The 137,699-nt window shown below is 45.9% G+C and overlaps 15 protein-coding genes and 3 long non-coding RNA genes across 29 annotated transcripts; 7 read left to right on the top strand and 11 right to left on the bottom strand.

Annotated features, from left to right (window-relative positions):
- Window positions 1–4,607: 4,607 nt before the first annotated feature.
- On the bottom strand, window positions 4,608–6,638 carry LOC117865197 (DNA-binding protein S1FA2). The gene is made up of 3 exons (XM_034749338.2): window positions 6,537–6,638; window positions 6,380–6,439; window positions 4,608–5,022 (listed from the first exon to the last, which is right to left on the bottom strand). Exons 2-3 carry the CDS (start codon window positions 6,404–6,406, stop codon window positions 4,807–4,809), a joined length of 243 nt encoding a protein of 80 aa, XP_034605229.1. The 5' UTR covers window positions 6,407–6,439; window positions 6,537–6,638; the 3' UTR covers window positions 4,608–4,806.
- An 8,207-nt stretch (window positions 6,639–14,845) lies between these two features.
- Window positions 14,846–17,750, bottom strand: LOC117862698 (F-box/FBD/LRR-repeat protein At1g13570). Its single transcript, XM_034746198.2, has 3 exons — window positions 16,060–17,750; window positions 15,828–15,968; window positions 14,846–15,575 (listed from the first exon to the last, which is right to left on the bottom strand). The coding sequence occupies exons 1-3, from the start codon at window positions 16,933–16,935 to the stop codon at window positions 15,171–15,173; spliced, it is 1,422 nt and encodes a 473-aa protein (XP_034602089.1). The 5' UTR covers window positions 16,936–17,750; the 3' UTR covers window positions 14,846–15,170.
- A 151-nt stretch (window positions 17,751–17,901) lies between these two features.
- Window positions 17,902–27,650, bottom strand: LOC117865615 (1,4-alpha-glucan-branching enzyme 2, chloroplastic/amyloplastic). 2 transcript variants are annotated; one of them, XM_034749839.2, is made up of 22 exons: window positions 27,342–27,650; window positions 26,763–26,881; window positions 26,256–26,521; window positions 25,805–25,903; window positions 25,670–25,712; window positions 25,428–25,487; window positions 24,865–24,945; window positions 24,660–24,776; window positions 24,275–24,358; window positions 23,818–23,939; window positions 23,536–23,655; window positions 22,866–22,995; window positions 22,666–22,776; window positions 22,314–22,442; window positions 21,717–21,820; window positions 20,845–20,989; window positions 19,734–19,881; window positions 19,496–19,596; window positions 19,213–19,290; window positions 18,801–18,956; window positions 18,504–18,578; window positions 17,902–18,403 (listed from the first exon to the last, which is right to left on the bottom strand). In XM_034749839.2, the coding sequence occupies exons 1-22, from the start codon at window positions 27,475–27,477 to the stop codon at window positions 18,314–18,316; spliced, it is 2,514 nt and encodes an 837-aa protein (XP_034605730.1). In that variant the 5' UTR covers window positions 27,478–27,650; the 3' UTR covers window positions 17,902–18,313. The 2 variants fall into 2 exon arrangements, with proteins under 2 accessions (XP_034605730.1, XP_034605729.1); XM_034749838.2 differs by having other exon boundaries at window positions 26,763–26,887.
- A 1,467-nt stretch (window positions 27,651–29,117) lies between these two features.
- LOC140223384 (tyrosine-protein phosphatase RLPH2-like) lies at window positions 29,118–32,553 on the bottom strand. 2 transcript variants are annotated; one of them, XR_011898818.1, is made up of 5 exons: window positions 31,942–32,553; window positions 31,227–31,294; window positions 30,961–31,140; window positions 29,652–29,790; window positions 29,402–29,541 (listed from the first exon to the last, which is right to left on the bottom strand). XR_011898818.1 is itself a non-coding variant. In XM_072295173.1 (4 exons), the coding sequence occupies exons 1-4, from the start codon at window positions 32,459–32,461 to the stop codon at window positions 29,365–29,367; spliced, it is 945 nt and encodes a 314-aa protein (XP_072151274.1). In that variant the 5' UTR covers window positions 32,462–32,547; the 3' UTR covers window positions 29,118–29,364. The 2 variants fall into 2 exon arrangements, 1 of the variants encoding a protein (XP_072151274.1); XM_072295173.1 differs by lacking the exon at window positions 29,652–29,790 and having other exon boundaries at window positions 29,118–29,541; window positions 31,942–32,547.
- Window positions 32,554–32,659: 106 nt separating this feature from the next.
- Window positions 32,660–37,962, top strand: LOC117865618 (histone deacetylase 9). Of its 2 annotated transcripts, XM_034749841.2 has the most exons (14): window positions 32,660–32,858; window positions 33,613–33,725; window positions 33,816–33,933; window positions 34,320–34,394; window positions 34,472–34,691; window positions 34,891–34,954; window positions 35,760–35,852; window positions 35,936–36,044; window positions 36,301–36,350; window positions 36,427–36,517; window positions 36,718–36,788; window positions 37,008–37,106; window positions 37,313–37,379; window positions 37,651–37,962. In XM_034749841.2, the coding sequence occupies exons 1-14, from the start codon at window positions 32,822–32,824 to the stop codon at window positions 37,734–37,736; spliced, it is 1,293 nt and encodes a 430-aa protein (XP_034605732.2). In that variant the 5' UTR covers window positions 32,660–32,821; the 3' UTR covers window positions 37,737–37,962. The 2 variants fall into 2 exon arrangements, with proteins under 2 accessions (XP_034605732.2, XP_072151273.1); XM_072295172.1 differs by lacking the exons at window positions 32,660–32,858; window positions 33,613–33,725 and having other exon boundaries at window positions 33,868–34,009.
- Window positions 37,963–38,018: 56 nt separating this feature from the next.
- Window positions 38,019–39,587, bottom strand: LOC140223385 (uncharacterized). The gene is made up of 2 exons (XR_011898819.1): window positions 39,412–39,587; window positions 38,019–38,724 (listed from the first exon to the last, which is right to left on the bottom strand). It is a non-coding gene; the product is annotated as an uncharacterized lncRNA (long non-coding RNA).
- Window positions 39,458–42,965, top strand: LOC117865619 (neutral/alkaline invertase 3, chloroplastic). Its single transcript, XM_034749842.2, has 6 exons — window positions 39,458–40,169; window positions 40,537–40,702; window positions 40,785–40,996; window positions 41,697–42,190; window positions 42,265–42,313; window positions 42,469–42,965. Exons 1-6 carry the CDS (start codon window positions 39,690–39,692, stop codon window positions 42,793–42,795), a joined length of 1,728 nt encoding a protein of 575 aa, XP_034605733.1. The 5' UTR covers window positions 39,458–39,689; the 3' UTR covers window positions 42,796–42,965.
- Window positions 42,966–43,093: 128 nt separating this feature from the next.
- LOC117865616 (serine/threonine-protein kinase D6PK) lies at window positions 43,094–47,125 on the bottom strand. Of its 2 annotated transcripts, none has more exons than XM_034749840.2 (3): window positions 46,779–47,125; window positions 44,643–46,300; window positions 43,094–44,354 (listed from the first exon to the last, which is right to left on the bottom strand). In XM_034749840.2, the coding sequence occupies exons 2-3, from the start codon at window positions 46,184–46,186 to the stop codon at window positions 43,499–43,501; spliced, it is 2,400 nt and encodes a 799-aa protein (XP_034605731.1). In that variant the 5' UTR covers window positions 46,187–46,300; window positions 46,779–47,125; the 3' UTR covers window positions 43,094–43,498. The 2 variants fall into 2 exon arrangements, with proteins under 2 accessions (XP_034605731.1, XP_072151272.1); XM_072295171.1 differs by lacking the exon at window positions 46,779–47,125 and adding an exon at window positions 46,409–46,671.
- A 6,116-nt stretch (window positions 47,126–53,241) lies between these two features.
- Window positions 53,242–55,193, bottom strand: LOC117864301 (large ribosomal subunit protein P2A). Its single transcript, XM_034748351.2, has 4 exons — window positions 55,048–55,193; window positions 54,356–54,444; window positions 53,803–54,026; window positions 53,242–53,504 (listed from the first exon to the last, which is right to left on the bottom strand). Exons 2-4 carry the CDS (start codon window positions 54,441–54,443, stop codon window positions 53,478–53,480), a joined length of 339 nt encoding a protein of 112 aa, XP_034604242.1. The 5' UTR covers window position 54,444; window positions 55,048–55,193; the 3' UTR covers window positions 53,242–53,477.
- A 122-nt stretch (window positions 55,194–55,315) lies between these two features.
- Window positions 55,316–60,142, top strand: LOC117864300 (uncharacterized). 3 transcript variants are annotated; one of them, XM_034748348.2, is made up of 8 exons: window positions 55,316–55,439; window positions 55,550–55,621; window positions 56,190–56,339; window positions 56,440–56,513; window positions 56,596–56,714; window positions 58,253–58,336; window positions 58,925–59,033; window positions 59,367–60,142. In XM_034748348.2, exons 2-7 carry the CDS (start codon window positions 55,615–55,617, stop codon window positions 59,031–59,033), a joined length of 543 nt encoding a protein of 180 aa, XP_034604239.1. In that variant the 5' UTR covers window positions 55,316–55,439; window positions 55,550–55,614; the 3' UTR covers window positions 59,367–60,142. The 3 variants fall into 3 exon arrangements, with proteins under 3 accessions (XP_034604239.1, XP_034604240.1, XP_034604241.1); XM_034748349.2 differs by having other exon boundaries at window positions 59,418–60,142; XM_034748350.2 differs by having other exon boundaries at window positions 55,347–55,435.
- A 149-nt stretch (window positions 60,143–60,291) lies between these two features.
- Window positions 60,292–62,180, top strand: LOC117863115 (uncharacterized). Its single transcript, XM_034746710.2, has 2 exons — window positions 60,292–60,939; window positions 61,017–62,180. Exons 1-2 carry the CDS (start codon window positions 60,654–60,656, stop codon window positions 61,802–61,804), a joined length of 1,074 nt encoding a protein of 357 aa, XP_034602601.1. The 5' UTR covers window positions 60,292–60,653; the 3' UTR covers window positions 61,805–62,180.
- Window positions 62,181–68,061: 5,881 nt separating this feature from the next.
- Window positions 68,062–71,358, bottom strand: LOC117863186 (purple acid phosphatase 22). The gene is made up of 6 exons (XM_034746801.2): window positions 71,334–71,358; window positions 69,852–70,905; window positions 69,479–69,770; window positions 68,805–69,391; window positions 68,602–68,690; window positions 68,062–68,502 (listed from the first exon to the last, which is right to left on the bottom strand). The coding sequence occupies exons 2-6, from the start codon at window positions 70,311–70,313 to the stop codon at window positions 68,271–68,273; spliced, it is 1,662 nt and encodes a 553-aa protein (XP_034602692.1). The 5' UTR covers window positions 70,314–70,905; window positions 71,334–71,358; the 3' UTR covers window positions 68,062–68,270.
- A 4,241-nt stretch (window positions 71,359–75,599) lies between these two features.
- On the bottom strand, window positions 75,600–86,004 carry LOC140223297 (uncharacterized). 2 transcript variants are annotated; one of them, XR_011898706.1, is made up of 2 exons: window positions 82,622–86,004; window positions 75,600–75,904 (listed from the first exon to the last, which is right to left on the bottom strand). It is a non-coding gene; the product is annotated as an uncharacterized lncRNA (long non-coding RNA). The 2 variants fall into 2 exon arrangements; XR_011898707.1 differs by lacking the exon at window positions 75,600–75,904 and adding an exon at window positions 76,845–77,377.
- Window positions 77,837–82,241, top strand: LOC117864011 (uncharacterized). Of its 2 annotated transcripts, none has more exons than XM_034747970.2 (5): window positions 77,837–78,129; window positions 78,234–78,324; window positions 80,551–81,088; window positions 81,232–81,285; window positions 81,822–82,241. In XM_034747970.2, exons 1-4 carry the CDS (start codon window positions 78,124–78,126, stop codon window positions 81,254–81,256), a joined length of 660 nt encoding a protein of 219 aa, XP_034603861.1. In that variant the 5' UTR covers window positions 77,837–78,123; the 3' UTR covers window positions 81,257–81,285; window positions 81,822–82,241. The 2 variants fall into 2 exon arrangements, 1 of the variants encoding a protein (XP_034603861.1); XR_004642328.2 differs by having other exon boundaries at window positions 77,841–78,129; window positions 78,234–78,308.
- Window positions 86,005–90,931: 4,927 nt separating the features above from the next.
- LOC117862763 (uncharacterized) lies at window positions 90,932–92,324 on the top strand. 3 transcript variants are annotated; one of them, XM_034746272.2, is made up of 2 exons: window positions 90,932–91,234; window positions 91,641–92,324. In XM_034746272.2, exons 1-2 carry the CDS (start codon window positions 91,189–91,191, stop codon window positions 91,964–91,966), a joined length of 372 nt encoding a protein of 123 aa, XP_034602163.1. In that variant the 5' UTR covers window positions 90,932–91,188; the 3' UTR covers window positions 91,967–92,324. The 3 variants fall into 3 exon arrangements, with proteins under 3 accessions (XP_034602163.1, XP_034602164.1, XP_034602165.1); XM_034746273.2 differs by having other exon boundaries at window positions 90,932–91,114; XM_034746274.2 differs by having other exon boundaries at window positions 90,932–91,114; window positions 91,644–92,324.
- A 57-nt stretch (window positions 92,325–92,381) lies between these two features.
- LOC117862764 (uncharacterized) lies at window positions 92,382–95,118 on the bottom strand. Of its 2 annotated transcripts, XR_011898848.1 has the most exons (3): window positions 94,981–95,118; window positions 92,801–93,100; window positions 92,382–92,720 (listed from the first exon to the last, which is right to left on the bottom strand). It is a non-coding gene; the product is annotated as an uncharacterized lncRNA (long non-coding RNA). The 2 variants fall into 2 exon arrangements; XR_004642057.2 differs by lacking the exon at window positions 94,981–95,118 and having other exon boundaries at window positions 92,801–94,974.
- Window positions 95,119–107,375: 12,257 nt separating this feature from the next.
- LOC117864987 (CEN-like protein 1) lies at window positions 107,376–109,188 on the bottom strand. Its single transcript, XM_034749051.2, has 4 exons — window positions 108,835–109,188; window positions 108,639–108,700; window positions 108,355–108,395; window positions 107,376–108,217 (listed from the first exon to the last, which is right to left on the bottom strand). The coding sequence occupies exons 1-4, from the start codon at window positions 109,033–109,035 to the stop codon at window positions 108,000–108,002; spliced, it is 522 nt and encodes a 173-aa protein (XP_034604942.1). The 5' UTR covers window positions 109,036–109,188; the 3' UTR covers window positions 107,376–107,999.
- A 12,823-nt stretch (window positions 109,189–122,011) lies between these two features.
- LOC117865112 (uncharacterized) lies at window positions 122,012–124,026 on the top strand. Its single transcript, XM_034749230.2, has 5 exons — window positions 122,012–122,261; window positions 122,478–122,731; window positions 122,882–123,093; window positions 123,198–123,459; window positions 123,551–124,026. Exons 1-5 carry the CDS (start codon window positions 122,177–122,179, stop codon window positions 123,851–123,853), a joined length of 1,116 nt encoding a protein of 371 aa, XP_034605121.1. The 5' UTR covers window positions 122,012–122,176; the 3' UTR covers window positions 123,854–124,026.
- The last annotated feature ends 13,673 nt before the right edge of the window (window positions 124,027–137,699 follow it).

Raw genomic sequence — 137,699 nt, forward strand, 5'->3', positions numbered from 1 at the left:
AAGGGATATGGGTACCCCATGGGTCCCCACTGACCAGGATACTGGCCAGCCCTGGCAAGTGGGCACGCTCGACCAGAACGTGCGGGTCAAGGACGTGAAGATACTTGGAGCGCAAGTCAAGGAGGTCAGGCAATTCAAATCAGCCCAGATATTGCGGTATACTTGTTGTAATCCAACTCAGATTGCTTTCCATGTAACAACCGACTAGGATTAGATTCAAACCGACTTGTAACCGTAGGTCGTCAGCCTATATAAGGCGGCCAAGGGCGCCTTCCGAGGGCATCTCAACTTTCCCCATACCACACCAGCAATACAATCCAACAAAACATAAGGCATATGGTATTACTCTCCGAAGGGCCCAACCTGTCTAAACCTTTGTGTTCTCGTGATCACCTTTGAGTTCTTGATGTTGCAATCCTTTCTACCTACAAATCAACCACTTGGGTAACCACCTGGTGGACTGCCAAGGTACAAAATCCGACAACTTGTTTCAAAAGGTGAAGACATCTCAGACTTCGATGAGTGCCATCTGCCAATTGAATTAGGTCCATTTGATGATGGGGGAGATCCATTTATTTTTGAACACTGTAAGCGCTTGTTGGAGCAAATCGAAGAGAGGGAGAAAATCCAAGAGAGGGATCCGTTCAGTGCTGTTGAAGATGTTACAGCAGAGAAGTTTGCTTAGGAGAATCCTAGAGCCTGAATGAGATGAATTGAACTCACCAAGTCACTCTGCTGTAATAAGTTATGCTTTGTTGTTCCATGTGTACTAAGTTATGCTCCATATGTGCAATGTTATGCTTCCATGATGCTTCTGTAACATCTGTTTTCTCTAAGCAATCTTGATGTCTTCCATATGCATCCACATGTGCAAAGTGTCTATTTAGGTCTTTTACGTTTACAGGAACAAGAGTTCAAACTATTCAAGTATGGAGATGGTAATATATGGCAGCTATTTGAACATTACTTTGTTGAGCATTAGGATAAAACTAAAGGTGAGTATTGTCATGCCTCTAAAATTTTCAAAATTTTTATCACTATTGTTCATGCATTATTCGTCAGTGTCTAGCGATTATATCCAGTATTAGCAAGAAGTACACAAATCTTACTTGAATATATATAAAGAGAATGAAACTAAACTTTGTTATTTTGGATTAGTTGGCTCACTGGACAAACGGCCGTTCATTACCTGTGTGAAAAACTATTTAGATTGACCTGCAACGCATAAGGAATCCAATGTGATTGTAGTAGAGATACCAAACATACTAGTTCAATTGAACAGCACATTCTAATTGTAGAGACACCCTTGGGATGAAGCGGTGGAAAGGTTGGTCAATTGAAAAACCTTCAATCCAATGGTAAGAAAAGAATCACTAAAAACCTTCAGACCAATGGTAGAGGTGCTCTAGACTGGAAACCTAATATACTGCAAGCGTAAGCAAAAGAAGTGGGTCTATGTATAAGCATGTTGTAAATAAAGTGCCAAGTAAAACTAGTTGATGATTCTGACAATAATGGATGTATATGCAAATAAAGCAGGCATATGATTCAACCATAGGAAGTGAAAAAGAGAGTGTATTGAGAATAGTGTTGATGATTCTATCACTGACAAGAGAATCCATCTTGTAATGAGCTTGATCTCTATGGTGTATCCTCTAATATCCAGCTGACCGGTAAATTGTTTATGAGCAACTTAAGATGTTGTACTATAAAATTATGATTTTTATTGTAACTAATTTATACTCTTTTATCTTTAGAGGAGGACCTAGACTTTGCTGAGATGATTGTGCATGGAAACATCCAGGATGAGATGGGGAGAAAGAAGTGTGTTTGCATATGCGGAGATCAAGCACTACGACTTTCTAAGAGAAGAGACAGGACACCACTATGTCAGATCCCCGAAAGGTGTTCCAAGAGAGATACATGTGAGGAGATGGAAATGAAGTTCAAAAGCATGTTCTACAACCATATTAGTTTTCGATATCCCATGCTTTTTTTAAAAAAATTATTTTTAGATCCCAGTTCTTCTTATGGTGACATCACACTGTTCAAATAAAGGAAATTTCACCCATATCTAATTGTGACATTTCTGAAATATTGAATTGCACTTTTGTTTCAGGAAAGCTCTACGGCTCAGGATATTCGGCTTTCGTCACCGCAAGCTTGTGATCTACTCTCTGGCTTAAGGGCCTGCAGGAAGGTGAGTGCATTCCTGCATATGAACATACAGTCTTCTATGTTATGTATACATTTTATTCAAATTTGTCACGTGTTAATATATAATAAACAAAGTTGTGGCTGTGAAAGTACATCTGTCCTGAGCATTTGTGATACTGCATATCAAAATATACTGACAAGAATATTGTTGAAGCAATTACTGTTTTTTTAAAAATATGATTGATTCTAATTTTGTAAGATATAGTTCTGTTGAGAAATCGGAGCCCCGAATTTAACACCGACTTTCTAAACGTGGCACCAAAGTAGTGTGCTATCATTTCTTTTGTAGACCCTTACCCACACTACTTCGAAAAGATCTTCGCACTGACACCAATGTGGGAGACCAACTCTCTACAAGGAAACTCAAACCTTTATTCACTACTCAATTTGATACAAGACTCACCTGCACACTCTTTGTGTGTTTATCCTACTATGACACCACTACACTTCATGGCTACCTTACAATCTTCTACTTGAGACATCTTATGCTATAGTATGGCTAGGAGGGAGGGGAGCACCTCTATTTATAGGTGCTCATGATCATTGTGATGTTGCCATGTGTCAACTTCCACACTCTTTCATACGAAATATCCTAACTCTAGAACCCTCCTCATCCTTATCTAGTTTCTTATATTTCTACTATGCTAAAATATCTAGTTTTAGAGTATTCTACACTTCACCATGAAGCATAGCAACTATGGCTCATGCATTCTCTCCAATTTTGTAGAACCTTCTTCTTACCTTGTCATGATCTTATCCTTATACATGACAAAGCTAGTCGTTTGAGATCTCCACAATCTTCTATATGCATTGCATATTTCAACGAGCTATGTTCCTTGTGATGTCCCGGTCTTTAGCATGTTATGGTATGCTCATTTAGCAATAGTTTACGAGCATCTAGCTTTGAGTCATTTTTGTAGCAATGATGCTCAGGTTTCAAGCTTTTGAACAGAGGTGCCCCCCTCCAACTCCAGGCACACCCAGGTTACCCAAGACTTTTTGAAGAAGTTGGTAGCATACTCAGTTTCAGGCCCCAATCAAGTTGCAGATAATATTCTGAAGAAGTACGCATTCTATCAGTCAGGACAGATACGAGGAATAAAGAGGCGGGAGGAAGTTGTAACCGTCTAGAGTAGATCCCACAGTTGTAACCGTCTTGAGAACTGGACCCTTTTTTTAATGTACAGAAATGGCGCTTGCACTGTAAGGCCATGTTTAGTTACCTCCCAACTTCCAACTTTGACACTATGCAAAAAGAAGATTCCCCATCACATCAAACTTGCGGTACATGTATGGAGTACTAAATGTAGACGAAATTAAAAACTAATTGCACAGTTTTGTTGTACTTTGCGAGACGAATCTTTTGAGCCTAATTAGTCAATATTTGGACAATAATTCACAAATACAAACGAAACGCTACAGTGTGCTACAGTGCTGGAACAGGAATTTTGCATCTCCCAAATTGGCCAACTAAACAAGGCCTAAGATGCTCTATCATGCGGTCGTTGACACGTTGCCTAACTAGTGTCCCTCTTACCAAGCTTGTAGCATAGTAGTTTGGGAGGTAGTGAGATCTGGAAAGAAGGAAGATTGGGCAGTCTTGAGGAAATGAGCTAGTTAACACAGTATTGTCTTCATTTTAGAATTAGTTATAATCTGTGGCTGTGTCCACGACTCCATGTTTGTATCGCCTTCATTCTAGCCTGTAGGCTCTGGCAGTTTGAGGAAAATCTAAGCAAACTCCATCCATTCTATCTGGATGAGTGAACGTCTCGCAACTTTTTCCCATCTGCTGTACTGTTCTGCAGGGGAAAGCGAAGGGGACATATGGCGCCCGCAAATCTACAACGCGAGGCTTGCAAGCCACACTGCCTCGCCTCGCCGTCGTCGTTCGCCACTGAGCTGAGATGGAACGTCGTCGTCTTGCAGCACAAACTTCAATCAGTAGCTAGAACAAAATATCTATGCGGGTTGAAAAGCCTGACGTGCCCACCATTTCTCTTTGTTATCCTTCCGTTCTGCTGGCCTTTTGAAGCACCACAACATTATAGGATCCCCAAAGGTACATCACAAGCTGGCATGTCGATTCAGAAATAATCTTTTCTCTTAGCTCATTATTACCAATGCCAGATGACCATCATAAGCCGTAACACACAGCATGATATGAAATCATGTCTGATCTTGTTGAACGTCAATCTAACGCCGGTCGGTAGCTTGGAAAGCCAAGCTGCAGCCAGAAACTTGAGTTTATCTGAGCTGTTCAGCTCGGAAGGGATAAAAAACCACGGCTATATTTCAGTGTATCTTCATGCTAAAGTTACAGACGCAAAAGGAACCGCAGAAGTTTGGATAGGTTTGCCCAACAACACAGCATTTGGAAAGCTTCTAGAGAACAGGAAACAATGGAGTAGCTCAATTTAGACTAAAGGTTCATCAGTTGCTGAAACACAATACAAATGTACCATTCAAGACAAAGCTTCTACAGAAGAAAGCCACTTAAGGCACTGCAGCTCCAGCTGGTCTATATATAATTTTTTTTGTTATGTAAAGAGGAGCTCAGGCAGGATGAGATCAGTAGCATAGCTTGTTTTACTCTCCTGGAGCAGAGACACCCTGCTTCAGCTTTTCCCTCTTCAGCTTCTTCTTGGAAACTGGCTTCTTCTTCTTAGGCGGAAGTGTCTTCTGCGCGTACACATACAGCGCATAGTTCCCCACAAAGAAGAGCAGCAGGAAGCTCGCAACCACAAGCAGGACTATCATTCCTGGGTTCAGGCCCTTGTTGACCTCCTCGATGATCACATTGTTCTGAAACAGCAGTAATCTATGAGGAGAAAATAAACAGGATACCTGTGACAGCTGTAGTGGACTAAACGCATGTATCTTGTAATATATCTTGTAATATCGTAATTTTGAACACATATATCCTTCTCTACAAATGGGACAAATCAAAAGCTAACTGAACAGAACAGCACCATAACATATCAGTAATTGCTCCATATAGAGCACTTCTGCTACGGAAATGTGACCTACAGCTGCATAGACTAGTCACATCACAAAAAAATGAAGCTTAATCTGAACATATTAGTAAGGCCAAGATTTCATATATTAGCAGCTGGCAGTCCTACAAAACCTACGTAAAGTGATACAGGCATATGAAGAAAAGTGATCTAATTAGACTAGAGTCACCATTCAGAATCAATTACGCAGATTAGCTAGCACAGATAAGCACAGACATCAATGGATATCAACTCAACAGCTAGAATTACTATAAATGTTTAGGCCTAGGGCACATGCACCTAAAAACATGAAGCAATTTACATAGTAACTGAACAAAAAGCTACACTCAGGTATTACGCATACAAACAAGAATAGCAACCACTAAACCAGGTAAGCGCATCATGAAATTAAATTTTTAAGTAGGTAATCATACAATTCTTAAGTCTGCTGGTAGCCTTGTATTCGTAAAATCCACTAGATATAGAAACATCAAACTAATCATGTAAGGATAATACATAGCATCAGCTAGATAGAGAATTGGACAAAACTAAAACACTGAACACTATGTTTATAAAACATGATCCACATCAATGATGCTCAGAGAGTCAGAGCACTCCGCATTTGCAACAGTCAGCAAGCTTATGTGACTATGTAGCACATGAAACCAAAGCTCGTGAACAAGATAAAAGCATTTTTGCAATCCTTTTTCTAGGACACAACTGAAACATGCATTTCTTACTGGTGCAACTACCGTACTACCTAAAACCTATCGGGTCCGTAGAAGTATTGCACGAATTCGGCAGATCCAATCCTCTACACATCAAACTGAAACAAGATGCACCGAAATCATCTACAACTCCGGCCAGTCAACGCTTGCTGCTCTATGACGGAACAACAACGACCCCTAGCTCGCTGCCACGTTGAGGACCAAGCCAAAACCAAAACCCACCGCGGACGGAGAAGATAAACATCAGATCTGAATTTTGCATGCTCGTCGCACAGCTAGATATTAAGGGTGAGTGGAACGGGGGAGGGAGAAGCAACCGTGGTCACCGGATTCCCCTCTACACCGGTGCGGAGGGTCTGAATTTTCGATCAATCCTTGCGTCAAAACAGAAATCCCACACCCACCCAAAGAGGAATGAAGAGCTCGAGAACCCCTTACCGCCGAATCCGCGAACTGATCCGCCATGGCGGCCGCACGATCTGAGCCAAACACCCCGCTCTGGACCAGAAGATTTGGAGGAGTTAGCCGCAGAATGGAAGAAGGTGTGAGCACGGGAGGTGACGAGGATGAATCGTAGGATCTGAAGAAAGCTCACCTTTTGCGTTGCTGCTGGTCCTGGGGACCTTTGCGTCTTTCTCTTGACCTCACCACCCCTGGCTTGCCTCGCCTCCGCGTGTGGGTTTTATGGGCCGTTTGATCTGGAAGTTTCTACGCAGCGTGTTTCACGGGTTTTGTGGGTTTTTTCTTTTCCTTAGTATCTCTGATATCTTCTTTAAAGGGAAATGAAAAAAAAACTTCAACAATTCCCCCAAACTTCGCCCAGCTTTTTGCGACACCAAAAAATAGATACCCACCGCGTATATTTTCGCGTTCCTATTTCTCCCCCAATCACAATTCCCGCGCGCGAGTTGTCCTTTCCCGTGCGCGCGAGCAGACCACCCTTCCCAGCGGGGCCTCTTCCTGTGCGCGCAACGGCGGCGGCGGGGTGAGGGGCGGCAGCGCCGGCGGGGTGTGTGGCAGGGTGAGGAGCGGTAGCGGCGGGCCAAGGCGGCGTCCAAGTGGATGGCGAGCGCCAGGCAGCGACGGGCCGGGGCGGCATCCGGACCAATAACTGCCATTGGTCATTGTCAAGAAATGTTGGTAACAATTAAGTCAGATTTTTTTAAAAAAAGTTAATGAATGTTAACAAATGTTGATGATGTTAAAACATATTGTATATAGACTTAATATGAACTTTAAAGATGAGTTGTTTATCCACCTTTCGAAAGATATTTATGAGCACCCATCCAATGTGGGGGCTGGGGTGCCCCTACCTCAAAGAGAAGTAAGAAGAAATGGAGGAAGAAGAAGAAGGGAAAGTGAGGAGTGAGGAAGAAGAGGAGCCAGACTATTTAACCTATTATTTAGTCAACCACTAGCAAATTAACAACTATTCATGTGCTTATTTCTCTTTTTTTCCCTCGAAGAATTTTCGTCCAACTCGAAGTTTGCATGTTCTAATCATCCATCATTTTATGTTCGTATTTGTCGTCCATACATCTATAGGTCCACCACAAGATTTGGACAGTCCTAGATACGGGACTGTACATCAAGACGTGTCAGACATGAAGACTAAGTACAGGACGGCGTGGTCTATGTGGAGGACTAGTCGAGGATTAGGAAACTACTCATAGCAATTAGAGTAGGATCACTAGTTAAATCCGACTAGCATTCTTGTAAACAACCGACCTGTAACCCTGCCCCCGGCAATATAAGGCGAGGCAGGGATCCCCACACATTGGACGTAGGGTATTACATGATCTAAGCAGCCTGAATCTGTCTAAATTGTGTGTTCGAGTTCACCTTCGAGTTCCTGATCTCGACAAGCCCCGCGCATAAAACACTACCTCAGGCACCCCCTCGGTATGTTGCCGGATCTAAACACCGACAGCTGGCATGTCAGGTAGGGGATCTCGCTGAGAATCTACTGGCGAACTCGAGGCTCAAGTCATCATCAAGCCCACCGTCGCGTTTGAAGCAGGCGCGACATTCATCTTCGGCTCCTGGGTTTGCATCGCACACGGCGCTAGAAATTTCCACCTCCACATTGCGCCAGCCCTAGAGAAGAAGTAATACGACACCAACCTTCACCACCAAGCTCTGGAGGATTTCGTTAAGAAATTCGACGAAATTTTTAACCTATTCAAAGGCTTGCGAGACGAGTCCGAGTATAACTCAACTTCTCCCACTATTCGGATTGGTTCCCACGAGCTGGCGCTTAATCATCATGCGAATCGGTCTACAATACAAGTCGATTCCTGTTCGGATACCGAAACTCGGGTATTGCCTACCAAGCTACCCTGTCCAGATCACAATTCAACTCGGATTTGATCGAGAACCTCGACCACTACTCGGATCTGGATGAGGAGACTCCATTATCAAGTCCACAAATAGGACATGGTCATTACATCAACTCCACAAGGCAGATTTGTCTACTGGTCCAACATGAAGCCACCTGCTCTTGCTAAGGATGACCAATCATGCCTTGTCACCTACCTTGACACCCTCCCGTACCACGAGGGAACCCCTATACCGCCCATCTACGAATAAGATGGCTCCACAAAGGTCATCATGTTAAGTTCGGGTAGTTTTTACTCTAGAGAGGGAACTCTTCGCCCTCTTGACCGCACAAGAAGGTGACGGTGAAGATCCACCAGAAAGGAATCCACATATAAGGAGAAGAAACTAAAGCTCAAAGGAATCGATGGCGAGCAAGAAACGCTGCAAGGGCAGAGTGTCGCCGCCGCCTTGCAGCTGACCTACCCATCATGAACTTGGATCATGCGTTTAGAGCAGTTCAGACATGCCAAAAATCATACTCCTCTCACCATCATCGCATCCATTGATCTGATTACTCGGACAATGCCACAAACCAAGTACACCAAGCAACTGGCTTAGCTGGCGGAACGCACGTACAAGCAACTCGATCAACAAAGCTCAATACACTCGGTTCAACACACCTCATCCTAGCATAGCAGTAGCCATAGGCGACCAAGTTGAAACGAGGGTGCCAGAAACGAGGGTGCTAGAATTGAGGGTACCGGACCAAGTTAAGCCGAAGCAGAGGGTAGTCAGGTGGAACCCTCGAGAGGCCATGTTCACCATGAGCCCCACCCAGAGTCTGAAGCCTCAGTACGTGACCTTCATCAGAAGATCAACAACAGTCGCGACGCCCGTACAATCATTGAGGGACGCCGTCGTGAATGTGAGCAAGAAGTTGAGTACCATAGAGAAGATTCTGACGGGTTTCCCGCCTTCTCAAAATGAGTACGGAAGATAGTTCTACCCGACAAGTTCAAACCTCCGGGTATCACCAAGTACGATGGCAAGTAGGGCCCGGTCCAATGGCTGCAGTGCTACTCATTATCAGTACAAGCGGCAGGAGGGAACGATGACACCAAGGCCATCTACTTCCCCATCTGCATGGAGGTAGGGTCACTCACATGGCTTGAGTCCTTAGACAAGAACTCCATCGACACATGGAAGCACCTAAAGGCAGCATTCACAAACAACTTTGCAGAGGCAATGAAGCGTCCTGGCAACAGGATCGACTTGTCTCAACTCAAACAGCAACAAGAAGAGACCCTACGCAGTTATCTACACCGTTTCTTCAACAAGAAGGCCACTATGGTGGTTCTTCAACAAGAAGGCCACTATGGTGGACATCACGGAGCATGATGCCATAGATTGCTTCCAGAACGATCTCTATGACCGCCGGATGTTCCAAGATTTTGGCAAGAGACACCCCAAAGATATCAAGTCTCTCAAGATCATGATACAAGCTTGGACGGATGAAGACAACAAGGAGATCGAGAGGTTCGAGTCTAGTCGTCGTAAAAGAGGCTAGAACAACAATGGCCAACACAATGACAAGAACCATAACGATCGCCCTAATAATGACAATTGAGGCAATTGCTCGGGTGGTCAAAATTGAGAGAGGAAGCCGGACAATACTGTCGCGACTATGTCCCAGTCTTTCAAGAAAGGCGGTAGGAATCAAGAAAGGACTCCGTTTAGTGAGCTCCTGAAAAAGCAGTGCTCGTGGCACCCACACCATAAGCACTCTGCAATGTATTGCTATAGTCTACGCAGAGTCATGAAAGATCTGCCAGAACCTTCTGAAGCAAAAGGACAAGGGCAAGGCCAAAGAAGATGAAGACAATGGCGACAACGGCAAATTCCAGAACCCATGCAACACCGTCAACGTCATCTTCGGTGGCACACCGGATACGGCTACTAAGCGATCCCAGAAATTGGCCCTTCGAGAGACTATGTCCATTGAACCAGCAACACCTACGGTCCTCCAGTGGTCCGAGGTGCCAATCACCTTCTCCAGGAAGGATTAGTGGACTAGTTTCTCAGACCCAAAACGCTACCCTTTCATCCTGAACTCAGTAGTCGCAGGCTCTCAACTCACAAAAGTACTCATTGATGGCGGCAGTGGTCTCAACGTACTCTTCACCAAGACTTTGAGGAAGATGGGCCTCGACGTTACGGATATGCTCACCCCAACGAACTCTCCATTCTACGGGATTGTCCTAGGCAACGTGGCTGTACCTCTTGGTTAGGTGATTTTGCCAGTTATCTTTGGGATCAAAGAACACTAAGATTGCCGCGTTACCTTCAGGACCAAAGAACACTAAGATTGCCGCGTTACCTTCGGGACAAAAAACACTACTGAGCATTTTAGGACCAAGCTTATGTTTCAATTTTCTACTTTTATTTTATATTACATCATAATTTCATTTGAATTGTAAGTTTGAATCTTAAATAAATGTAATGTTTGACTGCTTTTACCGAACTGAACTAGAGGCTACACAGCACCATTTAGCTACAATCTAGCAAAATTCAAAGGAGGTTTTCATAAACCCAAAGGTTAACAAACACTCTTAAGATGTGTACTTGTTCTTCTTATTTGCTGTAGTTTGCTCGGGGATTTAACGCACCTCAATTGGTTATGATCCTTGTGATGAATCTTGGGTTCGAGTTTACTTGTGACATGCAGGTGTGTACCATAGTGTGTATCCAGCCTGTACTTGAAGAAGGAATTGATCTGTTCAAGCTTGTTTCAAAAAGCTTCTACGAATTTGCTAGGCCTCGACAAACAATTTTTACACAAACATAAACCGTAGATAAAACAATACACTCAAACTAACTGAGATAGTTAGAACATACTACGTAGAAACATAGAAACTATTTTTCATGGATTCAACAGTCACCGGGAACTATGAGCTTGGCTGGCATAGTCATCTCGGTAGTCAATTCACAGAGAAAGGTCACTTGTGAAATTGCTCTCGCGATGAGATAACGGACCAGCAAGAGGCACTACGAGCTTCCATGTGCAGTAGAAATTTAAGCACAAGTCCATCTCAGATGTTCAGAGAATTCCATATTCACCACAACAATTTCTTACAGCAAAAGAAGCGGCCCTGGAGACCGTCTTTTTTTTATTTTGGCTCTTTTCACGAAAAAATTTCACAAATAGGCTCCTGGCGAAACCAATTCCAAAAATGGACCCTTAGCTTGGCGTCAGGATGGCTGGCGCCAAGCTATAACGTCTTGGCGCCAACCTCCATGGCGCCAAGGTCCCCACCATGGCGTGCCCACGTGGCGTGGCATGGATTACGTGGCGGGCGGGACCTTGGCGCCAAGATCGGTGGCGCAAAGGCTTGGCGCCAAGATCGGTGGCGCCAAGGCTTGGAGCGCGCATACCTTGATTACATCAACGAGATAGACGCGCTCACGACTCATAGTGTAAGTCAATTGTTTTTTCACATTCTTTGTACTCCTTTACTATAAGAACTAATATCTTGTTTGGACATGTTGCAAGTAAATTGGCAGCCTTACGAAGGAGAGGACGCACTTCCTTTTGCCGTTAGCGTCATGTGTGCGGCCGACGACAATCTTTACAGGATGAAGTGCCCTCTCATACGTTTCTATGCTGTCGAGTACCACCTGCCTGATCGAGTAGCACGTCAGTTTGGAATCAGGCAGATTTGGCCAACACCTGCTACCTCGACTAGTGTGGAGTTAAACAAGTAAGTATTTTCCTATTTGAATTATTTCCATTACCATTAACTTAATTTTGCCTAGCAGTAAGATCTAACGTGACGTGCAGCGTGGATCGTAAGAAGAAACGGAAGATCTCTGAGTGGCACGCGTTCCACCAGGCTTACATTGAGGAATGGGAGCAGGTCGAGGACAACATGGACGAGAACGATGAGCCGCACACAAACAGTGAGTATAGGCAATACCAGAGTTGGTACCAAGGTGCGACGCGTCACAGGCTGAGGGTACAATGGACGCAAGATGACTACACCGACAACCAATCGTCCGACGATGAAGACACGGTGTACGATCAGAGTACTCGTGCTGGAAGGCAGGTGGAGACAGGACCAATCCTGGATAGGATGGTAAGACAATTGCTTCACTTTTCTAAGTTATCTGTTGAGTTACTTAGTGATTTAGTTAGTTCGATAAGGACTTAGTGACTTACTAACTTAATCATTTAGTCATGTAGTGACTTAGTGTGTAAGTAAGTTAATGACTTAATCATTTATTGCTTTAGTGACTACTGATTTCTGAAAATTTGTTGTAGGGCCGTACGCTCCAAAGCTCGGTTAGAGATATTGAGCATTTCTGTCCTAGAGTTACGGACCCCGAGACGTAAAGTTTTCTAGACGTAAGACTCAAATTATTCTTTCAAATACTTTATTAATACGTTACATTCTTTCGTTTAACTAGTTTTTTCAAACAGCGACTGTCTAGTCGACTTCGCCGTGTGGCTGCTCGTTGTGGTTGCAGGACTGCCACGACGCGAGACGTGCATATTCCATCCCCACGCGAAGGAGACGTTGGTACGTCTAGGAAAGGCACCTCAGCGTCGGAAGCAATTGCATCCGAGGATGAGGACGACGACGATGACCAAAGGCCCGACGAGCTTGGCCCGTCTCAGCTCCACGAGGCTCCCTTGACTCAGCCCACACAGGTTGTAGGCACTAGACTACGTCGTCCACGTTCTCCTTACACTCCAGGCACCGACGCCCTTGGTCACAAGGGTAAGGGTAAGACTAGGAGGCAGTGATGGTTCTTATTGCGAACTTTGTGTTATATGGACTTTGTGTTATATGGACTATTTGTATATATGGGCTTTCATTCTGAACTATTGTGTATTTTATTATGAATGTGTCATATACTTGTGTCATATGCTTGTATGTTTGTATTTATGTTCACTATTCATCTCGTAATTTTGTATGGATTGCATCAAAAAGTAGGGAAAATTCTGCCGAAATTTCGCTAACAAGTACCCTTTTAATTTTCTGCGGAAATTTCATTAGAGTACAACTTCGAAGTGCATTACATCGCAAAATAAACATAGGTCGTCTACCACTTGCATGTCCATACTTAAAGTGCATCATTACATGCCAACATAATAAAAGTCTCACAGTAGAAATAAACCATAGAACTAGAAACTAATTATGACTATTGAGTGCAACGAGGCCCTTTCTCTTCCTCAAGGTATCGGGATTCTCCTCAACCGCTGCTTTCGCTCGGCGTGCACGCTCAAGCTTCTTCTCCCTCTCCTCCCTGTTCGCAGCAACACGCCTCCTTTCCTCCTCTTCCTTGTGCTCCTTTTCCGCAGCCTTCTCTCTGAGCCTCTTCTCGTACACCTCCTCCCTCTCTGCATCCCAGCGCATCATATACTCCAAAAACTCCTTGTCTTCAGGATTGATCTCAGTGTCGATCCACTACTCAAAATCACATAGCGGTGGAGGGGTCTACAACAAATGCAATTGTTATAAAATAAAAAAAATTATGGTCAATAATTATAAGACAACAACAATTCCTTACCAACATGTTAATGCGGCGCTGACGAAGTGTAGGTTCAAATGCAAAGTTGGAACACATCCAAATACCTCTGCCTATACGTGGCATGTTCATCGGACTTGGCTACCTTGCAAGGATCGCCGCAAAAGCACATAGGCACTGGAACACCACTAGGCAGAGGCAATGGATCGAAGGCATTTCCGGTCAGCTTGGCGCCATAACTACAATTTAGTTTATTTCATTGTAAGAATCAAACGCACTTAACAATAAATCTACAATTAAGGTTTTTTCATTTGATCCACAACAATGAGCATATAACATAACTACGTGCGCAGGGGTTACCTTAGTTTCTTAGCTTTTCCACGCCTCGACATCCTACATTTGCATGAAACCCTAAGTTCAAAAATGCAACAAATATATAGCGAATCGATGTGAAAAAAAGGTACGAGGGAGAGAGGATACCTTGCTCTTCAAGATCCACGGATCAAATGAAAGTTTCCTAAGCTAGAATGACGATTCGTAGTATAAGGCGAAGTAGGGAGAGTAAAAACCCGAGAGAATGAAGAAGAATGAGGAGGAACTCTCGGGTAGGAAGAAGGACCGGCTAGTTATGTAAGGAGGCTTGGCGCCAAGCCTTGGCGCCACGTCAGAGGCCCGGCGCCACGTGGGCACGCCATGGTGGGGACTTTGGCTCCAAGCTAAGGGTTCATTTTTGGAATTGGTTTCGCCAGGGGTCTATTTATGAAATTTTTTCGCGAAAAGAGCCAAAATAAAAAAAGTCCGCCTTGAAGAAGTGCATCCCTCGTGTGAAAAAAATGGTGGAGGTCAAAATAATCAGACAAAATTTAACGGTCCACATCATGTGGATGTATGATGTGGATGTATGTGTCTGTTAAAGCTTAAATCCTAAATGAGACGTCATTCCGAGTAAATTTCAGCAAGTAAAGACCATGCATTACAGATTTGAAGCCTATGGATAATCACAAAATCTGATAATGGAAGCACAGAAACAACATCAACCTAAATATTCTTCAGATATTTGGAAAACGACAAGTGAAATTGATAACAAGATTATAGTCTAGATTCAGAATCTCAGATGATTTACTGACATGAATAAAATGCCTGCTAATCATCGGTAGCAAATCTTAAAGGTTTAAATATAGAGGCCACCTAAATCATTGTCTAGATTCAGAACATCAACCCAGTACAACACAAATTATCTGCCAGTGGCACCATGGACATTGCTCTTCTTCGGAATGAAACCTCAAATGCAGCCAAAGTTATTAAATAGTAGATTCAGATAACCTGCTAAAAATAACACAAAATGCCTTCAACTGTTTGATTGTTGATCATCCCTGCAGTTTTAGTAGCCCATGATGTCGATATCACTGTCAAAGGGGTCAGGCAGAGCATTCACATCCTCTATACTGAACCCCTTGCGATGTACGACTTTCAGGCCCTCGAGCACGACTTTGGCTTCCACGGAGGCCCTGTGACATTGACTGAGCAGATTTTGCTTTTCTGTAATCCATGCAGGGTTGTTGAACATGGAAGATTGAATCTTCATGATCTGCAGCACCTGCGCATTTGCAAGGAGGAAACACACAAATTCAAGGATGTTTGGGTTCTCAACTTTGCTTCTTTGGTTCTCAATGTTGATTTCCAGCCTCACGCTCTTGAGATGGTTCACCATACATCCAACGGGATCGAGCTTCTGGTAGTAGTTTGAGTCAATTGTGTGAAACTCCCCTTCGGCGCGCTTGTTGCCCTTTTGCACAAAAATGAGGAATAAGAGGAAGCCTTTGCAGTGTTCAGCTAACGGATACTCCCTCCGTTCCAAATTATAGGTCGTTTTGGCTTTTATAGATACATAGATATTATTATGCATCTAGACATAGGGTATATCTAAGTGCATAACAAAGTTTATGAATCTAATAAAGTCAAAACGACCTATAATTTGGGACGGAGGGAGTAGTACAGACAAGAACAAAGCAACATGGCAACCTCAAGCTATAATTACCTGGATATGCAATGTCTCCAGGAAGGGGAAGCACTTGAGCAAGTTCATCACTGACTCCAAGTTCTTCTTGCTCGATAACATCACACTGATAGCCAGAACCTTCACGCTGTTGAAAGGAGCACGCAATCCCTTGGCAACCTTCTGCAATGTACAAGTGAACGGTGCGTGCCTCTCGGGCTTAGCTATCTCAGATGAAGAAGAACAAGAAGTGAATCCCCCCAAAAAAAACTACCTTCTGAGCAGTAGGCATTTCAATGCCGTGGAAGAAATCCCGGTAGCCCACCACGAGATAGCCTAAAGCAGTAAGCTTTGGCGCGCCGACGATGGTGATCTCTGTTCCCAGATGCGCGTCGCCGAGCAGGCGCTCCAGGCGCGGGGCGTCCTCCACGGTGAGCTCCTCTAGAAGCTTGTACTGCCACACCCCCAGCAGAACGAGGTTGCGGCAGGAACTGATGTGGATGCGGCGGGGCCCCTGGATGTGCTTGAGCATGACGCTACGGAGCGCGGGGCAGCCGGAGAGCAAGCTCTGGAGCGCGGCCTCGGAGATGTGAGTTCTGGAGAGGGAGAGCTCCGTGAGGCGGGACGCGGAGGCGGCGGCGGCCCCGGCGTCGGAGAAGCGGCACTCACCGAGGGCGAGGGTCTCGAGCGTGGGGGAGGTGAGGAGCGGGTCGGCGAGCGCGCAGTGGCACCACTCGGGTGGGCAGAAGAGGGAGACTTCGCGGGCGCGGTGGTCGCCGGCGGCGAGGTCCCGGAACCAGGCCTCGGCGGTGGGGACGCGAGCGCGGAGGGTGGTGCGGGCGAGGCGGAAGCGCTCGACGGGGCCCGGGTGGGAGGCGAGCGCGACGGCGACGGCATCCGCGCGCGCCGCCCAGGGCGTCCCCGCCGCCGCCGTGGCGAGGGCGATGGAGAGGCCGGGCGAGGCGGGGAGCTCGAGGTCGTCGAGGCGGAGCGGGGTCCCGCGCCACGTGTCGCGCCAGCGCGTGGAGAGGACGGCGGTGCGCGCGGCCTCGGCGGTGGCGAGGCGGGAGATGATCGCAGAGCGGAGCTCGAGCGGGAGGTTGCTGATGAGGTCCTCGCCGACGGCATCGCGCCGCGGCGGCGCTGCCATCTCGCCGCGGGGGTTTGGGCGGAGAGGGTTTTGTTCGCCGGCCGAATTTGGTTTGGCCGAATATACTCTCACAGATTATTACAACTCAACAATCCATTTCTATCCGGTTTGTAGATTGTAGCTGTGGATCGTTACAATCCAGATCATTAGGTTAGTCCCAGTGCAAGGTTGCACTGTTTTCAAGGATGCCGTATCATCCCATGAGGTGTATTCTCATGAATGAAACAAGGAGTCCCAGTGCACAGTTTCATTTCACGATTTCATAGGATGCTCATGACATTTAATTGTGAGGCATGTGATTGGATATGGTTAGATGAAATGAAATTCTATAGTTCCTAATGCAAGTTTCAATAGGTTTCATAGTCTTGGAAACAGTGTATACACAGTTTCATCGTGATGAAACTCCTTCCCTCTCTCACTTCATAACTACCATACCATGTCATCATATATGCTAATGTGTCACCATATTTAATGTGCATGAAACATCTATAAAACTCCCACTGGAATTAGCCTTACAATTTACAAACCACAGTCTACCTCGCTTTAGTACAACCTCTTATTTCTTGTTTATTTGTGGTTCAGAGTTAAAAGGGTACGCCTCCTGAATCCTGATTTAGCACTGCAATTCGAAATAGGTGAAAGTACACAGATAACCTATGTGAATATAGCCGAGCAAATGAGCAGATAAGTAAATATCTTTCGATATGTATTACTCATCATTATCTAAAGAAGATAAGTCTACCTCCGGTCATTATTAGATGACGTTTTGGACAGAAAATTTGACATTAATTTGTAACGTAGGCACGCAGACGTCACCAAGCAGCACGCGCAGGCTAGAGCAGTGAAAATTCACACATGCGCGAGCATGATGAGTAGTATCTCAAGGACATGGCAGATTTTATGCACAAATATATTAAACGGTGCTGTCACGCCTTTCAGCCAACCAACACGGGAAGATGCACAGCATGAAGAACCATTTTGTAGCAAAAATACCAGGCTTCTTTCACTGCCTTATTAGTACAACTAAGCAGTACCGTGCAAATAACGACGTACTTTGAACATATTGATTCAGGAGATGCGATGCCAGCTGAAGCCATTATGTACAAAACTACAGGGAACGTTTTCAGATTGGAGGACTATCGTGTAGCTCGGGAAACTGCGTTGCGCGCGGTCCATTTCCTTTCACGAGTCACTCAGCAGAAAGCGAGAGACTCACTGATAAGCTAACCTATCAATCCTGGATACCTGATCCACCGGCCACGCGATCTCGGGTAACAGCATAGGGCCATAGGGGCAGCATCACGCCTAGTCACATTGCGCAGCGGTGTCGCGCCACCAGCTCATCCTGGAGTTCCTTCCTAATAACCGTCGTTGCACCCTATTCGTCCTCTGCGAGTGCGTACACGACGGCTGTTCTGCTGGGTGCATACACCGAGAAAGAACAAGGCCTGTTGTCATGCGGCCAGTCCTGTAAGTAGGCAGAAAATGGCTCGTTATTTTAGATTTGCAGGTGACGATAGTTTACGAGAAGAAGACTGCATGCCGCAATGCTCAGAAGCAAGACTTACAGCAGTGAAGTACTCAGCGTCATGAACAAGCCGACTAAATCCACCGAAGAGGCCATCATCAGAATCTAAGACAATCTGATAAGGGGAAAAAAACAGCAAAAGCCATCAGCATCCGGTGCAACACATTTGTGTCCCCAAACGGGGGCTGATTTGAGTACATTTTGGAAACAAATTTCGGTACTCGCAAGACTAGCATCTCCAACAGATTATCCATGCTGGGAAAAATTGTAAGAACCCGAACAGTGATGAATGGTCGAGCAATCAAAACAGACAGAAGCATGCTGAAAAGCTGCATACCTTATACTTCCCAGGCTTGAAACAACCGACACGATAGTCAAAATAGCTATTGCTCCAGTGGAAGTTGAACACAAATACCAAATTTCCTCTCTCGAAGATTATCACCTTATCCTCCTCATGTTTCCTTGATACATACGAGTGTTCTGCCGTCATGAACTGCAATCACATCGTTCATTTTCATCAGTAAAAAGCACCAAGTACCCTCCTGTGAAAAGAAATTCTAAATCCTCCATTCCAGCAGCTTTCCTCAAACTATCATTTTTTTAGACTCTCCTATTAAACATTTTAAATATAACAATGTAAAAACTCAATTGCGAGCCTAACCCAACTTGCATAGGACTAAATGCTTTGTTGTTGTTGTATACAAATTTTGCTTGACTTATGATGCAACAGAGACAAACCAGTGACGTACTTCATATTTTTCCTCAAGATGCTGCATTGCCTGATCAAACTCTTGCATACCACGATATCTAAGATAATCTGCATCTCCCTGAAAATAAAGAAGGAACAAAATTGTACTCAACAACAATGACATACAGCAATATTAGCTTTTATAGAAACACACTGGATCCTTCCCCAGTAAGATTTACCAAGAAATACATGGCCAACTGGATATGTTGAAAGAATAAGTAGCATAGTTAAACATATGGCCAACTGGATATGTTGAAAGAATAAGTAGAATAGTTAAAACTTACAAGGTCAAATCTACGACGACATTTATCAAAGCTATTGTTATTTCCAGGAATGACGGAGCCATTTGGAAGACTTTGAGGACCTCTTGGAAAATCTATCCATTCTGCCAAGAAAAAATAAACTAGTCATAACTTCCTCCTCGGATAAAGTATATTACATGCCACACAAAGGTCAAGGTTAAAACTAAAACAGATGGTAACTCACAACCATGCAACATGCAATAAGATTTTAAAGACTAACCAGGATGCCCAAACTCGTTTCCCATGAAATTTAGATAACCTTCACCTCCTAAACCCATTGTAACAAGCCTAATCATTTTATGTAATGCTATCCCACGATCGATCCGAGGCGTTGAAGGCCTGTCCAGAGCCATGAAATCATACATATCCTGCACGAAGAGAAGTTGAGATGCTCACATCATTCTGTTCTATTGAATAAGCAATTTACAGCACAATACTACACTTCTGCATGTACCGTGTATCAACCATACGAGATGATATTCAACTGGAAGTACGCTTTTCTACGAGAAAACCACAAAGCATACATATAATTTTATCTTCACAAATGTGCAAGCATAGAAAGCCCTTCATTTTCTTTATACTCTGGGTAGTTGTTAAAGACAAAACATACAAGGGCATTTATGGATAAACAAATGCACGATGGGACACCTACATTTGCTTTGCTTTCTCCTCACAATATCGGTCTAGCTATTTCCTTTTGAATATTTTTCTGGCAGGAACAAAGATAAGATTCAAGCACGCAACAAAATACGAAAGAGCATAGCACCTAGACCAGTAGGCCTACAAGATCTAGGCTCATAGGACTCCTAGATGCTTCAGAAGCAGTTACAAAAATGAAGATCCAGTCAGCCAAAAACTGCAGACAAATTCATTTTAATTGGGGAAAACAAATTTCTGATTTCTCCTAGGCTATTGGCATAAATCAATCTGACAGTTTTGAATGAAGTTGCCAATTTACCAGAATCATCATAGAGGTAGATGAGTTTGACTCATCCTTGCCCTGTTTTCTGTAAGCTGTATGACTTTCTTAGAAACTATGGTAATCATCTCAGAATATATCATATATTTATACACCAAAAGATTTGATATATGATTACTGACATTGGTCAATTGAATGTTTACTTATTGAAAAGTATTTGCAAGTGAAAATGCTCATTTTCAGCTGACTAGCAATCACTACACACATTATGCTGCAATCATTGCTTGATACTAAGTCCAGTGCTCAGTTTACTCATGCGGCTAATGACTAGTGAACCAACAGATCACTATCCCAAGAAAGACAAGCAATCTCATTGTGGATTATTTAGGTTAGGGGGGGTAACAACTAGTACCTTATCCATCAACCAGAATGCGATTGTCTTGTCACCAACTAGAGCTTGATCATGACTTTCAGCATAAGTGACACACTTTTCCAGCCATCTTCTATTTGTTAAGGTGTGCACAATATCACCCATTTTCCAATACTCGTCACTTTGCCTGTGGTAAAAGAAAATGTTGAAATTTGATCACATCATATGTTTATTTGAAACTACCCAGAATATGCACGAAGTACTAACATTCCAGCTCAAACAAGATTTTTATCCGAACAAAGCTCAAACAAGATGCCTAAATAACCATAGGAAAACAAGGTCCAAAGATTGTCAAAGATAAAACTAGGAAACATGCACATGAAGGGAACATATTTACTTGTCACTTAAAATATTGGCATGGTCCCAATACAACCCACCATTGCATGCTGTAACTGTATCTAAAATCTATTATAAGAAGAAAAAAGACAAGGAAGTACTAGCTTTGTCATTTGATGGCAATTCTACTAATATCTTTTCCCTGTGACAAGCATTTTGTATATCTTTCCGGGGCAATAAATTTATACAATGACTACATTTGTTTTAGGACGATAATCGATAATGGAGCTACTATGTGACTAATACTTCTCATATTTAACCTTATACCACGAAGGTTGTAGAAACAATAACATAAATATATGACTTTAATCAATTAATAACTGAAATATACTCCCTCCGTTCCAAATTCTAGGCCGTTTTAGCTTTTTTAGGTTCATGCATATTATTATGCATCTAGATATAGTGTATGTGTAGGTGCATAATAATATCTATGAACCTAGAAAAGTCAAAACGACCTACAATTTGGAATGGAGAGAGTACCATTTTGCATATGTAATCACTAATATTCGAGCACTTACTTCAGGAGTTCAATCCATTTGTCTGGGACAGCCATATGAAGGCGATAGTCAAAACCAACACCACCATCTTGAACAGGAATACAAAACGTAGGCATTCCGCTGACCTGAACAATTACATAATTAGAAAAATTGAACAATGAATGCTGGTTGCAATGTCGTGTTCAAATGCCATACTTTTCGCAGAAGTTCCATAATACTGATAGGTCTAAGCATGTCTAATAATACTCAGTACGATGGCAACTACTTTGAAGACCGTAGTACTATATCTTGTTCCTCTTGCAAAATAGACCATAGTAATATATCTTTGGATAGCATTCCAGATCCATGTTATGCATTAGTGGCATGTAGACCAATCTTCTCAATATATTAATGACTAATGAGGATGACCATTTGTACTGTACATATCAAACCAATTGACATTTTCCATATTAGGTTAAAGAGTTAATTGCAGTCCAAGAACACTAATAATGACTTCTTTTCCCAAAATAATAATAGTAACCAGTGTCTGAGGGGAATAAAACACCAACAAAATTAAGTTCTCTGTACAAGTACAATATTTACAACAGAAAAACAAAAAAAAATATTGTGAGCACTTACATCTTCGCCAATGGCTACAGCCTCAGGATAAAGTCCGTGAATAAGATCGTTTACCAGCATTAGGTAAACTACCGCATCAACATCAGTGGCAAATCCAAAATATTCACCATAGTTCCCAGTAAATGCTACCTATGGTAAATAACACCAATTTTAGAAAAGTCAATTATTGTTCATCAGGTATAAAAAATAAAGGATGGCTATCTCAGACTTGGTAGTTGGTTGCAAGAGACATGACACATGCAACAACGAGAACAATTGTTTCAGAAAAAAAATGGACAGCAAAATGCACCCGCCAGAGAAGGGAGCAGTAGGATTGTGAAATCAAATTACCAGAATCATTTGGTAAACTTACTTGTAATCCATGGTGAGTATACATCATGGAGGTCACCCCATCGAACCGAAACCCGTCGAACTTATATTCTTCAAGCCACCATCTTGCATTTGACAGTAGATATCTCAAAACCTGCACAAAAACGTAATGTTATATATGTAAAGAAATATAAATAGGAACCATTAGCCATTACATTGTGAAAGAAGTCACATATTACATACTTCCCAACTCCCATAATTGAATAGGCGAGAATCCCACATCCAATGATGGCCTCGTGGACCACCATGGAAGTAATGTGTATCAGTGCCATCAAAACCATTCAAACCATCCAGGGTATTATTTGACGAATGACTGCAGGATACAAGAAACATTGGTAAACCTATGCAATTGAGAAGGACAACCAATTGAGACAAGAAGTACGTGGATGTATTAAAGCCTACATAACTGCCAGGAAGAATTGGTTTACAACTCTTTTGTAAAGATGACATGTATCTACATGTCTTCCTTCTTTATCTCCCTCAGGAGGAATATACCAAGTGAAGATTTATTAGCTCAGAAACTATGAAAACATGTGTAATTGAAATGAGGATGATAAATGACACCTCGGACCACTTATCCATAAGAAACCAACTCTACATTCCCAACTTGCAAATTCTTTGCAGCAGCATCTAGCAAATTGAATTTATTGCATCTGAGCTTCTCTGCCCGCATCTACGCCGTCTGTGTGGCTATTACAAAGGTTCCAAGAAGTATCTACTCATAGGTGTCAAATATATTTTAATTCCAACTGAGTTACTACACCTAACCAAAAAAAAACCGAAGGTGCAATTCTATTGTATGATAAAAATAGGGCCATCCAACGACCCTATCTACACTACCAAACAAACATACCTATGAACAATATCCATAAGCACTAGCAAGCCAAGCTCATGTGCTTTATCAATCAGAGATTTTAGGTCCTCCGGAGTCCCAAAACGGCTACTTGGTGCAAAAAAGTTTGTAACATGGTACCTGAAAATAAAGTAATAAAAATTAAGGATTTCTGTATGGCCTACAAAAAAATGAAGGGGATCCAACTGTTTCTGTATGTACAAAGTGTTCGGATGAAAGAGTTCCAGATGTATGAAGAACAAACAGAAACAATGGAGAGAAATGCAGTGAGAGTGTGAATACCCAAAGCTTGCATAATAAGAGTGTTCTTGAATTGCCATTATCTGTACTGCATTGTATCCAAGCCTTTTAATTCTTGGCAGCACCTCATCTCTGAAGTTAGCATACGTGTTTATCTTTGGTTCCTGTGTAACAGATCATCCAATATATACAGCTTGTTCTCAAGTATCGATGATCATAGTTTATATTACTGAAACTTCTACAGAATGGTACAAACAGTCACCGATATACTGCCTCTTATTTAAATGGTATTTCTTTCCTTTCTCTTGACATGCTAATATTTATTACCACAAAGACAGCATTCACATATAACTATGTTCTGGAAACAAAAAACCATTTTACAATTTATTTTAACATGGAAGAAATATGAACAGTTGGGTGTTAAAAATAGTACAGGCTACAAGGGATTAAACAATCAGCACATCAAAAAAATAAAATTTTAAATAACTTATTGGCATACCGGGCTACTCATTCCAACATGTGATTCGTATATCCGCAGTGACTTTGGCCGCTTAGGTTGAGGGTGTTTGAAGACATATTTCTCCTGCACTCGCATGCAAAACACCCTTAGAAAATGGCCATGAAAAATTCAAAATAGATAATGCTACAAAAAAAAGTAAATAGGCTTCTCTAAGAGGCTTAAGTAGAACAAAAACACACAGAATCCTTTCCACTAATAAGAAGACATAGTGCATATGTCACTTAAAGTTTGAAAATATTGTTCTGCATCCAAATGTTAAGAAAAAAAATGAAAAACCAAAACAAAACTAGGAAGTGGCACATACCCACAAAATCGCGATATGGAAATTTTTATTAAATAATGTAAGATAAAAACTGGAGCATACCTCTTCAGGTGGATCATAATATATACCATTGTATGGTATTTCACCTGGAGCCTGCACAGAAAACTTGATCCAGGCTGGAATGGAATCCTTCACACCAGATGGTGTATCCATCCGTATCTAGAAACAATAGAAAGGAAAAAAAAATCAGGGGTTCCTTTGAAGGCTCACTCTTAAAATTGCTTACACTCCCGATCAGAAAATATACCTTTACACGTGAGCCATGAGGAATAGCAGGGGATCCATCAGCATTATTAGGCAGGAAAATCTCCCAAACGCCATACTCATTCTGAAAGTGATCATTCCATATATTAGCATCAAGAATAAGAAAAACATTACTTATCGTATGGAAATATATTTGTATACTATGAAACCCAATAACCCATCAGCTTATTGCATGATAAAATATTGCGGATGGAAGATAAAAAAAGATGCAAAAAATGTTCTATAGATCATAAGTAACACTCAACAACTACAACCATGAATTGAACCTTAACATCAATTTTCAAATTTAGGATTAAAAGATATGGCCACTGGTCAACTTGTCATTGTCAAATTTTCAAATTTAGGATTAAAAGGTTAAGCAGCAGTATAGTGCAAGCCTACAAACAGTCATTGTCCACTCATTTTACTGAATTTATACAAGATGGTTAGTATGGGATACTTGAGGCTCAACTTGAAGGAATTTAAACAGGTAAAATGAACCCAATAGATGAAAATATGTCAACAATTACAAATCAAAGACGGAAGGTCGCAGAACCGTAGGCATACTCTGGTCATAGTATCTGCGTTTGGATTCCAGTTGTTGAAGTCACCCACTAATGCTGCAGACTGCAGTGAGATGCAAGAGTCAGTTCTTAAATCTTAACGAAGTTGATCAGTAATTTCGATAAACTATGAATTTAAAGAGAAGTACAGCATAATGTGGACTATCTACATAAGTCTTGCGCACTAGGTAGCAACTGAATCATAAACATTATCAAAAGGTGGTTGCTAAGCCTGTTGAGACATACATGTGCTCCAGGTGCCCATTCTCTGTAAGTAATACCTTGAGCACTGGGAAAAGAAGAGGGAAACAGTAATCAATATATTTTCTCCTGAGATGTGCAATTTACTAAAAGAGCATATGCATGGGCCTTTAACTTTACCTGCGAGTAAATCCCATCTTTTCGTAACCACGAGAAAATGCATCCAAACCCCCTTCATGTTGATCAATAGCTGCACGCATTCTCTTGTATTCACTGTATCTGTTGAATCCAACAAGGTAAACCAAGCAAACATGTCAAAGTTCAACTTCTCCCGAAAAAAGCAACAAATATTGAAGCTTATCTTGTCTAATTGTCGGAGAATCAACAGAGTAAATGACACACCCCGCTTACCAGTTACCACATTCTTATCAGTTTAGCCGCTCTGTACGGATAATGACCAGCAGCGACAGAAATAATATATATTGCATTTATGAGTTACAATAATGGCAAAATAGAAATTATGTTTTTCAATCATCATTCTACAAGTGGCTTTCTGATACAGCCACGGATGAATAATCCCAGATCATAATGCCAGCAGCTCAACTCAAAATTAACAAAAGTAACAGCTTACCGATAGTCAAGATGGTTCCGAAACCCTTCCAGCATTGGGTCAATCTCATATATTCGCTGGCCATCTCCTGGTGGTGGGATGACTCGTGGTTTCTCCTCCACGAGTGGTGCTTTGGCTTCGACGGCTACACCATCGGTCACGGTTTCGCCAGTGCCTTCAATCACTTCTGAGGGTTCAGGCTTCTCTTCAACATCAACTGCTGAGCTTGCTTCAGCCGCTGATGAGGACGCAGTCTCTTCCACAACTAGCTCCGCTTCATCAGGTACCTAGAGCAAAGAAATAAATAAGTTTTATGTAGAACCAGAGAAATAACCAATGGTTTATTCCTTGATTGGTGTAGGTGTAGGTGGGACTAAGAGCTAACTTTTCAGTAGCCTAAGAACCAGCACACAGCTCCCTAACTAACAATGCACGAGGCCTTGCACAATGCTGATACCATGAGCACAAAACCTATGGTTCTACATATGGGCAAGTGTATCATGAAGACAGAGAAGGGGACATTCGTACCTGCAGTTCTTCATCAGGCTGCACTGGAGTGTCCACTGCAGGCTCTGTGGAGGAAAGCAAGTCATCGCTGCCACCTCCAGGCACTAGCACCTTCCCAGGAGCACCCGCGCAGCTCAGAACTGTACCTGAAAAATGCAAAGCCAGCTCCACTGATAAGAACTAAGGAAACAGCACGCCTTTGCAGGACGCAACGATAAGAAAACATTAGTCATCAGCCACACAACAGCTAGCGAGGGGGAAAAACGAAGAAGAATAGAAAACCCATTGGCTCAGAAATTGGAATGATCGCCGTAGCAACTGGTAACACTAACGCATATTGCCGCGACAAAATGCAGGTTCCGAGTTCAGGAACCGCGCTCGATCGCTTCATGGTCGGAATGCAGACATATGAATTGAAAGAAGGATGCGTGCGTCAGTGCGTGTACGAGAGGCACGACCACTCAGGATCCAGAGCACTCCCTCCTCGAACCAGCAGACACGCCACACGAGTGCGGGGAGAGAGAAGTGAGGAGAACCGGCGACCGACCGACTAAGAATAGAGGGGGGTGGAGGGGAAGCGAGCGAGAGAGCGAGCCGTACGCGAGAAGGAGTCCTTCCTCCTGAAGAGCATCGACGGCAAGTCCACCCCACTCCTCCGCTCCGCGCCGGATCGCGCCGAGCCGCCGCCGGGGCGCACGACCCCGAGCCTCGCGCCGGACACCGCGAACGACGCCATCCCCGCGCCCCGACCGCGGCAGATCCGAGCCGAGCCACCCGCGCGCGCTCCTCGGGAAGCGAGTGCGTGCGTGGGTGGGGGAGTGGCGGGCGAGATATTACCCCGGGAGCGAGCAGTGCTGCGGAGGAAGAGGGGATGGAGCGGAGCAACGTGTGCGGCGGAGGTGGAAGGCAGTGTGGCCTGGCACTGGCAGTGCATGGGGATGGGAGAGGGAAAAAGGCCTAGCACTAGCAGGGTGGGGCCCTGCGGGAGCGCGTGTGGCGTCGTCTTCCCCGTGCGCCCGCGCCGGAGGTGGCAGCGGGACGGGGACGTGTCGTGGGGCAGGAGGAGATCGCGAACCAACGGCTGGGAGCGCGCCCCAGGGCATCCGTTGCGGCCGCGCGCTAGTACCAGTAGTCTCGTATACGCTGCTGGCTCTCTGTTTTTTCTTCTCGTTTTTCTTTGCGAACATGTAAAAGGAAGGCTGGTAAAAAAAATTAAGGAAAGGTGAGGTGCTTTAGCTGCTTCGTTCACATGAGTCACGGCTAATCACGCCGTGTTCTCATCATGGTGTTGATGCTCTGGGCTCTAGTGGCGGCGCTGGTCACTGGCCGACTGGCGTTTCGCTGTCGTGCCCGTGCAAGCTGTCCATTGGTTTCCAGAGGAATTTCTTGTCCGCAGGCGGAAAAAAAAAAATCTCGAGAGAGCGAGCGAGGGGGCATATTCTGATCCCTCGTGAAATTGAAACGAATCCTCGGCGTTACGAACGGAATTGTAACCTCTAATCGAGCACACGAAAGCAGCTCTCATCAACAATCCCCTAAGCTCTTTGAATTCAAGTTTTGTTTTGATCAAATCCTATACCCCTTATAAATAACATGCCAACCCAAATTAAACATAGGAAAACTGAAAGAATTTCTAAGCTTACATCTGCAACTATTCACCTATGATGAACACATGCCTAAAGAGTATTATCCATACCCGCAGTAGCTCGAAAGTGCAGGAAAGGGTATGGGTGCAATTTACATTAGTGCGTGTGTGAGTATGCATATGTACTTAAAGAGCAAGCATCAACAAAGATCTCAGTTACCATTGTCATCTAGCATAATGCGTTTTTAATTGATTAGTCATAAATCCAATACCGGAAAGCGTGCACCCGTGCAGCTCGCGCATAGTTTAATCACTCGATGATCCTAGATACCAGAGAGATTTTTCTATGCTTGTCGACTGGTGTTGACTAGTAGGGGGAGGACGGGGAACCGTCTCAAAGACTCAACTTTTGCAGCAGCCTTCGCGGTCCCTGCCCAGGACATATCACAGTATGTCCGATCGCTTTCTGTATCCCGGCCAGATCGCCGCGCAGGCGCAACACAAGAAACAGACGGACGAACAGGCCCGTGCCGGGTGCGACGGGCCTACGAGGAGCCCGCGCTCTCCTCCTGACCGTTAATTCGGCCGAGCTGATATTTCGCGGCCCTTCGCCCCACCGCTAGAATTTCACGGCGCAAAATGGCAAGCGAGCCTGTACCGTGCACGTGCCCGTCTCTTCCAAATCTGGCCAATGGAATCGAAGAGAGGGACTGACATGTTATCATGTTAGATGTTCCAGTCGAAAAAGAAATGCTGATGTGTAAAGGGGCCTGAGACCTGGAAATCTCGAATGGGCAGGGATAGGAAATTTCATGTCCAAGTTGACAGCACCAAGGGTATAGAATACCAAAGTTTGCAGTTCACATTGTGACTATACTGTACATGCGAAAATGCAGGTCTGGTCCTCAAACCTCTTATTTCCTGTCGACGGTGTACCTATGAATCGTCTGAAACATGACACGTGACCACGGCCAAATAGCAACAAGCAAGAGGAAAAAGAAAAACTGCACCTCCCTGCTCCTGATCATGACATCCATATCAATTCTGTGATGCGGCTCCCTCTGTGCTTCTGATCAATGTCTTGGAAGGAAAAACGATGGCAGCTATAGGTTTGTCTTCGTACCCACCGCCTTCATCGATGATGAATCGGAGGCCGTCGATGTGGAGCTGCCCATGGTGACCGCTTACAACAATGGTGTGCTTGCCAGTCAGATCCTGAAACCAGATTGTCACTGTATTAAAATTTCCATTTCTGTTCTTGTGATATGCTTGAACAGGAAAACAATGGTGCCCATGAATTCAGAGAGCGTGAGAACGTGTCCCACCCATCAGTCAGGTCATATGGATGTCATGCATATCCCCCACGAGCAAAAATCATGTAGAGCAAATTTATACGTGCAGTCAATCACATGCACTGTCCCCATGCACATGCACCCGCTTGTTTTAGTGGAAATCAAGACAGTCCTACACCAAGTAAAACAGTCAGATTGCAGCCAGAGCCCAAAGCACACTCACTCTCTGGCTATCAAGCTCATCTAATTATGTGACAGAACAGAAGTGACGATTTTCAACCAAATACGCATCAGCATAATAAGTTTGGCTATCACAAGGTAATGGCGCAATTAGCACGGATGATTCTTGGGGGATAATTTCATCTAATAATGAAATAACTTATCTGCAGTGAAGTTTCCAGCAAACTAATCACAACGTTGCTAAGAATGTAAACCATCTATGCGGGGATACATATGGCATTTCAAAATGGCATGACAAGCACAATGACAACCATAGTAATGCAGTGCAGACATGCCATTGAACATTGTGTTGGGGGAATACTAGATTATCTGTTGACCTGCCATTTCAAATGCGTGCATATTTGAAAAATTAGAAGGTGCACCCTATTTTCCTGCATGCTGCTTTAGTTTATTCTGTTTACAAATATTCAATGTTGTTACTGGCTTAATAATGCGGTCGGGATAAGAGACAGAAATCCAAAACAGTGCCTTTGAAAGTTGAAACTCTACCATTTCATTTCATTATTGACACCTTAACAGTTACCAGCCTGTTCTACTTTTAGTGCAAACCAACTTGTCCAGACAAGGGGTGAGTCGTTGAGACTACTCACTACAGAGAGTGCATACATATCATTTCACTGGAAAAACAAAGATTGTGGAGCGAGTTCAAGAATCAAGACTTAAGTTAGCAGGCTCCACTCAGCTCAGCAGTCTCTGAACAATCACAAACTAAACTACAATAGGAAGGTTAGGTTTAATGCCAACAGATCTGCTAAGATGATGTAATACAAGGTGAATGACACAAACTAGCACAACATGAGGCAATGAATGTAGATGCCGTTATATCGTACAAGAGAACCTTGAATGCAGCAGAAGTGCAAATGATCTGAAGTGCATTGTATATATTTTAAACCATTTATAGATGCATCCCAAAGACCATGCTGGCCTCTTGGCTGAAATGCATGATACTTGATAGTACATGTACATCACAAAGCATTCAGCAGAGTATGTTGCATTACCAGGTAGGTTAATATTCGTTTTAAAAAATAATATTAAAATCCATCAGAAGCCAAGTTTTTTTGTCTGGTGAAATAGAGGGAAATAAGATCATATAGTAGCTCACCTTTGGTGTGTTCCAAACATCCTGCCTCCCACTAAGCATCGGAACCTTTGGCACCCTTGTGTCTCTAGTTCTCAGAACTCTAAGCTGCTCATTCAAATCTATGGACTTCTCTAGGCCAGCATGAACCGCAATTAGATTGCAAATGATTTGGCCTTCATCCGTATCAATTGGCACGTTTTCCTGTCATACAACCATAACCTGAGTACCAGAGGAGCAACACCTTTTAAATGTGTACTTACAATTCACATAATAAAAATTATACCCACCTCTTCATGTATCCAAACCAAGTCATGCAGAAACATCTTATGGTCCTCTGGCACAGCCTTTGCGAGATCTATGATGAAATTAGAACTAATAGCAAATTAGAAGATGATCTTGTTTGAAATCGAGAATCGTTTGCTGCAGATCAGAAACTGTTAGGTTAATCTCAGGCAGGAGATTCCATATGACTATGCTAACACAATCTAGTCAAGAGATATGGAGTCCTTGTTTTGCATCTCAAGTTTTAATGTGTTTGAGTGTTAAATGGTAGTACATTGCACTATCAGTGAATAGCTTGACAAGTTTTAGTGTGTTAGTGTTAAATCTAAAACTCCATTGAAGCATTCATTCTGGTCTTGTACAGAAGATTCAGTAACTGTAATGTTTTAATCGTCTAGAGTAGAAATCTCTAAAATGTTAAGTCCTAATATTGTTATTAGGAAATTGTATATTCATTTGGTAAACATGCAAATCACAGGTTCTCTGCCTCTGGATGTCAACATTTCTGAAGTTTCATGCAGTCTTGTGAGAGATTGATTATATATGAATAAAATATGGCTGCATTTTGGAATAGTGTCACAGCTGTACTAGTAAACCGTTTGACAGGCTCCATGGCAAATTGCATTGGTTGATAACTACTAGTAGAGTACACACCCGCAAGGATTAACTGATTAAGCAAGGGTGCGAGGAACCAAACTGATGCGAAACTCAAAAACTGACCAGGGGAACCATGGGCAACGCCATAGGATTCGAAGGTGGGCTGCGCGTCGTAGATGGAGCCCCTGTACGGGAGCCCCTTCTTCGGGTTCCACCTCTCCTTGATGACCCCGCCCCACCGCCTCCCCTGCACGTGCATGCCCTCGTACCCCGGCCCGCGGAACCACCCCTCGTGCTCTTCGTTGTGGATGTACTCGTCCCAGGTCGCCGAGAATGGGGAGCCGTCGGGAGGCGGCGGCAGTACCCCGACGAACGCGGCGAAGGCGAGGTCGTGGTTGCCGCAGAGGAAGACGTGGCGCTGCGCGGAGTGGCGTCCCGGGAGCGCGAGGAGGAAGTCGAGGACCTCGCGGGTGTGCGGGCCGCGGTCGTTGTAGTCGCCGAGGAAGATGACCAGCGCGGTGGCGAAGGCGTCGGCGGGGAGCGCGGACTGGAGGTTGGACCAGAGGCTCTCCAGCTTCGCGATGTAGCCGTGGACGTCCCCCACGCAGATCACCGTGCGGGGCGGGGCCGAGGGAGCAGACATCTCGCCGGCGCTTTCGCCACCGCTGCTCGCCGGAGGCTTCACTGCCGAGAGAAGCGGGTAGCGAGTTATCCTGTTGAGTTGAGACTCGCGGCGCCGGCTACCTTACATTACCGCGGGCACAATATCAACCGTTCGATCCTGGGAGCTGTCGATCAAGGCCGTCCGTCCCGATCCAGAACATTCCCCTTCCTCTTCCGTCCCGTTCTGACGGCGGCTCTCCCCTTCCTCGCGCTCGTGCACGACCGGCCCGCCCCACCTCCCTCCGCCGCCGCCGTCGCGGCTCGGTCTGGTCCGGGCTGCGTTTCCCTGCGCGGCCCCGATTTCGCAGCCCCTGCGGCAGCCGCGCTCGGGAGTGAGGCGATGCTGGAGAAAGACCGGATATCCTACTTCTACGACGGTACATTCACGGCTCTCCCGGTTCTCCTCTCCACTCTCACCATCCGCTGCAAAACCCTAGCTCTCCTATAGTCGCAACTCGCAATTCTTACTCCTCTTCCGTGTCTCATCTCGCACCGCGCGCGCTGCTCTGATTTTAAGCGCTAATGGGGATACCAGAGGATGGGGTAGTTCTCCTTTTGTTTCGCTGATTTCTAGTCACGGCGGTCTCCTTATGCTCAGCTGGAATTTGGGCTATGTTGTTCATTAACAAAGGGAAACTGCGGGTGGTCCTTCCAGGACTTGCTCGATTGGAATTGGGGCTGCTTTCCTCATTGACCTGGTAGTCACTTTGCTTAGGATTTATGCTTTGTCCCCAGTCAGATAGCACAGGTGCAGAAGTATCTCTTAGATCAAGATTGGAACGGAATCGTTGCGCTTCTATTCTTCTAAACCCTGTTTGAGAGGTTGCAGTGAAGCTACATCTAACTATAGTCGTAGGCTTCTAGGTTTAAAACTCCATTTGGTTCTTTCCATGTTCGACAAAAGAAGATTCTTGAACAATTCATTATCTTCATGTTCTCTGCGTGTTCAAGATTGTTTTATCCACGTTCTACAAAATGAAAAAAAAAACAAATGACAATGCCCTCGCTCAAGGTCCTTTATTGCTCCATTGATATAAAATTCCACTCAGTTTTTCAAATATGTAAACTGTTTTATTTGTTCAAATTTGTGATTGCTTACGTAATAATTTCTTTTGTGGACGACCATTTCAGGAGATGTGGGCAATGTCTACTTTGGGCCAAATCACCCCATGAAGCCACATCGTCTTTGTATGACGCATCACCTTGTTCTTTCATATGGACTTCATAAAAAGATGGAGATATATGTCAGTTTTGAACTGAGATCATTTATCATTTTCCTTGGACTCATCAAGAGTGTAGCATTAATGTTATTTTGCAACCAATGACTTTTGCAGAGACCACACAAAGCATATCCAGTAGAGCTTGCCCAGTTCCATTCTGCTGATTATGTGGAATTCTTGCACCGGATAACTCCTGACACCCAGGACCTATATGGAAGTGAATTAACTAGATGTATGGATGCCGGGTTTTTCTCTTCTTCAAACTACTCTACCAGACTTCGCTAATTTCACAATGAAATACATGCCACGTAATGTGCTGCTCATGTTTCATTATTATACCTTTATTTATTCTAGTTAATTTGCTGCTACACTTATATGTTGTTTAGGCCTTCGTGTATATAGTTAAAAGGATAGAAAGAGAACATGTTATTGTTGATATTTCAGTCCATTGTTGTATACAACAAATGTAATAGCTATTGCCACTTAAATAAAAACTATCTGCTTTATATCTTCCCTACTATGCCTATTTGACACCAATTGAAGTCTCTATTGAGCACAACCTCCTTTTGGAGTTTTCTGACTTAACTGATCTGTGATTTTGTTTTTCTCTGTTCCCAGACAATCTTGGAGAAGACTGCCCGGTCTTTGATAATTTGTTTGAGTTCTGCCAAATCTATGCTGGAGGAACTTTAGGTAATATTAAAATCACCAAGGGTCTGGGACTTCTCTCTATTCTATGAATTCTCTAAGCTGTTGTTTATTCTTGTTAGATGCTGCTCGCAGATTAAATCATAAAACATGTGATATTGCCATTAATTGGGCCGGTGGGCTGCATCATGCAAAAAAGTGTGAGGCATCAGGCTTCTGCTACATTAATGATCTAGTCTTGGGAATCCTGGAGCTTCTCAAGTACCATGCCAGGGTTCTTTATATTGACATTGATGTCCATCATGGAGATGGAGTTGAAGAAGCCTTTTATTTCACTGACAGGTTCATGCTTTGCCACTAAAAGATTATTTATTGTAATTTTTATGGCTATCTTCTTGTTGTTTTGACAATTTTCCAATTAAGTTTCCATGTCTGTCATGTATTGTTGGTGGTGTGGTGTTTGGTAGTGTGCTATTGCTCATGCCTGAGTGTCTTCAAGGTGCTCCAGTGTTCTTCACTGTTTTTCTTTAATGTTTTTCAGGGTAATGACTGTGAGTTTCCACAAGTATGGTGACCTGTTCTTTCCTGGCACGGGTGATATTAAGGTAAGCTTCGACTAACAAGGGTCATGCATAATTTTACGCATTTTGCCTTCATTACATTTCTTTTATCTTTCTGTCAAGAAAAAAATGGGTGGGAGATAGTCTATCCTCGGGAATAATTGCAACACAATCCCATTTTCAGTTTTATCCACTATCTCCTGTCATTCCAAAAGTGTAAGTATGTATCATTACTCCACTGAACTGTGCTTCTTCCACTGGACACTGGGCAATTTGGCATTCTATCCAAATGCACGTATGATAATTCGGAGCATTAGGGGTTTATTCCCTATCTTTAAAAACTGTCATACTTAAAATGGTGTTATACATTCTCAATTATATGTGGTTAATTTGATATCTTTTGTCATCTGACCCACAAGCCACAAAATGAGAGAAATCCTCGCTAATCATTCTTGAACTATTACTTGAAACTTCTAATCACTGTTAGTTTGCATTAAGTTTGATAAGTGACATGTTGTGTTTTTACCTTTGTGGCACGTCCTTTTGAATGAAGTATTTATGTGTGCAACTATATTTGGTGGAGCAGGGGATGTATCCTTAAATGAAAATTTCCCAGTAACAGGAAATAGACCACTGTGTGGTTCACAAAACAGAGAAAGATTAAGGTTCAATATGAGCAGAAAACTTGTGCCTTTTCTTTTTATAAACATGTTGGAATTTAAAAACAGTTGCCAAAGCCATGTTGCTTCTCCACATGCTCTTAAGTAATGATGGGACCTCTGATATTGTTATATAGATTCTATGTCATTGGATATGCTCTTCTTGCTTATTTACCTCTTGGTCATTGAAGGATATTGGAGAAAGGGAAGGAAAATATTATGCCATCAACATTCCACTTAAAGATGGGATAGATGACGCCAACTTTACTCGGCTTTTTAAAACAGTAAGCTCCCTGTAATGTGTACCTTTCTTGTTATTGTTATTGTTTTTCTTAGTCTTGACAAGCTATGTGAGTTTATCATGCAGATTATTGCCAAGGTTGTTGAGACATATTTGCCTGGTGCCATTGTTCTTCAATGTGGGGCTGATTCATTGGCAAGGGACCGTCTAGGCTGCTTCAATCTCTCCATCGAAGGTTCTACAGTTCTTGAATAATTAGTTATCCATGTTTGATATGCTTAGACGAGCTGCTACAGTGTTTTTCGGTTTTTTTGGGGGGGATAGGGGGGGGGGGAGCCCTCATGTCCTTTCTTCAATTTCACTGTTCTGCGCATGTTCCTGGCATCAATGGTGTTTTTGAGGTCCTTTGTGCTTTTCACCTAGCTTCCTTAGGCTAATTTTCCTTCAATTATCTATTAGTACTTACTTGCTTTATCTGTTTTCATGAACAGGCCATGCTGAATGTGTAAAGTTTGTTAAGAAATTCAATATTCCCCTTCTGGTAAGGGATATTACTATTATGAGATATTTTTATCTCTGGCTTTAGTAGGCTATCAACATATTTTTCCATCATTCAGGTAACTGGAGGTGGTGGATACACCAAGGAGAATGTAGCACGGTGTTGGGCTGTTGAAACTGGGGTCCTTTTAGACACAGAACTTCCGAATGGTATCTTAGTTATTTCCAACTCTGAATTTATCTTTCCGCTTTGTCCTCTTGTTTTTGGATGAAGCAACTAGTAGCCTAGTTATCCTCAGTACACAACATTCCTCATGTGTTCTTTCCACTCATATATGGTTGAGATTTTCAGATAAGTTCTTGTATGGTTGTTCATGCTATGGAGTTTTACTTTGGCATTTTCTTTGCAGAGATTCCAAACAATGATTACATTGAATACTTTGCTCCGGATTATACATTGAAAGTTCCAAATCTGAACATGGTAAAAAAAAAACTTCTGCTCATATGGCTTAATTTATATTATACCTGGTCCTTTTTTTTCTTTGTATTAAGTGACTTCAGCATTTAAAATATTGAACTGTGCCTCGACTATTTGACATGTTGTTAATAAATTTAGTGTTACTTGAAGCTTGAAACTTTTCATATTTCTTGTGGATTAAAAATAGTTTATGACTTTTTACCTATTGTTCAACTGGAGTAGGACAATTTGAATAGTAAGACCTATCTCAGTTCAATCAAAGTGCAAGTCATGGAGAGTCTGCGCTCCATACAGCACGCGCCTGGCGTTCAGATGCAAGAGGTTAGGCTTTATCTTCTAGTTGTTGATTATGTTCATTTACACTTGCATGGTGAAACCTTCCAAGTGAAACAGGTTATGCAGAAAAAGGGCGGTATCAGAAGTTCACAACACTAAATTATGCATTTTCACAGTTTTTTGCTTCTATCAATATGTTTTTATTTATTTATTTTTTTTCTGATGGAATCGTGTAATAAATCCTTCTGCAGGTTCCACCTGATTTTTATATCCCAGATTTTGATGAAGATGAGCTGGATCCTGATGAGCGTGTTGACCGTAAGTGAAATATTTCTGGCATGCCCTATGTTACTTATTTGAACAAGTTAATTATTTGTCCGGGGATCAAGAGTTCTCTAGATTCATGTGCATGACAAATGATATCTCAGTTTTCCCCTTTGTATATGAAATAATGTGATAGTCTTTGTTAGTCTCTGGCAGCCATCCACATTTAATATAGTCCAAGGTTTAAATCCATGCTTTCCAAAAGTTTCTGTTCTTTGCTGGTTCTCATTGCGCTTACAGCTGAACTTTGTAATGTGTTGTCCAGAGCATATCCAAGACAAGCAGATTCACCGTGATGATGAGTACTATGAAGGTGACAATGACAACGACCATGACGATGGCACACGCTGATCTGTTCCTTTTGAGCATGTAATGGTGTAAACGGAAACTGGGAACATTCACTGTTGTTGTGTAGCTCATCAGGCTTGAGATGGAGTGATTTGCAGATTTAACAGTAGGGTTAACTTAACAGACTAGCAGGTTAAAATGTTTAGAGTTCTGACCCTTCCCTGAATTACACCGTGTGGTACAATCCTGCCCCTTTTTCTGCATACAGAAATGCAAATTTGGTGGTGTACGATTCTGTCTTGCAGTTGAGCGAAGCTGTGCTATGTTGTCCAAGGTGGAGTGCGATTCTGCTATGTTGCCCCTTTTACTGCGAGCAACGACTTTGCTGAAAATAAATCTGTGCGAACCGAATTACAAACTTAATACATTAAGAGTTTGAACAGAATAAGCAAGAGACTGGAGATATCTAAGGACCCTGATCACCCGATGCTTCCAAGCTTCGATAAGCCGGTCTGTCACGCGAATACGCGAGGCATCGTGCCTGCACGAAGCAAATGGCCGAAACTGATGAGTGATGAAAGCGAATTACAGGAACAGCCGAACAGGGCATGCCGGCCTGGCGTGGAGACGGCGGCGAGAAGCTTCGGGCGGCGGACACGTCAGACGTCGCGTGACAACCTCCCGGTCGGTCCCACCCCGTCGTCCCCGATCATGCCACGTCAGGCCTTGTCCATCCTCCTACGCGCGACAGCGCCACTGCCCTGCAGACGCGGGGCGCGGCCGTCCGGGCCCCCAAACCCCGGTGGTAACGGTAATACAATTCTTAGGGGCAAAGTTTATATTCCAAATAGTATTAAGATGGCGGTCTAAAATACTGCTCCATCTCACAGTAAAAGGTGATATTAAAGTGGGCTCACTTTGTAGTTAATAAAAAGGCCCAATTCATCCCTATCACCTCATCCTGCCGCAGGTTCTCTCTTCTGCTTGCATCGCGTGCCCGCCACTTCTCGGCGGATGGGTGAAGATCAGATAGGAGATCATCAATTCGCTTCTGTGATCAGGTGATTCGGTTGTCAATTCCCCAATTCTCCGTACCATTAATTATTAATTCACTATCACAAGTTATTTAATCTCAACTGATTTATAATATTTTCAGCACTATGGGATATCATGTCGTCTAAATATATTCGGATTTTTATTGAGCTCAAGCACTTTGAAGTCATTTAATGATAATGGACTTGAAGAATGTTCCACTAAATTTGCAGAAACTTTTTCTTTTGATGGTTCATATGATGTTGAGATATATGGTCTTATTTCTAAATCAAGATTATGAAATTCACTTTGCCAGATGGTGTAATGTCTGCTATGGAGATTTTCAAGCATGTCAGAGATGTGGATTGTTATCCTAATGTCTCCATTGCTTACCGACTGACTGTGATTGTCGCATCGGTTGAAAGAAAATTTTCAAGTTGAAGTTATTGAAGAAATATTTGAGATCAACGATGACTCAGAAGAGGTTAAATGGTTTGGCAACATTATGCATTAAGAAGAAATTATTGGATGAGATTAACATCAACCCTATCATGTGGCTTTGCATTGTGGAATGTAGAAGAAACTTTTAAGATAATATGTATAAATAATCTGATATAAATATTCCTTTATATACATTTAAATATTTATTGGTAATATTTTAGCAATATTTTATATATATTTGTTATAATATTTATCCTAGTTTTACCTCGTCCGAGCCTCCCAACCCGGACCGGCCCTGCCTGCTGACAGCGCAGCTTCATGCGCTGCCGCTGCCTTCGCGCGCCAATCTCGCCTCCCGTGTGCCCCGCGCCACGGCATCTCGGTCCCGGCTCAGGCCGCTCCATTCCCGCTCCGCCACGCTCCCACGAGAGCACGCACGGAGACGCCTCACTCTCCTGCTGCCGCAGCCGCGCTCGACCCGTCGGTTCGCTGAAATTCTCCCTCTGCTGCTTACATAGCTAGCCAGCCAACCAGCGCGTTCGCATGGACATGGGGATCGCGTGCTCCGCGCGGCCCACCGGCGGGTCGCTCGGAGTGGGGGCAGCGCGTCCAGGGACGGGCACGCAAAGCGGACGGGGAAGAAGTAGGTGTCGCCCCCCGCGTCCGCCCAACTCGGTGCCGGACCCGAGAGCGCGCCACCCCGACCACCCGGCCCTCGAGACCGGCGATGCGGACGGGAGGAGCGTCAACGGCGGCGCCAAGCCGCACGCGCAGGCCGCGCCGCGGGGGAGGCGCGCCGCCGCGGACGTGGAGGACGAAGGGTGGGAGCTCCTCCGGGAGTCGGTGGTGCGCTACTGCGGCAGCCCCGTGGGCACGATCGCGGCGTGCGACCCGGACGACCCCACCCCGCTCAACTACGACCAGGTGTTCATCAGGGACTTCGTGCCCTCGGGCGTCGCTTTCCTGCTCAAGGGGGAGCACGACATCGTCCGCAATTTCATCCTCCACACCCTGCAGCTCCAGGTAATGTTCAGATTGCAGACACACGTAAGGTTGGTGGTCTCCCAAAGAAAGGGGGAAAACACTGTTCTAGGTTGGTTACAGCCTTCTTGAAGAATTAGCTCAGCTTGACACAGTAAATCTGGCTGAATTAGTAGCCTTACATGAAAATTATTCTGCATACCTGGTTATGTAGTCTGTTCGTTGTTATGCTAATTTTTCTGTCATTTGAGATGGTTAAATTTCCAAATCTTCACGTTAAATTCAGCATTCACCTAACAGTTCTGTTCGGATTATCTCTTTGAGATACACTTGTGCAAAATAATCATATTATTTTCCCCGTGATGAATTAAGTTTCTAATGTGTTAAACTGTTTAATGATGATCTCCAGAGCTGGGAGAAAACGATGGACTGTCATAGCCCAGGTCAAGGCTTGATGCCAGCTAGCTTCAAGGTGCGTGTCATTCCCCTTGATGGTGAGGACGATGCCATTGAGGAAGTCTTGGATCCTGATTTTGGTGAGGCTGCAATAGGCCGTGTGGCACCAGTTGATTCAGGTAGGGCTGGAGTTGATGAGTATCCTTTCTCTGTTAATTTGCATGTGCTATATAAAAAAGTAGACTTCACAACGGTTTTCAGGGTTATGGTGGATCATATTGTTGAGGGCATATGGAAAATGTTCAGGGGACCTTTCAGTTCAGGAGAGAATCGATGTGCAGACTGGAATAAAAATGATCGTGAAGCTTTGTTTAGCTGATGGTTTTGACATGTTCCCCACATTGCTGGTCACTGATGGCTCGTGCATGATAGATCGTCGAATGGGAATACATGGGCACCCTTTGGAAATTCAGGTAACATGATGTATCAGAAATGCTTAGTATAACAAACCTAAATGATGAGGGTGCTAAATAGATTATGAACTATCCTTTTTTAAGTTGCGACATGAACACAAAATTAACTCTTATGGGTGCAACGCAGATGGGTACTATAGCAGATCTTTACTGCTTCTCTCTGTTTTTTTAACAAACTGGCACGAGATTGTATATATAGAAGAAGTTTTACAGTTATCTCTCAGGTTGAAACCCCATAGCTTCTTTCTCTCTCTTAAACCATGATTTCACCGCCTGATGTCTTCCGTATCATTAAATGGAGAAATGGGTATGACCCAGGGTCAAAGGATAGATGTGAAACGTCAAAACACACACACACACACACACACACACACACACACACACACACACACACAGAGAGAGAGAGAGAGAGAGAGAGAGAGAGTTTCAAACCTGAATAATGAGGGTGCAGGCTCTAATATATTTTGAAATTTTTCCTTTAGCATATTGAATTTACAAATGATTTTTCAGTTCTCTTAAAAAATTATATATTGTTATTGCTTCATTATGTCCTCTCTTGGGCGCTAAATACAAATGTTTTCTTCTGTCTGGAATCATTTATCTTAGTGAATAAAAAGCATTCTTGAGCCTCCAGAGTATCTATGTGGAATGTGGAGACGTCTCGACTAATTTGATTATACATAAATCTTTTCTGTTATAGGCACTGTTCTACTCTGCTCTCTTGTGTGCACGTGAGATGCTTACCCCTGAAGATGGATCAGATGACCTAATTCGTGCCATGAATAACAGGCTTATTGCACTCTCTTTTCATATCAGAGAGTATTATTGGCTTGACAAGAGAAAGCTGAATGAGATATACCGATACAAAACAGAGGAATACTCTTATGATGCTGTAAACAAGTTTAACATATACCCTGATCAGATCCCTTCCTGGTTAGTTCAATGGATTCCTCCTAAAGGCGGTTACTTCATCGGAAACCTGCAGCCAGCTCACATGGATTTCCGATTCTTCTCCCTGGGAAACTTGTGGTCAATAGTAAGCAGCTTAGCAACAGACCATCAGTCTCATGCTATCTTGGATCTGATTGAAGCCAAATGGACTGATTTGGTGGCGGAGATGCCAATGAAGATATGTTATCCTGCTCTTGAAGATGAAGAGTGGAAGTTCATAACTGGGAGTGATCCCAAAAACACGTGAGTCGTAGGTTATCATCTACTAAGTCTTGCAAATTGTTTGCATTCCTTAATATTTTCTTCTTTTGATGCAGACCTTGGTCTTACCATAATGGAGGTTCCTGGCCAACATTGTTGTGGCAGGTACACACCTAATCCATTCATTTGAAAAATATGATTTTATAGGACTGCTATGTTATGCTCAGCAGCTCGATTCGAATAAGTTGAAGTGTCTGGTTGGATTATTTCGCGCCAGATGTTTTTGTTCTTGCTTAACCAGTCAAAGATCCTATTTGCAGCTCACGGTGGCATGCATCAAGATGAACAGGCCGGAGATCGCAGAAAGAGCTGTGGAGGTGGCCGAGAGGCGTATTGCCAGAGACAAGTGGCCTGAATACTACGACACCAAGCGAGCGCGGTTCATCGGGAAAAAATCTCGCCTCTTCCAGACCTGGTCCATCGCCGGGTTCCTCGTGGCAAAGCTGCTGCTAGAGACGCGTGATAAATCCAGGATACTCTGCAACAACGAGGACGAGGATATTCTTAACGCTCTGAGTCTCATGGCAGATGGATCCAGTCCGAGGAGAAGGCGTGGCAAGCGAGTGCCAAAGACCTATATCGTGTAGATTCAGCAGTCTTCAGCCTGTGGTCATACACTCATACTCATTGGTCTTCTCGTGTGTTTGTGTGTGGCTCACTGGGTAAATTTTTGTAGATAAAAGCGTTGTATGGTTATGGCATTAAACAATCTCCAGGTTTACTACAATAATGGAAAGATCACAATGCAGTATAATTATATTCAACAACGGGTGAATGATGCCATCGCGAGGCATTAGATGCACTACATCGCCACCATGACAAGCACAGACCTGTTCATCAATAAAGCGAGCCCGTAACTGTACAAACGACGACAGAAAATGCACATTACTGCCGAATCCGTGCTCCTTTGTACTAGTACGTTATTAACATGGTCGTATAAAGTTACAGGCCTGACTTGGAGTGCCTCTGCATTAGCAAGTAACAGCTCAATCCAGGAGCCAGGAACAGACTATTACATCCAGAAACGCATTCTACACTTCTACCAGTTGCATCTAAGCTCATGCCCAGGAATTTCCCAACCGTGTCTTCTAATATTTCATGGTATTAACAAGGCATAAAATACAGGCTCACAGCCAACCTTACCGTACTTCCCAACGTCCCAAATGGCGAAGGATGACTCATTTTCAACAGAAAACTGCAGCGAAGGGAGACTACAGACTACTACTAGCTAGCTTATCTTGATATTGATATATCCTTGGGACAACAACAGTAACACTACTACTGCTAAAGCTAAAAGAGCTCAAACTCGATGTCATCGCCGTTCAGCCGGAACTCCAGACACTTGCCTTCCTTTTTCTTGCGTGTCGTCGCGAGGGTTGCTGCAGCAGCATCGAAGCTTTTCGGGGTCTCTGGCGGAGCAGTCCAACGGATCAAGGCCCAGTTCAGGCCTTCAAAGAAGGGGTGCCGCTTGATCTCAGCAGCTCCTCTTGATGAACCAAGCCGATACTCTGGCTCCTTCACAAGCAGGCCTCTGATCAGATCTCGTGCATGGAAGCTGACAGCTGGGTTATCAGGGAACTTCAGGCCCTGCGAGATCACATTTGAAAGTGTCTCCTCATTGCCAGGTCCCCTGAATGGTGTCTTGCCATAGAGTAATTCATAAAGGAAGATGCCAAGAGTCCACCAATCAACCGAGCTACCATGGCCGTCTCCTCGAATGATCTCTGGGGCAAGGTATTCGTGGGTCCCAACAAATGAATTTGATCTTGCATCGGTGGGCTCGACAACGAGCTGTGGAAGTGATGGCTTCTTCAGGGGTTCAGCTCTAGGCCTCCGTGTCCTCGATGGTGTAGACGAAACCAGCCGAGGTGTAAAGCAGGATGAATTGCTCCAGGATGGCTGGATACACAATGGATCTATGCAGCTTTGCGCACACGGACCAGAAGGCCTACTGGGCTCATCTCTGCCTACTGATGATGTTCTCACAAGCATTGGACTTACTGAGCATCTAAGAGACAGATCAAAGTCTGAGAGCATGATGTGCCCATCTTCACGAACAAGTATGTTCTCTGGCTTCAGATCACGATATATGACCCCCAACATATGGAGATACTCCAAGGCTAGGAGGACTTCGGCAACATAGAACCTACAAAATGCAGCTCTCGAGTTACAATAGTTCAGTACTAAAATGAAAATATAAAAATGTAAATTCTCTTGAGTTACAATAGCTCAGTAATAAAATGCAACCTATAGAAAAAAAAATGTAAACTCAGATTATAATAGCTCAATGTACTATAATTTGACCAAAAAGAAACATCTATCTGGTAGTGCAGCAAGATTATATAAGCACCATTTTTAGTTCTGGGTAAAGCAAGATCAATCATGGCAACAGTGATAAAGACGCCACACAGACAACATAACTAAAGGTCCATACCTTGCAGCTGCTTCTGAGAAGGTTCTGGTAGGTTGTTTCTGCCTAAGAACATGCAGGTCACCGCCTGGGCAAAACTCCATTACCAGGCAAGATAGGTTGTCTGTCGTGAAATGAGAATACAGAGTTGGAAGGAATGGGTGGTCAAGCATTTGCAGTATCTCCCGCTCAGTTTGTGCTCTGAGCATCTTCTTTCTGCTTATCAGGTACTCAATGTCCATAACCTTCAAAGCAAACAGGCAGTCAGAGCCCACCAACTCAGCCAAATAAACAGTGCCAATGTCCCCACAACCAAGTTGTTTGAGAAGCTTGAAGTTCTTCAATCCCAAGCACCCTTGCTGGATAGCCAAACGCCTGATGGCACCCCATCTCACATCCTTTGACATGTGAGGCCTTGTTCCATTAGCACTGAAACTGCCATAACTATCCTCACTGATGCTAGTGCTAGTGCTATAATCACCAATGCTACTCTTCGAGCTTTGGGAGCATTCACCCTTTTCCTTCGATCTTGACAACTCACCAACCTTTGAGCCATGGATTGCACCAACACCACATCCTTTGGTGCCAAAATCAGCTCCTTCAACACATGTAGAGCTGATAGTAGCCTTCTTGTGAGTTGGTGCTGGGGTTCTGGGTTCCTCCTGAAGGGCCTCCTGGTTACCAGTGTGAGAATTAGAACCTTTTGCCTCACAATGCTTCTGTGATGCAGCCACAGAAGCTGGTTCAGGTTTAACCTTCTTTTTCGTTGAGGTTTTATTCCGAAACATTGGCTTCACCAGCCGTGAACCACCTACTGGAACAGCCCGGGGACTAGATGCTTTCGCAGGTTTACCCTTTCTCTGTTTTGCCAGTGTTGTTCCTGCAGGAGGATCGTCAACTGCCTCTGATGATTTATTACTGATCACATCTTGGATCCTGGTTTTATGGATCTTGGCTGCGGTTGGAGATGCTGATCGCGAATTCTTCTTGGTCGAGCTCTTGCTCTGTCCCTTACTGGTTTCAACTGGCTTACCCAACAAACTCCCTGCTGCCTTCTCAGGCAAGACAGAAACTTTCTCAACCTTACTCTTGTCATCTTTCTCCTCATTGGTCTGAACTGCAACGGAGCCATATAGTTTCCTGATCGCCCCGGAATCTGGGGGTGTCGACACCCCTGACGGCTTGGACAACCTCTTCATGGCAGCCATCTCCGACGCCTGGGAGATGCACATCTTCCTCAGAGCCTGCTTCAGGCTCACCGACTCCACAATCTCCGAGCTCGACACAGGCGACTTCCCGAGCGCAATAAGCCGCCTATCCGTGCTCGTCTGCCCAGAGGCCCTCGCCGACGTGCGCACGTTGATCGATCTGATGAGCCGGTCGAGATCATCCTCCACCGAGCACGACCTTGCCCCATGCTCCTGCCCCACCGGCTTGACCCTCACCCTCAGGTGGGTGACCCCGCCCGGACGGGCATCTTTGGGTTCATCCACCAGTTCGACTATCTCCGAGCACCCTGAAGAACCCATCCCCTTCGTGCACTGCTGCTCCGGGAGCTGCACCTTCATCTGGGTGGGAGGCCGTGCAACGGCTGCTGCATTTCAAGTCAGGAACAGCGGTTGCCTGCAGTTTGGTGACCGAAGACGCAGGTTTCCCGGGTCAAGAACCGGCATCACGGAGTCCTGCACGAGAACAAGCATGGCAATGATTTAATTAAAATCAGGCAATGACTTCATCCAAAATAAATGAATCAAACAATGGGGGGAAAACAAGCCAAGCTTAAGACTAACATGCGGAGAAAAACTTTCAAAAATCCTAAGAAAAACTGTAGATTCCGCAGATCTTGGTACCCTACACCCGTCCGTTTCTCTTACCCACTCCAGAGCTAAGATTGCCTTTTTTAAGAAATAAAACGGGAGGTAGCAAAAGGAACAACAGAGATGCGGTAGGTGAGGCAGAGGGTTTTCCTCTCCTTTTCCTAGCAGAGTGATGCAAGATCCGTAAACCCCTGGGCCTAAATGTGAACAAGACGCAAGCAGCTGAGCAAGCACCCCCAAAACCTGCGGGATAAGCTGACGGGCTTCGCCAAAGACAGCAACCCAAACCAAAAACAAAAAAACCAGGAAAGAGGAGCTGGGCGGGCTGAGCGGAGGATCTTACCGTGCGGCGGTGTCCGGGGGCCGCGGGGCGCTGCTGCGGCACGCGAGCCGGCGGCGGTCGCCGGGGGGCCGCTGCTCCCGCCTGGACGAGCGCGGGCGGGGCGGGGGCGAGGATTCGCTAGGGTTTTTGGGGCCCGAGCGGCGGCGAGGAGTGGCGACTGGCGAGAGTGTGGGGGAAGAGGAGGGGAACTGGGAGAAGAGTTCGAGTGGGGAGAAAGCGGCAGCAGCAGCAGCGCTCAGCAGCAATGCGCGGCGCACATCACGAGGAGCAGATGATGGCTGCCTCTCCCTGGGCCCCCTCCCTCTCTCTCTCTCTCCTCTCCTTTCTCTCTCATCAAGTTTGTCACACCCTCCCTCTCCCTCTCTCTAGCTACAGAACGTGTCTCTCTCTTCCACGGTCGCCGTGCGCCGAGGGAGGAGGACGCGCCCCCATCGCAAACCGATAAAACCCTCCACCCCCACGGCCCACCCCACCCCACCACCACCACCACCACCCTAGGATTTTACTACGCCTCTTTTATTTATTGCGCTGCATTTATTAATACCTGTAGCTGTAGAGCCTGTGGAGGCGCGCAGCGTGCCGGACGTCTGCCGCCGTGCTCCCTTTCGCCCTTTTCCTCGTGTCTCTCTCTACCCCCCCCTCTCTCTCTCTCTGTCTCTCGCTGTACGGTCTGACTCGCACTGAAGCAAAGAGCGAGCAATGCGGAAGAAAAAGCAAGCGGGCGGCGGAATACTACCCGGACCGGACGTGATATTGTCAATCGTAAAGAATTGGAGGCCGCGCTGCATCTGCATCCATCCGCTTTACCTTTTCCTTTCCTCCTCTTGTCAAAAAAAAAATTGCTGGACGGGAACCTGCTTTTCCTTTTGGTCCCGTTGTCGTGCTCCTGTTGGAAAATTCAAACCTACAAATGCCGTAGATGCTGCTTACTACCGCTAGTGATAGCGTTTGTCCATCTACCCCTACAGAATTTCGTCGTTAAAAAATGGGCGTCCAGTTCCCAGACCTGAGACCACCGCAACGCTCTCGATTTGATCTGCTCCAAACCTGCGCGGCCCGTCGCGTCAGCCGCGCCACGGAGTAACCGCTGGCTGCTGCAGCGGTGACGCTGGCAAAGTGAGCTCGTGAAGCCCCGTGACGGCAGCGGTGGCCAGCCAAGCCGCGGGGGGAGGGGGGGGGGACTGTGCCGGGGCCGCGCCGCACCTGGCCTGGCCTGGCTCCCACGGGCCGGCCGGCCACCTCGTGCACGCAGTATTACGTTCACACACAGGCGCCTCGTGTGTGCGGTGTGCGGCTTTGCGCCGGCGCCGCGCCCCACCACGGGCACCACCGCATCATCGCCCCGCGCGCATTCATTTGCTCCCCGCGCGCCCGCGCGGCTCGCGTCGCCCTGGCCCGGGCAGATCGCTCGCAGTCACAGTCGCGGGTCTCAGGGCCACTCTCCACGCTCGTTGGGGAACGCTGGCACTGACACCGTGCGACGGCGGCGGGCGGACACCGGCGCCGCGACGGAACGCTCCCGCGCCCATCGCAATGCGCGGAACCGGAAGTGCACGCGGCCGCGGGCGCGGGGCGCACATGGCGGCTGTTCGCAGCCGGGGCAGCAGGCACGCTGACTCTCCTCGGTCCACGCATCGGCTCTTTCCCAGTTCCCTCCACGAGATTTTGAAACCCAAGCCCTCCCTCCGCTGCAGCGGCAGCGGCAGCCGGCAGGGCTCGCTGCTTCGCTTGGCTGCCACGAACCGATCCACGCCTGATGCCACATGGGCGGCCATGATCCCTGGCGAATTGGGATGCGAATGCGAGTACGAACTGCCGCGTTTAGGCCTGTGGGGGGGTGCTTTGTCAGTTGTCACATTACTGTGCCGTGCAGGTACGTGATCCCAGTATCCCCATTGATCAGATGCACTGGATACGGTGCTTATGACGGGGTGGCATGGCAGGGGTAAAGATTGGGAGGGCCCATGGACGTACCGTGCCCCTTTCAACGATGGACCGTAAATGGTTGCGTTTGGAGTGTACGTACCACACGATGAACAAGCTACGTACAGTACGTACTAGCTCGATTCAAGGTAAGAGGGATCGGTTTTCTTGGAGTTACACTGAACTACTATGATCTACGGCTATAGTTCGCTAGTCCGCCGTTCTTTTAATGGCTTTGCTGCTGCTCCGAACAGCAACGGATTCAATTTGAGTGTGTGGACTTCTTTGCATCGCCTTGGAAGTACACCCGTTATCTCGAAAGTGAAGTGTGCTGTTTCTATCCGTAGCTTGGTGTTACACCGTACCTGTCACAACTGACAATTGTGAGGACTTTGGCGACATTTCCTTAGCCAGACAGTTGTGACAAATCTTCACCTTGTGAACTTGGTGTAAGGCTGCTTTAATGTGCATCCCTCTGAAATAGAGCAAACTTATGGTGTTATTCTGGTATTTTGTCGAACATTGTTACTCCTATCCTAAATTATACATTGTTTTAGTTTTTTTAGATTCATAGATTTCTTTACGCACGAGTGTAAACTTTGTTAGCAATATCTATGCATCTAGAAAAACTAAAATAACCTATAATTTGGAATGAAGGGAGTAGTATATTAACACGATGTGCTAACTTTATGCTATTTAAGTTTCCCAATCATTCAGCTCGTTACATCAAACGTGAAAAAGGACTCTAAAGAAATCATTCTGTCGATGGAGGTAGGTGAAAGCAAAGCGCAGGATCGGTATCATGGTTTAGAATCATGATCCGTTTGCTATGATTTTGGATCTTTGTATATATATTACTACTCACTAGAATAATACTAGCTCGTCAGGACTAGTATAGTATATCATGAGATATCGTTTTCACTCCCCCAAGCTGATGCGCTGGGTTGGAATCCTAGCCATCGAGATGCCACGCCCGGCACTCCAGCATCGGGAACTCGTTGAGCCACCGGTGCCCACCCTTAGACAAACTGCAAACAGGTCACACTCACACCGGCGTGTCCCCTAATAATCCCCCCAAAAAACCTTCTCCTACGATCCAAAAGTGCGCGCCGCACGGCACGAGGCCGGCAGGTGGCGGCCACGGCCAGTGATCGCACTCTTGCGCGGCGTCTGCAGGCCTGCGTGCTGCTGCAACCGCCGCCGCTGCGATCTCGTTCCACTCTGCAGCGAAGTCCTGCAGCTTCTTGTGCACGTTCTCATTCGACGCCGCACGGCGGCGGCGCATAGCAAGGCTGGGGCCGGGGGGAACGAGCCAGCGGCGGCCGCGTGCGCGGACGATGGATTGGTGGATCCGTGGACGCGGACAAGACGCGCGCACTCCCGGGTCCCGGTGTCCTCCCTCCCCGATGGAGACGGTGCGTGCGCGTCCACCTCGCCTCCACGTCGTCACGTGCCGACGCAGAGGTATCCGAGGCTCGGCAGAGAGGCGAGAGCCGAGCTGAGCTCGTGCGCGCCACCCACGAGCCACGAGTAGTCCACGACGCGGGTGCCGGGTAGGGTCGTCGACACGGGACGATCGAGCAGGAACGGAGCGGCACCGCAAAGAGGTGATCAGCAGCAACTGACGCAGAGATGGGGATAAGGAACGTGTGCGTGCGAGCGAGCCTGTGGGATCGGACGTGGAGCCCGTGCGTGGCTGCTCACGCATGGCGCCCCATTCGTCAGGGGCTTGCTCGATCGATCTCCCTCGCTCTCGCCCCATCACCTCGGCTTGGACGCGTCCGCTCCGGGGCGCCTTCGGCGCACTGCTCCGGCGGGGACAGACAGCCCACGAACGTGAGCAGGACGCCGTGCCGCGTGCGTACGTGTATATCCATCCAGTAATCCGTCCGTCCTGGGGCCGAGGTGTGGACGGCTGGAGCAGGGTGCCATCCGCCCTGCCGACCTGCCGTGCATTCTTGCCACAACCAGCCCCATTCACCGCGCGCGATGTGAAACACCAGGCACCAGCTGTTGGATCCTCAACGAGCACAGGTACGTATACGTACAGAAAAGAGACCGCACCGAGCTGGCGAGCTCGATCAGTTTGGGTACGCGGCATCGCCATCAACGTGACGCCTCAACTGTCGCGCTCCAGTTCCGATCGACCGGCCGATATTTTCGACGATGCTCCTTTTGTTCTTGGTCACGGCAAAGGCAAGGACCAAAGGGCAGGGGGCCAGGGGCCGTCCGTCCGCTTCCTATCGCTGGCTAGACCATCGTTCTTCTTCGGCTATGCCTACGAAGCTATGCGGCGGCATGCACGAAGGGAGCAGTACTGGTTAGTTAGCGCGGCCACCGGCCGCTCGCCGTGCCGGGCCGCGCAGGTCAACACGGACACGTCACGTCGTCACCTAATACCTTACCTTCCCGGCCTGCAGTGCAGTTGTTGCATTGCACGCCGTAAAATCGAGAACCGCCGCCGGTGATACCAGTCTCGTCAAACGGCCGGTTTTACGCAGAGGCAGAGGGTTACGGCCGCACGGCCGGAGCGCATTGACCTCGCCTGACCGCCGGCGGCCACTGGCGCTGGAAAAGGACGCGTTTATGGGCTCAAGGTGGAACGCCGCCACCGCGACCTGCCCCTGCCGGTGTCAATTGGCAGCGGCCGTAACCCCCGTCGGCCGTGTGTGACTTGGGCAGCGTTCGCAACGGAGAAGTACGCGTCTACGCGTGTTCCGGACGGCGGAACCCCAGGGCTCGGTCGGTCCAAGTCGAGATAGAGGTTTGGGTCGTCAGGATGACGAAGAGGGATGATGGGAGAAATAATCAAGCGAACAGGTAGTACTGGGCAGAGCTGGATCTTCGTATCCCAAGCCCGTAACGAAGGGCGCGATCTTGAGAATCCAAGGAGGGCATGGGGTGACACAGCCCTTACCTGTCGACTCTCAAGATGGGTGATGCAATTCGCATTTCAGAGAGGCAGGCAGATGCAATCAGCCTCCGCAGTCTGCAACAGGTGAAACAACTGTTTTTTATATTGAAGTCCCGGGACGCTTAAAGCATGTCTTGCTTGCCTTGTTTGCGGGTGGATCATGGGTGCGCAAAGGACCACTTCTCAGAGGGTTTTCAGAGCCGGTATTTCGGAAACAGGCAGGACTCTTTCATGCGTGTGCATTTCACGGCACAACAGTCAGGATTACATGGACATGAATCATGCTCGTCTCCCAGCTGAGAATAAACGTCTGCTGCTCGTAATAGAAGAAAGAAACTGATGAAGTTTTGCGACAAAGAGTTCCATCAGCGATTTCGCAACTAAAGAGGCACAGTTGTAGGACTCGAATCTGGATTGTCAATTGTCATGTAAGAGACTATATAAGAGCCTAAAGCAGTAAAGCACTAATGGGTAGTAAAGGATTCAGAAGATGCTGTGGCAACTTTGCAGTGACCAGTTCTGGCCTCAATTTCTGAAACAGACAGGAGCTCCTAAGCGGAATGCAAGCCGATACAAGAGTCGGTATTACATAAAGGCATGAACGATGCTCGTTGCTCGCCTGATAAACGTGCATCATAAGGATTCATCAGGATTCGGGAACGAAACAGTCATAATCATCTTCATTTTCAAAACAGCTATTTCGCTATTTTCAGGAAAGTCAGAATTACATGGTGTGGCATCGTTCTCGAGTCAAAACAGCTCAATGAGATGGAAGTCCAGTTACACAACTGAAGAACCATAGCTCAAGAATACCGATAAAAAGATTCAGAAGACGCGGTGGCAACCGTGCAACAGCAGCACCAAGTACCATGCCTGAGTTTCGTCTGAATCTTACGGGACCCCTGACAGGCGAGTGCATGTTCACAAAAGTCAGAATTACATGGGACGAATCATTCCTATTACTCGACTGATAAAACTTGTCGACGAGAGTTCTATTGTCTTTAGAATCAGAAGAGCAGGAAACTGCATTCAGCATCCCCAGCAGTGTGTAAAGAGTAGGCAGGCACAACCACACAGAGGGACCTGGATCATCAGAATTCAGAAAAGAAACTATTGGCAGAGTTGGCCATTCTTTCGCACTTCTTTTTATTAGCACATTATGGGAATCACTTAGTAGACAGTCAACAACTAACTGGCTCTGAGTGTCTGACCCTAATGTATGTACTGGCTGTAGCGGCTGTCGGCTAAACTGCGATTCTGCACAGGCTAACCCTAGAGGCTAGTTAGAGCTTACGACAAGTGGAGTTGCTGCTGTGCTGTGTCGAGAAATCTAGTACATCACAGAAGTCTTAAAGCTGAATTCGTTAAGTTTTCATTGTTACAGATTTCAAAAAATTACTTCTAGGAAGGCAGGTGGAATATAAATTTACAGATTTAATCGTTATTTCATTAAGTCTAGACAAGAATATAAATGTGACAAGAATATTCAAATTCCTTTCACAATCAGTGTTGGTTAGTGAAACTACGAACTAGCGCCAGCCAAAACCAGGCTCAAGAAATGGAACGCAGCCTCAAGTATCATTGCACATACGGATAAAATTTAGATGAGAATGAAAGACACAGAAATTGGGAACATCCATGAAACTTTGCTGAGATAATCAATTCTTAATGAAACAGCAAGATAGGGTAGCAAAACTTTGGTTCACCGGTAAACCAAACAGCATAATCTACGCTGACATACTACATAGACAGAGTAGCATAGTCTTTCCAGTGTTTCCAACTCCTAAACAAGGTTAAAATCCAAACATCCTGACTCTGGTTTCCTCTGCCCAAAGAATTGGCACTGATGATAGAAGAGACACTTAGTCGAACAGGCTGAAGCCCATGTCCTGCAAATGCAAATCCATCAAAACAATTAGTTGTTGAACTAAGTTTGATAAAAGCAATACGCTTACTACCACACCTAGAAGAACAGCAAGGCTGGATGGTATATGGAATGACACAGAAAATTAGCATAACAATGGAGGCGTTTGCTGAAGCATAATCAATACTGAAACATAGGCAATAAAAACATTTGCTGCAAGATAACATATGAAAGCAAAGTCTTTGGTGTACTACCTGAAAATAACATCTTACAGGGAATATAATGAATACTAAAGCAAACATAGGCAATAAAAATGAGCTTACATCATCACTCTCTTCCTTCTCCTCCACCTTCTCTTCCTTCTTAGCCTCAGCTGCAGGAGCAGCACCACCAGCAGCAGGAGCAGCAGCCGCAACAGCAACACCACCGCCACCGCATGGGACCGAAGCGAACTTCTCCCTACCAGCAGCAATGAGCTCAGTGATGTCTTTACCAATCAGTTGGGACAGCAGGAGCTCCATCTTTTCATTGTCAACCTCAGCACCAACTGCAACATAAGAAACAAGATTAAATGCATCATCTATATAGTACATAATGCACATGTAACTTTAAACCATAGAATACTTGATCTATATCAGAATGAATGCACAACTCAAATCAACATTAAAAAATTAATCAGTGCTCAGTTTGGTCACTTCCAATTAATTAAACAATATAAAGGTGGCAAATATATATCCAATTAAACAATATAAAGGTGGCAAATATATACTGCACTCTACAAATGGACAAGGCTATTGCCAAAATTGATGACTTAACAGACAAGCTCAATTAACAGTAACGAGTTGTTCGAACAAGCAATTAGATAAATGTTATTACCTGACTCCAGAATAGTCGTCAGATCCTCCGCAGAGGGGCTGTTGTTGCCAGCAAGGACAGCAAGCAGATAGGCAGCAACGAACTTCATCCTGTTCAATCCACAAAGAAAACAGTGTCACTAGAGTCCATTTTTTTCAGGCATAAAAGGAGCTAGATTAAGTGATAGCGTAACAATAGAGTACCATCAGCAAAACCCAACCAAAAGATTATACAAATTAGCTTACAATCTAGTTGACAACACATGAATCCATCATCATACAACAATGAAGCTGAAAATTTCAAAATTTTGGATACATGAATTGAAATAATCTAAGACACGCACAGTCTAGAACAGCACTCATCAAATCTTAACCACGTCTTCGCAGCTTGTAAGCCACGCTAATAATTCCATTAAATATGCTCTAAACGATTCAAGTAAATCCTAATGGTCAGCATACAATCTGACGGCTAAGCGCCTGATTTACCATCTCACTCGGGACGGTTGGACCTGAAAAACTACCACCAAACAAACATTTGCAAACCATCATCCCATTTCTACGAGACCAAATCTACCGACTAATATGGCGTCACAAGACTAGCAAAACACGCATTTTGGAGCAAATACAACCCTAGAACGAACAGCCAGATCGCTGTAACGACCAGAAGACAGGATGCGCAAAGGGATCTAACGTTAGAGAATCGGCGGGGCATACCTGGATTGTGGAAAGTGAGAGCCCGAGGAGCGGCGCGGCGGCGGCGGCAGGGAGCTCGAGCGGAAGGATTTCTGCGAGGAAGGGTCTTTAGGGTTTGGGGGAGCTGTTGCTTTATACTGACGTTGATCCACAAATCGACGGTTCCTGATTGGCGCAAAGGCCTGCAAGATGGGCCTCCAGTCTGCTACCTCGCGCGCAGTGGGTGGATGTGGGCCCTATCCCGGACTTATTTTGTGGGCTTAACTACGGACCTAAAAGGACTGCAGGCCGAAAGTAGTTGGGCCATAAACCCTCGTCGTCGTTCTTGTCTCGCCCTCGCCGTCGGCCATCGCCAATCCCTTCCACCCACTGTCCACAGGGCCGGCGGCGGCGCACTTCGCTCGAGCTGGTAGGTGCGTATGCTCTTCTCCCTCACTTCTTCCTCGCTTCTCCCTCCTTGATTCTCCTAGGGGTGCACGAGCCTAATTTTTTCTATATTACCATTTTGATCGATTGGCTGCAGGGTTGGTCGGTGTTAACTGAGTCAGGTTGATTGTTCACTGCGGTGTGCGAGCTTAATCGGCCACCATGGATGGTAAGCGCGCTCCCTCTCTTTCCTTTCCCGACTCCCCTGGTTGCCTGCATGCGTTGTGCTGTGTCAGTTTGGGGGAGTAGGTTCTAGGTTGTGTTTCAGATAAAATGGGTTGTCGATGATTTGGATTAAGATTGTCACTAAATGGTCGGCGAGCTAGCGTGCTGAGCCCTTCTGCTTACTTGGCCTTCAGCCAAGTTGGATTTGAGGCAGGAACTACAGCTCTAGCATATAACCTGGGATTGTGGTGGCACTTGCTTACAGGAGGAGTGCAGAAGGGGAACGATGTGCAACGTTGTGCTGCTCCAAATTCAACAGAATAGCTTTTCTATTTACAAATGGATTGAGCCTTGGATGATAAAAGGCTTTTCTTTTTGCTGATTATGGAATAAGTAGATCAATGCCATCAAAGTATAATAAACAAGTAGGCAAACAATTAGAATCATCAGTTTATAGCTAATACCACACAGCTTTTTGCTGAATTATATCACAATTCACAGCTTTCAACTGTGTGCACTGAGTATAGCTTCTACTTCATGTTGTCAATTTCTCATGACTACTTCTCAAACAGTCGATAAGCAAGAAACAATGGAGGAGACCATCCTTGTTGGTGATGATCTCATGCGAGGGCCACCATCACCTGTCATACCTAAAGATATTGCATCACATGTCCTTGAAGGTGTTGAGCTTTGTGATGGAATACTCAGGAATCTTTTCTTATGTGAGTTATTGGTTTTTCTTACACTGATATCATGTTTCTCTAATTCGATGTCGTTTAGGTAGAAAATTGTTATGAGAAAGTCACCATTTCTGTTCTCCAGGCCTACAAATAAATGATATTGAGCCATTCTGCCAAGATGAAATTGTGCTATACCGACAATGTGCTGAGAAAAGGGTTAGTTATGTTAAAACCATTTACCTGTTATCTGATTCTGTTTGGTGCTTATTCATGACAGAATTGCATCTTATCATAACAGGACAAGGAAATAAGAGAACGGATGCAAGATAGTGAATATAAACTGGGTTTTTCAATGCCTCTGGAAGGAGCAAAGGAGAGAGCTACTCAACTCCAATCAGAGGTCACACAGTTAGAAAGGTAGTTTACTAACTAATGATTTTGCCCTCTACACTACTGTAGCATCATCATGTCATGAGTAGCTTGTTAAATGGCATTCCTGTCTCCTAGATGAACATTCAAGTTTTTTTTTTCTCATAAGAGATTTCGAACTGTAGTTCAGTAGTAGAGTGATCCACTTGACAACAAATGGCTTTATGTGAAATGCCTTATTTCACAGTTATTTCCAATTTGGACTAGTAAAGTAGACAGGGAGCATGAGAAATGGCAACATGGTAGTCTAGTACTCTAGTCTGTGACTGCATCCCTTAATCCATTCGATGCTTACACAGCAGACAACCATTTGCTTTTATCATGAGGAAGCTGAGCCTACTAGCCTAGCACCCTAGCTCAGTTGGTTGACGGCGTGGATGTATGCCTAAACCACCCAGCTTCAAGTCCTCATCAAAGCGGATTTGGGTGCCCATTGTTTTGTTTTCTTCTATCATGCTCTGCCAGTTATCACAACTATGAGACTTAACTGGCATTATACTATTATAGCAAGCTTTAATGTAGGAAATGAGCCCTATGTTAGCAAAAGCTTATGCAACTCTACTGGGGTTGAATTGGGTAGTTTGTGGAGAGGTAGTGGTTGTTCCTGGGAATGTAGACAAAAAGTTATATTGAGTTTAATTTTTAGTTGGATAGTTCTCCTGTGTGTTCGAGAGAGAAAAAACAATTCTCCAATGTAGTAGGCTAGTGTGCTCTACCCACCCTAAACATTCAAACTCTTAATGAGTAATAATGGATAACAGCTGCACTCGATGCATGTTAGCTTTATTCTTCCAAAGTCATATTTTCTTATACTTACTTTCAGACTAAAATTCTACCCTGCCTCATAGAGCTTGGTGACTGATGCCAACAGAACTGTAAAAAAAGGGAATACTCATATAAACGGCGTTGTTTCAATTCAGTTAGTACTTTTAGATTGATTAGCTGTGGACTTCCTGCTTGGTGTGCTATAATAAGGAGCTTCTAGACCTTCATATGATATGCACGCCAATTATTCATTCTGATGAGTAGTGCTTATTTGGTGTTCCACAGGCTTTTGAGTAACACCAGACCTTCCAAAAGAATGCACTAGTTTAAACTACCTGCTGATGATATTTTAGAGTGGTACCATGTCGTTTCTTTTTTATAAGTCATATTTTGGTCAAGCACAAGAATTAGGAGGTTGCGAACAAAGAGAATGTAAATTGACATGGCCAGGGTATCCTTGCTGTTAAATCGCTTGGGCCTAAGAGAGAATAGTTAGTGTGGATGTACATAAATGCTGAGAGGTCAAAATAAAACTCTAAATAAAAGAGGGCAAAAGAGAGAAAATGTCACTAAATCTGCATTTGAACCTGGTATTTTAAAATAATATTAGGAAACCTACAGGCATCACAATTTAAAATGGTGGACTTGTGTTGGTAAGATACATTTTTTCATTAGTGTTATTAACAGAGTGAATTTCCTATTAATTTATTCGCACAAAGTCTTTAAATTCTGCTTGCATGTGTTCTTATACTTCTTTGTAGACGCATGATTCTTGCTAGTGGACTTGAGGGTATGGAAGGATTTCGGCAGAGATGGAGCTTGCACGGACAGCTTGAAGATACAAGGTACTAGTTATTTTGAGAATGTACTAGCCATATACTAGCTTCTGTCATTTTGTTTGGTATACTTAAAAGAATTGCCTTGTAAAAATTGACAATAACTCACTTAAATTTGGCAGCTTCTAATGTAAACACAGATAATGGTTCCAAGATCCAAATCCAAGATCTTATCAACTGATTCCCTTGGGTCTTGTTAGCTTCTTGGTTAAGTGTTATGAGCAGAATTGCTCTGTGATCATTTAACTGGGAAAGCAAACTTAATTGAGCGTTTCTATAGCGGGACTCAATTGAGCAGAATTGCATCGCTCTTTTTTATCTTAATCAATATTCCTTATTAAGTTTCCACTGATTTTTGCCATTATATTATCATTATGCCATTTTCTCTGGCACAGCATATTGTAGAGAGTAGGCTACTGTCATACTGTGGTTATTTAAGCTGCTGGTTACTGAACACAGTAATATATTGTGTTACTGAAGTGCTTCAGTGCTCGCTTCAAATGAAATTGTCCATTATTTGAGGGGATAAATCAAACTTATTTCTTCTACATGATCAGCTTGTGTTTCCTGTTCTACTTTACAATGTTGTCTTTGCAGGAAACGGCTTGAGGCACTGAACCGTGGCATTGGAAAAAGAGAGAACCAAAGTTCTACAGGGGAAGGGGCAAAATCATCTCCCGCTGGGAAGAGGTGGTTCTTTTGGTAGGTTAGTATCTTTCTTTCCTAAGTTGTGGAACGCTGTAGCTTAAGATGTATTATTGCAACAGGATGCACTTATTAATTTCCTCGATATTGTACCTCCATACTGACCATTGTATTTGCCAATGAATGGATTTGCTTATAGGTAACTTCAATTTTGAATTTGAAAATATGAAATTCAATTCAGTGTAGACCTTGAAACCATTTGTCATAATATAGATATATTTCGATTTGTCCCATGTACCTTACAGTAACCGACAAAATTCTAAGCTCATTTTTCCCCACATCTGTGCCAGCGCCTCTTCATGAGCTAACGACAACCTAATTGTTTCTTTATCAGTGGAGTAGGTTGGCTAATATACTCTACCCTGCGTGTGCCGCGGATTTACAGTACGCGTTGTGTAGGATCTGCAAACCCCAAAGGCAGCTCCATCCAGCTGTACTGCTATTTTGATCCAGATGTTACGGATAACTTATTAGCTTCCTTTGAGCAACTTCCTGAAGCAAGATTGCAACTGGTAGGGCTATAATATGTCGACAATATGCACCTCTATGGTCGTGCCCTACACCCCTCTGAAGAGTGTACCGTACTCATGTCTTCCGGGGTGCTTGGTTCTTTTATCCGGACTAAAGTTCATATCACATCAAATCTTTGGAGGCTAATTAGAAGAACTAAATATGAGTTAATTATAAAACTAATTATACAGATGGAGGCTAATTCGCGAGACGAATCTATTAAGTCTAATTAATTCATGATTAGCACATGTTTACTGTGGCATCACATTATCAAATCATGGACTATTAAGCTTAATAGATATGTCTCGTGAATTAGCCTCCATCTATGCAATTGGGTTTGTAATTAATCTATGTTTAATACTTCTAATTAGTATCCAAACATTCGATGTGATAGAAATTTTAGTAGGGACTAAAGAACCAAACACCCCTTGCATCTTACTCCGAAGATTCCATTGTTTGGCCTCGTGATATCTGTCTGGATTGCTCACTTTCATCTCAATGTAATTTGTTCCATCGCCCTTTGGTGGCAGTGGAATTTGAATTCAGATCATGACACTATCTGTGCCCAATCGTAAGCTGAACTAACTAATTTGTTGCCTACTTTTTTTTTTCTGAACTGAGTTGCTGGATTGTTTTCATTTTCTCTCTCTTATATCTCGCTTTCCTTTATCTCAGATCATGTTTTTCTGTTGTCGATTATCATGGAACAGCTGCGCAGATGCTGACCATGTAGATTCTGTTGCCATAACGTAGAGAGAATGTCACTCAACGCCGAGACCGAGAACAAGATCAGGCACCCAGATTTCTTTCACCAACTGTTCATCTTCTGACCATCCCCTCTCCCGCCCTCGCCGGCGTTCCCCGGCATGACAAGCATGGAATCGTTTCATGTGGAGAGCGGCGAGCGAGAAGCAGTTGACTTGCCGAGACTTGATCCGCAGAAAAGCCATGCTTGGTTCCAACGACACTCGTTCTGGTCAGAGCCTCAGAGACGACGCACCCCTCCTCCCGGCTATAAGGCCTGTACGGGCACACCGTGCCACTCACACCAGCGTGTCCACCTTTACCTGCCATCGTCTCATCCTCGGCCTCACCCTTCAACCAGATTGCCATGGCCTCCGTCCGGGCGCTGCTCGCCTGCGCCGCCGCCGCCACCGTCTTCCTCGTCGCGGCGGTGGGCGCCCAGCCGATGGACCCGAACAACCCCATCATGTCGGACCCGAACGTGATCCCCGTGTACATGAGCCCCGGCTCTCCCCCCACCTACGTGAGCTGCTACAACAACACCCATGGCGAGCAAGGGTCGGAGCCCACGTGCTCCATCCTCGGCCGCCAGTGCCCCCGCGGCTGCCGCGACACCTGCTACGTCCACTGTCCCACCTGCAAGCTCGTCTGCCGTAAGCCTCTGATCACCGAATTCTTTCGAGCATACTACCACATGTCCTGCGCAAATATTTTGATCGGTTTCTTGCAGTGTGCGAGCTGACCGGAACGGAGTGCTACGACCCGCGCTTCGTGGGCGGCGACGGCAACAAGTTCCTTTTCCACGGCCGGCGGGACGCGGACTTCTGCCTGGTCTCCGACGCCAACCTGCACATCAACGCGCACTTCATCGGCAAGCGCGGCGCCCGGGGCGCGCGGGACTTCACGTGGGTGCAGGCGCTGGGCATCCGCTTCGGCGGTCACCGCCTGTACCTCGGCGTCCGGCGGACGGCCACCTGGGACGCCGCCGTGGACCGCCTCGCCATCACCTTCGACGGCGCGCCCGTCCCGCTCGACGCCGCCGCCGGCGCCAGCTGGAGCCCCACCGCGGCGCCCGCGCTCTCCATCTTCCGCACGGGCGCCGCCAACGGCGTGGTGGTGCGCCTCGACGGCCGGTTCCGGATCGTCGCCGACGCGGTGCCCGTCACCGAGGAGGACTCGAGGGTCCACGGCTACGGCATTCGCCCCGAGGACGGCAGCCTCGCGCACCTCAACGTGGCGTTCAAGTTCTACGCCATCAGCGCCGACGTGCACGGCGTGCTGGGCCAGACCTACAGGCCGGACTACGTGAGCGCCGGGGTGGACGCCGGCGCCAGGGTGCCCGTCATGGGCGGCGCCGCCAGGTACCAGGTGTCGGACATCTTGGCCACGGATTGCGAGGTGGCGCGGTTCGCCGGCGACGACGCAGGGCTCGCCGGGCCCATGGACATCATCGAGGAGCCCACCGACGCGCTCTGCGGTAGCGGCAAGGGCGGCGCCGGCCTGGTCTGCAAGAAGTGAGTGAAGCCGGCCGGCGGCGAGTTCCCCCCGGTGACAAGATCGAGGCGCCGCTGGTTTAGTGTGCCTTTTTTTGCTTCGCGTGTCTGATTGCGTATACGTGCGTGCTGACATATATAGCTGCTGCAGCGACGAAGAGGTAGTAGTTCTATGTGTGGCGACCGAATAAAAGCCGTGGTGTGACGTGTCTTGTGTTCGTCGTGACCGAGGGCAACGCTGGAAAAGTGGCCTGTTGCTCCGGTGTCGGAAGTGTAGTGTTTGCTCGGATTGGATCCGCATGGTGAAAATTCCTGCCGATCGAATCCTAGCTACTTTTGTTCTTTATTTCAAACTAAAGTTTTCTAATCGCGTAAAAGGTTCTCTAAACAAATTACAGATACTTTGACTTTGCAGCATGTGTCTGGCATCCAAATTGAAATCATGAAGTCAGATTTTTCTCATTTTTGGTAGACTATTGATGCACATATATGACTGTGCCTACGAGATTGAGCTCTGGATAAGCATTTATTTGGTGCCTGCAAGTCCAGACTCTGCGATTCCTTCCAGTACCTGCAAGGCAGAACACCATGCTGCTAGTTCCGGCTTCTGATCATCAACTCCTGCCTTGCGACACGTTCTCTGGTCGCTAAACATATTCCTTGCGTGGCCTGGTTCCAAGAACACCTCGCAGCTCGCAGTACAAGTACAACACCCTCCGCGGAGGAACAGGCTGGCAGCGATGGCGGGAGAGGCACCGGTGCCCGACGCGCTCCGACGATCGGAGCCGCTTCGGCCACCACGCGAAACAAGAAAAGGACGGAGCCGCCACCGCTGTCGCCGACGCCTCATCCGCAGTCTCGTTCTGCTGCTCGGCCTCCTCGCCTTCCTCCTCTACCTGCGGAGGCGGCGCCGGCGCATCGTACGGCGCCGATGGAGCAGCCGACGGCGCGAGCGGGACGTCGTCGTCGTCGTCCAAGAGTAGGCGGGAATCGTGTACTGTGTATGTAGCATATGAGTAGCATCCTCGTCTTCTTGTTGACTTCATAGGACTTGGAAAGTATTCTCAGAGTTTTGATTCTTTCGGGCACAGGTTGTACTGATCCATATAAAACTTCAACGATTTTCATTTGTTCCAGAGAGAACTTGATCACACCGGCCTTTCTTCACCCTCTGCATTTTTGCAGCAGAAATGCAGAGCCCAATGTGCATAACTTTGCCTTGATCTGGTTGCTGTGTCCGTGTGTCGCCCCAAATCCATTTGTGATCGGTGCGCAGGCTATGCACGCGCGTAAACCGCGATTCCCCCACGAATATCGATCCGTTCTTGCCTTCTTCTTGGATCCCCGCCTCTCCCGTCCGCCGTCTCTCATCGCAATTTATCAAGCTCCGCCTCTAATTTTCCCCCAAACCGAGAGAGAATGAAATTGGGAAAGAGATTCAAGCATGGAGGGTCCTGTTTGGTATGGCTCCAACTTCAGGTGGAGCTGCTCCACTTCAGAACTTCACATGGAGCCAGCTCCGCTCCAAAACTCCAGAACAAAAATGAGGTGTTTAGCTAGATGGGTGCTCTCAGCTTCAAAAAAGATCGATTTCAGTGTGGATTGCCATTGTTGCCCCCAAATTAAGGCCTCACTTGTCATCCTCTCTATCCTATCTTCTTCTTCCCCTTTTTCCACTGCACTGTGCCGCACACGGGAGACCCTCCATGGGTGGCGGGGTGGGCGGCGGCGGGCGGCGGGGTGGGCGGCTGGCTGGGTGACGGGCGGCGGGGTGGGCGGCGACGGGCGCCGGGCGGCGGGCGGCGACAGGCGGCGGGGCCGTCCGGCCACAGGGGCAGCGACGGGCGGGGCTCTGGCGGCGAGTGGGGCTCGGGAGAATATAAGGGAGAATAGAATGAAACGTTTTTTGTGTAACCAGTGGTATTGGTGGGTAATTACCCACCAACTCCACGAGGAGGTTCAAAAGAGAGCTTTCTGGAGCAGCAAAAGAGGTGCTCCAAAACTCCACCTTCATTTGCACTACAGCTCCATGGAGTTGCCAACTCCATGGAGTTTTGGAGTTGGGGTGTTTGGCTGAATTTTTTGATGGAGTTGCTAGAGTTTAGGAGTGGAGCTGTGCCAAACAGGGCCTTAATTTGTCCTCATGGAGGGCCAAGGTGAACACTGAACACGATGTCGCGCGTGAGGACGTGCGCTAACAGACCTGGATTTTCGACAAATTTGTTTGGCTCAACAGTGCAACAGAAAGAGTAGGGCAACTCCAAAAGTTTCCCAAAACAGTCTTCCCCAAAATGAAGTATTGGGAACTATGCTAAAAAAATTTTTCCTAAAAAACATATCACCGCACAGCAGAACACTAAAAACTACCCCCAATAACTCAAAACAGGCCACGTCATCGTATTGGGCCCATTAGGATCCGTTGCTTTTTTTTTCCACTACTGTGATCAGGATCCCCTTCGCGTTGCGATCTCCAGCGGCGCTGCCGTGACCAGGAGCCCCCTCGCGTAGCGATCTGCAGCGGCGCTGTGATTTTCCTCCGTCCGTCAAAATCAGTGACCAATCGGCCAAGCAAGCAAGAGTGTAGCGGGAACCCATCTCTCCTCTGATTCCACTCCACCGAGCAAGCAAGCCATTAATTTCCCTCACGCATCTCTCTGATTTCTCTCCAATCTCTGAATTCCTCCACCGCAGGAATCAATTGACCACATCTAGCTACTTTTTCCCTCCTCTCATTTCTCCATCACAAGATCAGCTCCAAGCGTGGTCCACCGAGGTTGCAACCCCAGGCGGCGCCGCCTCCAAGATCTCTGATTTCTCTCCAATCGGAAGTAGCTGAGGTTGCAACCCCAAGCGGCACCGCCTCCAAGATTAGCTCCTGGAGCGCTGGCATTAGCGACAGGTCCACCGTGGAGGAAGAACTCGAGCCTGAGGGACCTAACGGCCGGGTACTGCTCGGGAGTGTAGAGGAAGCGGGCGAGCCCGCGCACGTAGGCCTCCATGGTGCGGTCCTCGCAGGCGGCGAACCGCTTGGCGAGCACCCGTCATCATCGCCTCCGTCGCCATTGCGGTAGCGGTGTAGGGTCCCCGCGTACTCCGACGGGAGGTGGTCATCGACGGAGAAGCCGAACATGGGGATCTAGCGGGTGAGGTCGAGCCGTCGCCAGCGCCGCGAGAGCGCGGACGTGGACACCGTGGCGCGGGAGTCGCCGACATGGGAGAGGATGGCGATGAGGAGCTCGTCGGGGAGGGCGCAGAGCCAGTCGGCGTGGTCACTGGAGCAGGAGCCGTCGGAGAGGCGGCGCCGATCGGGGGAAAAAACGCGTGCAGAAGGGGCGGGGCGGGATTGGGAAGACCGGACCGTCAGAGAGGCGAACGCGTCGCTAATTTTTGGAAGTTTTAGGTGGACTGTTGGAATTATTTTTTTCTTTTGTTTTTTCCTAAAAAAGATTTTGGGGTAAGATTAGCAGTCTTTTGAAGTTGCTCTTAGGCATCAAAATTAGGTGCTGTTTGGTGGGCATGTTGGAGAAACGAACACTTCATTCCTCAACCCAACATGATTTTTATCTTTTAACACTATATAAGGGAGAATCACCCTAAAGGGTGTTTCCTTGTTTCATCAATTTCGATTCACTCCATTCTCATTATTCCACTCCATTCTCATTATTCTTCAAGAATCCGAATCTAGAAGCCCTTCTAAATGTTTTTTTTTCTAAAAAAGTGATGGCGAATTACTAGAGAAACGTTTCCAAGAAGAATTCGGATATGAAATGTTTCTACGAGAGTATGGAGCGCTGCCAACAAGCTCTAATTTGATGCTGTGAATTTTATGCCTTTGCCTATAAATCTAATTAAGTTGGAGAAATTTAACATATATAAGGCTAAACTGATTTATAATTTAGAATTAATGAACAGAGTATGTATGAGAAAAATGGAAGTAAAGTAACCTATTACCAACGCAATCTGATCACAGGGAGAAATGACGAAAATAAAATACCACGTTAGTAGTCACTTAGAGCAGTTGCTTGCCTTGTTTAGCAGTTAGCAGAAAAAAGCAAGTACGTTCAACTCAAGTCTAAGTCTCAAGTAATGTAAAAATAAAATTATGATTCACTGTGAAAGGGTCTCTAACTTAGTGGTTAGAATACCTTAGTATCATTTAACAGGCTTAGGGAGTTTGGCTTAGGTTCAACTCCCTGTAGGAGAGAATTAAACAGTCCTGGAATAAAAAATTATATAAAAACATAGGTCAAAAAAAATTGTGCTCCATTAACTTTAAGGACGGATCTATGGAAAATTGGAAATTAAATAAGACCATGTTTCCATTAATTCGGGCTCATTGTTAGCTTGCATTGTTAAGGGATAGAATTGTTAGCTGCCTAATAATTAATTTTCTAAAATTAGCTATGTGCTATTTGAATACATGGGCTAAGGGAGACATAGGTGGAGGTGGGATGGCAAAAATGACTTTTACAAACCATTAGCTCCTTTTAGCCTGAATTAGCTGGTTTTGTCCAGCTAATGTGCTACTAAGTCAGTAGAGGCCTTTGTTAACAATTAGCCTAGACTAATTTTTAATTTTTAGTAGCTAACGATTAGTCTTGTATCCAAATAGGCCTTAGGTGGTGAGAACGCTATTTTTGTTGTAAGAACTCTAGATTCAATATAAAATATAAAAATATATTCTTAATTTAAAATTGTGTGGGACATATGCCCCTTTAATTTTACATGTAATTTGTCAATTGTGTTCCTATCCTTACTTTGAACTCTAATTATGATTTTGCCCTTATCTTTTCAAACTTTATGAATTTACTATCACTTTTTCCTTCTGTATTTTGCTACCATGTTGTCTGTCCGATGGCTTGCACCGCTAGTCTAAACATGATCATATGTCTCTTAGTCATCCCTCATGGTGCTTTGAACGGTCGGTGCACAGCCTCAACCGCTAGACCTGATGTTACCTCGGCCCTTATGCCCTCTCCGACAAGGGGAAGTTGGCGGCCACCGTCACCACTAGGATCAGGGTTCTAAGAAAGAAAATAAGGTGTGAGATGGCGGTCACAGGTTGGAATGGATCTAGCGTAGGAGCAGAGGGGGCTCAAGCCCCTTCTTCTAGCTCAGAATAAGAAAGAGGAAGAGGAAAAGAAAAGGAAAGAGAGAGACGAGGTAGAAATGTTTATAGAGGAAGAGGAAGGAAAAAAAATAGTGGCAGCCAACAGAGACCAACAAACTAAAGTTTTACCTAATTATAAAGCAAGCAACGCTTGTGCCCACTACTCTCATCTGTCAACAATGAAGCCGATGAAAAAACCAGGCGAACCGTCCCACATGATGTGAAACTGGGGGAAAATAGCTGCCTTGCCCGTGAACCGTTGGGAAAAATCGCACCCTTCGTGTCCTTGAGGTGTTCCCACCACTAGGGCTACGTTTCACTTCTGTTGTAGGAACACGTTTTTTTAGCATGTATCGCTAGGATCAAGAAAAACCCATGGGCAATCACCTTCATCTGTCATATGTGGGCAATAAATATAACCACAATTCGTTTTGTTATCATGGTAAAAAAAAGTTCTTGGCTTGCAAACAACATACATGCATGCATACATAATGTTAAGTTTCTTAAAACAATCTAGCTAAATATTTAGTCTTCAAACTTCAAGGATCATTTGCCGACTTGAAAAGGATAGGATGCATACGGGGAGTCCAATATGTAAAATTTGCACAGCTCAGCGAAATGGGTGCACCTACTAACGCATGTACCTAACTAGCAAGGGCGCTTACTCGGCTGGATCATATGTGAAACATAGTGCTCGCCAGCTCAATTTAAAGAGTACAATTAGAGATAATTCTCTATTTTAAATAAAAAAATATAAATTTATAATTTATAACGAGTACTCGAATAGAAGGAAGGAAACATGTGAAGTCAAAATTCTATTGGTTTTCTAATAAACGTGTAGAGATTCATTGCCTGAAATGAAAATGCAGTAACAGAAATAAGAAAACTCAGCGAGCATTTTGCTACTAAGGTCCCGTTTGGTTTCCAGGACTAAAGTTTAGTCCCTGTCATATTGAATGTTTAGATACTAATTAGGAGTATTAAACATAGACTAATTACAAAACCAATTGCACAGATGGAGGCTAATTCGCGAGACGAATCTATTAAGTCTAACTAATTTATGATTAACACATATTTATTGTCGCATCGCATTGTCAAATCATGGACTAATTAGGCTTAATAGATTCATCTCGCGAATTAGCCTCCATCTATGTGATATGGATTAACTCATGTTTAGTTCTCCTAATTAGCATCCGAAGATTCGATGTAATATGGATTAAACTTTAGCTAAGGATCAAACAACCCCTGATACTAACATACACGGAGCGAGAAAGTTATATCAGAGTGGGGGCAGGGCCCGCTGTGTCGTTATCGTGACATGCAACTTTTCTGCGCACACAACAACAAAATCAGGGGGCCCGATCAAGATGCTACTACAAGTCTACAACTCATCGTTCCATGAATCGGCGGCGGCGGGGTCACCCTGCTGCCGGCACGCGCCGTTGGCGGCCAGGCTCTCCAGCCAGAGCTCGTCGCGGACGACGGATTCGGCGTCGTCGTTGCGGTGCCACGCCCAGTGCGCCGTGGTCTCGTTCACCACCCTCAGCCGTCCGTGCCCAAAGCTCGCCTCCCTCGTCACCGACAACGGCGCCAGCTTGTGGTTCTTCTCAAAGCTACATACCAATCAACACAGCAATATGAATCAATGAATCCGAGAAAAAAATATCGGTTATATACGAAAAAACCGTGGCGTATCATCTCGCATTACTCACTCGAAGGCAAGGCCTTCTCTGTTGCCGCCGTCGCCTATGGTGATGTACACGGGTCCGCACGGGTTCGCCTCGTTGTTATACACCCTTGTCTGCAACAGCAATGCCGATCGGGAGGTGTCATGTCACTGGACGATGGCCAAGAAATTCTACATGAAGTGATGAGATCGATCACGAACGGATCAAGCGAGTGCGAGTCTACTCACAAAGCGTTCGTAGGCATGGACGTGGCCGGCGAAGACGACGTCGACGCGGGCCTCGAAGAGCAGCCGCTCCATGGCCTCCCGCATGGCCTCGCCTTCCCCCTGGTGCGCCGCGTTCGTGTTGTACCACGGCGCGTGCAGCAGCACCACGAGCCACGGCGTGGCGCGCCGGTCCACCCCCGCGAGGTCCCGCGCCAGCCACCGGTACTGGTCGGAGCCGGAGTCGAAGGGCGCGTACGATCCCAACATGGCGACGTGCACGGCGCCGCCGGCGGCCTCGAAGGAGTAGTAGAGGTTGGACGGCGAGCCGCTCTCTTCGTGCGGCGCCGGCCACCGCGCACCGTATGCGGCGAACGGCGGCGGCGAGCCCGGGACCGGCGGCAGCGGCGCCGCCTCCACCTCGTGGTTGCCCTGCGTCGCCATCCACGGCCTCCGGCTCGCGTGCCGCTGCACGAATCGCCCGAACGTGTCCCACAGCGGCTGCTGCGTGTCGGCGTACGCCAGGTCGCCGGGCACCAGCAGCATGTCGTAGTCGGCCTTGCCGACGTGCGCCAGCGTCGACGCCGTCCACTCGGTCTGGCCCAGGTCACCTGCAGCGTTTTCCCAGCCGTCCGATCAGAAGTCAACGCTTCGGTCAAGGCTGCAGGAGATGTTTTCTTTCCCAGTCTTCTCCCTACCTACGAGGGCGAGCTCGATGGGCAGCGCGGCCGGCGGCGTCCGGAGACTGAACTCTTTCCCAGCCATGCCGCACCGGTAGTAGTACACGGTTCCGGGCTCCAGGGGCCCGATCTTGACGTGGTGGATCTTGCCGGAGGTGTAGAGGAAGTAGCGGTACGAGGTGTGCTCGCCGGCCGCCGACGCGGTGTAGTTCCGGGAGGCTCTACCGTACTCCACCACCGACGGCGCGCGTTTGTCGTCGGTGACCCACGACACCCTCATGTGCGTCGCCCCGACGGCCGACACATGGACCTAACACGGAGGTACAAGCCATTTTCCATGAGGTGCACGAACACATGGCGTCAATTGTGAACAGGATCGTGCCGTGGGTACCTGCTGAGGATGGGCGGCGGGCTCCGTGTGCTCCGTGAGGATGATCCGCCCGGGCGGGGGCCGGACATACTCCGCCGCCGCCGCCGCGGCCAACAACACGGTGACGACGAGAGCTCGGGCAGCCAGGAGGACGTAACGCGCCGTGGCCATCTTATTCTCCAGCAACGGACAAGCGGCGCAACCTGAGACGTCGATCGATGAGCGTGTACATGGACCATATAGGCGTATAGAGTGGGCGCTCTCGGTCCATGGCGTCAAGGAATGGGAATGGCGTGATGCGACGCGCGGTCTGTGCTGTCGCGCAGGCTTTCGCTTGAAGCGTTGGGGTGCAGCGCAGGCCGGCAGGGTGGTGCGGGCGTGCGGCGTTGAGCTCTCCACGGCATCCCTTCGCTTGGGGTGGACGTCTTCTGCGTGCCTGGTCCATCTCGCAACTCGCACAGGCACATACCTCGCTTGAAGCATTGCTCATACACAACAGGGGCGGCTGATATCCTGAACTGGCAACTGAAACAATTCATTCTAAATTTGTCAGTTCGCTCATCCAGATAAAATGGATGGAGCTTGATAGATTTTCCTCGAACTGCCAAAGCCTGCACAGGCTAGAATGAAGACAATATAAACATGGGCATAGTCACATAGATTACTGTGTTAACTAGCTCATTTCCTCGAACTGCCAAAGCTTCCCTCCTTTTCAGATCTCAGTACCTGCCATACGCCCATGCTACTACAAGCTTGGTAAAAGGGACATTAGTGGGGCAACGGGCAACGACCACCTGATCACTGCCTTCTCCTCGTGTTACAGCCTTTACTGGAGCTACACATTGCTGCCATAACTCTCACTAACATTGTAAGCGTAATTTCAGTAAACTACTTCTGTAAAAAAAAAGGGGGGGACATATATTATGGGATCAGCTTCAGTTCTCACTCCAGCTATGATTCTGAGACATCTTCCTCTGGCAGTTCAAACGCGTCCACATCTGCAAAGTAGGCTACCTGCTTCTTCACAAAAGTCTTCTAGTAACCTGGGTGTGCTCGGAGTTGGACGGACTCGCTTCTGTTCAAAACATTGAAAGCAGTCAGAAACCTGAAGTCCGGAACATTATTGCTACAAATATGACTCAAAGCTAGATGCTGATGAACTGTTGCTAAATGAGCATTCCATACTTGATATCGAGCCATCATAAGGAGCAGAACTACATCTTATGAAATCAGAATCAACCATATTTAAAAAAAAAGCAGTATTTGACACCAAAATGTTCTTGTCAGCATATTTTGATATGCAGTATCACAAGTGTTCAGGACAAGATGTATTTCCACAGGCACAGCTTTGTTCATGACAAGTTTGAACAAAAAGTATGCATAAATGGTATTTGATTATCTACATCCTCAAAGAGAGCAATGTGATCTGAGTCATAGCAATTTAGCATAGAAGACTATGTAGATCCTTTTGCAGGAATGCACTTAGATTGTGACACTGCTTACCTTCATGAGTATCCTGAGCCATAGAATCTTTCCTCCTGAAAGACAAGTGTAATTCAATATTTCAGAAAATGTCATCATTAGATATGGATGAAATAAGATGAACTACAGGGTTGCCTGTAGTTGAACAGTGTAATTGAACAGATTATAATCCAGAGTAGCCTGTTCAAAAATTCACGTTTCCTTCCTGACAGCCTGTTCAAAAAATTTATGCTATATGCTAGATTAACAGTAGGTGCAAGAATTAGGCAGTATTCCTAGCTTTTATCATAAGAATTTATTAACATTAGCTGGAACAATTAGCTATGAACTACAATTTCTCAGCCACATCAGAATTTAGGAAATAATAATCTGAACAGAACAGGTACAGAGCACGGCAAAAATCTAACCATCCAAGAATGCGTGGAGGCTGTACCTAGGCATGTAGTACCTTCACTATTGACATGTAGTCGTCTTGGGGTGTGGGTTCCAAATCTTGACCTAAATATCATGATCAGTTTACAGAGAAGAAATGGAACAAACAACTGAAACAAATCAAACATCTTTTTAAGGAAAACCAGTTATACCTTCACTATTGACATCTGTGGTCTTGAATAGCCAATCTTTCGCACAAACAAGAGCCTCGAGCATTTCCGGAGTTAGTGAGCTTCTAAGGTCTCCAAGAATATTTCCATCACAACAGAAAGCAGACTCCGACGACACAGCACTAAGAGGAATCGCAAGGAAGTCGCGAGCCATAGATGATAGTACAGGGAACTTTTTTTCTTTGCTCTTCCACCATGCTAAAACATCAAAACCTTCTATGTCATCCTCGCTCTCTTCTTCTAAATATACATCAATTTTAGACTTTGTCCGTGCAATCCTCCGTGACTTGTATTGAGCAAACTCGGCTTCAAGCTTCCTTTTCCCAAGAAGCAGTGAGCCGATAGTGGAGACTTCACTACCATGTGTCATCGTGTCTGTGCTACTTGTCCTTGGACGATGTCGCTCGTACTGTGTGAAGTACTTTCCGATCCACTCCATGGCGGAGTTCACACGCATACCAATCTGATCCTCATTTTTGCACACCTTCTCAAAAAAGAAATCCAAATGATCAGCTTTCTTTCTTGGATCTAACACAGTGGCAATGACTAATGCAAGATTAAAGGTGAGCTCTTTGTTCTTTCTGCGAGGGTTATCTTCATCTGGGTCCCAATACTTCTCAAATTTAGAATACATGGATGCAGCCAATTTCTTAAGCAAGTCAGTGGTTTGCCAGGCTGGGTCCTTCAGTGCATGTTGGATGCAAAGCACCAAGTGCAAAAACAGATGTGACGTAGGTTGCTTATGGGCTGAGACAGCAAGTGTAAACTCTTCAAAAGCTTTGAGAAAAGCGCAAATTGCTTTTGTTTTCGCTCATTCTTCTTCACTCAGAGAAACTTCGTAATATTTAAGAGCATAGGAATTGAGAACAGCTTTGTATTTCAATGCTTCTCTAAGCATTTTGTATGTCGAGTTCCATCGGGTTGGGATATCAATATAAATACCAGATTTTGAGGCTAGGCCCATCCCATTTGCAATTGAATTGAACACTTGGAGCCTTGATACAGAAGAATCGATGTGCCTTAGTAGCTCACGGATTTTATTTACTGCTGCATGTATAATTCTCATCCCATCTTGAACCAAGACGTTTAGAATGTGTGCACAGCATCTAACGTGCAGATGTTCTCCTCCAAACAGCAAATCACATTTGTAATCTTTTTTTTTTGAAAAAGCGGGCCCGGCAAAGAATGCCGGACTTGTATTAATTAATAGAGAATAAAGTTACAGGTCTAGGCTGAAAATTGGAAGATAGTAAAGTATACAGAGACTGTACAACGATGCTCAGGGATCGCAATTACTCCTCAAACGGACAGATATCTCCCAGATGCTTTGCACCTGCTAAAGTCCAACATCGTACTTCATCCTTTATTTTGCACAGTAGCTAGTCCAAACTTTTAAACTTTCGCTGGAAAACTCTTTCGTTACGCTCTTTCCAGATCTCCCATGACACAAGAATGATGATTGATCTAAACCCCCTCCGCGGCATACCCGGCATGGAACCTAGTTGTGTCCACCATTCGCTAACGGACGAAAAGGCAGACCAGTCCCCCCTGGATGGTATGTGCGTGGCCGTCCAGTCGAAGATTTTATCCCAAAGTCGAGTCGCGTAGCGGCATTTTGTTAGCAAATGCAGTAGCGTTTCATCATGTGTGTGGCAGAGCATGCATATCTTTTGATTGGGCCATCCTCTTGTGATTAGTCTGTCCGCTGTCCATAAATGGTTTTGAAAAGCAAGCTAGGAGAAGAATTTGCACTTTGGGGGCGCCCACGTCTTCCATATGAGTCATTCCATATCGGATGGTGTTGAATTTTGGAATTGAGCCTCATATGCCGATGCCGTCGTGTACTCGCCATGTCGGGTAAGGTTCCATACAATGGAGTCTGGCGTGCCCGGACTTAGTCGGACCGTTGTCATTCGGCCTCAGAGGATGGCGAATTCTGCGAGCTGTGTTGCCGACGATAGCCTAGCCACGTTTATGTCAGTAATCCACTTGTCATTCAGTAAAACGTCTTTAACTGTCCTATTCTTCTTTCTTGAGATGGAATACACATATGGGGCAATATGCTTTGGCGCCTCTCCCTGAAGCCACGTCGATTCCCAGAATTTGGCCTTCTCCCCATCACATTTGTAATCTGTTATCAGCAACTCACATGCGGAAGTGTTGTTTCTTGAATTGTCTAATGTCACAGTAAACATCTTATCTCTTATTTCCCAATCCATCCAACAACTAACTATTTCTTCTTTAATTGCATATGCTGTGTGAGGATACTCCAGTTTTTAAAACCTTATGATTTTTTCTTGATCTTGAACTCTACATCAATATAGTGCGCTGTAACTGCCATGTATCCTAAGTTTTGTGACAATGTCCAAATATCAGATGTCAAGCAAACACGAGAATCCAAACTTCGAAGTTCGAATTGAAGCTCTTTTTTCATCTCTTCATACTTCTTCAAGCAATCATTCTGGATTGTTTGGGAATCCTTGACTCTGAAAGTCGATTGCAATGTATTTAGCCATGGTTGGAGGTAAGGGTCTTCAAAAGGAATCTCAGCATGAATGATATACTTAATCATCTCCTCATGACAAATTTGGGGGTCAAATACAAAAATGTTCTGCAGAAGGTTTCTTGAAGAGGGTGGCTTGGAATCTCTTTCTGATAGAAGGATCAATTGCTGGGCAAGAATTGGGGACCTCTTAGACTGCTAGTGCCAGATTTAGTGCTCAAATGTAGTCCACAGTACTTACATACAGCCTTTAGATCACCGTCCACATCGACTAAGTTTTGCTCATAGTGTTCCCAAACATTAGACCTTGTACGACGTGGCATTTGAGATGTATATACCTCTATGAGATCATGAGTTCCTGAACTACCAGAAGCGTTGAAAGACATGTTTACCTATTTAACACCCAACAGCAGCCAAATAAAACTCAAACATTATATGACAACGGAAGGTTGGAAAGTAGGGTACATTACAAAAAATCAATTGAACAATACTTTTTCAGAAATTAGTGAAACAGAGTGCTATCTATGTGCAAGTTTACAGCAGCAATGCTAAGTTAAAGCTTTCCCTCCTACATATAGTGCTATTCTTTTATGTAAGTTTCGTCAACTCAACCAATTAGAGTCTATCAATCCTTTGTGCACGCTTCTCTACTAAAAAAGGGGAAAGGGAGAGGGTGAGACTGTACGACAGATCTCGTCAACATTGCAGCGGGCAGCCCTCCGTAGCCAGGGAGGCCATAAGGCGAGGAAGCCTGTAGTTGGGACGATCCGCCGGAGTGCGGAGACGCGCGCCCCTCAACATCTGCCAGTCTCATCGCGAACTGGCCCATCTGACGCTGGAGACCGTAGATGGCGGTAGTCAGGGTGTCGATGGCCGCAACCGGCATGGCCATGGACGGTGGAAGAGTAACTGGCGCGGCGGTGGTGGTGGGGAAGCTGGCGGCTGTGGTGAGTGCAGCGGCGGCGGAAGTCGAAGCTCCAGGCATCGAACTAGACATCTCTGATACCAGATTGTTGGAGCCCGTAACGCCGAAGGTAGTACTCGTGTTGCGTGGGTGGCCGAGGATTAGGATCCCGGCGGCGGCGAGGTTGCGACGCCGTCTTGGATGGCCGGCGTCGAGGAGCAGGGGGGGGGGGCAGGGAGAACAGGTGTGCACAGGGGTTCGCCAGGGAGCGAGAGAGATTAACTTAATCTGTGGCTGCCCTCTATTCAACGCGAAAGTCCAATACTTATACAGCAGTTTGCTCTAACAAATCTTAACTAACATTAATAGACAACTCTCAAAGGAAACAGCACTCCTAATTCTTTGGACTCTCTAACTAACTTGCTTGATGCCGCACGCCAGCCCCGGCTCCCCTAGCCACGGTCCTTCCTGCGGCGCCTGTAGACGTGGCCGACCATAACAGTACCTTCCGTCCAAGCTTCAATTCAAATTGCTGTTGTTCCAAGTTGCTAGCAACAAGGATACCCCCAATTCAATTCAATATCTGTTTCACAACAAGTTTCACTTCATGGGTAATTTCGAGTGTTAGAATGACAAGTATGGCACCCTAGATTGTTAGTTACGCAGGTAAACATGCAGAAATGTAAAGGAAATTAATGCTTGCACTGAAGAGCAGAAATTCACGCGAGAGATAACAAGAGGCAGTACTTAGGAAATGCCTCGATCACCAGAGGCACAAACTGTAGTGAAATTTCCTACTTATCTGTTCTCTTGGACTCATAACTCTGGAATTCGATTCACAGGATCACAATGTCTAAGAACTTGATCTCATTGCTAACTAATCAAACATTTCATATATAAAAAGCAGTGCATAAATTTTGCAAATGATGGCAAATGCAGCAGTTTCATAAGTACTTGTTCAAATATGAATAGCAACAGGCCTATAGCTTCATAAAGCTAGTACATAGTATGATTACATTTCTGAAAATAAGAAAGGTAGCATGTGAAGCATATAACTTCAACACAAACCATAACTGGTTCAGTAACTGCGTAAACCTAGATTACTAGTATGCATAAAGCTAGCTAGTACACTTCAAGCAAGAAGACATGTCTTCTAACGCGATAAGTGGTCGTGGCACTGGTGTAATACTAACGTACGCATCTGTTGCACTGGCACGGTTGACTGGACAAGCTTCCTTACCAACAGCAGAAGAAGAACCAAATCGACCTAGGAATCTAGGATGCACGGATCGGTCGAGCAGCAACACGCTGAGACAAACCCGCAGTTCACCGAAGCAAGAAGTCCATATTACCCCCCTCATCTCTTCCATGAGTCTAGAATTCAACCCCAAACTACGAACCCGTCTAACTGAGGTCCCGAACTACGCAAACCAGGTACAAGACCCCCCTGAGCCTACCCCAGACCGGTTTTTGATCCCCGCTGGTGCCCACGTCGGTCGGGAGTCCATCCACGTCAGCTTAGGTTAGATAAAAAGGAACAGCAGCTCGTTTTCCCTTGACGCTGCCCCTCTAAACCTGGCGGCTATCCTTTTCCGCACCTTTGCATTGCAAAAATCCTACATTTGTTGCAAACAATCTGGCGGCTATCCCTTAACTGAACATTTACATTGCAAACAACGTTTTGGATCACACACACACTGAACCTACCTACATTTGCCACCGAACCTACTACTTAATCATCATGTCAATAACAACACATACACATGCAAACATTGTTGACAGTAGCACCACTCTTTCTTTCTCAAATTTCTTGACTTTATCCCTAAGTGCAACGACTTGGTCATCCTTCTCCTCTGTGAAGAAGAATCTGCTCCAACTGTGCTCTCTGAACAAGAATTTGGTCGACCTATGCCCTTGTCTCTGAAACTGAAGCTCTCAATTTTGCATTATCCTTAGTTAAAGTCCAAACCTTATCTCTTAAATCGATCAATAATTGCTTTACAAAAGGGATGGTGTCATCGCCATCATGGCACCGCCAAAAATTGCATCCCCCAGCCTGCACTGTCCGACACAAATTTAACTTGCTGCTCCACACAAAATGAAACAAAACCGAACAAAGATGCAGCAAACAGCTGGTTCATATTCTAGTGGCCGCTCCAGATAACGAACAGGGGACCAAGAGATTCTATCATCTCCTGTGTGTCGGACGGAAGACGCGCTCGAGCGGGACGAGCTCCCGGTCGTCGCGCTCACCATCTCCCCCCACAGACCTCGTCCCGGGGGTTCAAGATGCAAATCAGTCGGGGAGAGAGAGAGACCGCCAGGGAGAGAGTCTGAAAGAGAGAGAAAACGAGGGGGCCTGAAGGGAGCGCGGCAACATGGATGGACTGCCGGCCGGTGTCGACGCCAGCTGGGATCAAAACCGGTCTGGAGTAGGCCAGGGGGGTGGCGTACCTGGTTTGCGTAGTTCGAGGACGTCAGTTACACGGGTTCATAAGACTCAGGGCTCGTTTGGCAGCCCGTTTGCCCGCCAGGTTTCCAGCTTTTTCCCCGCAGAGGAAGCCCACGCGGAAAATTTTCACAGGCTAGTTAACTAGTGTTTTGTAAGCCTACTAGGCGGGGGAGTCCAGCTCGTCTAGCCTAATTTTCCGTGCGGAATAGCACCCGGCCTACCGACATCGGGCAGCACTCCCCGTCTTGCCCGTCTCCCCGCTCCGGCTCTGCCGCCGCCGCCACCCCCCGTCTCCGTCGTTGCCGCCACCGCCGCTGCTCTGATAGAAAGCCGTGCGACCTCCTCCAAGGATGCAGGTTCAGATGCGCCTCCTCTAGCCCTTCTCCCCATCTCCTCCGAATCGTCCCCTTCCCCTTCTCACCCCCTCCCCCTTTCCTTTCTTGCTATTGTTCTGCTCCAGCGTCAGCTCGAGTCCTACAACCGCGGAATTGCTAGATCTGCGGACACGCTGCTGCCTCCTCTACCTCCGCATCAGGTGCGCCAGTGTTCCGGTAATTACTATGGCAGTTGTAAAGAAGTACTAGTACTATCAATCGCTTGTAATTACTTTGACGGGGACAAAATTTAACTATTGTGATTTTCTTTTTGGCATTGTGCACTGTTGATAGTAGAAGACTATGCAGCGGAATTGAGGGCTAATATTAAATAGTCATGCTGAAAATAGTTCCATTAGATGTACACCATCTTTCGTAAACCCATGATGATCCCACAGTAGTTAGTCCATCCTTGTAGTATCAATTCATGATTCATGTTGAACTGCACTGAAGAAAGAAACTTCTGGTGCTATAGTTTGAGGCTCTAATTATACTGTTGCAGTGTTGCCTGACATTCAGTTTTGTTTTTTCATGGGTTCAGCCATTCCGTATTCAAAGAAGAAAGAGACCCCACTTCATAATTATACTCTTAGAAAAGTCTTATTCCTTTAGTCATTAGATCATTTCTCTGCTGAAGCATCCTGCAGTATCTCCTGACTTTTTACTGCTAAGCCACAGATTTGAAGTAAGTGATCATGTTATTCGTATCACATGAAAGAGGTCCCACTTCATAATTATACTCTTAGAAAAGACCTGTTCCATTAGTCATTATATCATTTCTCTGCTTAAACATCCTGCAGCATCTCCTGAATTTTTACTGCCAAGTGATGGATTTGAAATAAGTGATCCTGTTATTCATGATTGAACAGCTCTGTTCATTGTGATATATAATATATTTGATGTTTTTGTAACTTTTGTACTTGTGCATGTTTCTGTCATACTATATATTTCTTGCATACCTTCTCCAACCTTTATTTATATTTTTATATGATACACTAAAAGTGCTCCCTTAAATCACATCTTTAATAGCAGAATTGTAGTTTATGCCATCATCTTTTCTGTCATTTCTGATAATTCATGATTTATGAGGTTGTAGCCTTGTATGAAATCTTTTAGAACCTATTTTTTTTAAGAGACCTAGGCTATATGGTGAAATCCAAGCTGAAACTTGTTGGTTTTTGATTTATTGTTCTATTTGATGGGTTCCTGTATTGGTTTGTTAGCCTGATTTCTCTTATTGTTCTATTTGATGGGTTACTGTACACTAGATAATGGGATCTTGGGAGGAGCAAGTTAGGCAGTTCTTGTTGGAGGAGGAGGAGGAAGAGGATGATGAGCTATTTTTTTACTTGTTCCTACCATAATTTTGTACCTACAAGAAGAGAAAATACCCGTGCATGCATCTTCTCTTCCTGGTGCCAAAAAGGTTAAGGAAATCCTTGAAGGGCACCCGAGTTGGTGTAAAGTTGAGTTCCGAATGGAGCCTGAAATATTTAAAGCCACAACGGACTTTTTTAGAAAAGAGAATTTGCTCCGTGACACACGAGGTGTTGCTGTTGAGGAACAGCTTGGGATGTTCATGTTTATGCTCTCACACAATGCTAGCAACCAAAGGCTACAAAAAGCTTTTCAACACAGCGGCGAGACGATCCATCAGAAAATAACAAAAGTTTTCAAAATAATTTCTACCTTAACTCATCGATTTGTGAGACTTCCAAGTTCATTTCAAACTCATATCAAAATCGCGATAGATCCTCATTTATACCCTTCTTTCAAGTGTGCATAATCCTTTCCCCAGTCCTTTCGTGCCAAGTCCTTAATTTCTTTCCTTGCGTGCCAAGTCCTTAATTTCTTTCCTTCCATGCAGAATTGCATTAGTGCAATCGATGGCACTCATATACCAATCACCATTGCCGAAGACAAGGCCCCTCCCTACAGAAATAGGAAAGGAACCCTATCACATAATATTATGTTAGCCTGCAACTTCGACCTTAACTTCACATTCATTTCATGTGGATGGGAAGGGTCAGCATCAGATGCAGGAGTCCTTAGATCTGCTGATAGCAAAGGATTTATTGTGCTAGAGGGGAAGTTCTATTTTGTAGATGGTGGGTACGCAAATACATCATCCTTTATTGCCCCATATCGAGGAGTTCGGTACCATCTCAATGAGTTTAGAAGGCATCGTTCGTCTCAAAGTGGTTATGCAAACTATAAAGAACTGTTTAACCATCGCCATGCATTGCTTCGCAACCATTTCCCAAAAAACCATTTCCCCTCTTTTACCAATGGGAAGCACTATATGAAAGTGAAGTTCCCTCACTTACATAGCTTAATTTATTGCTTTTAGCATCAAACAATTTTGTGGTTTTAATATGAGTTCCAATTGTCTCTTGAAAATAGGAAGTGTTGCTACAGGAAATCTAAACTTCACATCAACCATGCAAGTGGATCCACCTTCTGCTCCTGCACCCCCTCCTCTTGTTGCTCCTGCTGTTCCTCCTCCTGCGCCTCCTGTTGAAAGAAGTAACTTTGAACAAAGCAGTAGTCACTTGGGTGCGAATCCATTTGCTTCGAGTTTCGATGGCCAACAAACTTCTAATGCACATAATGAACACAATGAAGCTCAAGATTCAAGACAAGAAGAAGGTGGAAGTGGGAGAAAGCGTAAGCAAAGTCACATGGGATCTGCTCTTGAGGGATATGTGGAGTACAAAAAGAGCCAAACCAGCAAAACTTTGCAAGCTCTTGAAGAAAGGAAAAGGCGTGACGAAGAATTTTCAGTTGAGAACTGTGTTGATCAAGTGGATGCTATGATTGAATTAACCGATGAGGAGAAGTCATATGCTTTGGATGTCTTTGAGTCTGAGACACACGGGAAGATATTCATTACAACCAAGAATCCTAATGTTCAATTAATGTGGCTAAAGCGAAAAATCAGGTATGTTTCTTTGAATATGCTCAGTGTATGGTTCATGAGAAACTTACTAGTCTCATCATGTCTAACCATGTAAAATTTTGCTTTGTGTGAACCTTCTGTTGCTGACATGGCTAAATTATTTCACCTTTTTTTGTTAATTGCAGGGTCCTGATGGGAAGCACTACATGATCCGAGAGTTAGTCGTCAAGATCCCAAAGGTACTTATCTCTTTGAATATGCTCAGTGTATGTTCTTTGAATATTCTTGAATATTGAATATTAAACACATGTCATCTCTGATCTGTGTTTGGCATCTCTTTGGGTTCTTGTTTCATGTTTCTGTATCAATTTATATTTCATGAGACGAACCTACACCATATTTTTAAATATAATGCCAGATGCAGCAATTAGAAGTTACCTAGATATTGCTAGGTATTGTTGATGAAATATGCAGAATTATGAATTTCCCGTATGTCCTTAATAAATTCTAGGAATGGGGACAAATTAGTACAATAGAAATAATTCTAGAAATGCAAATAATTCGGTATGCTAAACAATGGTAGCAATATGACAGCTTGATAAACCTGAGAGGAGTTCTGGTACTACCGCACCTTGGACCAGTCTGTGTCATGTAACTGAATGCTATCTCGCTGATATCTTATATCCTGCGGGACTACAAATATGCAAGTTTTTACCATGATACATTTGGCATTGCTAATCACTGTCATAATTGAATGCTATCTTGTTGAGCTCAGGAAGCTGAAGAATCACTTCCCTAGATTGAAGAAAGACTACAAATCTGTGTCAAGGAGGAGCTCAGGAAGCTGAAGAATCACTTCCATATATGTTTGAATGCTCTGTTTCTACTATGTGCTATAGTCGTAAATCCATATGTGTTGTAGTCGTAACTGTGCAGCACATATGTGATGTAGTCTCGGTCAAGCAGGGAAATATTGTGCGGTCGCAAACACTGTTGTAGAATGTTGTTGACTCTGTCTATTTCTTGGTAAGCTAGTTGTGTCCTTTTTATATGGTCTCTAGTTGTTGAAAGATATTGTGCTGTAGTCGTAAAGCAGGGAAGACAATCGGCCTGTTCGCTTCAGCTTATTCAACCGGCTTATCAGCCAACAAACAGTATTTTCCTCTCACAATAAATCAGCCGTTTCAGCTTTTCAGCCGGCTTATAAGCTGAAGCGAACAATATTTGTTGTTGGCAAATATTGTGCTGTAGTCATAAAACTTTGCAATTTTCTAATTTTCCTTTGTTTTTTTTCTTTGGTGCCAAACAGCAACGGGGTAGGGGGCAGAGGGAACTCACGGGGAATAAATTAGCCAAGAAAATCCCCGTCGGTGATTTAATACGCTGGATTAATAATCCTTTGCTTCCAAACTAGCCCTCATGGAAGAGATGAGGGGGTAATATGGACTTCTTTCTTCAGTGAATAGAGGGAATAAAAGGTTACTAGTTTAGCACTTGACAGGCAACACGCAACACCACGAGTGAAATTGTAGATTAGTCCAAGGGGGATAGCAACAGGTTGAGAATGGCGCTTGCCTCTTCTGGCCGGGGATGTGTCGCAGATCTCGCGCTCGCCGCCTTGCCGGAGGTGTGGGTGCTCGCCGCCTTGCTGGAGTCTCGGCTGCTGCTGCTGCCCGTCGGGGTGGCGGGGCGGAGCGCCAGATTCGGCGAGGCGCCGGTGGATCCGCGGACGGGCGCCGCGCGACGACGGCGAGCCCCTGGCGGCGGCGGCGCGGTGGGAGGAGACGAGGGTTTCGGCCGACGCGTAAAAACCGGTGTGGGCTTCGGGCTATCGGTCAGAACCGGTTTGGGCCTAAGTGGGTCGAAACCATTTACAACCGAACCACTCAAGCCCCAATACAGATCCGGTCCAAACCACTTTCACATACTATATTTTCTGGTGCCAGCCCATTCCCACCAAAACAAAGCCCAAAGCCCAAAGCCCCAAACCGTAAAAACCAATTGCAAACCAGAACCGGGCCATTACCAGCTTAATGTGCTGGTCTGCTGGATTATAGTATGACGCTTTTACCGGTTAACCGCTACTAGTCATCTCCCGGACTGCGAAAAGACTAAATCAGCGCCTTCTTCCCGTTTGGTCGGGTGGGATCAGATCGATCGGGCCGAGACCCTTTTCCCTGGCCATCTTAATTCCGTAGTTTTGGTCTCCTCTCCATCATTCCCCGCCTGTTCTTCTGCAAAAGGAACGCAGCCTTTTTCCAGCTGGAACGAAAGCCTCAAACCATTCATGCCGAGTTACGGGACTGTCATGCAACTGCAAAACGCAGCGACTAGCGGAGAGATCCTTTGTTCCATGCCCCACCCGTCGCGTCCCGTCCGTCCGATGGAGATCGCGCGCGCACGTTCCCCGGTCGGCCGCTCCGCTCACCCTTTGTCCTTGTCCCCCTGCGTTCGTCGCCGCCTCCGTGTCCGTACACCGGCCGGCCGTCGACTGTGAGCAGCAGGCAGCCAGGCAGGTATAGGTTCCGGCCGCGGCACGCGGTGCCCGTGCGGGGTTCGTTCAAACCGCGCCATCATCCGCGGCCCAGCTCGACCGGCTCGCGCCCTCATCAATTTCTTCTTCCGGCCGTGTGCGAGCCAATCGCCCAATTAATTCCGCACCCAAGAGGCCAAGACAGACGACTCCAGACAGGGCCATACTCGATCGCTTTTGCTGCGTTTTCGTCGGGCGCCATCATGCGTGCACGCCCAGCCAGAGGCAAGGGATTCGGGACAAGCTGAGGCCTGAACCTGCTCGCCAGCTCGGGATCGGGTTCTAGGCTTCTAGCTCGTGTGCATCTGCATCATCATCATCATCAGGATTTGTCGCCGCGAGACGCGTCGCACGTGGTGGGATTCGATACGCTCCCAGCGCCGACGGTGGCGGGGCTCACGCTTGGATTGGATGCTCGCTCGAAGCACCTACGCGATGGTACTGTACTTGCCTAGCCCTGGGAAGGAACTTCAGCCTGCTGCTGCTCCTGCTGGTCGGACCGGTATGGCCCGGCGTCGTCGGACATCAGGGCGCGCGCGTGCACGCCCAAAGCAGATTCCGCGCTCGTCCTCGGCTATGCACCCGTGCCGGCAGCTACTCGGATTATGTCACGCATGCGACACATGAGCACGAGCTAGCTGCTCAGCTGCTGCGATGCGATTCCTTCGTCCGGGGCTAGTCTGTCTATCCTCCTGTGCTCCTGGCCCTAGGCCACTGTTGCAGCGCCAGTGCGCCACGCCGCCACACACCCTTCGCCCGTGCCAGGGGCATGATGCGTTCAGCAGCAGGCCGAGCGCGAGCGACGCGCACCAACAGCGCCGCCTAATCCATGCCCCTCTCTCCGGCTCTCCCTCCCTGCCACCAACAAATTACTACGGGTGCTGTAGCACGGGTGCGTGAGCAAGTGCGGCGCAGCTGCGTCCCGTGTCTTCTCGGCAATCCTCGGCAGGGTAACCAAACCATCCATCGATGGCCATCGGCGCGTCGCGCTCGCGCGTACAATGACCCGCGGTGCGAGCGCGGTGGTGACTGAGCAGGTGGTGGCGTGGACCGTGATACTGACACATGGGCCTCCACTGGGCGCGCGCCCCGTGCGTGGGCCCGACTGCCAGTCTCCTCTTCCAGTCGGCGTTTGTGCGCGCGCGTAGGGGTGTTGCTGTTTTTGGTGTGTTGCCGCCTTGCCGGCCCCCATCCGCACGACTGCACTGCACCGGTGCACCCATTCTATTCCCGTCAGAGAGGCTCAGCAGCCCAGCACCACCCCTCGTTCTGTCGCCCTTCCCATTTACGATCGAGCGGCAGTTGCTCGGGGGCCTAGCAGCAAGGTCCTTTGGCTCCTTGCAGTGGACCGGCCGGCCGGGACGTCCAGGCACCGCGTTAGGCGTAGGCGCGTAGTTTACTACTAGCTCACTCGGGCAACACCGTGTCCGGTCCGCTCGGCTCAGCGAGCAGACCATTGGTTCACCACCACACCACCGATCGCCAAAGGCACAGGCACAGGCACAGGCACATGCCGATGGGCGATGGCACGCAGCGCCGGGCCTGGGTACCTAGCTCTGCTCTGCTTCCGCGTCGGCGCCGGCACGCGCGGGGGCGCCGTACGTGCTACCGGCCGAGGCGCGCTCATCACACCCTATCAGATGGATGGCCCGCCATGATGCTTCACCTAGCTAGGCGGCTAGGCGCCGGAGGCCTGCCGCATGGGGAGGCGGGCCTCTCTTTGACCCGGACGAGCCGCGGCGTGTGTGTGCTTGGCGCTGGACGTGGATGGAGTCCTGCTGCGGTGGCTCGTGCCACTCCAACCGCACCGGTTGTCGGTTGGCTAGGGGATCATCAGCCGTTGCCGTCCGGCAGGTCGACAGGTCTTCGGCATCGCATCGGCGCATCGTGCAACGCAAAGGCACGACAAGTTCGGGCGATCGACCGGTCGTTCTTCCCGCTGCCGTTGAACGGCGAGCAGGATGGGCGCTCGCTGACGCTAATACGCTAGCTTTTTCTCAGCCCTCTGCTCTGCCGGTCAACGCGGCAGATCCAGGACGTCGCGGAAATTGACACACGATTCAACGCTCGGTTCGACTGCAATGATTCCTTCCGTCTAAGGAGTCCTGCCTGCATTCATGCTTACACATGGTCTTGCATGGTTGCGACTTTGAACAACAGCCGCAGAAGCGGAGAGTCCACCTAGCTACTGGCTTCTTAGCTGCAATGTCTCTTTTGCATCACCACGTGAGTGAGACCACCATGGAAATTTACCCGGGCCTCTCAACTCAAGTCCGCGCCACGATAATTCCCCCTGCCTGACACGACCTACGTGACCATCGATTCCGATCGCAAGCCTGTGAGCCACACCCGGTATGGATCTATCGGCACGGGGCAGAGAAGGATCGCAACCGGAGCCTAAAAAGTTTTCCGCGGGGCGAATCGATGCGCCGCATTGACCCTCCCGCCCGCCCATCCACTGGAGCCCCCGGCCCCGCGGCGCTTTTCGCCCAACCCCATTGATTGTGCCCATGCATATCTGCTTCTCGTCTGCCTACCTGCACTGCCCGTGTACTCCCTTCCTTCGTGGCTTCATTGCATCGCATCCTAGTTCATCATGCCTTTCTAGAAACCATGCAGCCCATTATTTGGCCCTGGCTGGCGGTCTCTGGTCAGGCAGGCTGCACAGGCATCAGCAGCTTCTTCTTGGCACAGCTTTTCATTATTCGAATGGGTCGGTTTGCAGCTTGGGCCATGTTTAGTTCCTTCCCAACTCCCAACTTTGACACTATGCAAAAAAAAAGTCCCCATCATATCAAACTTGCGGTACATGCATGGAGTACTAAATGTAGACGAAATCAAAAACTAATTGCACAGTTTTGTTGTACTTTGCGAGACGAATTTTTTGAGCCTAATTAGTCAATATTTGAACAATAATTCACAAATACAAACGAAACGCTACAGTTGCGCATTTATGGCAAAAGGAACTAAACAATGCCTTGCTTGGGAAGAAAATAAAACAGGGAAGCTTCACCCAACCCAAGCTTCCTCCCATTGGAAGGTACGTACAGGTGCTAGTGGTTGGCACCATCACGAGCCTGTACACAAAGCACAAGAATCCTAGTTCGGCAGTGTCAGAAAACAGCGCCTGTTAGCTACTGGTTTACGGCCATAGTACCTCTAAAATCCCAACTTTAACACTATGAAAAAGAAGATTCCCTATCACATCAAACTTGCGGTATATGCATGGAGTACTAAATGTAGACGAAATCAAAAACTAATTGCACAGTTTTGTTGTACTCTGCGAGATGAATCTTTTGAGCCAATTAGTCAATGTTTAGATAATAATTTACAAATACAAACGAAATGCTACAGTTGCGCATTTATGGCAAAATGCCAATTTTGCCACTCCCAAATTGGGAACTAAACAAGGCCTAAAATGCATTACACAAGCTGGTGTGCATCGTCCTGGACAGGCTCTTTCCCCGTGAAACGTGCTTTTGGACTCACAGTTGTTCTGCTGTCAAAAACAGGCAGTCTCGGCTTAGGCCTCATCGAGTAAGCGTGTGCTTTTTTTTTCTTCCAGAGTGTTAGCTAAAATTTAGATACGAATATTTAGAGACTAATTAGAAGGATTAATCATAAAACTAATTATACAGGTGAAGGTTAAACGGCGAGACGAATCTATTAAGCCTAATTAATCCATCATTAGTAAATGGTTACTCTAGCAGCACATTATCAAATCATGGACTAATTAGGCTTAATAGATTTATCTCGCTGTTTAGCCTCCATCTATGCAAATGGGTTTTGTAAATAGTCTATGTTTAATATTTCTAATTAGTATCTAAATATTCGATCTGATAGGGATTAAAGTTTAGCCTAGGAAACTAAACGACCCCTTTACCATGTGCTCGAGTGTGCTACAGTGCTAATAATGTAGTATGTGTTGGAGCAGCTAGCTGCTAGCTCCGATGGATGGGCGGCGGCATCGATGGAGCTTTCGAGTGGTGCAATAAGTCGAAGGGCCGAAACGGAGGCCGATCGTGAGGGGGGTGTTGCCAAACTGGCAATGGCAAGAGCACACGAGACGGGGGAAACCCAAATGATGGCTTCGCTTTCAATTGGCTATATCATGGCTGTGGCTGTGCACTTGTTGCACTGCCCCCTCCCCTCGCATCTTGAATTGCCTATCTCCATGGCCAGCACCTGCGAGCAAGAGGAACCAGATGCAATGCAACTCCATGGATTGGATCGCGACTACTCTGTCCCAGGGATCATAACTTTTTTTTAATGGAACGTCACAGGAGTCATTATTGCTACCCTGTCTTGGAATTATTAGCATTCTGCAATGGAGTTCAATCAGTACGCCCATAATTCTCCTAGTACCATGGACAAGATCTGGTTAAGATTCTTCTCATTTCTTTCTCACATGGATGCCTAGTCCGGTAGTAGTCCTCTGGTCCATCCATTGCAAAACTGCACTGAGGTCTACTTGGGGCGGAAGAAATTTGAACTTAGCAATCAATTCTTCTGACAAGAATTGGACAAAAATATCGCGCTCCAAATGGTTGCCCAGCTCATGGAGACATACTGTGAAACTTAAATTAAGCAAATTTGACATTTGTAGGCTATCATTGGTGTCCATAATCAACCCATAATGTGACACATTTTCTTAACACTAGTCAATGATGACACCGGGTTTGTGCCTAACCTTACTTACACGGAGTAGTTTCTAGCCTCTTACTATGATACTATCTGGTTGATGGGTACAATTGTGGCAACCTATACGTTGTTAATTGTTGGTCTCAAAGAAGTTCGACACCAACAGATGTGTGAGGAAAGCAATAACACTTGTAAACTCTTGAAAAATAATGAGTCTCCCTTTACAACGAGGTAGAGATCCCCTTTTATAGTGACTCGTGAGCCACTTTACATCTCGAAAATGTCCTTTCTCACCTACTACATTTTTAGGATATGTCGTACATAAAGGTTATTAGGGTAATGTGTCAAAATTGGATTCTCCTACGTAGTCACACTTCTCACGCCTTCGTGTAGTCACGCTTCTCACGCCTTCATCTTCTTAACCTCGGGGCTTCTTCTCTGCGTCAGATCAAGTTTTAAGCTTCTTATCATCACCCTCGCGCTGGATGAAACCTTTAACCTTGTGCCTTCAACCTCAACCTAGGACAAACGCTCAACCTCGTGGCGCCTAGTCTAGTTCCGATCCTGAGTAAAAAGTAGAGTCGTAAGCCTGAACACTCGAGGGTAAGTTAAATTGCAGCTTAGTTATCAATCAATAACTGTTAGCTTCGAAATCTTAAAGTAGCAAGGAGGATGTGAGGTTAGGTGAGTTTAGTTTGTCAATCGAGAACTCGAGGTTAACGAGTTTCGTATCTTCACCTAGAATTTGCGAGGTTTTACCTACTGACAGTGCTCGAGGTTGCGTAGTTTTGAACGATCCCCAACGTTAACACTACATCCCCACACGTTATACACTTAGTCTGCTGGACTAAGGGGGTGTTTGGATACACCCTCCTAAACTTTAGTACGTGTCACATCGGATGTTTGATACTAAATAGGAGTATTAAATATAGTCTAATTACAAAACTAATTGCACAGATGGAGTCTAATTCGCGAGACAAATCTATTAAGCCTAATTAGTCCATGATTTGACAATATGATGCTACAGTAACCATTTGCTAATGATGGATTAATTAGGCTTAATAGATTCATCTCGCGAATTAGTATAGGGGTTCTGCAGTTAGTTTTATAATTAGCTCATGTTTAGTCCTCCTAATTAGCATCCGAACATCCGATGTGATCCTTCTAAAGTTTAGCATCTCGTATCCAAACACCTTACCTTTGCGTTGCCACAAGAAGTTGTCGGCCGTAGCTCTCATCATTCATGGGAATGTTACTAACCAACCAAAGACGCCAATGCTCTCATATAGGCAGCCCAGGCTGCCAAACATCATTACCCCCTTTTCTTTTCCTCAATCTCCTCTTTTATATCCCTGCACCACTTCTGCCGCCACATGGATTTCCTTCGAGAACTCTGTTTCATGCAACAATCATATTCAGCAAGAGCCTTGCAAAAGTAGGACGGTGAACCGGGCCAAAAAGAAAAAGGGTGAAAGAAGGAAGAACAAAAAGGATAGCACGAGATGACAGGCGCGTGCAGTAAAAATCTGGAGGTAAGAAAGGGGCTTCTTCAATCGTGAGGCATTCAATTGGGTGGGAGAGGAGATCATGATCACCGGATGGTGGCGTTAAAGGAACGAAGCTGGGCGGCGCAGTAAAGCAATGATAATCCACCTTGTAGGCTGGTACTGTAAAAAAAAAGGGGGGGGGGTGTTGTAAAAAAAGAGCGAAAAAGGAGAAGAAGAAGCGGTGTGGCGTGTGATGATGAGCGAGGACCCGGAGGCGAGCCATCATTACGAATCTTGGGCCGGCCGAGGCCCATCATCATCATCATTTGAAGGCCCTTCCCCTCGTCGTACCCCTCTTGACCTCTTTCTCACTAACCATTCTGGCCTGGCCACCGAATTCAAACCACTAAAGCTACATTGACTACCAACACCAATTACTGTGGCCGTTCCCCGCTGTAAAAGTAGAAGGGTTGATTGTTGGCGATAGGCAATGCACGTTGGGGGCTCTTTGAGATCTTGCAGACCTGAGGCCGGTGGACGCATGAGGCATGATCACCTCTTGACAAAACCAGGGCTGGCTGGGCTTAGCTATGATGGTCCAGGTAACCGTACCCTGTTACGCGAAATGTGGCATGCCACTAATTAAGCATAGTTTTTTTCATACGGGACAGTACGATTCCTTCACGCTTTCAACTAAAAAAGAAATCCTTTCTTCCAAAGCCAGGGTGCTAAGTAGAATTTGTAGGATCATGTGCCATAGGTTAGCTATCAACATCCTCGAAGTAAACAGAGTAAGCTACTACCAGCATAACTCCGACCATCATTTCTCTGTACGTGGGGTACTGGGGTTTTCTCCCCCGGCCGGGCAACGGCGAGACACGGCCGGCCGTGCGGTCAGCGTGTGGTGGTGACTCGCGCGCGCGGACGAACGCGACCGGCCACGGCCAGCATCACGTGAGGCCAGGCCAGGCCAGGCGCCGCGCCCCCGGCCTCATGATTAGCCACCATTTACGCCGCCCTGCCGCCGGCCGGCCTCACTCCGTTCCGTCCCCGCACCCAACGCATCATAGCGTCCCCTCTGTCCCTCTGCTCGAGTTCGAAGGGCTCATGAGTGGCAGACCCCCTCGTACGTGCGACGCGCCACGCCACGCCGCGCGGGGCCGCGCGTCAGCGAGCCCGGGCGAGATCGCGGTCGCGCCTATAAATAAGCCCCACCACCCACCCGACCCGGATCAGCCAGCACAATCTCTCTCGTCGCCAAGAAAAAAAGCAGTGGACTTCGCCATCGATCCCAGCTGCCTCCTCTCTTCCTTCCTGCCCCACCAGCAATCTCTGCTACTCGAGTGAGCGAGCTGCTTTAGGCCTCCCATCTTCTCCACTCCCCGGCAGCGAGCCGCTTCCAACGAGGTGGTGCTTCTCAGTCTCGTCACTTTTTCCCTTGGTGATGTGCTTCATCGTCGCCATTGCATGCATGTACAATCATGGGTTCATGTGTGCCAAATGGGGCCTCGCCCTCTAGAACACTTGGTGCTTCCCTCCCTTTTTGTTCGTTTCTGCTTTATGCAATCTGCTCCCAGTGCCTTTGATTTGTTTACATGTCTTGGCAACCTTGCAAGTTGCATATCCTAGTAGGAGTTGTACTAGCATGCGTTTAACAATGGTGTGACTGTAATGATATGCTTAGGATTAGGAAAACTTTCTGTCCTGTTTTTTATTTTTAATTGTATAGAAGCTTCAGAAGAGACATGCTTCAGTGTCTCTGCTGCTGCTGCTCTGCTAGCACTCTGTTTCGTTTTGCTCTGGTCTAATGTCTGATACTCTGGAACATGCACCCCCCCCCCCCCCCCCCCCCAACCCCCCCACCCCCCAACAGGGATGCAAGTGTGCAACCATACCATCGTCTGCTACTAAATTGGTTCCCCTGTTGTGGCAGAAGGCCAGGCGAGGATGGACAGGCTGAACGCGAAGCTGTACCTGCAGAACTGCTACATCATGAAGGAGAACGAGCGGCTGCGCAAGAAGGCGCTGCTGCTCAACCAGGAGAACCAGGCCCTCCTCACCGAGCTCAAGCAGCGCCTCGCCAAGACGGCGGCGGTGGCGGCCAACAACAACAACAACGGCAGCGCCAAGGCCAACGGGAACGCTGCCGCAGCAGGCAACCGCGCGCTCATCCCTGACCTCAATGCCGCCGCTGCAGGGGCGCATGGCGGCCACGAGAAGAAGGCGGCGCCCAAGCCCAAGAAGGCGGTTCCAAACTGATGCGGCCTGTTACTGCCATAGTGCCATGAGCTAGAGTTTGTAGTTCTTATCAATGGTTTTATTACTTCTGGATGTTAGGGCTGTGTGTTTAGTTTCAGCTGATGGAAAATCGCGTGCCTACTGATGTGTAGCAGAGTCCTCATGGATGGGTAGCTAGATCAGCTAGGGCCTAGGGGTATATATACATAGTTGGGTCATTTGTGTGCTGCATGGCAGTGGTGTTTCAGCAGCTCTTGGTTTCCTGAGGTCTTTACTCTTTAGCACAACTTGAGCCAGAGCATGGCCAATGTTATCTGCTGCTTGTTTGATGATACTATGCCAATCTAATGCATGGTGCTACCATCTTTTTTCTTGAAAAGCTCAGTACAGTAGGTTGTCTAAGTTCAGTGCGAAAATATCAAGTAGCACAGTGACAAAGCAATGAAATGTGCTCATCAGGCTCAGAAGGCTAATGTACATTTGAGATATCCCTCTGTTGCTTCAAAAGAAGAAAAAAAGATAGCCCTCTGTCGCTTCAAAAGACAAAAATTATAGCCCTACTAAACTGGAGAAATGATATGCTGCTTTAGTACTTCAAATGTACAAGTGACATTCGAGCTCCATGAAACAGTATATGAGGAGTGCAGTAGTTTACAGAGACAGAAAACCAACCTCCAAAAGAAGCAGGTCTACTCTGCTGGCATATCCGATTATCCACCATGAGTGAAAAGCAAGTTCGAAGCAAACAGTCACCACTCACCACCAGCATCACTCTCTGTGAAGCAAAAAGAAAGATCAGTTTGTCAGTGCACTACAATCAGTGAACTTCTCATGGTAGATGAATGTAGCTTTTACCATTCAATTGGCTACCATCAAGTTCAAATATATAAATATTATGACATGCAGTCATCACTAGCTCTTCTTTCCTGTGCTGCACATGCAAGGAGCATCATGCCTATCATGGCTGCTCTTTGTCCCACATATCCAAGAATCCAGGAACTATTTGACAGATCCACCCTTCCTGGATCACATCACCCCGATCAGCTCTTCCCTTGCACAGTTGTAACCAAACATACGCCTGACAATCGAAACCGTCCATCCAACAGACAGTCAGACACTGTGATACTAGCATAGCAGAGGACCTGAAAATCGAACCTGTTATGATCCACATACCTGTAGTTAGCTGTGCAAAAGAATCAAATAAGTGTGCTCAAGGAGGGATCTATACGACAAAATGACACACAAGATGGCGAGATGTGTGTTGATGTCATTCTTAGCTTCATCTGGATTTTCATCCCTTGACTCAGAGGACTTGAAAAGAACTCTGAATGATACAAGATGACGTACTCCATTCAAAGTGTAATGCGCAATTTGACTTAGTACGGTTTCCGAAATTAAAATTTGACCCATTATTTCTCTTAAACTACAATGTTAGTAGCAATAAAACCATAACCACAAGATGGTGCCTTCAAAAATGAATCTAATGATGCCACTTCTGTATAACAATTTTTGCATCTCGTAAGGCTAATTGTTGGTTGAAAATTACAATAATTGGATCTCTAAAATGTACACACACCTAAAAAACGGGGGGAGTACTTGACTAATATGTGGCCCCTCTTGCTATCATGAGGAATTGTTTGACCCTACATTCCCACAAAATACCACATGAGCACATTTAAGAGTTCAGTTAGGGACCATCTGGGTAGCCTAAAGAAGCCGCAAAAAAAAAAATCATTATGCGAGCTGGCACCTATTCCCCCCTTTTTTTTGTTCGATAAGAAAATTATTGTATTTGGATGTCAACACACTACAACAGATGCACAGCATGAACAAGGGCAAGTTGAAATGAGTACAGTTCTGCAAGATGATTGCCACAGCAATGAATCCCGACACCGAACTTGTTGAATTGTAGATGCTAACCTAACTCTCCTGCTGTTATCTCACAATAAAGGAGACAAGTTGGAAACAACAGAGTAACATATTGCATATTTACGTGTTGTCTGTAATGACCAGATTTCCACTTTTTTTTTTCTGACAGATTATATCTGAGTTAATTCTACCCTTAGCAATCATATAACATAGTATAAGACAACACTGTGAAATAGGTATAAATATGTAACTTTTTATCTATTGTACTAATCAAATACTCCATGAGGAGAGTAGACCAACCATGAGAATCAAATAACATATTCGCATCGATGTAACTAGGCTAGTGTTTGTTAAACTGCTAACTATTGTGTGCTAGCAGCCTACTACCTCGTTCTGATCAATGAGATCCACAGCAGAAGTGACAAAATATCAGCTAGTACAAAGCTACCCACCAAAAGAATGCCAGAGCCATTGATACTGCAGTTTGCATCGACCTAAAACATTGGGTATTACCAAACGAACAATATATCAATCTTATTTTGTAACAATAAGAACTTCCCACAACACGAGCACAGACCCGACATAGCAATCTTGTTAGTCCTAAACCAGCATATAACACAGAGTTTCTAGTACAGCAGGCCCAAGAACCATCCATGTGCCCACTGCCCACAATTCTAACTCGCCACAGGCCGACCGAGCACGAAGTCAGCACATGAAAGAAAAGGCTCGCCACGGGACCAGAGGAGCCTCTGGCTGGGGGCGCGCGCAAGCAGCCAGGGTAGACGCAGGCAGAAATCTGCATCGGCTGCGAAACCCACCTGATTACCTGTTTGAACGAAACGATCCCGGCCACCGCTTCGCCCCCACACCGCAAACACCATCATCACCCGGCCGCGGGGCGCGCACAACTTGAGGCAACGGAACAAATTAAAGACGGCGGGAGGAGGGAGCATCAGTTATTCTTCTGAATCCCTTGCTCCTCCGCGGAGTCGTCCGGCGCGGCGGCATCCGAGAAGCGATTATTCTACTTCATATCGCCGACAGGATCGCATCTGGTAATTGGATGAAGCTAGATGTGGGGTGGAACCGTGGAAGCAAGGGTTGTGGGAGAAACTGAGAATGGGCGGTCCGTGAGCAGGTGCTGAGGCGCGGGGGCAGGAGCGTACCGGGCAGGCAGGTCGGGCACTCCGGCTCGTCGCAGGGATCGGGCGGGGGCAAAAGGCGATCGTCGTCGCCGAGGAGTCCGAGCGCCTCCGCCGGTCCGCGCTTGAGCATCCTTCCCGATTGGTTTCGTTCTCTTGCCGATAAATTTTTTTTATTTTCATATTTTTTTACGATTTTGCAGAAATAGTCGAACGAAAAATTTGCAGATTTAGACCTATACCACCGTAGTAGGTCCGCTTCCGCCGGTTGGATTAGCGGTAGGAGGTTCGACGCGGTGCACATACGTTTTTCACCGTATGAAACGGCGGTAGCCTGCTATAGCCGTTTCGTACGGCGGTAGGTGGCCTTCCGCCGTTTCAAGGGGCGGCGGGCTCCCCTCGCCTGGTTTAGCCAGATTTAGCCGCTGCTACCAGGTTTAGTCGGCTTTAGCAGGGTGCAGGATGCTAACGGCTATAGTGGAGTTATAGCCGTTTGAATTGGCTATAACTCTGTTTTAATCTAATTATTTTTCGTGTAATTTTGTATGATATTTTTAGAAGTGAAATATATAGTTCCATTGCAATATATAACTTCGTAACTTGAGAGAGGTAGAGTGATTGAACAAAATAATTGGAAATAATTTAACTCCCGACTATTAGATACATAGCTGTTTCTAGCGAGATTACAACGGATCCAAACGAAATTCTTAAACCAAGTGGCATGTTACTAAACCTAGCATACCTTAGGTAATTGAAATAGCTAGGGGAAGAGCCATATCTATTTCCTAGTAGAACTGGCTCTGCAAGGACTGCGACGGCCCAGCTCCATAGTAGCCAGCACCCCAGAGGTGGCGGAGACGGGGACGATTCTTATTGTGGTGGTAGGAGCTCTTGTACCATGGATCGGTGCAAATCAAGTCACCTACGATGTCAACCGCTTAAGGATTCGTGTCAACTTCAGACTGAAGATCCTCGACCTTACGTTCCAGGTCAACAATCTTGCACTTCAGGTAGTGTATGTACTCCTGGGTTGGCTCAGAAAGTGGTAGATCAACCCACTTGGCGTAGCGGCAGTTTCCTTCATCGAGATAGGTCTGAATGTGATGTTAGTTTGAAGGACGGGAAGCTTAGGAAGAGTAATGAAGTACCAACACATATAGGCATCGAAAGAAACAACGATTTCCATCACCGTAGCGGTCATAGAGCCAGACAACACAAGCCACGCCATGGTGACACATTGACCATACATCCTGACGGTCATCATAAAGCCTAAAGGAGTTTGGAGGGGCGTAGTTAGTCCTGTCCTCCAGAGGGAACTTATTGAGGGGTGCCTCATACTCCGTTGGGCCAAAAGAACCCGACCAAGTGATGGTTGGAATAGGAGCACACCCTCCTCTTCCCCTCCTCCCACGACCTCTCCCTCTTGCGGATATCATAGTTCTTACTCGTGCTCAGTGGCGTGGAAGGATACGGGAATTTTACTTGTGCTCCGTGTTCCTTTCAATTCATCCAGCAAACATTGGTGCTCAACCACTCTAGTCACCTCCTAGTAATCCTTCCATTTCCCCTTGTATGCGTGCACACTAAACGGGCAATTGCTTCTCAAACAGCACACATCATACACCGTCGGGTTGCTCTTCACCACTCTTAACTGACGCTGCAAACATAAAATGGACCATCACTTCACAGCTGCCTTCACTTCATCCCCACTAGGGTGCATAGCACCCACGCAAACCTCATTCTCCTTTTACTCCCAAGGGATATTTTTCCCTACATTGACCTGTAGAGCGAAATGGTCATAAGTTGACCAGTTCCGCGGGACAGCGTAAGCATCTTCCTCATCCGACGAGTCATCATTCATGACACCATTGGACTCTTCTCCTTCCTTCTCTACTTGCTCAACTAACTCAGGCATGTCTTTCCCCTCATCAGTCTCCCTATTTGGCTCATGGGTTGCAACATCATCCTCTGCATCTCCCTCTTCTGCCCCCTCTTAACTTCATTTTGCCCATCAGTACTCTCCACACCTTCCTTGGCTTCAACTTCAGCACCTCCCACATCTTCTTCCACCTGACTGCTAGACCCAGTCTTTGTGAACACTTGAACATACAATATGAGCGGTAAACTGTGCTTCATGCAACCATTTACATAAGCCTGATAGTTTTGGGTTCCTTCAAGCGGGATCAACTTCCAAAAATTTATGTCAGACCATCTCCTCATACAGCCCTAACAGACACATCCACTTGATCTCTATCAAGATCGAAATCCTTACAAAGCCACCTGCATATGCCTTCCCAAGTCCTCTCTCTTACTTTTGGTAAATACTTGCAGAAAAACTAAAATCCACTCAAATCTACCCTTTCTAAACTATATCTAACCTCCCCCAGACCATAGAACACTTGAAAATATAAACTTTCCGACATGCCTACCAATACACACGACACGAACAGTGCAAGTTACTCTCAATAACTTTAATCAGTTAACTCGAATGACACATACATTTCAATATACGGTCCAACCTTACGAACTAATTCATTTCATTTTAACGGGTCAATATGCATGATACTATCATATACCATTACAAAATATTACTACATTAATTTAACCTTAAACAGCAGGTCAATATACGCGACAAGAACAAAAAATCTAACTAAATCTAATAATTCCAACTACTCCTAAAACAATTACATCCTGAATACCTATACATAATATAATCCTGGTATTGCAAATAATATTCATCTAAAATTAATCTGCATAAATCAACAAACTAATTTTACTGTCAACTAAATACCTAAGCTAAATCCACTAATATGACTAAGCTAACTACACTGTGAACGAGATTAGAAAAAATAACTAAACTACACTAACTAACTAAACTAACTAGATCAGCTAACTAAACTAACTAGATCTGCTACACTAACTGAACTAACTAAACTAACTAAGGGGATTAGAAAAAATACCTCTAAGGAAGCGATGAACGGACTCTCAATCTCCCCTCCCCCCTCCCTCCCTCCCTCCCTTCCTTTCCCTTCTTTCCCTTCTTCTCCCTCCCTTCCTTCTACTCTTCCTCCCTCCCTTCCTCTTCTCTTGGTCTAGCTCGCTCGGCTCTCGCTCTGGCACAGCACGTGAAAATAAACTGGGTGAGAGCTCGGGGTAGCCGCACGTCTCCTTTATATGGGGGAAGCCCTGCCAGCTCATTTGGCGGAAGTCGCCCACTTCCGCCAATTCAAACGGCGGCCCACCAGTTCCACCAAATCACGCGACGAAAGAGCCTCGACCCCCGCGCCACTGCATCCCGTAGGCGGCCTGCCGGATAGGGGGCGGTAAGCTATATGCGGGGACCTACCGCCATTTCACTTGACGGTAGGTCCCTTACCGCCGTTTCAACTGGCGATACCCTTTACCGCCGTTTCGTACAGCGGCATAGGTCTAATTTTGCAAAATTTTCATTCACCTATTTATTTCTGCAAAATTGTAAAAAAAATACAAAAATAAAAAAATTCCTTGCCGATCATGTCTAGATGGGCCGTTTAATCGATAGGCTTCGAAGAATGGGCCAGGCTAAACATTGCTGTTATAGGCTGGGCTAAAATACTTTGTGAATTGTGATGGGCCGATGAACTCTCTAGCGATGGGCTGCTAACCTATCTTTGATGACTGAAACCGGTACATGCAATATATTTTGCCACGTCACCCTGATGTCATTCCTGAAAAATGAGCCGTCAGATCACAATCTCACGGTGCAGGCAAGGGTAAATGGAAGCACAGCGAGCCTATGGCCTAGGGGTCTCGAAGGGTCAAGAGAGGTGGGAAAAAAGAGATGCTTGGAAAGTTGGAGAAAAAACAGCAGTGAGGAGAGTTTGATTCTTGCGATCGGCAAGATCCGTCGCGCTTCCACCAAATCGCATTCATCACCGTACCATTCATCTTCAGCAAAGCCCGCTGCCAGTGGCAGCCTGCCACCACTCTGCTTTCGCTCCCAACTCAACAGATTACCGCACGCTAGCTCTCGCTCGATACCGGCACACAAGGTTCGAATGCTCTTGACACACAAGGTTAGGTATCTGATTTGACACAAGCTAGAACATGTTTGTGATGAGATAGTGCATTGCCTAACTAAAATTGGTTTTGTATCTGATTCAAATGAAACAGTACAATGTGTCTACTGCTAGATGCTAGGCAATGGTTTCACTATTTGTCATGTATAGAATGTTTGTTAGGGAGTAAAAGCCTTGTCTACAATCTTAATAGGACCATGCATCCTCGAAAATACAGAGACACAAAGCTGTTCATATAGCAGGTAAATTCACAGCATATATTTAGTCAGTAGCCACTACTACTCACGCTGTTTTAACTTCCAAATTTAGTTAGGATTACAATTACTCCTGCTTCGAAGCTGGGACTCCTGACAATGCGAGGACTTTAAACACTACTCTTCTCAACTTGACAACCTTCTAAGCTTATGAGTTCAATTCTGCTTTTGATCTGTTAATGATTTTGTTTTGATCAATAAAACCACCATTTTAAATTTTCAAATCTGCCATCAGAAACTTGACAGCTATCTATATTTGCAAGGCCCAAATATGTACTTCTGATCAGATTCTACAGAGCTTGTGCCCTGTGTGACATAAAGCAAGTTCTTTTGATCGGCTCAATTAATTGGCGATTTACTGCCACAAAATTTCAGCTGAAATACACAACTTACCTTACATGAAATGTGTGTAAGGACTAAGTAGCATGCATCAGTACGTGAGCTCACAGCTGTGACATATACCAAAGGTCATATTCAGGTTATGGTTAATTGAAAATTATTAACAAAGGTTCAGTATTGCAAGGGTAAAAACGCATCCTCCTTTTAGTCGCATACAGCAACACAAAACAATCAACAGGTTATCACGTGCATACACTAAAATCTTTGAATCAACATGTTGCTCCCCTACGATGGTAAAGCACATTTTTACTGACTAAGCTTCACATTCTATATATGAATGGCAAAAGGCTTAAAATATCAACCTCCCTTCACAACTTTTCATACATCCACTTTTGTTGCATGAATCATATACATCACATACACGTTCATTTGTGGCAAAGTCATTACAAACCGTCTTGTATTGCTCAATCTTGGTGTGTGCATAAAAATTAAAAGGTTATCCTATGAATAATAAATGTTGCTCTATCTGTATTGCAAAATTTAATAGCTTCAGTTTCCGACACTCAGATGTATTTGTGCTATCAGCCTCTTAGCAAATAATTAGCTCAGCCGGGGGCACATTCTGCTCGACAACACCACGCATCGTTCTAGTTTGCAATGAAGTAGCATCTCTCGGAAGGTGGGAGACCCCCTTTATCTTCAAACGTTGAAGATTCGTATACATCTCCACGATCATCCGATACGGTTGCCTTCCTTCTCTACGCGTGGCTGCTCCTGAGCGCCTCCACAGCACGTCGCGAACTCACACCGGCCACCGCTGCTAAGGGGTGATAGGGTTAAGATTTCGGGGTTGGAGGAGGCCCCCTTTATCTTCCAACGTTGAAGATTCGTATACACCTCCACGATCATCCGATACAGTTGCCTTCCTTCTCTACGCGCGGCTGCTCCTGAGCGCCTCCACAACACGTCGCGCACTCACACCAGCCACCACTGCTAAGGGGTGATAGAGTTAAGGTTTCGGGGTTGGAGGCCCTCCTGTGACCGCTGAGCCCCTGGTGGTCAATCTGTTGGCTCAGCGATGGAGGTGGGAGCCACCTGTCGCAACAACAGGAGATAACCGGATGGGTGGGGTCAATATTGGGCCATTGGATGTGGCCGTTGAGCCCCTGGCCGTTGAGCCCCTGGCGGTCAATCTGTTGGCTCAGCGGTGGAGGCGGGAGCCACCTGTTGCAACAACAGGATATAACCAGATGGGTGGGGTCAATATTGGGCCATTGGAGGTGACGAGCTGTTTCACTCAATGGTGGATGGAGTTTGATGCAATAGTAGTGGCCGTGGAAGGTGGTGGCAACATCGGTGGCGAAGGCTAGTAGTGGGGCGTCAAGCACACATGGTTCATGCCGAGGCCGGTGGCGGTGGATTTGACGGTGGACCGCTGCCAAAGCCGAATAGTAGATCGGTGGGGTGGGGAAGCACCGGAAACGAAGGGGAACCAGGCTGTGACGCGTCGGGGAAGAACGATGCTCGTGATGCTACTAGAGGAAGTAGATGAGTAATAGGCTATATCGAACCATGTGACGTATAAGGTTGTACTTTCCGTGCAATGTATAAGTACCCCGTATTCCCTTGCTCCCTCCCCCCTCTCTCACACCTTGTCTGAGATATCTCTCCAGTGGGTTTGGCGATTTGGGGGTTAGTTGGGGGATTGGGGATTGTTGATTTGAGGGAAGGCGAGGGGGATGGTTATCCTGGCGGTGGTGTAGGTGGTTGGTGAGCAGGATGGCGAGATGGTGGGGCACTGCCGCTCAAGGTATTGGAGGATGATTGGTATAGGTAGTTGGAGCCATAACTAAAACTCCTTGTAACAGGATTGTATGGAGGTGCGCCAACTTTGCCGATAGTAGGATCCACCACATGCGCTGGTTGGACGGCGGACTGTGCTCAGGAGCCATGGTTGGAGCAAGAAGAATGTGGCTTAAGGAAGAAGATATAGGTAGAAGGAAAAAAAATGAGATGAAATGTTGATGAAGATCTAAAGGTCCGAATTTAAGTGTGGATAGTAGAAGCCAACACAGCTACTCCCTCCATCCTGAAGTTTGAAATTTGTCCTTGAATACAAGACATTCTATGCACAATTGGATCATTAGTCATTTTAATTCTCCTTAAAGTTAATATTATAGGTTTGGCTGATTGGTGTATTAGTTAAAATTGGCTTCTTATCTTCTGCAACTGCTATTAAAACAATTTGGCAACACAACTCCTCACGACATAACTCAAGGATACATGCATCATTTATCATTGCTCCTAATCTGTCATAAAAACTCCAAGATGCCTTAAATTTAAGTACACATGTACCACTTAGAAAGAAACTAAGGTTGCAATAACATAGCCTTGTTTTATAGCGATGGTCAGCAAAAAATGGATTGGTATTTATATCTTGATGACAACCCTTTATAAAAAAAAAGAAAAGGAAAGATGAACTGAACTTCCACTAGTTGAGTGGTCACAGTCATCAAATCGTCTAATGAGTGGGGAGACGCCTGCCGAGACGGGGACGGCTCTTCTGAAGTTGGAACTGCTGCGTGGCCCCAGTTTTCTTTGGTAAATGTTTGATCCGGAGGTTGCTCCCAGGCCAAAAGAGCTGAAATAAGACGACGACGCCCTACATTTGACAAAGCATGGAGACAGGTTGGCACGGTCGAGACCTATCGATGATACGGCCAGATTTGTAATCGATCAATGATTCTTTTGCTAGTAGCTAGCTAGATGCAATGGACCTGGATCCGTGGGACAGCCTCACAGCATACCTTCGATCGAAATGCTCACTGCAAGCACCTCGCGATGCACTGTCGCGCTCGCAGCGACCAATCATCACCATCCATGGCCTGAACACACAGTTCTGCTCGGCTAGATGCACTGCAGGGAACACCTTCAGTACCGATTATTTATACCACCGCTCCAGCTTCCAAAAGTGCCTACTTCTCCAAGAATCACAAGCGCCTACTTCTCCAAGAATCACAATCACAAATTCCTTACGTGCACACGGATTTCACAAGAATAAAAAAAAATTCACAATCACATTAATCAAAGTAAGAATCACAATCATAGATTTCACAAGAATCACAGCACGAATCACAATAATACATTTCACAAGAATCACTATCACACATTTCACAAGAATCACAGAAAGAATTAAAATCATAGAGTTCACATGAGAGCTTCGCCTGCGCCGTCGAGCCTCCCATTGCGCCTCCTCACCCACTTGCCAGCAAGCGCTGCCAGACCTCCTCACCTGCTCGCCACAGCAGTGACCAGCGCACCGACAGCAGCCAGAGGACAGGTTGCGCCGGAAGCGGCCGAGCCCGTGTGCCCATAGGGACCGGCGGCCCGTGCGCTGGCGGCGGCTAGCGGCCCTGGGGCTGGCCAGGGAGGCTGTAGGATCTAGGATACCAACTAGAGGGGGGTGAATAGGCGGTTTCAACTAAAATCACAACACTTAAAAAATTTGATTAGTAACACAAGGGGAAAACTATTTCGAGCTACTCTACAACTAGGTGAAGGTTTGCAACCTAGGGTGACAAGATACTATTCAATCTCTAGTAAAGTAATTTGCTCAAAGTAAAATGCAATAATGAAATTGAGCAAAGTTAGAACCAAACACGAGTGACGAATTTATCCCGTGATGTCGATGACTTGCCGGTCACCCCTAATCCACATTAAGGTGGATTCAATGTTTCAATCGATCCTCTATCAAGGCACCGCTTGATGATTGAGCCGGCTTGAATCAAAGAACCTCTCCAAACCTCGATTCCACTAGAGTTGCTCTTCACCGCTCCGGCGAGGTGAGCACAATTCACCGCTCCGGCGAGGTGAGCACAAGACCCCTCACAAGAATAGTTGGGGCTCCTTCACAATCTTCTTGAAGGGCTCAACGGCTTCTACAATCTCCAAGCCATTTAGGAGGCGGCAACCTCCAAGAGTAATAAGCCAATAACACTTGCTTGAAGACTCCCTAGTGCCACAAAGCTCAAACTCTTGATGCAATGCACTAGGATGCTCTCAATCTCACTAGAATGCAATCTCTAAGCAATGTGAGTGAGTGAGAGATGGAAGAAGGCTTTAAAATATCACAAATGTTGTCCAAGGGGCCAAGAGAGCTCACCCATGCCCGGGGGTGGGGTATTTATAAGCCTCCCTTCCAAAACTAGCCGTTACAGTCATTTTCGTGAAAAACAGGGGACTGGCGGACCGTCCGCCTCACAAGGGCGGATCATCCGCAGTTCAAGCCCCAACGGCTATTGCAGCATTTAATGTGTCAGAATGGACCGTTATAGCGGTGGTGGACCGTCCGCCCATGCGGACTGTCCGCAGAAAACAACTGCGGACCGTTCGCCTTTGAGAAATAATTTCTCGACCCGAAAACCTGTTTCTATCTAGGTTTAGCTGACCATCCGCCACCAAGGGCCGGACCGTCCGCCCCATGCGGACTGTACGCAAAAAACAGCTGCGGACCGTCCGCCTTTGAGAAATAATTTCTCAGCTTGAAAACCTATTTCGGTCTCGGTTTAGCTGACCGTTCGCCAACTAGAGTCGGACCGTCCGCCTTTATACAGTTAGACCTTTTTTAGAACAAGTTTTTCTTCTCATTTCTTTTACTTTCTCAAACTAAGTTAGTTCCTATGCATGTAATACAATTGTTTGAGCAAAATGGCACTATAGAACCGTCAAGTAAATGAAATTGACCCCTCTTGATAGTACGGCTATCTACCCTACTAATCCAGTCAATTCACGTCCGCTAAGGACCTCTTGACCGGTAAAAATGAAAACCCTATCGTATACCTTTGCCTTGAGCTTTCCAACGTTCAAATCATCCAAGATATCGTCATGGCATCCTTCGAAGCTCAACAACTACGGGACTAACCTATGCTCATATTCTCAATAAAATTGTTAGTCCACTAAAGTCGTCATTAATTAATAAAACACAAGTTAGGGGCCTAGATGCTTTTAGAGGCCCCCTGCGCCCGTGGTGGCCGGCGGCCAACGTCCCTGGGGGCTGGCCAGGGAGGCCCCCCTGCGCCTGCGGCAGTGAGAGTGGAGAGGGAGGAGATCGAGGGGAGGCTGTGTGGAGGGAGGAGTGGCCGGTGGGGAGAGGAGGGTGGGGAGATAAGGCCGGTGGTGTGTGTGGGGAGATAAAGGATAAGGCCGAGTGGGTGGGGAGATAAGGAGAGAGAGAGGAGTCGGAGAGAGCTTTTAGTACCGGGTGGAGGCTTCACCCAGTAGTAAAGACCTTCAGGCACATTAGTACCGGTTGGAGGCTCCAACCGGTACTAATTGGTAACCTTTAGTACGGGTAAAGCCTCCATCCGGTACTAAAGGGGTCACGGGGGGCTCTTTGTCAAGTAGCCGTTAGATCCAGTACTACTGGGCTAAAAACCAACTGATATTAAGATTGAGGGCGAATGCTCAATTTTCCAGTAGCGATGGCTAGATGCAAAGGCCAAGGGCTATGGATAATTGTTACCCCTGTGCTGGTGGTGCTTCCTCGCATGTAACATTCATGTCAAGGACTCGACGGATGATAAGGAACAGGGAAAGGGATTCCTCGGACGCATTCCTATGGGCTGCGAGGGAGTGGGGTTAAAACCGCCGGGATCAAGACGGCCGCCGGGGTCCGACACGTCGGCGAGGCTAGCTAAGAGCTGTGGGTTCTGGCGCCGCCCAAAAGCCTGGGGAATATGATCCTGTTGGTTCCAAAAGACTACGCTACTGTATGCGATGGGGCTGTGCTTTATCTCCCATAAATCTTTGTTCCATGTCAAGTCTGTCTGTTGTCTTGCGTGCATGTCTGTTAAAAGACTGGCCACAACGAGAACGCTGCTACCATGTTCCAAGTTATTTGACTTCCGTAAGTGCTTTGAGAGGGTACTGGTGCTATGGTTAAGCTGGCTGACGTGGCAAGCATATGTGCTTTTGTCGGGTAAGACACACTACATAAGCACAGACAAAACTTAGCAATTCCCCTCCTCCAATATCTCTAGGACCATGCCACAAACAGGGGATATATAATACAAACCCGGACGCATACACAGACTTTTTTTTTGCTTAAAACAAACACAACAAATGAAGGCCGAGGAAAAAATATTGTACATGTATTTCATTGTGTAATCGTACCTACTATCATTGGGATGTGAACTTAGAACTACAAAACACTACCTACAGACTAGATGAAACTTGCCAAGGAACTATCATAACTTTCGCTCAAGAATACGTAACCAGAAAAACACTATCTATGATTTAAACGGACACCGTCAAAATAAAGTAGTAGAAACATTACTTCTAATAGATGATCTTACTGTAATTCCAACATATGTCTTCCTGCAGGTTGTCCCATAATTTTTTTGTTAGTTTGATCGTGTGCCATAATTAATCTGGTCTAAAGAATCATGACATTTTTCTGATTTGTATTTATTTTTCTAGTATTTTCTAAATTATTTCTTTAATCCATTCCTTTTGAATTAACAAACAAAAATTTGGCCCACCATTCCTTGTGGTGGAACCTAACCACCTGGCTCGAGTCTTTGAATCAGCACGAGTGTCGTGGTTGTATTTTTAGCTGCATATTCTTTCAGTAGTAGGCTACGTATCTGACAATAGGTAGATGCTTGTGATAACTTCATTTGGTCTAGTCTCTTGGAGGTGTTTATACGATAGTGCGATGCTTGTAGTGATTTTATTCATCTTAATCTATCTGCCCCATCTCTCTTAAAGGTGTGAGTGGATTATGTATGAGCGTCTGTTTTTATACCGTGCTTCATGAAAAAATAGTACATAATACACATTGGAATCAAACACCTGCTATCCGTCCATCACCATTTTGTGTAGACTCCATAGTCCATACACATTATTTCTTTTTATTGTTTTTCTTTATGCCCCATTTGAATCCCTTCATTTTGAAGGAATTGGAATCTACTTAATTTAGTATACTATTTGTCTTGAAATGTGGCATTCCATAACTTTTCAAAATTTAGATATAAGCCTATCTTAAACTCATGGGGTGGGAGATGGAAATTGATTCTATAGATCCTCATGCTATGTTTCTAATGTGCAACTTATAGCACGCTCTTCGACTCGCTTCCTTATAGCAGAAGTGCAGCACATAAGTATCTCTCCCATGTGGCCAACAATAATATACAAATATATTCCACATACAAATATATTAGCTTAATTAATTTGTTTCTAAATTATGATTATTAGAATGGAATTCAATTCCAAGGATCCAAACGGGGCCTTATAGAAAAACTCATGCACATTTGGACATGTTATATTTTAAACTTAATTAACAAGAGTCCAATCGTGGCGTAAATTTAAACCATTAATTCAATTTTCAAGGTACAATTTTTAATCAATTCTTCTGTTGATTGTGTTGTAAGCAAGATACTAGAGTCTTGCTGCTTGAGGCCGATAATACCTATCTTGATTGTTTATATGATCATTGCTCATAGCTTTTCGTTGGTTCAGACTTGTTCATATCTCTAATTAGCTTACATATACCGCGCGCATAATCAGGGGAGTATATTTGTTGGCACATATGCTGATGATCTAATATTACCAAATCAACCAAAAGGTATATCCGGATGATGGGCAAAAGGGAGGTCAAGAATTGATGCCACTTCTCACCAGCAGCCATGTTAATATTATCTTATACAAACACATAGCAGAGATACGCCCATAACACCCCCCCCCCCCCCCCCCCCCCCGCAATCTATCATGCAAAAGCACACAAATATATATACTCTGTCTTGTCACAGCAAAGGTAGTGATCACAAACTTACAGGCTAAAGCAAGCGAGAAAAAGGATCAGGAGCAAGTACACTGAGTGCTGCAAAGTTGAGCTGCAGCTAGCAAGCAGGCCACACAAGCGTAACAGGAGAGTATATGTAACGTAACCGTGGAGAGCATCAGAGCAGAAGCTAGCTGGAGCCATGGCCACGGCCCTTTCCTCCCTTAACACTCGACACGCGTCGGCGATCTTCAGCTCTCAAACAGCTCCCGGTGACACACGGTCAACATACAACCGATCCTTCACCTCTCCACCATGTGTAGGAGCTGAGCTGAACTGGTCACACTAGTGCCACAAGTACATCACATGACGCACACGATCGATCCGCTACTGAATTTAACTGAAGAGCTGAACAGTCTCTACAAGGAGCGAGCGAGCTCGGCGCAAGGCGAGCTATGGTTATTTGATGGCCAGATAGGCTAAATAGCAATAGTAGCTTAGGTTGAAAGATTGATAAGCCTTGCATGCCCCAGGCATGCAAAGATGATGGGATCTCAGTAACTCAGTACGTAGTGTTGCGTAATGGTGCAGTACGTTGCTGCAGGTGATCGATCAACGGCGGCGAGCGGCGGTCTCCCGCTGCGCGTTGAAGTAGACGGCGGCGACGGGGAGGCCGAGGTCGTTATCGGCGGCGAAGCGGCGGGTGCTGAAGTAGTCCCTGGAGGAGGGGGCACGCACCCCCTGGCGGCACTTCTGCTTGAACAGCGCGAAGACGAACCTGTGGATGCCGATGTAGGGCTTGGGGCTCTCGTACATCACCAACTCCCTTCCTGCATGCATGAAAACTCTTTGGTTAGAGTTTCTGTAGTGCATATGATCTCTCCTAAATAAAGTTCATTCATTGCAGAATTATTAAGCTAATATAAAGTCGGTTGTAAGAAAATTAAGTCGATGATGAAGGACTTACCAAAAGAAGCATCAGTTGTTCCAGGAATATCAGTGACGATCCTGTAAGGTGTGTGTCCAACAAAGATTGCACTTGTCAGATATATTTTATGCGCAACCATACTATATTTGTGCCCATAGTTCCTTTTTTAGTAGAATTTGTGCATCGCCAAAGCACTAATCGTACAAGCTCGATATATATAGTCAACTATTCGTCATACTTAAGCATGCTTGAATCATTATTTATACTTTGTTCTTTCTTAATTACTCCCGAACAAAAAATGATAGTGTTCGCATGCTTATTACCAGTGGAGATGCTCTCTCAGGTATGAATCACTAGGCCCTGGTACATCTGGGTCAGTCATGACCTGAAGAACAGAACAACAGCACACTTTTAAAGCTGAAAAGCACAGTACTTCGCACAGCTGATGCACACACCTTATAAGCTAAGAGACTAACTGAATCATAACATCTCATAATAGACCAGCAGTTGGGCACAAACCAGTGTGAAGAAGGACCTCATGTCGTCGCCCCCGACCTCGACGCGCGGCTTGGACACGATCGCCGACGGGAAGAACTCATGGCCGTTGAACACCTGCTTGTTGGAGCTGTAGGTCACCGTCATCTTCACCGTGGGGTTGAAGTTGTCGATGACTTCCCCGATCACCTTGCCCATCACGAGAGGCTCCAGCACCCTAGACATGGCGGCTAAGCTTGGAGTGCTCAAGAGGGCGCCTGTGATGACGAGAGATATATCTGGAGGTTGCTAGCACTAGCAGTCTCTTGGTGATCACGAGACAGACAGTCTTGAGGATTGTGGCTGGGTGGGAGGTGCACTCCTCTATTTATAGCCGTCTGGAGCTTGGCCAGCTAGCCGGGCTGCGGGGAGAAATGGAGTGTGTGAATGATTAATAGCATTTTTTATCCCGTCGTCGTTTTCGCCTGAATCATTGCCTTATTATTGCAAAACTCAGGCACAAAACAAAAAGGCTCCGAATCTGATTAATTCCTAAAAGTTCGATAAGGACATACATGTGCTCCGTTTGATTCTCTTTTTTACCTTTCTTTTTGTACATGCATTGACATTGTCTCCAATATATATATACATGCATCTTCAACAATTACGTTTTATATTATTAAAAATATAGAGAGATTGGACAATAATTATAATGAAAAATCCACTAAATCACTCTTATGTGACGAATAATGATGTTGATATATATACAGTAGTGATGGCAGTGTTTCGTTGCACCTGTTCCGAAATGGCATATATTCATTTGAGAATGGAAAGGGTATATGTGGCATATACGTTTGAACTGTGGCATTAATTTTGGTGAAAGAAGCTTGTTGAACTTATGCGCAGGGTCCACATTTGTCAAAAAAAGAAAAGCCTATTGCCATACACGCGCCTACAATGTCACAAGTTGGAGTAGATCAATGTGTCTCCGAGTGTCTCTGATATACTCCTTCCGTTCCAAATTGAAGGTCGTTTTGATTTTTCTATATTCATAGATATTATTATGCACCTATACATAGTATGCATAATAATTTCTATGAACTAAAAAAGCTAAAACGAACTACAATTTGGGACGGAGGGAGCAGTATATCATTTTAGAGAAGCCCTTTACCCTTTGGAGATTTGATTTATTTGTGATAACAACAAGCGGGGTGGATGAAGTGGCGTCAAGTATCAGTAATTTTATATGAAAAGAGGATACCATTGAAGCTAAAAGGCAAGTTTTATAGGACGGCGATTAGACCTGCAATGCTATATGGTGCAGAATGTTGGCCTACAAAAAGACGTCATGTCCAGCAGATAAGAGTTGCGAAAATACGTATGTTGCTTCGGATTTATGGTCATACAAGAAGGGATCGAGTCTGGAATGAGGATATATGTGATAGGTTAGGGGTAGTACCAATTGAAGAAAAGCTTATCCAACACCGATTGAGATGGTTTGGACATGTCCAACGAAGGCCTCCGAAGGCACCGGTGCGTAGTGGAACCCTAAGGCGTGACAGTAATGTGAAGAGAGGCAGAGGAAGACCAAAATTAACATGGGAAGAGGTAATTAAAGGAGATTTGAAGGGATGAAATATACCCAAAGATTTAGCTCTGGATAGGATTGCTTGGAAAACAGCTATTCATGTGCCTGAATCCTAATTTGTAGCTCTTGTTGGGTTTCAACTCTAGCCTACCCCAATTTGCTTGGGACTGGAAGGCTATGTTGTTGTTGTTGATGATGATGATGACAAGTGCAACGCCTCACCAACATACTGTAACTGAACTGTGTGTATGCCTGCTATTGAAATGCTAGTACCAGTACTTCTTTAACTCGCAACTGCATGCACTCGATTTTCTTTTTGTTTAAAGAAGATGACTGGAACTAATTAATTTACTACTAGGGAATGCGCCATCAGTACCGGTTGGGAACCCCTAAACCGGTTTACTAGTGCGGTACTAAAGGAGGGTCTTTAGTACCAGTTGAAATAACGATACTAAAGGAGTATTAAAAAATAAAAAAATTGAAATCCCCACCGGCCCTACCCTTCCTGACCTCGCCCACTGCCGGCCCCCGCCACCCCAGCCTCCCGCCCGCGCTCTCGCCGCCACTCCCGGCCTGCCACCACTCCCAGCCAGCCCGCCCGCCCGCCGCCGCTCCTGGCCCGCCCGCCTGCTGCCTGCCGTCACCGCCGCCACCTCACATCACCCGTCGCTGCTCCTCACTGCCAGTGAGGGGCGAGCGGAGGGGGGAGGGGAGGGGAGGCATAGGAGTGAGGGTGTTGTGTGTGTGTGAGAGAGAGAGAGAGAGCGAGAGAGAGAGAGAGAGAGGAGAGAGGAGGAGGGGAGGAGCGGGTGGATAAGGTGCCGGGTGGAGCGGGACGGGAGGTTTTAGTACCGGCTGGGAGTTCCACACGGTACCCTTTAGTATCGGTACTAAAGGGGGTCATGAGGGCTCCTCAGGGACTATCCGTTAGGTTCGGTACTAATGCTCACATTAGTACCGGGTCAAAATGCAACCGGTACTGAGCCTCGGGATGAATGCTCAGTTTTCTAGTAGTGATTGCATATGCATTCATATAGGAATGTACTCCTTCCATTCCAAATTACAGGTCATTTTAATTTTTCTAGGTTCATAGATATTATTATACATCTAGATATAAAAGTTAAAACGACCTATAATCGGAATGGAGGGAGTAGTTGATTAGCTAATTACTCCGCTTATAGCCAATTGCCACGTTGTCTCTCTGAGCATATATGGACTAGCTGCAACGGTTGTGAAATGTGTGTGTATTTTCTTCAGGATTTGACCTGAATTGTTCGGCGGATTCCCACGTGTTACGCACCCATTTGTCACTTTATTCTTGACTATTCCGATTCTACCAAATGGAGGCCGTTAGGTCCTGGTCGCCCTAGCTAATGGCGCTTCCAAAGGTGAAGCTATTGTCCTTGGCTACTAGCTAGAAATGTAAACGGAGGGCTAGTTTAATTGTAAACAAGGGATGAGCACGAAAGCCGTCGTGCTTTCATTTCACATGCATATGATAATTTCTCGCTGTTTTACCTAAACATAGTTTCATCATGCAATTATTGTATCAGGTATCGAAAATATATTATGATCCGTGTTCAAAATAGTAAGCTATAGCGGCGTTATAATTTTTTTTTTCTAACTGCCGCTACAATAGCGTAGTACTAAATAGCGGACTATAGCGGCCGAGAAAAACCCTCCGCTAAATGTCATAGTGTAGTACTAGAACATTGATTATAATATGATTTGGTAATAATGTAGCCATTTAGAACAGGCAGACAACAATGAGGCCGGGGCAAAAGCCAGCCTTTTATGATCCATGTAATGGTACCGAGAGGTACCACTCAACATAATGTGAGAAAGTACCCTAGTTACAAAATTTTAATATCAAGTAGCAAACTAAATTTTTTGTACATGTTATTATGTTTCCATGGTATATAAGGATCATGATAAAAGAGACTCTTTCATTAAAGGGAAGGGCCACGTACATCAGTAGCACATATACTCCCTCCATCCCTAAAACAAAGTCATTTTATGATTCAAAATTTGTCCTATGACTCTTATCATTGTTACTCCTTTCAGTATATGTATGTGCATGCTTATGTCAATTAGCGCCAAATGTAGCCAATAAATAGGGGTTCCTATGGTCATTTTCCATCTCTGTCAATCTATACGAGATTTTTTAGAATGACATTTTTAGAGACAGGGAGGGAGGATACTTGATATGTGGTGAAATAACAATGATATAGCTAAATTTAAGTAATTCCACACACAGAGGAAATTCATTTTGGGAGTAAGTTTAACTGTGGTGATGAGATATTGGTGAATCTGCACGATAAGTCAAAGATGGCTGCCTGGTGCAGCTTAATTATGCCAATTGGCATACCCATGCCATTCATCCTATTTATTTAATATAATGCGAACTCCTCTCTGCTGTACCATTTCACTTTGGAATGCCACTAAGCATAAACAAATGAAGCCAACCTAGGAACGATAACTAAGAAGGTTCCATGTAGTCTAGAAAAGATAAATAAATAATGTGGCATACCGATTGGATGGTTGGGAAGATAGGCAACTCAGCAGGGATCAAATGATAGGCTTGCTCTTTTGGCAGGTGGTTTTTTTCTCTTTTTTGGCTTTCTCCAGGTTTGGCCACCACCTATAGCTGAACTTGTTAATGTAACAAAGAAATAAGGACCTAGCAAGTAGCCAAAAGAGCACACGTACGTACAGCTAAGATCTTAGCAAGCGAAGTGGCCACCTTATTAGTTTTTTTTAACCTGACCACCTTAGTACTTTCTTTGGTTAGAATTCAGCTGTTGAACAAATACTCCCTCCGTTCCAAATTATTGTTCGTTTTGATTTTTCTAGATACATAATCTTTGTTGTGCACTAGATATATATACTATATCTAGATACATAGTAAAAGTTATACATCTAGAAAAACCAAAACGAATAGTAATTTGGAACGAAGGAAATACTTTACATAAATCCATTTGTGAACGCCATCCGGGTCAAGTCCACTATGTGATGGGCCGGGGTTAACCCTACGCATGAGCCCTTGGATCGAGGCACAATGTTCATACCCGCATCATGGCGGAAGTGATTGCATTTCTTCTTTATTATTAAAATATACTTCCTCCATTTTAAATTGTAGGTTGTTTTGACTTTTCTTAGATACATAATCTTTTTTATGCACCTAGATATTATTATGTCTAGATACATAACAAAATCTATGTATCTAGAAAAGCCAAAACAATCTACAATTTGAAACGGAGATATATATTATGTCTATGTATTTAGAAAAGTCAAAACGATCTACAATTTAAAACGAGGAGTACTAGCAAACCCAAACCCAATGATTATTCGTACAAATAAATTATCACAAATTAGCACTGGTGGAGCTTAGTGAGGGCCAAAGAGGGCCATGCCCCCCCCTAAGCTTGAAGATTTCTTAATGAAGTGTTAAATTTTACTGCTTTAAGCCATGAGAAAATGCTAATCCGTCCCCCTCTCTTTGCATGCATTTGATGTCTTATTGGCCCCCCTCTCTTTTCCTATCCTAGCTCCGCCACGGCAAATTAGTACCCAGAGACTAATGGAAGTGGAAAGAAGTCTTCCACAAGTGGAAAAAAGCGATACATATATATTCAGTCTTGGATAACACACATTGTCCATATGCAGTGCAATGAGGCAACCGGAAGCGTAGTTGTAAATTAAAGAACAGCATATATAGCTCCAAGATGGTCCATTCTATTGACAATTGTGAGTTTCTCGAAAGAGCCAAGAAGGACTAGCTAGGTCTTTTTTCCACAACTTCACAAATAAAGTAGTCCCCTTTACTTGCAAGTTCTATCCCTAATGTGAGTAAAGCTAAGTGCTCTTTTGTTTCCATAAATGCTGGAGCCACCTTGATCATGTTCCTGCAGTGCATCAGCTGGCTTGTTTTTGAACCAGCTGTCTAAATTAAGCAACAGGAGCCAATTGTATATGGAGATACGAATATAAATGTAGCTGTTGTTATTAAAGGTGTCTCCATCCATTTGATTTGAGGAATAGAGATCGCCCGTGTTCCATGTCTAAGTTTTCTTTTACAAATTTAGAGAAACATAAAGGTCAATATATACCTCTCATGTTGATAGAGCCATTTTTTTTTCACGAAACACATTGCAGATGCAGACGTTCACATACACTCACCCCTATGAATACACGCACGCAACCCTATCGGCCTATCCCTATGAGAGCACCCCTATGAATACACACGCAACCCTATCCCTATGAGAGCACCTTCGAAAGACTAAATCGGTAGATCTTAAGATTAATGAAGTCATCATAGCCACCCCACTATTGGCGGACACGCCGCCTACCACTGGAAAAATATTACTAGTTAATTTCTAAAATAAATTCAAAAAAATGTAAACACCTGTGCTAAGTCGAGGATCAGACTCCGAGTGGCTAGGTTTCACCGCAAGAAATCTTGCTAGCTAAACTACGCTCAGTTCGTAGAACCAAATTATAATAGTGTGACTATAGATCAAATTTTCGAAAGGTCAAATTCAATTGTTACCACAAGTTGGTAACATATACAATTGTAATAAACTAAAAATACACCTTTGCAGGACTGGGAGTACATATGAAATCCCGTAGAGAAAAAGTTTCCCGACCATCCGCTCAATTATGCAACCAGTTCTGTTAAGTCTCAATGAGTGCTTATGTTAGATATATTTTCTCTTATAAAGCAGTCTGCACGCCGCAAAGTGTATAACAACACTCCCTGTAATAAAACAATTAAAAAAACAGGGAGTGTCAATAATGTTTGCTCCTAAAGATTGCAGAAAAACTTATACTGCTTCCTGTGAAAAAGTTATATTAATTAAATAATAATGCGTTAGGGGAGCTTCCAGCATATAATGTCTTGGTGTTCTGAGAGAAAGGAATATATACGTCTTCCTGACACGTTGAACACGGCAACAACGCATCTATTTGGAGGCTGCTACTGCGCAAAGCATGCTCTGTTATTTCCGGACCGGGGCACATAACCAACTTGGCAGAATGTTCCCTTTGTTCCTAGAATGAAAAAGCCCACGCTTTCACTAAAACCAGAGGAAGTCCTTTTGCCTAAAAGGAAAGCGAAAACCACAAAAAAGCTTGGGACATGCGAGTAGTCAAATCACATAGAGGAAACCACGTTTTTGGACATTCTCGGCTTGTCGCTGATTGGCTCTACATTATTATCCATCCACACACTAAACCAAGGCGCTAAACCGTGAAACCCGGCGGTTCCAGACCGCGAAGTTTCACTGCTTCCCGAGTTGGGCTGGTTTTCGACCAGAAACTACTTTAACCGATCATGTACAGGCTGAAAATACGGCCTCCTGAAAATAGTCCAGCCATGTAAGTAAGACAGAGACTCTTGTAAATAGGCCGGCCCGCTTACCTCAAGGCTCAACCGGCCTGAAAATATATTTTCCAGCATGGACTGAAGTAGCTAGCCCGGTCCTAAAATTATTTGCAGCTGATTTATATTTTTTTTCGTTTCCGCCGCCTAGGCCCAGGGCATATATCACCAGCCCCAGCCCAGGGAGGCAGGAGGTGACAAGGGAGAGCAGCCTGGTGACGACGGGCCGAGGAGACAGGCGCGCTGTAAAGGCCTAACCCACCTGTGACTGGCCCAGAACGGTTCCAGCGCGGCGAGTACGGGAATGTTTGCGTAACTTCTTTCACCTTCTGACGGGTCAGTGGAATCTTTATGCCCAAAATCCCTTTTCTAAGCGGGGACAGAATGAAACGACCAGCAGAATCTTTATTACCCACACTGATTCTAGCCATAAACTCCACCGATCAGGGAAGAGTGACGTGACAACCGCCGCTGCCTTTTTTTATTGGCAGACAAAAAGAAACCAGTGGATAGCACAAGTGTCTTCAAAGTTACCCTCGCAAGAGAAGATGGCTCCCGACCAGCACCCACTCCCTCCTTCACCCCACGCCGCCACCCGCCGGCAAGGCCAAATCCGGAGTACTAGTACTTAAGTACTATTGAGGATCTCTTCAACCTCAGAGAGGGCTCCCCTACCAAGCGCATTGGCTTGATAATCGGAGATGGCTTCTTTGGCGTGACTTGTTGGATCACAGTGCGATCCTCGCTAGCCTTCGTTGCCACCTCTGCCTCTCGGGTAGTCTGTGTTGACAGGGTTCACCCTAGCAACAAGGGGTTCTGGGTCGTCTTCGATCTCGATGACCTCCTCAATCACTGGTAGTTGCTGCTGCATGACTTCAGTAGTCATCCTCTTTGCCTCAGTCACCTCCCCGACTACCTGTAATCCACCAATGTCGTATTGAGTAGACATGATGGTAAGGTATTTACTTACTAGTACTCGATCCTGGGGATCTTGCTCTTCTTCAAAGGTTATTACCGGTGGAGGCACATCTTTGGCGGTGAGAGGCTTCTTCACCGCACGCTTCACAGCGACGGATCAGTTCTTCTTTGGTGGCCGCGCCAGCCCAGCCTCCAGATCATCTTCCGCCGCGCATTTGATGACCCGGAGGACGACCCAGCCTTGTCAGATGGCCGAGCCTTCATTACAAATTCCTCTGCAGCTTTCGAGTCAGAGCTGCTGAAGGACTCAATTTCATCTTCTTCCTCCTTCGCGGCTTGAATCTGTACGCTCACCATCGTATGAATGCGAGGGGCACCTTTAGAGTCCAGGAGTGGAGCAGTACAAGTGTACATCTTCCTGCACATGAAGACAAGTCAGTACATCATAAACTACAAAAATCAGTACTCGGGGGCTGCGGCCTCTGGTACTTACACTTGTTGGCGGGTTGGCGGCACATAATTCCCACACAATCATCAGGATCTCACTTGCATTCTTGAATAGGTGCCTCAACTGTGCCATAACCTCGTCCACGCTGAGCTCCTCCGGTAACATTTGTGATGGGTCATTGATGCCGGAGTAGTTGTAACCCAGGTACACCACAGTTGTAGGGGTTGAACCTCTTCATGAAGCTGAAGGCTACCCCGACTCCTGTTAGCCCTTGCTGCTTCAGTTTGGCTATCCTATCCAGGAGCTCAGATTGTTGCAAGTAGTCTCCGTGGGAAGGCTCATCCAGCCACCTATTGTTCCAAGTCGGGCGGTGGCCTGTAAACTTCGGGAGCTTAGGCTCGTAGTTGCCGATGTAGAACCACTTCTCCTTCCACCCAGAATGTGAGTCAATCAACTCATAGTCCAAGTATAGTCTCTTCACCTTCTTCCTCATCTGGATTCCAGCCCCATCGACTACTTCAGAGTGCTCTCTCTTGGGCTGAGTTTTGATATGGAAAAACTTGCGGAAAAGCTGAGAATATGGCTGGATCCCCACAAACGCTTCACACAGATGAATAAAGATCACGGCGTGCAAAATGTTGTTGGGGTTAAGGTGCACAAGCTCAATCTTGTAGTAGTCCAGGAGGCCGTGGAAGAAGTCGGAGGCAGGCAAGACTAATCCACGCTCAATAAAATGAGAAAAGATTACCGTCTCATCGACGTATGTCTCCAGCAGCCACAGGTTGCTGAATGCACACCTCCAGTTGATGACATCCTTCTCCTGGACAAGGTTGGCTGCCACAAGTGCCTTGATATCCTCTTCCTTGAATGATGATCGTTTCCAGGCACAAGCAGGGAACAGCGGGGCAGTTTGGTTAGTCTTTCCATACTTGGGAGCCGGCAGTTGGATCTCCTTCTTTTTGTCCGCCTTCTTCTTATTGCCTTCCGCTACTTTGGATGCAGTTGCCTTCTTCCCTATCCTTATTGCCACGAGGGTCTTCTTTCGCATACACTCAGGGGCTAAGTGGTGGGGGACGGTGGCACTCGAGCTTGAGGATCGAGCAGCGGTGGCGCTAGGGCTACACTGCGGAAGTTAAAAGAGCACATGGCAAAAGTAAAACAGAAGGGATATTTTCCTCCGTTATTTATAACCGTAGCGTAGTAACAGCAACGAGATTAAAGGGAATATTCTGATTTAATGGTCCGAAGATTTTGCACCTGGTTGGCAGTTTTCATTATTTTTGGAAGAGATAAGGTTACGTTGAGCAAAGGTTGACCCTTATACCCACCAAATTAGTCGTGTAACGGCTCGGGGGCTGTGTGTCACGTCCCCATTAGCTAAAAAGTTTTTTCTCAGGTTTTAAGGGAAACGAGATGCAACTTACACATTCACCCTCAGTCTGATTCTTCGATTGAACCTAAGGCTCAAGGGCTACTCCATATGAAGTGCTACTTTCATCGCACTTTCACATAAAATTCAAGATTGAAGATTCAAGACCAAGTTAAATGAGGCTTGAGCACATTCTAGCCGCATGGCAGTACTCGAGTATGTTTGAAGACTCAACCTGATGGAGTACTCGAAGAGCACCAAAACTAGTCGGAGAAGCCTACAAAAGTACTCGGAACTGCTGCATTTGACTAAAAAGTACTCGGGGGCTTGGTGTACATACATCTATGGGCCCACTAAAAAGTTGGACTGTCCTGGATACGGGGCTGGACACCGAGACGTGTCAGACATGGAGGCTACAGTGTAGGATGATGTAGTCTACATGGCAAGGCAGAAACTAGTCGAGGATTAGGAAAATTACTTGTAACAATTAGAGTAGGACCCACCTCATCGAATCTGACTAGTATTTTTGTAAACAACCGACCTGTAACCCTGCCCCCGGCAATATAAGGTGAGGCAGGGACCCCCTCCAAAGCAATTCAATCCAAATAACACACAAGATGTAGGGTATTACACAATCTAGCGGTCCGAACCTGTCTAAATCGTGTGTTCGAGTTCACCTTCGAGTTCCTGATCTCAGCGAGCCCCGCGCACTAAACACTACTTTGGGCACCCCCCTCGGTATTTTTCCGGGTCTAAACACCGACACCTATCTCCACCGTTTTGAAAATAGTCTAAATTACCCCCTCTAATCTATATCTAAGTTGCACAAAACTCAATATAGTGTTTCCCTAATTTTCATCTAATTATCCATATAAAAATACCTAAAATTAACCCTCTAAATTTGCATTTAAATTATTATGAATAAATAACCTAAGGTGAGAGCTAAATATGAATCCCAATTGCCTACATGTGGTATTATAAAAAAAATCACAAAATACACCCAATATATTATTCTGAATTATCTATATTTTTATCATTGTTAATACAAAAAATACTAAATTAAGGTATATATATGCATGGTGACATATACATTATCGTGAAAATAGTGAGACATTCAATTCCCATTATGAGGGATATAGATTGCAGTTTAAGATTTGAACTTAAGCTTAGAGCTCTTTGATTTGAGACTCTATTGTTTGATTAAGGTCTTAAAAGTTCTAAAATCCTATGGAAGGTGTTAAATATAGTTGCATCTTTGAGGAGGTGCAAATCAATTGTGCTATTTTGTAAGGGTATATTAAATTTTTTTTGTTAATAGAAGTCGGCGTTTATATGTCAATCTCTTGTATTGATAGAATTACAACACATAACATCAACCACCGAGGCACCGAACCACACGGCGAAAGCGGTCACATGACAACAAAAATACCACTAGCCACTGCACTGGCAACCAGAGCCATCCTGCACGTTGCAGCAACAGTAGGTAAGAGGAGTAACATGATAACGAAGCCTTCAAAGGTGGAAAGGACGTCCACATACACTGACGACGCCAACCATGATTCAGCATAAGATTTTTCGACCAAAACTCCTCTAGGAAGAGGGAAACACGTCACATTGCCAAAAGTAGCATGTCAAAACTCAAAAGTAGCGATTCTTCTTTTTCAATTCTTTTTTTATACTGCCCCACCTTGAAATTCAAGGAATCCAATCCAAACGTTTAAAGTTTATTCTCAAATACAAGACATTGTAGGCACATTTGGATGACTAGGAAATGTGCGTGTGTGCGTTGCTACGGGTTAATGATACTACTTAGGTCAATCTCTATAGATTAATTGGTTCACTTGGCATTGAAAGCGAATGAATCAATTTCGTCTCTAATTCTAGTCTCTAATCAAGTTTGTGAGGACTTCGTTTTCGTTATGCTATGGACCTGTCCGTCCGCTTTTGATTCTATTGTGAGGGGGTTGGCATGGAGAAGCTTCATTCATGAGCACGACAATGGAGTAGGGGGAGAATTTGAGATTGTCACCAGCACTGTAACCATCCCTGACACTACTTGACTGCTTTACACCCCGGTATGAATTGTGCATAAGTATGAGGGGTTTTGTGTAAAAATTCTATTGGCATTATCCACGCACGCACAGCTCCATCTCCGCATCGTCGCCGCCGCTATCCTGTAAGTGTACTCATGTCTCGTCTCTCTCCCATGTCGAAAAAAATCCCCATCCCCGATCCAAGCTGCAGCTCAGCTTGCTTGTCCTGGAGCAAAGCCTCAGGCTATCAAGCGCCGCCGGCGGTCGAAACCCCGGTGTGGAGCTCTCCGGCTATGAATCCGCGGGCAGGTAGGCATATAGGTCCACTGGTGGCGGCATCACCTCTTCTCCAAAGCCGTCGGCAGCGGCGCGTTTTCTCAACGGCGGCCACAGGGACATCTTCTCTAACCCTCACCGGAAAGCGGCCGGGTCGGGCGGCCGACGGTGCACGGACAGCTTGGCGTCCAGCGAGCGCCGAGCGGTGGCCCAGCATGCAGCTGTCGGCGCGGGCGAGTGGTTCGGCGGCCAATGATGCACGCCTGCGCGGGCAGCCTTCAGCCAGCGCGTAGCGTCCTATCCTACGGCAGGTGATCTGACAAGCCTACTCGCAACTCCCACACGGCCACACTGGCCAACTTCGGGCGCCCTTCGATTCAATTTAGGCTTGAAACCATGATTTTGCCAAGAGCTCGGATTTCGGTTCGATTCAATTTATCCTCACCATGATTTTGCCAAGAGCTCGACTTGAATTTTGATTCAATTCGATTTATCTTGATCGTACGTCGTAAGTTGGGTGGGGGCGCCCGATGCGGCAACGGAGGAGTCGGAGGTGACATCAACAGTCAACGACGATTGCTGTAACGATCAATGATGTAGTGGGATTGCGGGTTCGTTAAGAAAAAGTGAGGGACTTTATTGCAAAAGTGTCATTCTGTTGGAAGAAATAACAACACTTTAATAAAGGTATATATTGTTTATTTAATTTTTTCATGGAATTGATGGAAAAAGGGTGACATTGGTGGATTAGTTTCATTTTTATTTGCAACTGCCATTAAAAATAGACAAAAAAAATGCAACTCATCACATATAACTCAAAGGTATATGCGTCTGTTGACACTTCTGAGATCTCTAGAGTAAGATCTCCGGAATAGCTCGTACGGAGGGAGTATATATTTCAAATTGTAGCTAACATTTTTAATAGCAACGGTAGAATCCAAACAAGACGACGTGTTTGGTGGTGCCAGTCCAGCTCCCCTGATCCAGCCCGTGCTTCCGGCCATTACGCCCTGATAGCAGCGCCCATCCCGCCATCCGTCGGGCACCTTGAAACGTGGCGTATCACGACGGTTGTGTCGCTGCGTGCCCGAGGCCGAAGGCTTGGGGACGCTCGTGCCGTAACGGCATCTTGGCCTCATCCCGCGCGCCCCGCGTCGCCGGCTGCTGTCGCGTTCCGCATCGCGCCGCGCCGCGCCACGTGAATTCCAAGGGTAGGGCCGTATGGGGAGCAGGGAATCAGCAGCATACGTCCCTGTCTCGCGCGTCCGTCGCCGCTCCGCGCGCGCCCAGGCTCCAGAGAGTCCAAGAGCCCAGGCGAGAGCCCCTTCCGCGCCGCGGCGGGACCTTGTGGACTGGACGCAGGCGCAGCTAGCCGATGGCAGGCACGACGGGCGGCGCCGCCGCCTCCGCTGCCACCGCGCCGGGCAAGAAGGGCGAAACACCGGCCGCCGCGCGTTCTGGTACCCCATCTCCCCTGCCTTGTGTTTCCCCTCCTCCTCTCGGTCAACCCTCTGGTCTGGTGCCGTGTGCATCGCCCGTGGCCGCCGGCGTCCACCGTGACGTGATCTTGTGGCCTGATTTCCTCAGAAAGGCGCTGCTCTGTTTTGCGCGCAATTCTGAAGCTTTCCAGGCAGGGCAGGGGCGCACGTTTGACCACCGCGGTTCTTGCCTCGCAGGCGCGCTCAAGAGGCTGCCGCTAGCTCTGCTCGTGTTCTTCGCGGCGCTGCTGTACAGCCAGATCCAGCCGCCGCCGTCCAAGGTCCCCGGCGCGCCGGGCGGGCCTCCGGTGACCGCGCCCAGAACGAGGCTCAGGGACGGCAGGCACCTGGCGTACCTGGAATCCGGCGTCCCCAAGGAGGAGGCCAGGTACAAGATCATCTTTGTCCACGGCTTCGATTGCTGCAGATACGACGTGCTGAACGTCTCCCAGGTGCACAGATACGAGCGGTTTCTCTTGTCAACCGATAAATTACTCTGGAAAACCTTTTGCTTCTTTTGACACAGCAGCAATCCGCTTTTACCTGCTTTTTGAGAAAGGCGTTTTGACTTTGTGATGACGAGCTGTTGGGAATTGGTGCAGGGGCTGTTGCAGGAGCTGGGCATCTACCTGCTGTCGTTCGACCGGCCCGGGTACGCCGAGAGCGAAGCCCACCCGGCCCGGACGGAGAAGAGCATCGCCCTCGACATTGCGGAGCTCGCCGACAACCTCCAGCTCGGCCCCAAGTTCCATCTCATCGGCTTCTCCATGGGCGGCGAGATCATGTGGAGCTGCCTCAAATACATCCCTCACAGGTGGATCGATCATACTGGCCAACACTCTAATTCATCATGCGGTCTGCGTTCTTCAGACTTGCAGTACTGATCGATCATTTTGCACCATGAAATCGCCCGACCAGGCTCGCCGGCGTAGCGATCCTCGCCCCGGTCGGCAACTACTGGTGGTCCGGCTTCCCGGCGGACGTGGTCGAGGAGGCCTGGTACGTGCAGTTCCCGCAGGACCAGCGCGCAGTCTGGGTCGCCCACCACCTGCCGTGGCTGACGCACTGGTGGAACACCCAGAACCTATTCCACAGCTCCAGCGTCAAGGGCAAGAACCCTATCATCTTGTCCAAGGAAGACATGGCTCTGTCTCAAAAGTTCTTGGACCGAACCTACAAGGCAAGACGATCGAACAGCCAGCATCGCATGGCTTGAGCCTCGGGCCATGATCGATCCATCTCTGACTCGGATCGTGCTCTGGTTCTTGCAGGAGCAGGTCCGGCAGCTGGGCGAGCACGACTCCCTGCACCGCGACATGATGGTCGGGTTCGGGAAGTGGGGCTGGAGCCCCCTAAAGATGGAGAACCCGTTCGCCGGCGCCGGGGACGAGGTGAAGGTGCACCTGTGGCACGGCGTCGAGGACCTCTTCGTGCCGGTTCAACTGTCGCGGTACATCAGCAAAAAGCTCCCCTGGGTCATCTACCATGAGCTCCCGACGGCCGGCCACCTGTTCCCGGCCGCCGACGGGATGCCGGACGTTATCGTCAGGTCGCTGCTGCTCGGAGATGAGTGATCGGTACTTTTCTTTTCTTTTCTTTTTTTATGAGTGGTCAATATTAGTGATGCAGCTGCAGGACGACGTGTACTCGCCTTCTGCACCGTTGTACAGCTCGATCGCTCGTACAAAAATTATGGCATGAGTTGATGACTTCAGTAATAAGAATGTTGCTGATGAGTTTAGCTTAAGCTGTTTAACTACGCAATGGAATTTCTGTATTGTTGTTATTTGGTGGTTTCGCTACGACGAGTTAGCTTGGCGATATATTGACACAACATAATATTTGCAGTCACTGTCCAATCAACAAGGGTGCAGTTTGACCATTTTTTTCAACGGATTAAAAAGAATGGTTGTGGAGTGCATAACATATATGGCTAGATTGCGATGCCTAATGATTTTTATTAGAGTGTCACTGTCCAATTAATGCTAATGTCTCTTTCAAAAGCATGATTCTCAGAAATATAAGAATAGGAAAAACATAAAATTGGGGTGCGCCCGCAAATGAAATACTACATAAATCTATAACACAGAAAAAAGATACAAAACATTTATTTGGATGGACCACGCTATCCCGCGACAGGTGCCACTCCACTGCTTTGGAGCATCATAGGGTACTTAAACGTTGCTATTTATAGAAGGGGTAAACATAAATCGTTATTCAACTCCTCAACAAAAATTATAATATTTTACTTAGCTGGCATGATTGGAAAAAAATTCATGTACCGTCCCTTCCAGATGAGGTAAGTGATATGTCAGTTACGGGGAATGCTAGTATATTTTTCTTAAATGAGCATAACTCACTCATCAAGTGTCCATTTTTAATTCCGTTTGCGCCACTGTGTTTCTAGTGATGAGATCTACAAAACAAAATCCATATCCGATATGTTTCGATGTTGTTTTATATGACTGGCAACTTATGGACAAACTGTGTAGCAACTTATAAACAAAATACTGTGTAGCAACTTATAAGCAAAATAGTGGTACTATCAGTCAACTTATATGGAGGCTATGCATCAATTTATATAGAGACTATGTATCAACTTATACAACAACATTTTGTCGACTTATGTATACATGTACTATTACCTTAAATAGAACCGTATCAACATTACTTAAGTACAAATAGTGATACTTTGGCTAACAACCAATACAACAGCATTATATCAACTTATGTGTAGTTGTGCTAACAGCATAAGTTGCTACACACTTTTTACAGAAGTAGCCACTACATGTACAACATAAATTGCCGGTACAAAAAAATATTTCAAAACATATGCATGATGGATCTTGTTTTATAGACACTCCGTATGAAAGTTATAGTATTTTTAAAGAGCTGAAACAACTATTGCAAATTAGGTCATTTAAATTTCAGGTCGCAATGGAACGTTCCCCTTTAGGTTGGTCTGGATGATCTCACTCGTATATAGACCCACAACGTGACAAAAATTGATCTACCTATGCACAGATGTGGCCCATCATCGTGAGGTGATAATTTGATGAAAAACACGGTCCACACCAGTAAAAATAAAGCAGGACAAACGGGCCAGCCTCCTCGTCCGCAGGTCGCGCGGTTTGTTGCTGAGCACGACCGGTAGCGCGTTAGATTTTTCCTATTTGGATGGTGCATATGAAACCACAAGAATTCTAAGACAGATGTAAGAAAATATGAGATTGGAGCTCATGCTTATTTCCCTCCAAACTTCCCATGGAAGAACCCATTGTATAGGAATTTCAACTGAATTGGTAGGATTCAATAATCATTTGTTCCAAAGGCTCTCATACACCAGTAGAAATAGTAGCTTCCATGACGTTTTACGTGTGACGTTCCAAAACTTTATCATTGAACATGCCACATCTATGACTAAAATCTCAAGTTCATCATAGATCATCGGCGGGAGCCCTCGGCCGCTATGGAATTATGACAAAAAAACGCGCGTCATAGAACAACATCTCATATCATCACAAAATAGTGCGCCACCAACATCTCGTATCTGTGACGCAAGTAACTCATCATAGAAACGGAGGGCCACATGTAGCGTTGGGACCCATAGGTCCACTTGTGATGCCAGAGGGTCCAGCGTGTCTACGTGGCTGCCACGTGTAGCAACAAGGAGCCGCCGGTCCACGTGTCAGAGCCGTGGGTCAAATATGTCAACAAGGGGTCCACTAGAGGGTGGACCCGGTCATCCAGTTGTATGAGTGTGGGCCCAGCAGGCCGACATGGCTAACATGTCTAACTATAGGTCCCGGTTGACTGGTCCAACATGTCTACCTGGCAGCCACGTGTGGTGTCCGAGACCCAACAGTCCACGTGTCAAGGGTGTGGGTCAAATATGTAAACACGGGGTCCACTGGAGAGGTGGGACCTGGCTGTCCACGTGTACGAGTGTGGGCCACCGGGCCGACATGGCTACCACGTGTAAATGCTGGTCCCGTTGGTTGGGTCCAGGTGGTCCACATGTACGCTCAGTGGGTGCAGACGGTAGTCGTGGTAGCCACGTGTAGATGTGGGGCCTGCTTGCCCAGTCCAACATGTCCACATCGTGGGCACGTGTGATGATGGAGCCCGCAGATAATAAGGCCTCGGCCTGTTTCAAAGTCAGACCTGAGATGAAATTATCGTGGAGCCGGTCCAGGTTTGAGTGAGCCACCAGGATCCACTCGATCCGGCCCAAGAAGAGAAACAAGCCCACATTGAATAACAGGTGTCGGTGTTTAAACCTGGCAACCTATAAAGGGGGTACCCGAGGTAGTGTTTTGTGTGTGGGGCTTGCCGAAGGCTAGGAACTCGAAGGTGAACTCGAACACACAATTTAGACAGGTTCGGGCTGCTTATGCCACGTAATACCCTACGTCCTGTGTGTTAGCTGGATTGTATTGATTGATGATCGTTTGGAGGAGGTTCCTACCTCGCTTTATATTGCCGGGGGCAGGGTTACGGTCGGTTGTTGTACAAGAGTACTAGTCGGATTCGACCAGAGAGTCCTAATCTAATTGCTACGTGTAGTTTCCTAATCCTCGACTAGTCCTTGTCCTCCATGTAGACCACGTCATCCTGCATTGTAGTCTTCATGTCTTATACATCTTGGTGTACAACACCATATTGTAGGACTATCCAAGCCTCCCGGTGGGCCTATAGATGTATGGCCGACAAGCCCCCGAGTACTTTTTAGTCAAATGCAGCAGTCCCGAGTATTTCTGTAGATGTCTTCGACTAGTTTGTGGTGCTCCTTTGAGTACTCCACCGGATTGTGTCTTTGAATGTGCTCGAGTACTGCCATGCGGCTAGAAGGTGCTCAAGCCTTATTTAACTTAGTCTTGAATCTTCAACCTTAAATTTTATATGGAAGTGCGATGAAAATCGCACTCCATATGGAGTTGCCCCCGAGCCTTAGGTTGAATTGAAGAATCAGGCTAAGGGTCAATCTTATAATTTCACATCTTTTTCTCCTTAAAACCTAGAGAAAAAAACATTTGTCCAACGGGCACGTGGCACACAGCCCTCAAGCCGTTACACGACTAGTTTGGGTAATACTTAGAATCTGCGTACACATGTTAGAACCTTCACAAAATGAATATGAAAGAGAATGGGAAGCAACTATCAGCAAGAATTTTAGAAGAATGGAAGGATTTGGCATTAGCGGTTTATCATCAGCTCTTAATTCATTGTCAAGAAAAAAACAACTTCAAAGGGGGAAAGTTCAGGCAGGAAGGGGAAAAAGTCTGGCAGGGCTGCTTGTTGTGGTGAAGGTTCTAATTTATCATATTACATCCCTGAAGTTGAAGAGCTTGATGATGGAGATGATGATACGGAGTTAGAAGAGGAGCCGATACCCCTAGCAATTGAGGTGGGTTGGGGATGCTTAGAAGGAGCACTAGATATTTCCAATGCTGAGAAGGAGCACTTGATATTTTTGAAGCTTAGAAGTGCTTCTAATTTGTTCACATGCTTACAACTTCTACTTTTTGAAATCTGTAGGGCCCTATGCGGACTGGGTATAGGAAGGTCTATGCGAAGAACAGGAAAACAAGTGGTGCCATGGCTCCTAGAGGTAGACATTCCAAGAGGGTGAGGTCAATCCCACCAACAGAGGTCACTCCTGGAGCATCAACAAGGTTACTAAAAAGGATGCAAACATCAGGACCACGTGAAAAGCTTGTGCAGGAAGAATTGCCACCAGTTGCAGAACACACTAGTGGTGATGACAATGTTGTGCAGGAAGAATTGCCAGCATTTGCAGAAAACACTATTAGTGATGAAAATATGAACAATCACTCAAGTCCTCTGAGGGACTTGTCATATGAATATGATGCAGATCGTGATGATGCTCCTGACCTCAACGAAGATGAGACCGGTCGAAATACTGACTCTGGGCAGTCGGAGTCCAGAACTGAAGGTTGGTTCATTGACCCTCAAGCTTTTCCAAATTGATTGTTTTATATTTGATGAATAATGAGAAATTGAATGAAATCTCTGCAGCACCTACACAAAGAGGTGGCCCGAGGAAGCCAAGGCTAGAAACCAGGGGAATTTCGCTTGATAAGATGACCAAAGCTATGGGGAGAAGGATACCCATCTTTGTTGCTGAGGGGAACACTAGGCCGCATGAACCGGTGCAAGCTGCCAAGTTTGCATCAGAGGCTAGTGTTATTGTTAGGTCCCAAGTTCCTATCTTTCCCCATTGGAAAGACAACAAGGAAGAGACTGAACATTTTGAGGGCTTCGTGGGTAGGTTATCTGTGAGTGCATATATACTACTCCCTATTTTACATTCAACTCTTATATGGCCCTTGTGTAACTGGATTTCAATTCTAATCACCAGGGGAGGTTAGCAATTGACAGAAGGGACAAGGCAACAACAAATGCTTCTGTTAGTGTATTCAAGTCAGGGATACAACAGAGGTAGTACAAGTTGAAGCACGAACACTTCATTGGCGTCCCTGCTAATGAGATACCCACAACCTCTCCTGTCTCCTACATGACTTATGCACAGTGGTGTAAACTTATTGACAAGTGGTCAACTGCACACAACAAGGTAATTTCTCATGGTGTGCTTTCAAGTATGTACTTGTGATGAAGACTAACACATACATGTCTTGCAGACAGTTTCTAATCAGAACAAGCAAAATTGGGCTAGAGTCAGGTGGTCTCAAGGAATAGGATCTCACTGCTACGTTGCACAATTACATTCATATGTAAGTGTCAACAGTCTTCTAATGTTCCCTTTTCATTATTCTACTCTCTTGAATGAGTTAAGTGGTTTTGCTTTTTGTCTGACCTCCATTTTGGTACATCAGTTCAAGAACAAGAACAAGGATGCAAAACCCGCTGAAGGCAACAAGGATGAATGCTAGGAACAAGATGATGAAGTTGATGAAGAAGTTGATGCAGTGGAAGCCTTCAAGGTCTGCCATACCAGCCGCAAGAAGGCTATGAGTGACGCCGCTAGAGAAGCAGTTGTAAGTCCATGTACATGCTTATTTGCTTTTCCAGGAATTAGCTAATTTGCTGGATGTGTAGAATTTTAATTTCTATTGGTTGCCATGCTCAACGAGTCACTACCAGCATTGGATCTCTATGTGGTCATTTCACCTACATCCCTATAATACACATATTTTTTCGAACAGTTCATCTTTGCATTTTATAGCATTCAATGGGTAGCCACCATTGCCTAGTGCTGATGTGGTTTCCAACGTCCTCTCACAGAACAGCTCCAATACCACATTCTTGAAGAATGCTGGTATACCCACAAGCTCCTCCAAGTCTCAGTCAGCTGGTGAAGAAGTGCTTCGTCAAGAACTTGCTTCTGAAAAACAAGGTTTAGCTATTCTACATCAACAAGTCGAAGAACTAAAGAAGAAGACTAAAGCAACAGAGAAAGCACTGGCGAGAACTCAAAGACACTACGAGGAGCTCAAGAAGCAGCAAGATGAGAGCAATGCCATCCTTATGAAGATCTTGAACTTGAACACCCCTGGTACCTATTCTTAGCCCTGATCCTATGCGTTTGGAACTGTTGTCAGCACTACTTGGCATTCCGTTGTGACCTCCGATGCTTGTGTTATGAACTTATGTGGCTCTGAACTGTCAGTTAACTAATGGTGGTATCATGAACTGGTTGTAACTTAATTATGGTGAACTTACTGTGAATTCTGTTGTACCATTTGGTGTTCTATGATAAATGGATCTGTATGAATATGCATGATATAGAAACGTGTAACATCCACAAAAGGACACGTGTAACATCCAGAAATGACATGTGGTCCAATAAGAAACTGACACGTTGTCGCTGTCGAGATTAGCGGATCAAGAATACGGCTAGTAAATTTCTTTTATGCGCGTAAGGCTTCGGATGGTAGCGTGAGAGGACACGGGGTTAGACTGGTTCAGGCAAGGAAAGCCCTACGTCCAGTATGAGGAGCTGCTCGTGTTACTTACTCGTGGTCTGTAGTAGGGGTTACAAACAGGCGAGAGAGAGAGCCGGTCCCAAGTCTCTTGGGTGTGCACTGATGCTCGTGAGGTGAGTGTGTGTGTGTGTTCTATTGGCTTGAGAGTCCTCCTGGTCTCGGGGCCCCTGGTTCTCCTTTTATAGCGCAAGGAGGGCACCAGGGTTACAGGTAAGCCAGGTGTGAGGAGAAGTAAAAGAGATAAGCTAAGTGAAGTAAAAAACAAGGAAGAGGACCAAGTCCCCGGGTCGTCGCCTTCCACCCCGGCCTTCGTCCCCTGTCAGCGCGGCCATCGGAGGAGGGCGGCTGTCGCCGGATCCTGTCGACGATCCTCCGGACGACCGTCGCCACCGAGCATGATGATGGTGTTCGGCCGTGGCAACTATGCATGGTGGGGGAGACGGCTGACCCCTGTCGTCCTGCTTACGGCCCGTGGAACACGGACGTCGCTTCCCTGTCGCCGAATAGACCAAGCACGAGAACGGGCGGCGCTCCCTCCTGTGCTGGGCGGCGCATGCAATGAGTGCCCTATAGCGAATCAGGGGGAGCCGCGGCCACTATAGCCTGTGCGGTCGTGGCTACAGTGTTTTGCCCGGGTACTTGTGGAGGGTCACGTCGAGGGGCGCGGACGCCTTTCTGCGCGCCAGAGCCGTGGCGCATTTATGGCAAGATCGGTGGGAGGCCCACGAAATCCGTGCCCTCGTTTGCCGGTCTGCACCCGAGGCGGACCCTTGTCTTGTGGGCTCGGATGAGTCCGACCCCCTACACCCGGGGTCGGACGAGGCGGACCCTTGCGGCGAGGGGTCGGGCGCACCCGACCCTAGGACCATGGATCGAGCGAGGCGGAGTTTCGCCATCGAGGGGTCGGGCGTGTCCGATCCCGGGGCCCTGGGTCAGGCGAGACGGAGTGGGATGCTCCCTGCCCATGCCGGGTTGGCGGTGGTCGTCCTTACCGCAGGTGGGCCTGGGTCTTCATGATTGTTGTTTTAAGGGCCACCAGGAGGTCGTCAATATTTCCCCCCAACACACGTGTACTAATGGGGAACTGACACATCAAAAAAGAACATGTGTCATAAACAGAAAAGGAAACATGGACCGATCGGAAATTGACACGTGGACCAATAAGAAAAAGACACACAGAGTAGCCTGAAATGACACGTGGAACACTAAGGAATTGACACATGGAACCGTAGATAAAAGACACATGGACCAGTAGTAAAATGACACGTGGACAACTCGGGAAAGGACACTTGGGCAAACTGGAAAATGACACGTGGACAAACAGAAAAATGACGTGTGGACAAATGGGAAAATGGCACGTGGGTGCGTAAGAAAATGACACATGGACCGATGAAAATACCACACATGTCCACACGAGTGTGCGACACATGGCTGAATAGAATAATGACACGTGGACTGACATCATCTCGACACGTGGCCTTATGCTAGCTAGCCACGTGGTTGTCCTTTTTGCGCACGTGCTGTCCAACACGTCACCTGCCAGCATGGACGAAGTCACGTCATGTGCCAGCGTGTCCGGACCACGTCACGTGCCAGCATGGACTTGACACTCGGTTTTTTACAGATCGAAATTCATCACAAAATATTTTTTTGACAAATTTGGCCTTCACAATGATGAAAACTGTTCGTCGCTGAAGTTACGATTTCCACTAGTGATAGTGATAGGAAAATTTCCTTTTAAAATACAGCGCATTTTTCCATTAAAAAAGAAATAAGCGAAGTTGACAGAGGTACTTACACGACCTTTGAGGCTTACCTAAAACTGAATGAAATGCTCGTGGAAGAAAAAACCTAAAACAAGTGGGAATTAAGCCATGTTTGGATCCATTAGAGCTAAAATTTAGCAGCTAAAAATAGGTATAGTGGATCCAAACAAACAGCTAAGAGCAACTCCAAGAGGCTGCTAATCTTACCCCCAATATCTTTTTTAGGAAAAAAGAGAGAAAAAATGAACTCCAACAATCCACCTAAACCTTCCCCAATTTTTTAGCGACGCTAAAAAACAGCCTGCCACCGCGTATATTTTAGCGTTGGCGTTCCTCCCCCAATCCTGATTCCCGCACGCCCGCGCGTCCCTTCCGATGGGCCCAATACGATGACGTGGCCTGTGTTTGAAATATTGGGGGCTATTTATTAGCGATCTGCTGTGGACTAATATGTTTTTGGGGGAAATTTTTTTTAAGAGAACCCCCAATACATAGTTTTGGGGAAGAATTTTTTAGGATACTCTTGGAGTTGCTCAGCCTAATCGTAGCAAACTATTAGCCAATCACTCGGCTAAACATTATCTCTTTAGCTGGATATTCCCGTCTAATGCATGGTGAGAAGTCTGTTTTGCCCTTGCACCATGACGTTATGCAGCTAATGGGGTGGTAATGAAGTCAAGGGTGCTATAGACAATAAACACTCAGAACCAATACCCACCCACCTAGTATTAGCCAGGGATCAAACAGCTCCCAGCTAATTAAGTATTAGCCATTACTTGTAATGGGACTAGTTAGCATGTCATTAAAATAATGTTTTGTCGTGTGTCAACACAATTTATACACACCATCCAGATGTACATCCACATGGTTTGCAGCTCAACATGTTGCTTACTTCAAAAAAAGCTCAACATGCTGCATCAATTCCAGCACGGTGAGCTGGTGGTGGTTGTGGACATGTCTTGCATAATTGTTTGATTTCTTCGTAACTTGATACTAGTATTTTCCCTCTTTTTTTTTTCTCGCTCTACCCCTCTCCATGATCTCAAGTTCCCCTCGTACGGCTATTTGAACAAATAAAAAAGAATACGATAGGGGGAGCACATATAGTGTTACCGCAGGTTGGTGTATTACCGTGTTGCCAAACACGAAGGCACATGAAGAGTAACGGTAGTGGATCAAACTTTAACCGTGTCGGGCGGGAGGCCGATGGCGGCGGATTGGAGGTAGGAGCCGGTACGGTGGAGGAGGTCGGGGTGGCGGTGGTGGAGGATCCGGCGAGGAAGGGGACTAGGATCATGGCTAAGTGTTGCGGAGGAAGGGGATGGAGTTTTTATCCTTCCCCTAGTACCGGGCCTCACCCCCACCCGGTACTAATTCCTTTTAGTACTTGGTGGTGGTTACCACCGGTATTTAAGTACCGGGTGATAGCTACACCCGGTATTAAAAAGGGGTGCGCCGCACGCGAAACGAAAACGCACCCTTTAGTACCAGGTGTAGCTACCACCCGGTACTAAAGGGGTTGTAACCTACTGTTCCAGTTCCCACCCAGACAAATGTTTTATTTTCTTTCTTTTAAAATTGTTATTATATTTATTTATTACATAGTAAATCAAATAACGTTCATAAAATTGCAAAAGGAAGTTTGTTATCTTGATTTGATTAGGTCTACACAATAAAAACATTAGATGCAATTAAATATGAAACATAGTAAAATTAGTAATATTAAGTTAGTTATAGGTTATAAATGGTCATAATACTTATGTTAATTTAAAAATGAGAAAATATAAATATTTTGACCATGCAAAAATTAAGAAAAATAGTGTCTGTAGTGTTATTAACATGTCTACCATGACTTAGTCATGTACTTATTTAATTGTATCTAAATTTATTGATAGTTAATGGTGCTAAAAAATCAAAATAATTAATATTTTAACCATGCAAAAATTAGTTCTTGTTTAATAACTCCATAGACCATTATTACACTACTTTATCACTTGATCACAAAATTTTGTCAATTGACCACGATACATTATATATCATTACAATGCATTATCACATTAATTTGTCACTTGACTTCCTCTTGACGAACATCCCTTGGTTGTGATCGCGGCGTAAGCATGGAGCATCCTCTTTGGCTAACAGGATGCTTGGGTCAACCTCAACTCAAAATGGAGGAAGATCATCGAACTGATCATAATCTTCTGAAATATCAGTTTTGTCCTCAACTTCAACAATTTTTCTTTTCCCTGGAAGAACTACGTGGTGGTTTGACCGGTCATCTAACTTATTAGCACCATTCTATTTTGGTTTGCTTGACATGTCCTTCACATAGAAAACTTGAGTCACATCATTCGCTAGGACGAATGGTTCGTCTCTATATCCAATCTTGTTGAAGTTCACTATTGTCATCTCATAGTTGTCTGTCGTTACGCCTCCTTTAGTAAGTTTCACCCATTGGCACCGAAACAGAGGGATTTTCAAATGTCCATAGTCAAGTTCCCATATCTTCTACAGTGTTTCAGATATATGCTGCAAGTATCATCTAAACAGTGCGTGCAGGCTCAATATCCCTTATTTTTCTATCTGGATAGATTACCAAGCGCTGACCAATCATTGATGGTTACGAACAACAATGCTCGTAGATTAAAAGTTTCATTTTTGTCCTCATCCCACACACGTACACCTTCTTCCTTCCATAACAGTAAAAGTTCATCAACCAACGGTCTTAGGTAAACATCAATGTCGTTGCCAGGTTGTTTTGGACCTTGGATAATTATTGGCATCATAATGAACTTCTGCTTCATGCACATCTAGGGCGGAAAGTTGAAGATGTCACAGGCCAAGTGTTATGACCACTACTGAAGTCACCGAATGGATTGAATCCATCTGTACTTAAACCAAACCGTATTTTCCTTGCATCCTTTTCAAACTCGAGAAATTCTCTATCAATTATTCTCCACTGAGACCCATCAGCGAGGTGTCTGATCATTTCATCTTGCTTACGTTTTTCTTTGTGCCAACGCATCAACCTTTTTGCATGTGCCTTCTTTGTGAACAAACACTTCAAGCATGGTACTACACAAAAATACTACATTACATTTGCAGGAATTTTCTTCTAGCTGGCCTGTCCCTCAATATCACCGAGGTCATCTTGCCTGATTTTATAACACAGCGCTTCGCACACAGGACAAACGTCCGATTTCTCGTATTTCTCACCGTGCTAGAGGATACAGTCATGAGGACATGCATGTATCTTTTGTACCTCCAAACCCAGAGGGCAAATAATCTTTTTCGCTTCATACGTTGAGGACAGAAATTCCCTCGGGAAGCATGTTTTTTATAATTTTCATTAACTCATCAAAACTCTCATCAGAAACTCCATTTTTTCCTTCCATTGCAGCATTTTCAGTGTGGTACCCAACTTTTTGTGCCCCTATTTGCAATCTGGGTACAATAATTTCTTATGATCATCTAACATACGCTCGAACTTCTTTGACTCCTTCACATTCTCGCAGTCTTCCTTTGCATCTCGCAACACCTGACCTAGATCATTGGTAGGATCTTCTTCTGCAACCATCTCTTCTTCAGCCTCACCCATTGCAGCATCTGCAAAGGCACCTCCTTGAGTCCAGTCAGGAATGTAGTTATCATCTTCATCATCATCATCATCTTCCATCATAACTCCTCTTTCCCCGTGCTTGTCCAAACGAAATAGTTAGGCATAAATCCCGAATTGTATATGTGAACGTGAATAGTCTTTCTGGATGAGTAATCCTTCTCAGTTTTGCAAATTCGGCATGGACAACGAATGAAACCAGACGGTGCCTTATTGGACTCTGCCAGATCGAGAAAACCACACAAACCATTGAGGTACTCCATGGAACGTTTATCCGTGTCATACATCCATTGCCAATCCATCTACAAAGTATTACCAAACCAAAGATATTTTAATCATCCATAGAATTATACATGAAACATAACAAACATGATATAAATACCATTAAACTTAAATGTTGATGAAAGTTTAGATAGAACTACACAAATTTAAATTTCAGACCCAAACAACATGATACACTACAACAAACTCAAATGTTGCTGAAAGTTTAGATAGAAATACACAAATTTAAATTTCAAACCCAAACAACATGATACACTATGACAAATCATCCAATGAGTACTATCTAGGAGGACTTTAAGCATCCTTAGGTGGCGAAGACGAAGGTTTCGCTAACCCAGCCTCATCCTGTGATTTATTTGCGCCTCCTGCGACAGGTAGTACTCAGTGGACCTGAAACACCCGGGACTAGCAGTGGAGCATAACAACCACCAAAAGGAGGTTCCTGACCTACCGCAACAGTATCTTCATGACATCTTTCTAAATAACGAAATATTGCTCTCTCTCTCTCTCTCTCTCTCTCTCTCTCTCTCTCTCTCTCTCTCTCTCTCTCTCTCTCTCTCCCCCCCCCCCCCCCACATGCTCATTTTCTTCGGCTTATCATGAGGGCCAACTATGGTTTTCCCCTTACCGCGAGAGGAACGACAATCGCCCCCACCAACGCCACTACCTACAGCAGCAGTAGCCATTTCTATGTACCATAATTTATTTAGCTCATATTTGCAAATGACTAAACTATGAACAAATTATATTTTTCCTCACAATTTATTTAGCTCAAACATACATACAAATGAAAATTTTCTCCATTGTAGCTTATTCTAAAAATGACTAATTGCATATCTCTATTTCATCTTATTATCTCTATGTACCACAATTTATCTCGCTCCCCATAATTTAAACAAATGACTAAAATATAAATAAATTATATTTATTTCCTCATAATTTATTTAAATCATATTTGTAAAGGACTAAACTATGAAATTATTCCTCTAACCTCATATCAATTTCTTTGACTAATACAAAACATAGCATCCAAAATTGTAACTTATTCTAAAATTCACAAAAATGAGCTCTAAATAACACATGCGTATAAATAAAAATTTTCTCCATTGTACCTTATTCTAAAAATCATAAACTACTCTAGCTCTAAAGCATAAAACTTAGTATACTAACCATGTATCAAGGGAGGATGAAGTTTCTAACCTTTAGAACACTTGAATGAGTGAAACTCACGAAATGGTCAAAAATCTAGCAACACCTCCCCTATTTCGCCAGGAATGGATGAAGCCCGAACTGGAGGAAATGGCTTGGGCAAAAGGAAGAAAATGCCTGATTTAGGAGGAAAGTTAGTACCGGTTGGGGGCTCCAACCGGTACTAAAGGTCACACATCAGTACCGCGTGGAGCCTCCACGATTAGAGCCCCCAACCGGTACTAAAGGGGGTCACGGGGAGCTCTTGGGGAATTAGCCGTTAGACCTAGTACTAATACTCACATTAGTACCAGGTCAAAAACCAACCGGTACTTAGCCTCGGGACGAATGCCGAATTTTCCAGTGTGCCATGCATTCTATACACCCAAAGATCAACACCAAAAATCTAGCAGGCGTACATGATGCAGCCAAGACAAACACGCTACACAGGCTTACCAAAAATTTAGGTAGCCTGATGACATCAAACAAATTTCAGTAGAGTTCTTCAGCTGCACAGCAATATCATATTGCCAGGAAGTTCTGATTGTTATACCCATCCATTTGGAACAAACACAGGAAAATCGGTTCAGATGCATTACAG

Source organism: Setaria viridis, chromosome 7, assembly GCF_005286985.2.
Source record: "Setaria viridis chromosome 7, Setaria_viridis_v4.0, whole genome shotgun sequence".
NCBI classification, from domain to species: Eukaryota; Viridiplantae; Streptophyta; class Magnoliopsida; order Poales; family Poaceae; genus Setaria; species Setaria viridis.

Coding starts and splice junctions, on each gene's coding strand:
- LOC117865197 (XM_034749338.2), bottom strand. CDS start 6,406: ATGGCGGATCAGTTCGCGGATTCGGCG. Junction 5,023..6,379: donor ATCAGTTCGCGGATTCGGCG/GTAAGGGGTTCT, acceptor CTGCTGTTTCAG/AACAATGTGATCATCGAGGA.
- LOC117862698 (XM_034746198.2), bottom strand. CDS start 16,935: ATGGCAGCGCCGCCGCGGCGCGATGCCGTCGGCGAGGACCTCATCAGC. Junction 15,969..16,059: donor AAATGCCTACTGCTCAGAAG/GTAGTTTTTTTT, acceptor TGTACATTGCAG/AAGGTTGCCAAGGGATTGCG. Junction 15,576..15,827: donor TGGAGACATTGCATATCCAG/GTAATTATAGCT, acceptor TTTGTGCAAAAG/GGCAACAAGCGCGCCGAAGG.
- LOC117865615 (XM_034749838.2), bottom strand. CDS start 27,477: ATGGCGTCGTTCGCGGTGTCCGGCGCGAGGCTCGGGGTCGTGCGCCCC. Junction 22,777..22,865: donor TCAATTATGGGAGTTGGGAA/GTATGTAATATG, acceptor GTTTTTGTGCAG/GTTTTGAGATATCTACTGTC. Junction 22,443..22,665: donor ATACTCACCATGGATTACAA/GTAAGTTTACCA, acceptor TATTTACCATAG/GTAGCATTTACTGGGAACTA.
- LOC140223384 (XM_072295173.1), bottom strand. CDS start 32,461: ATGTCTGCTCCCTCGGCCCCGCCCCGCACGGTGATCTGCGTGGGGGAC. Junction 31,141..31,226: donor TGGTTTGGATACATGAAGAG/GTGGGTATAATT, acceptor GTTGTATGACAG/GAAAACGTGCCAATTGATAC. Junction 29,542..30,960: donor ATGTTTGGAACACACCAAAG/GTGAGCTACTAT, acceptor ATCTGGTTTCAG/GATCTGACTGGCAAGCACAC.
- LOC117865618 (XM_034749841.2), top strand. CDS start 32,822: ATGCTGGAGAAAGACCGGATATCCTACTTCTACGACG. Junction 36,045..36,300: donor CTTCAATCTCTCCATCGAAG/GTTCTACAGTTC, acceptor TTTCATGAACAG/GCCATGCTGAATGTGTAAAG. Junction 36,351..36,426: donor AATTCAATATTCCCCTTCTG/GTAAGGGATATT, acceptor TCCATCATTCAG/GTAACTGGAGGTGGTGGATA.
- LOC117865619 (XM_034749842.2), top strand. CDS start 39,690: ATGGACATGGGGATCGCGTGCTCCGCGCGGCCCACCGGCGGGTCGCTC. Junction 42,191..42,264: donor GGGAGTGATCCCAAAAACAC/GTGAGTCGTAGG, acceptor CTTTTGATGCAG/ACCTTGGTCTTACCATAATG. Junction 42,314..42,468: donor GGCCAACATTGTTGTGGCAG/GTACACACCTAA, acceptor TCCTATTTGCAG/CTCACGGTGGCATGCATCAA.
- LOC117865616 (XM_034749840.2), bottom strand. CDS start 46,186: ATGAAGGTGCAGCTCCCGGAGCAGCAGTGCACGAAGGGGATGGGTTCT. Junction 44,355..44,642: donor TTCTCAGAAGCAGCTGCAAG/GTATGGACCTTT, acceptor TGCATTTTGTAG/GTTCTATGTTGCCGAAGTCC.
- LOC117864301 (XM_034748351.2), bottom strand. CDS start 54,443: ATGAAGTTCGTTGCTGCCTATCTGCTTGCTGTCCTTGCTGGCAACAAC. Junction 54,027..54,355: donor GACGACTATTCTGGAGTCAG/GTAATAACATTT, acceptor CTTATGTTGCAG/TTGGTGCTGAGGTTGACAAT. Junction 53,505..53,802: donor AGAAGGAAGAGAGTGATGAT/GTAAGCTCATTT, acceptor TTGCATTTGCAG/GACATGGGCTTCAGCCTGTT.
- LOC117864300 (XM_034748348.2), top strand. Junction 56,340..56,439: donor ACTCAGGAATCTTTTCTTAT/GTGAGTTATTGG, acceptor TCTGTTCTCCAG/GCCTACAAATAAATGATATT. Junction 58,337..58,924: donor GGACAGCTTGAAGATACAAG/GTACTAGTTATT, acceptor TTGTCTTTGCAG/GAAACGGCTTGAGGCACTGA.
- LOC117863115 (XM_034746710.2), top strand. CDS start 60,654: ATGGCCTCCGTCCGGGCGCTGCTCGCCTGCGCCGCCGCCGCCACCGTC. Junction 60,940..61,016: donor CACCTGCAAGCTCGTCTGCC/GTAAGCCTCTGA, acceptor GGTTTCTTGCAG/TGTGCGAGCTGACCGGAACG.
- LOC117863186 (XM_034746801.2), bottom strand. CDS start 70,313: ATGCTTCAAGCGAGGTATGTGCCTGTGCGAGTTGCGAGATGGACCAGG. Junction 69,771..69,851: donor CCGCCGCCCATCCTCAGCAG/GTACCCACGGCA, acceptor CCTCCGTGTTAG/GTCCATGTGTCGGCCGTCGG. Junction 69,392..69,478: donor CATCGAGCTCGCCCTCGTAG/GTAGGGAGAAGA, acceptor AAAACGCTGCAG/GTGACCTGGGCCAGACCGAG.
- LOC117864011 (XM_034747970.2), top strand. Junction 78,325..80,550: donor TCAGGTGCGCCAGTGTTCCG/GTAATTACTATG, acceptor TCTTGAAAATAG/GAAGTGTTGCTACAGGAAAT. Junction 81,089..81,231: donor TGGCTAAAGCGAAAAATCAG/GTATGTTTCTTT, acceptor TGTTAATTGCAG/GGTCCTGATGGGAAGCACTA.
- LOC117862763 (XM_034746272.2), top strand. CDS start 91,189: ATGGGTTCATGTGTGCCAAATGGGGCCTCGCCCTCTAGAACACTTG. Junction 91,235..91,640: donor CTCGCCCTCTAGAACACTTG/GTGCTTCCCTCC, acceptor CTGTTGTGGCAG/AAGGCCAGGCGAGGATGGAC.
- LOC117864987 (XM_034749051.2), bottom strand. CDS start 109,035: ATGTCTAGGGTGCTGGAGCCTCTCGTGATGGGCAAGGTGATCGGGGAA. Junction 108,701..108,834: donor TGAGGTCCTTCTTCACACTG/GTTTGTGCCCAA, acceptor TCTGTTCTTCAG/GTCATGACTGACCCAGATGT. Junction 108,218..108,354: donor AACAACTGATGCTTCTTTTG/GTAAGTCCTTCA, acceptor TCATGCATGCAG/GAAGGGAGTTGGTGATGTAC.
- LOC117865112 (XM_034749230.2), top strand. CDS start 122,177: ATGGCAGGCACGACGGGCGGCGCCGCCGCCTCCGCTGCCACCGCGCCG. Junction 122,262..122,477: donor ACCGGCCGCCGCGCGTTCTG/GTACCCCATCTC, acceptor CTTGCCTCGCAG/GCGCGCTCAAGAGGCTGCCG. Junction 123,094..123,197: donor CTCAAATACATCCCTCACAG/GTGGATCGATCA, acceptor TCGCCCGACCAG/GCTCGCCGGCGTAGCGATCC.